The 105475-nt window shown below is 43.3% G+C and overlaps 2 protein-coding genes and 1 long non-coding RNA gene across 4 annotated transcripts; 1 reads left to right on the top strand and 2 right to left on the bottom strand.

Annotated features, from left to right (window-relative positions):
* Positions 1–4929: 4929 nt before the first annotated feature.
* On the top strand, positions 4930–6848 carry rpe (ribulose-5-phosphate-3-epimerase). The gene is made up of 6 exons (XM_086124528.1): positions 4930–5110; positions 5408–5487; positions 5563–5702; positions 6101–6235; positions 6347–6433; positions 6513–6848. The coding sequence occupies exons 1-6, from the start codon at positions 4989–4991 to the stop codon at positions 6633–6635; spliced, it is 687 nt and encodes a 228-aa protein (XP_085980654.1). The 5' UTR covers positions 4930–4988; the 3' UTR covers positions 6636–6848.
* LOC147198137 (uncharacterized) lies at positions 6812–10839 on the bottom strand. The gene is made up of 3 exons (XR_015102366.1): positions 10146–10839; positions 8330–8447; positions 6812–8098 (listed from the first exon to the last, which is right to left on the bottom strand). It is a non-coding gene; the product is annotated as an uncharacterized LOC147198137 (long non-coding RNA).
* Positions 10840–15314: 4475 nt separating this feature from the next.
* igsf3 (immunoglobulin superfamily, member 3) lies at positions 15315–101825 on the bottom strand. Of its 2 annotated transcripts, none has more exons than XM_086124306.1 (9): positions 101280–101825; positions 77713–78093; positions 51644–52063; positions 45323–45709; positions 42379–42786; positions 37816–38235; positions 23655–24068; positions 19767–20213; positions 15315–18639 (listed from the first exon to the last, which is right to left on the bottom strand). In XM_086124306.1, the coding sequence occupies exons 1-9, from the start codon at positions 101317–101319 to the stop codon at positions 18389–18391; spliced, it is 3168 nt and encodes a 1055-aa protein (XP_085980432.1). In that variant the 5' UTR covers positions 101320–101825; the 3' UTR covers positions 15315–18388. The 2 variants fall into 2 exon arrangements, with proteins under 2 accessions (XP_085980432.1, XP_085980433.1); XM_086124307.1 differs by having other exon boundaries at positions 77713–78090.
* Positions 101826–105475: the final 3650 nt, after the last annotated feature.

Below are 105475 nucleotides of genomic sequence, written 5' to 3'. Positions count from 1 at the left end.
TTTTCCAGTAAGTGAAACCATGGATCTGCCTCAAGAGTCAAGAGGTCCTGAGTTGGAATCTTGACTCAGATCCTCAACAACACTGCAACTTTTTCTTTCTTTAACACTTTGACATAATAGTGGTTACATGGAGTGCGGCCACAGTGTGACAATGATGGATCTTCACCTGCGTAGCTGCCAAGTCATGGGTGGAGAAATTTGGTGTTCGGGCAATATTATTAAAATTAAGCCAAGTATGATGTAACAGCTCATATTTGCGTGCAACTAATATGCTCCTTCAATAGAGATTTCCGGCTGTATCTTCAGTCCGAAGTCTTTAGGAAATAGCTCGGACTGGCAGACTAAGATAAGATAAGAAAAACCTTTATTGTCTCGCAAATGAGACATTTGCAATGTACAGCAGCAAAGTTTGGAGGCAAGAAGTAGAAAAAAAGGAGAAAACAAATATTTGCATGCACAACATAACATTTTTTTAACTGTACACAGTACAGAATGCAACATGAAAATACAAAATATAAGATATAAGCATACAGGTATATGCGACTGTGTATGTGACTAGCAGCATAATGACCACCAAATTGAAGCAAAAATTAAGACAAAAACTGTTGAATTCTTTACATTCTATATAATTTATGTCATTACTGTGTGTACAGTAAAGGCCAACATAAGAGTGCTATTTTTCATATTTGAAGTAAATCTTACAAATGTTTTTTGGGTTCTTTTTGGAAACGCTGGAACGGATTAATGGCATTTTCCTTCATTTCAAATGGGAAAGATGACTTGAGAGCCGAACGTGTTAAGGGTGGTCACGGATCTCAAGGCACCACTGTACTTGCTCTTAATGTCCTTTCTCATACATGATTTGTTAAAACAACAAGAAGAAAAAAAACACACTTTCAGAGAGTTACTCTGATATTTTGAAACATTATTTTTGTTGCGTGGCAGAATTTGCATCTCATACGCGATGTTCCGTTTCCACGGCAACTTGATGCAGAACATTTCCCTCTAAGTCAGAGGTTCATGCAAGGGTGAAGGACACCGATCCATGTTCAGTATTTTTATTTTGCATTCCCGTCTATTATTTCATCAAATATAATTGTCTTGAACATTTGCCGTGATAAAATACGTCCCAATGGAGTACTACACATTAAAGGGCTGAAGCAAACCCATATTTTCCATTTCGGAGTATGACATTTAAGGGCCAGGAAGAGCGAAGCTGCAAGGGCACACGTTCCAAAACAGCCTCCTTGTGAGCATCACATGCTAAACCTGCTGTTTGGCCTGAAGCTTTCACTCGGGAGGCTCCAATCAACTGCTGGCAGGAAGCAGGTGGAAGCGCTCAGTCAAGATAATGCATCCCAAGTTGGAGCTGAACCAAGTTCGTAATAATCAGCTGCTGCAGGAAAAAGAAAACAACAGTGTCTCTTGTACCGGTTCCTGTTCTTCTACTGCAAAGGTGACGGGTCAGATAAACCAGTCCAGAGTCCATGTCTTGAGAAACATGCACAGACATACTGTACAAAGGAATTCCTTTCTCCGTGGGATCAACAGAGCCACAATCGATTGCTTGCCTTTTTGTAGACGGAACTGAGCTTGCCATCGATTTACCACACGTTTGTTTTAAAACTCATTGCAGGATTGCAGATTGCAGGGATAAAAAAGTAAATATCAAAATGAGCGCATGACCAGTGGCAATGCTGACACGTCTTTTTTGCTCATGAAAATATTATCAAATTAGAATATTTTTTAATCTAGTGGTGCCTTGATGTACAACTTCAATTTTTTTCATGACCAGGCTCTTACCTCAGAACACTCCAATCTCAAATTGCCTTTCCCTGTTGAAATGAATGGCAAGGCCATTAATCCGTTCCAGCATCTCCAAAAACACACCGTCATATTTTTTTTAAAGAAAATTACCACTCTACTGTATTATACTTTATAAAAACATACAACCAGAACAGAATATAATAGAATAGAATCAAAAGAATTAGAACAGTTTGTGCATCATGATAATTCAATGGACATGATACTGATCCTCTTTGTGTGCGTGCCATGGTCACCGGGAGGCAATATATACATATGTAGCCCATATTTAAGTCGCTGTGCAACTGTTTTTTAAATTCTGTTAGCTATGTCCAATTTGGCTCAAAAATTCATTATTATTATTTATATAGCGCTACGGCTTTCACAACAGCTGCAGCTGCTACAAATCGCTTCACAGAACATGTAACATAAAAACAATCATGCAACTTCATAATATTTCATTCGGCCGCCACGATATATATTACCGGTACTTAATTAAAAAAAAAATATATATATACTGTATATAGAAATGAAAAACACTCATAGTGTCGGGTCTGACCGCAATTGATTGAAAATACGAAAATAAATTACCTTTACGGATGACTGAGGAGCAGGAACACGTTTAACCACAAATCTTTCATCCGTCGGCTTATTAGGTTCCTTCCGAACAAACATATATTTCGCAAAGCGTGAAAAGGAGAATTTACACCCAACATTCAAAGTCCTGTGCTCCTTAATGAAGCAAATAAATCCAGCTCGTACATTTGCCTAACTGCCTCCTGTGATTTTTTAAAATGACGAACTGAACATCTCATTTCACAACTCCAACCTCGTAAATCACACCATTGCCGGCTTGAATTATGTGTGCGTGCATATTGTTCACTTTAAACTTTATTACATGTGTTTAAACTTTCAGTCCCATCAGTATGTGTGCGTGGGTGTTTTCTTTGAAACGTTGAGCGTGCGCACATATCAGTCTCCTCCGGAAACACCAGTTAACAATGAGCAGAACAGGCTGTCAGCATCCTGCAAGCTGCGCTATGTGTCCTGCTCTAACCTCCTTCCTTATGATGATAATAATAATAATAATAGGAATCATAATAGGAGAGAAAAAAATAATAGAGAGCTCTGGAACGGAGATTAAAGGTATTGGAAAGAGTGTGAATAAGATTGTAGATGTTTACTATAAAAGCTGAGGAATGTGTTATGACAAGATAAAAGGCTTGCAGTGCATCACCGTTGCCTGCAATCCAGTCCATTTTTGGACTACTCAGCTTCATTCTTGAAAGGTTTGGACTATTTTTCATCAACGAAATGTGTCATTTTCGTAATGTTATGAATTTGCTTTTGTTGTGGATTGTATTTTCTTTTCAGTGTGAACAAGATAAGCATTGTAGAAAATGAATGCATGGACAAAAGTATTGGGCCACGGGCAGAGATGGGCTTTCCGTAACTAGAATTCATGATGTGTATAATGCACGCTTGGATGCCTTTGGCGAGGGGGAACTGAATGAGCAACACGTTTAGGGTGAACCGTAAAAGAGATGGTGAGGCAAGTCCAACATCAGTGACCTTTGAACTGGAGATTGCCACAACATATTGTATCCAATCTACGTAGAAGCCTGTAAACTGTTTTCTTCCACTTTCTTTGTCCTGTGCTGAAGAGTCCCTCTACAGTTTCTCACGCAGGCTATTTATGACCAGCAGCCTCTTCTATGTGTCGCCATCCTATTCCAATTCTGCTCTCTCCAAGTTTCAAAGATCATCTCTTGCATGCCACCATGTGTTTCCATCTCTGCTGGGGTAATGTGAAAGGCGGGACAAACTCATTAATGTCAGACTGTACATCCCCATGAGCATGAGAAGGCGCACAAAGACTTCCTAAAAAAAATAAAATAAATAAAAAACCCAAACATGAAACAAAAAGGCTCAGCGGCCTTCTGCCGAATCAAAACAGACATGTGTTTCGTGGATGTGTTTAAATAGCTTCAAAATGGAGTGACAGTAAAGCTAGTGGAAGCTTTTTATATATATATATATATATATATATATATATATATATACTGTATATATAAAACATTGTGTGTGTGTGTGTAAGAAAGCTGTCCCGCACAAACTGACATAATAAACACTGAGTTTCTGCGCCCATGAAATGATCAGCTAGCCTGGACAAAAACAGAGGGCCACTTTCAAGTGACAGCCTTAGTAACAATCGTTTACACTGTCCAATCAATATGCTATCATGCACAAGCATTACCATGCAGAAACACCCACAAGCGAACTGCTCCCTTCATGAGTGGCAAACCTTTTATTGTCTTTACGGGTACTCAACTTTTCTTACACTCTCTGGGCACAGCATCAGCCAGCACACAGTTGTTGATGAAATCCAGCCGGCTCTTATGCATATGCTTGCCAGTGAGATGACAAGAGGCAGCCAGTGAAGCCTCACTGGCTCAGATCATGCTTCTCTGCCAGCATCAAGTTAACCAAAGTCATCACTAGCCCAGCAGTAGCTATATACAGTACTTAAAACAACAACAACAACAACAACAAAAACGGGCTAATCCCAGCAAGTCAGGAATAGGGTGTAGAAAGTATGCTCTATTTTTTTTATTCTTATGGTATTTTGGCCAAACCACGTCACAGACGTATTTAATCATCTAATCTATATTGTAGAAGGATCATCGTTTGAGCTGACCTTAAAAAAATAAAAAATAAACACAACGAATAGAGGAATCCTATATTGAGTGACGGTGTCAATGAATGCCTTGCATTTGTATTCTTACCTCCGGAGTAATGCGCCATCAAGCGTCGAGCAACTGTTATTATCTTATTTTCAAGGCGGAAGTAAAGCGCTTGGCAGTTTCTTTTTTTGCACTTATCAAGTCACAGGCCGACACTAAGCTGTATTTCCTGTTTCGGGAGCTTATCCCTTTAAAGTAAAACCATATTCAATCTGCTGCACTACAAATTTCTTTCATTTTCCCACAATTAAAGAACAAAAATAACGCACTTATAACATAGGCTATGAAAAGGAAATATATCGGGGCATTTTTTAAATAATACAATTAAAATCAAAATACGTTTTGACGGTCTGCACCAGAAGTTGCTCTTGGCTGGCTGCTTGTAAACATTACCTCCTCGCCAACTTATCGGCTGGTAGTAGTCAAGACTTTTGTGTGATCATGTCGTACAGTGCTAAAATCGGCCCGTCCATCCTGAGCAGCGACCTGTCATGTCTGGGCAGCGAGTGTGTGCGGATGATGGAGTGTGGAGCAGACTATTTGCACCTCGATGTCATGGACGGGTCAGCTTTTTCCACTTCTTTTTTGCCAGTTTAGCTAGCATGCTAACGGCTAGCCTCAAGTCTCGTGCACGAGGGCAACAGGGGATGCTAAAAAGTAAACTAGCCTCTTCGTTCGAACAAAATTCAGGAAATCTTAGATTTTTAAGATCATTTTGTTTTTATGGCTCTTGGTTTTGATTCTGTTTGCCTGTCACGTATTTTGAATCGTTTACGATCTATCTATCTATCTATCTATCTATCTATCTATCTATCTATCTATCTCAAACTGGAATATTGATGTCTCTTTTTTTGTTGTAGCCATTTTGTCCCCAATATCACGTTTGGGCACCCCATGGTGGAATGCTTGCGAAAGTCAGTAGGCAAAGACCCTTTCTTTGGTGAGAATTTTCCCTATGTTAACGATCAAATTGAAAACTCGCAAGTGTATCATCATAATTATGTGGCTGTTGCAGACATGCACATGATGGTGTCGAGGCCCGAGCAGTGGGTGAAGCCCATGGCTGCAGCCGGAGCGAACCAGTACACGTTCCACCTGGAGGCCACCAGCAACCCTGGGAACCTCATCAAAGAGATCCGCGAGAGTGGCATGAAGGTGACAAACATGACGTGATGGAATAGATGGGCGATAAAATGTCAGATTTTTATTTTTCATCCGAATATATAATTTGTAATTTTAATGCCCCAGAAGATAAGTGAGAACAAAGGAGAATAGCCCCTCCACATGAGCAAAAAAAGGTGAATTGCAAATGTGGTGGAACACTATAAATGAACAATTAACATGTTCAACAGTTTAATGTAATTTAAACAGCATGGCTGTTGTCGAAGAGTAAAGTTCTCTCACAGTCACAGGTCAGACTTCAGCAAACTATTTGCAGTGTGCAAGCACATACGTCTGCTCAAACGATTTCAGCATGAAGCTAAATCACTGCTTTTGCGACATATGAATCCTATCACAGATATAACCGAGTCTGTGGCGGTGCCTGTGTGCAGGTGGGAGTGGCCATAAAGCCCGCTACTACAGTTGAAATGCTGGCCCCATGGGCCAACCAGATTGACATGGCTCTGGTCATGACTGTTGAACCTGGCTTCGGAGGACAGAAATTCATGGAGGACATGATGCCAAAGGTACTGTCAGCAACACAAGACGCCTCTCAAAACCTAATAATAGGTGACTGTTGTGTTAAGCTGCAAAAATATACATGTATGTATCCGCTTTTTAAAAAATTGTGTGTGTAGGTGAGCTCGCTGAGGCGACAGTTCCCTTCGCTAGACATCGAGGTAGATGGCGGTGTGGGTCCCGACTCCATTTACAAGTGTGCTGAGGTGAACAATGATACACGCTTTTCCCCCGAGAATCCCGCCGACCGCAGCCCAACTCTGAAAATTCTCCCGTCACGCGTAGGCTGGCGCTAACATGATCGTTTCGGGCAGCGCCGTGATTGGCAGCGACGACCCTCGCTCCGTCATCGCCCTCCTACGTACCGTCGTGCTAGAGGCTATCCAAAAACGCTCGCTGGACCGTTGAGATGACCTTTGGTGAATGTGGCAGGTGAGCCCGGACCGGAAGGACCGTCACAATTTTGTGAAAGGAGCCGAACTGTTAAACATTCCTGAACAGTCTTATTCCTACTTGGAAGGGAAATGATCCAAAAAGCTTTTTCTATATACTGTGTATATACACACTTTTCTGGCAAACATCTGTGGGAGTTGATTTTGTTTATTAAAAAGCCTTCTGTCATTTTCATGTGTGGATTTTTTTTTCTCCTTCTGGTGAAATTTGACAGCAAAAAATCAATTCAAACTAAAAGCCTGATCATTTTAAAAAGAAGTGATTCTCAAAGTGCGGTACACTGAAAAAAATATTACTGTATTCAAGACTGTCATGAAATAGCACATTTCAAACCTGACACACACAATTATATGATAAAGTCACAATAAATAATGGCAAGAAAATGAGGAAGAATACAAATTTTGGACGAAGAAAGTGCAAGTGCGTTATGAACCAGACAGAGGAGGAAAAAGCCAATGTACAATTCAGTTGTATATAACATTTGCATGTAATTTATAAGAAATGTTACAATTATATTGTTTATTTCTTTTTAATTGTTATATATTTGAGCGCATTGTTAATGTTCAAACTGCATAATATGACAGTGTTACATAATCATAAATCTTTTTAGAAACGAGTCATTTTTGGTGAACACTTGGGCCTACTGCGTCACTTTTGGCGGTACTGCGTAAAACAAGAACAATGTCGCAATTCAGTGAAAATCAATAATTTTACTTAAATTGCAAAACATAACTTCAATTTCCTGTCGAAGAAAATTGTCAATTTACCTGACAAAGTTTTCATGAAGAATTTTACATTTGAATGTTTTTTGTTTTGTTTTTTTTCCCTGGGAAAACTTTACAGGAATAATGCTTTAATATTATTGAGGGGGGGGCAGTGTAATTTTTCTCAACATTATTTTTTTTTGTAATTATATCAGAAGAACCTCAGCTCTTCTTTGGACCCCCACCCCAAAAAATACTACATCAGAAAAAAAAACAATCCTCAGAAAAATAGCCCCATATTGCACTTTTTAAAAGTTAGTGGTTTAAAAAAAAAAAAGATTTATATTAAGACCGCTATAACGTGTGGTCCTGGCCGGCCCACTTACAGCATGCACCAAGTGCCGAGTTCCCAGAGATGCCGTTCCTCTACTTAAGCGAGTGTGGCATGAACATGAATTCAAATTAGCTGAAGGTCAAACAACTACATGCTGTATGGCTGCGTTGAGCTCATCACTCACCATCTTGCTTGTTTGCAGAAGTTGATTGAAGGTCACCCGTGATCGATATGTAATCTCGTACCTGACCGGAATGTGGGCAAAGATACCGGACGGTAAGAGTCCCCCGTGTCTTGCGCAGAGGACGGGTGCCCGCCGTCGATCAGAATTACTGGCGACATGCTTCAAACGGGGGCTCAATAATGCAGCAGCGATGTATCTGTGGGGCAAGACTGGTTCAATGATTGATGACATTTTTTTTTCTGAATGTCACATGACATCGGCCAAATGCGTGCACCGTCATTACATATTTGTATGTTACATTTGTCAATATTTAAACTGGAATCCCCATGCGAAGGATTGCGGGGCGAATGTCTGGCGACGCATGTTTTGAAAACACAGGCGGACAGGAAAGCGGCTTGTCAGCGCCAACATTTACATTCATACACACCGTACTGTATGTCGACTGTTTCCGCTTCATTTCCTCGTCTCTGCAGCCGATTGCCGGTGACGTGCATGCAAATGTCAGCAGCCGGAGCAAGTCGCAGGTACATGCAACTGACTTGTACCTTGGAGTCACAGGAGAGAGAGAGAGAGAGAGAGAAACTTACTGCACAGCTGCCATGGCAACCGCATCCACAGTCATTTGCACTCACAAACAGCACCCTGATTTTCCCCCATAGCTCAATATTGTGCAATCAAGACATCATTGTACCAGAAGTCGTATCATGAGACTAAAGTCAGAAGAACAACAAGAACACTGATGGTTTGCTGGAAGAAAGTTTACAAGAAAACTGACGCAACTTGAAGGGAAAAAGTTCACCAAAAATAAAGGCTGAAGAGAATGAATGGGGTTTTGCTTCATGGGCAAAGTTATATCAGCGCGAGTAAAACCAATCACAAGTATCAAGCAGTATTGTGGAAAATAACCAGGGAATTTTAACAAAATAAAGTCCAAAAATCATCATCATCATTTAAATATTTGTGTTTCTGAGGCAGAAAAATAATTGTAGTATTAGACAAATAATTTCATAAGCAGAGTCATTGTGATAAGGGGACAAAGTTAAATGCTGTGAGAATAAAGCTGTAATTAGAATCAAGTCTCAATTTTACCAGAATGAAGCCATAATTGCATTTTACGAGAATTCAAATCATTTTAGAAGAGGAAAGTTCTCCTTTCACGAGAATACAGTCAAAATTTGGTGAGAATAAAAAATATTGATCCAAATATAAGGCGCATCGGATTATAAGGCGACCGTCGGCTTTTGAGGAAATGGAATGCTTTTAGGTGCGCCTTATAAGTGCGGAAAATACGTTCAGTTATAATTTTACAAGAACGTTGTAACTTCATGAGAAAAAAGCCGTATGACACACGTAGTCAGGGTAAAAAAGAGCAAATCATTGCAAAGAGGGCGATTGGAAATACCTTAATGGATTGGTTGGATCTTAATAATTGATCTGGATAAAGGCACATCATTTATGTTAATTGCTTTATGTCAACCAAGCGATCGGCAGCTATCGTCAACAACTGCAAGTACGACACTCTGAAAAATGTTTGTTTCACATTTGTTTGGGCCTTGGCGGAGGTCAGCTCCTAAAAAAAGCCTCTACTCCTCTGCCACAAGCAAGTCACTTTTAAGTAGGTGCCTTCTTCCGTCACATGCGGCGCTGCTAATGTCGCCGGATGGATGGACGGACACGCGGAGGTGCCACGTCTCGGTGCGTGTCACTTAATGGAGTTCCTGAGTGATAAGTTTCACCTCAGAGAGTCTCCCTTTGAAGTCCCGCACACACAAAGAGCCGCCACACCAAGTCTGACAAGATACCCGCACTCAAAAGTTTGCTAATGACGCTCTCTGCTCAGCGCGATTATATTATGTATGATATTAGTCAAATGACTCTTAGAGTGCCTTTTACTGGAAAGAAATATGCCTCAAGCCAGAGACGGAAGTATTGATTCTTGGTGAGTCATTCCAGCACACATTTCAAATCTTTATAATTCACATTTTATTGTAATACATATACTATGCTGCGAAACCCACTGTAGTCACAGATCATGTGAATTTGTGAAAAGTAATAGACGGGTGTAGAGTGTCCTTTAAACCGGATGTATTCAAAACTGTAATCTATCAGTTGGCTTATTTCAAGGGTGAGGAATGGACACTGTGCTGTTTAGTCCCATGGTGTGTACCACATTAAACATGGACCAGAGGAAGTGAAGGAAAACGTTTTCTCAGGCCATTAGGAATAAAATGATCGACTGTTACCTTAAAGGGAAAGACGGTAAGACCATCTCCAAGCAGCTTGACGTTCCCGTGACCAAAAAAGAATGGATGACAAATTGTAGAGATGAACATAAATGGTCATTAAAAGACCGGGACAACCTCAAAAGAAATTAAAGGTGAACTTTCAGCTCAGCATTTTCAAATGTTTCTCTGTCGTCGCAGCTGTTGTATCGGCTTTGGTTATCTTGACGCGGCTCATCTTTCATTCCGTCCCTCAGGACGGCGATGTTCCCTGAAATAACAGTGGATTGTGGCCTCTTACATCAAGTACATGAATTATGAATCGTTTGCAGCCCAAATCTCCTCGTGTGATCTCCCCCAAAAAAGCAAACCCTCGTTTGAACATCTTGTAGATCCTCCATGTGCAAAGTTGACCTGAGCTATAAAACGAGACTATGAGTTTCCCCGTATTCACACGAGGGCTGTGGCAAGTATGAGAAGTAGTCAAATATGCAGCGAACTAATGAAAAGAGGCTGTTTGAATTAGCGCCGCATCCCAGGAGGCAAGACTTACTGCTTCTTCTTTACTCTCTTTGCTCTCTGCCGCTTTTTGAATCTATTCCCCCTTGCATTCATTCCCTCTCGCCCTTCTTCCTTCTATTCGAGCATTGTATGAAATATCTTTCCACGGGCCCTCCTCCGCTGTTCATCAGCACTCAAAGGAACATTAGGCGAGTCTTTGCCTTCGCTTTCTCCGTCATAATTACTTGGCCCCCCCCAGAGGAGATGATGAGCTCGCTGCCGCTGTTGTTACCGCCACCCTCGCTTGTGATTGCGCACGCACGAGCGTATTAACCCATCGAAATACGACATGCTCAAAATTCCTCACAAAGCACTGGCCGTCTTGCCCGGCGGCCAAGTGCTGTGGTAAATGATGTCAAACGCTGATGTCTTATGTCCGGATAAATACAAACAGCCATCCCAACTTTGTCAAACTTGCCACGGATGATGTAAACCACACATAAATGGCCATAAAGCTTCTCGAGCTGGGGCTGAGTTACACTTGGAGGCAGGACAAAATTTCACATCATTTGTTAGTACTAGGCCAGACCCAGATGTGTTTTCTTTTTTTTAGACGATTCAGAGATTTGGCAGAAGAAAATTTTGATAACTGTTTAATCGGCCGATTCATTAAAACTATATAATTAATCAATAACTTATTTTTGATTGATTGTCTCACAATATTTGTCCTTTAGTATTTGTTAACTTTATAACAGAAAAATCGGCAAAAAAACTTTTTTTGGAGGGGGGGGGGGTGAATTTTTATTATTTTCTTTCCTGGAGGATGTTTTCAACATTTTTGTTTATTGCTTGAAGGCAGGGGTGTCAAACTCATTTTTGTCACGGGACACTTTGGAGTCACGTCTTCCCTCGGAGGACCATCACGGCAGTGAAACCGAATAAATGTTTAAACATCACATCGTATTATTACTTGTACACAACAAATCAAATTGATGGATTAGTAATTTTGAAATCAGTCAACTTTTTGTTTGTTCGATTATTGCCCAATTGAGTGTAAACCGGGTAAAAAAAAATATTGCAAAATCTCAACGTTATTACACATGATAATTTGACATTTCGGTCCAGATTTGCGCAAGGATCATGGAAGATGACACACATGATTTGCTTTCGCCGGCCGCATAAAATGACGTGGCGGGCCAGATCTGGCCCCCAGGCCTTGAGTTTGACACCTGTGCTTTAAGGGATATCCTGTGGCTTGTGATGCATCATCCATTGTCAAGGTGGTTCTTCCAACACCTACAATTAATTCCATACAAAATAAAGATTATACAAATTCATCCATGACACATTACAAAACATTTAAACACAAAAACACTTGGAGCCAGCACCCTTCCTGTCACTCACACTTGCAGCAGGATTGGTTGGCCTTGACACATGTGGACTGTAACAGAAAAATCTTTAAGCGGCAATCGAATGGAGAGAAACAGATTCCCCAGCGCTCACGTACCCCAATCTTCTTCAGCCTCTCTTCTCTCTCCTTGTTTATCAAGCGACAATGCCATGGGTAAAGAAAGAAAAAAAAAGGCCTCATCTAAATAAATTACGCACCTCTCTCCGAAGTAATTCCACCTATTAGCTGGGATGGACCCGTGTGTGTTCTCAAACCAAAGAGAACAATGAAAGCCTGGGAGTTAATTAGCTCTACAGCTCAATCGTGAGACTTTGGGGAACGAAGGGGGAACGGGTTGGGGGAGTAAATGTCACAACCTTCGCAGGTTAATCCCTTTCTGATGCACACACACATATTTCGTCGCATCTTTTATGAATGGGGAGAGGGTATTTCAGTTTGTTGGTAAGTGTTGCATATTTGTGAATGCATAATACATGCTACGGGATCAATGATGTTTTTGTTGTTTGATTGTCAAACGCAGCTGAAACAGGGGGGGGGGGTCGATTTTTTTTTGTTGATGCAAGAAGTGGAGATGTAGAGGAGTGGCTTGACCTTGGGTGCAGCCTTGTGAAAAACGAAAGCGACACTTTTGGTGTCTGATAGGGAACTGCTTTTGCATTACTACAGGGAGGCTGCTATTATATTGGGTCACACTAAAAATACAAGTTCAAAACTAGGACAAGAGGGCAAAAGTATGACCCTTGTACTTGTAAATGTGCGAAAAGGGGCCAAAGTTGTACATTCAAATATGCATAGCTCACTTTCCGTCTCGGTTGCTACGCGTGCCTCCCAATTTTTGTAGTCCGAGGTCAAATGTACCAAGAGAGAGGTCCCTGTAGGGGGCGCTTTAGACCCCAACTTTAATATATCTTCTTTTTTTGTGCCAAATTTGGTGAATTTTCATTCACATTTACACACTCAAAAATGTCAACCATCCATCCATCCATCCATCCATCAATTTTCCGATGCGCTTCATCCTCACAAGGGTAGTAGGGGGTGCTGGAGCCTATCCCAGCTGTCTTCGGGCAGTAGGCGGGGGACACCCTGAACCGGTTGCCAGCCAATCGCAGTGCACACAGAGACAAACAACCATTCGCGCTCACACTTACAGCTTGGGACAATCTGAATTTTACAAGAATAAGTGTATTCAATAAGTTAATTTTTGTACTCATTTTCGAGGCAGTGCCTAAATCAATGTTGCCTGATTTCAAAGCTGTTTGGGAATTAACATTTGGATGATTTTTTTTTTTTTTGAAAGAGCCACAAGATGGACAGAAAGTTTGTTTACTACCTTTTGCGAGTTTTGAAGTGCTCTCCATTTTCCAAGCAGATGGCTTTGTGAACAACTGGCGAGCTGTCTCTGGAAAAAAAAATGAGAAAGGCAAGTGAGTCATGTTTATCTTTTGCGCAAATCGTTACATCTGCGTTTTGTTTCCAGCGTGATCATGTGTAAAAGTATTCCCAGCGACGTTCCCATTGTGATTCTATTGATCGTCTTCGGGTGGCGGCGAGCATATGTTGCGTCAATAGCACATTTCTCCCGATGCTTCTTTTGAGCGCCTCAGTTGGGAAAGCGCAGCTCCAGTGCTTTGGTGAAGGCTGAACTGGGATTGAACAGAATTTCTCCCTCGTATTGACTCGGGCTTGCATCACGACGTGACTCATAGCTCATAAAGCGCTCTGCTTTCTGCCAAAAAAAAAAGCATTACAGGGCGTCAAGCCTGCAGCTTGCAGAACACATCGATAGGGCTTTTTGTAATGCTCTTCATGTTCATTGCATCTTCATTGCGAAGTGAAGCATTGGCACAAAATTATCACGGGAGCACAGATGGGGAAGGTGTTACTCACTTAAATGCCAAGTGTTACTGTGAGACTATTATTTGAGGTGCACCATTTATTTGTTAAAGGCGATGAAACGAGCCATGGCATTTAAGAGTGGAGCAAAAGAGAGTGTTGGTCAGTAAAGTGAAGCGCTCTCCTCTTGTGTCCGCTTAAGACAACAGAGGAGAAAAGTGGGACAAAAACACAAAGAAAGAGCGCTCAAAGGGACAATTGAGTTTCAGTGCTTTTTTTTTTTTTTTTGCATCCAGAAGTTGGGAGCTGGCGTTGGCTCACAATAACACAAGCATTAAATGTGCCTGCTAGCTCTCGATGTGCAGCTTCCTCTCAGTCCAGAGAGATTTTTGTCAGGAGCTGCTCCAAATCTTCAGCAGAGCCTCAACTGTATACCGGAACAACCGTGCTATGACTTATCGAAGTATCTACGTATGATTGATTTTGCAGGGCGTGCTACTTTCCCTTCCTGCCACCGTGATGTATGAGCAGATGGCGCACGTTTGCTGTGCTTCAGCCTGAGTTATTAAGAAAGATATATACGCACACACACACATACAGTATACATATATATACCTGTATATATACAGTATATATTTTTTTTTAACATTTAAGAGGCATTTTGGGTTTAGCCTGCTAGCGTGCAACTCTTGCTCAACTCTGGTGTTGTTTTGGGGCTCAAAGGTTACCATCCCACCCAGATGCGACGGCAATAAACCAAGGCCTGCAGAGCTTTTAATTCCTCTGATCTTAACAGGGAATAACGGTTCAATACTTCACCGTAAATATTGGACGTTTTAACGACACTGCTTCAGGAATCTGATTAAGTAAGGAATTTCTTGGTTGTTAATTTGACCACGTTTTAAGAATAATTCATTTTCATTTACTAGTAATAATATAAGGAAGCCATTTCTTCAAACGTTAATTTATTGTTGTTTATAGTTATCTTTTGCATGTAAAAATGCAGTAAAAATAATATAAACAATAATCTTTGAACTATTTTTCCTCACCAACAGAGAATCTTGTCATTTCGATACAATTTGGTGGATTTGACTTTGAACTCAAATGATCTTGATATTCATATAAAATGCATCCACACATTCAAACCCAAATGATACTTTTATTACCTGTATATGTAATTTCACGATAATTATATCAATGTCATCCTAAGTAATGTATTATTGATATGCTACTTAAGGTTTTTTAATACTTGATTTAAAAAATGTTGATTTGTTACTTTGTAGTTATGAATGGAATAGAACAAGGTATGGAATGTATATTTTGATCATAAAATAAAAACAAATATTGTTTGAAAATTTCCATAAATATCTAAGTATAATAATTTAACCTACCACAAGTGAAAAAAGTAGTTTGTTTTGCATTCGGGGGGGGGAAAAAAAAATCAATACTCTGTATGTATTTTTATTGCAATAAACCGACAATAGCAAAGTGCCTTTTTCATGGTCACAATGGCAACTATTGGACAGAGGAGCAGAAGAAAATGAAATCAAAACAAACGATCGTGATATAAAAGTACATCACCGAGCATCACTGGCTGAACTGAAAACATCACCACAAACTATTTTGGATCGCTAAATGTGGAGCCAGCAAACCGTCAACACATGCAGCCCTCACAAAGGCAGCTACGACACCGTCTCAAAAGGACCCTCGGAGGCAGTTCGGGATGGGACTCATCCTTGTTATTAATAGGATTATTATTACTACAAAAAACACCAGTCAGAACGCACATCTGTACAGTTCCAGCAATGGTGGCGGTCCTTCGCTTCCTGGCCATGGGGAAAATGTGTGTGTGGGGGGGGGGGGGGGGGGGATGCAAATCTGAATGAAATGTAGGTGGCTGGGGAACAGGAATACACAAAAAAATGTCATTGAAATTTAACGAGGCGATGTTCTAAAGCACCCCTCCACGCGGCAGCTTACACGCACAAGAGCAAGGAAGATAAACACTCATTAATAGGTGTATGTTCTTGTCTTGTATGGTCATAAACATTGTACATAATGAATGTGTGCGCGTCAAAAGAAAAAAAACGGGCGTTGGTTTCATGAATGGAAAAACAAAAACGGTTGTAATTTTCTAATTGAATGTGAAACTGCCATTGTGGAGGCTTGCGTGACGATGTTTGAAACGCGCTATCAAGGTCACAAAGTTGATTGGATGATTGTGTACAGTGTATGCTACCTTTCCATCAAGTGTGCATTTCGGCCACGTTCGTCTTTTTGGTCCTGTGCAAAAATCATCAATTGTTAAAAAAGAAACAAGATGTCAGAATTTAGTAGGATTTGATACGAACATAAAGCACTGTTGTTGACTTTCAGCTTGTCCCGTCGCTGCTCACACAGCGCCGTTTGTCAAATCAAAACGGCTCTTTTCGCGTCCTGCGCCCATCATGGTGCATAAATGCGTTACTACCCATCATCCCCATTTTTGTTGCAATAGTTCAGTCGCGTTGCGCCATGTCAACTGGTGTGCAGCAGACCTCAGCTTCAAGGTTGAAGCCCTGCTTGTTGTTGAGAGCCTAACAGTATCATTGATAGAATTCTACAGTGCCAACTTTTCTCACCATTTCCTACTAAATTCTTGTGAGGCTTTGTACAGGATAGTGAGCCATACCTCCAAATGGTATCTTTCTTCATCCAAATGGCATTTGCGGTGGTCATCGGACAAGATCAAAAAACAGTGGGTCCTCAGTGAATGACATAGTTCTAAACAAAAAACTGTATTATAACACAGTAGTAAAGTCTTAATTACAATCAATATTTCATATCATAGTATTAAAAACACTTTGAGACCATTGACCACATTTTTATGATCTGTTTGTATACTGAGGACCTGCTGTATTAGCAAACATCACATGGTCATTTGTATTTGTGTGTGTGTGTGGGGGGGGGGCGCTTATTAGTAAATGGGCTTAGGAAGACCACCGGGGGTTTGGGGCGGCGCTCTGTCACACAAACACGATGCTCAAGAGAGTTCCAAGTTTACAAAACATCTAAAATGTCTCCTGCGGTTTTGTCATGCAATATACTGTACATGTTGACACGACTGAGACGACAAAGTTGGGGTTGGGGGGGGGGGGTAGATTTCTCTTTCTATCCCCCTCCTCTTCATTTTAGGTCCAGTCTGGCAGTGAAAGGGTTAATGTCTCAGGTTTTTTTCCCCTGTCTCTTGCATTCTAGGGACGAGAGATGCAAATTTTCCCTTCTGCCTCAAGTGAACAGGCATGTTGAGCCACCTTTGGGGGGCAGGGGGGGGGGGATACACGCAAAAAAAAATCCTTCTGCGGCAAAGCGTCACAAAATAAAATTGGAAGTGAGCAAGAAGCTTTTTTTTCTGAATGTTGTACGCGTCAAGCCACATGTCATTTTCATCCTCGTTGGATTATGTTTTAACACTGACTCACCCACAATTCATTTGGTACAAAAGTGAGCATCATTAAGCACATGGTCGCCATCAAACAGCCTTACTGGCATCATCTGCTTGGCGCAGTTGCCAGGCAACGAAAGCAGCAGAGAAATTCAAAGCAAAAAAAAAAAATGAGAATTTTTTTTTAGCTATGCAAACAAGTATAAAACAATAAATAGAAAACTCTTTACAACAAACATTTTCCACCACCCACGTGTGTGCGTGTGACACGATCTACACACCACTTCCATTCAGACGGATGTGAACTTTTCTTTCCCCTCCCTGTAAAAAGTCATTTTCTCTTTTGAAGACAAAAGTACAGAACAAACTGAAAGGAAATGTGCTAAAATTTCCGTCCCAATCCCGCCGTGTAATTTTCAATTGAAAGGAGAATCAAAACGTCCACAGCAGGAGGGAAGCGGATGCATTTACTAGCCGCCGTAGGACCAATCAGCTTTTTACACCACAGAGTGGGAATAAGGAGCTCTTGGCAAACCATGGAGGAGGTCCTCAGCAGGACGTAGAGTAGAAGATGTTTGCTTGTTTATTGTCTCGCAGTCTGTGTGTGTGTGTGTGTGTGTAAAGTGGTGCTCCAGGGCTTGATTCTGTGGGCCAAATTCTTTGCGGGGCCAGGTGGACCTTTTCTTTGTCTCTCCGTGAGGCTGCCAAGTCACCTGCTATGGAGTCAGTGGGCTCGGAGCATCGCCATGGCAACCAACTTGTGTTGGCCAGGTTGCTCTTGGATGAGGACTGTCGAGACTTTTTTTTTTCTTTTTCGGGGCAGGGGCATCCAATTAATGCTGAGAGTTCCTTCTTTTCAGAAGTGTGCGGATTTCTTTTTGAAAAAACAGACCAATATTTAGGGTAATTGAATCAAACGTGGCAGTGAGACACACAAAAATGAGAAGGCCGCTCACTCACACACTCACACAGGAAAAAAACAAAACAGGCAGCCGATCTACTGATGGATGAAAACAGCAGTCAACGACAGGGAATCCCAAAAACGGCATCCTGATCCGCTCCCCTGGTGGGACGGCCAACGCGGCGGGTCAAGCTCTAGTCCACGGATCCAGGATGCAGGCTGAGCGCGGGCAGATCCAGACAGGTGGGCGAGTAGCTGAGGTGTGGTTCCTTGATCCACAGGAGGGGGGCGCCGTTCTTGCCCTCCTGGCTCTTGTTGTTGTTGCGGTTCTTGAAGCGCACCAGCAGCAGGGCGATGAGGAGGATGCCGAAGATGGGGAATGGGTAGAAGAAGACGAAGTAGAAGAGCGCCTCTTTGGAGCACACCACTGACTTGACGGTGGACTCTGTGAACGGCCACACGGGAAACATGGTCATTTCACACGGGGGGGGGGGCGTTGAATAAATGACATTTTACTTTCGGAAAACTGAGTTGTGGATGTCACATTAATGGCGTAAAGATATATCGGCTTCAATTTTTTACATCACAAATACATGGCATTTGAACAGGGGTGTTGAAGTAGACATTTTACATCCACTATAATTTTTTGGTGGCCCAGATTACAGAACGGAGCAGGTTTTATGCGCGCTCCCAGGCCATGCTTTGCCCTTTACAGACACCATATAAGTACCATATTTAATTCAACAATCATTGCCCCAATAATGAGGCCAACCTTTGGGCCTCAGAAGCACATCAAAACATATCCAATTCTATGTCTCACTGTGTGAAAAAGCTGAATTTTGTCAGGAGAACTGAAGGAATCATTTTGTATTTTAGGTTTAGTTCTCATACATTTTCGTATTAATAATGATGGATTGATTATGCTCGCAATAAAGAATGCTTAGTGCACTGTGTGACAGTTAGGGGACACGACCACCTTTCTGAGAATGTGGTTGGAAAAAGATATGGTAAGAAGACAAAATAAGAGCAAGGTCGGACGTGGATGGATCTGTCAACACCAGCTGCAGCTTACTTGGTGTTTTTGTAATGATTGCGCACATGTACAGTACGTAATTTTCACTCACATACACACACATAGTCAAACAAGTTCAGTGTGTCTTCAACAGCCCCCACTCCTTAGGTTGGACACGCCGCTGTATTAGATTCCCAATGAGACATAAATCAGAGGGCGAGCGGGGAGATCCTTGGGTGACGCGCAGAGAACTGAAACCTAACGCTTCTCTTCGTAGCCCCCCGCCCTCGAGAGATTTGGTACCAGAATCCAGTAAGTCTCCTCTCCTCATTGGTTCTTTATTATGAATGTCGAGTTGATGACTCTGACAAGAACCATGGAGTGTACATCCAGACTCAGAAGTCAAGCTATACATGTCGAGCATGAATAAGCATCAGCAACTGCAGTCCCAGTACCCTCGCTCAAGGACAAAGGTCACAAGGGCCGGGGATCAAACCCACAAGTTATGAGTTGGGAGGCGACTACTCAAATACGCACAGGCAAAGACAGTAAGAGCTTACCTTGTTGCAGTACATTGACAGTCATGAAGCCGGAGTTGTTGGTGGCCAGGCGGTACCAAGCATTGCGAGGGTTGAGCAGCCACTCCTCCACATGGCAGTAGTAGCGCCCCCTGTCGGTCGGCCGGGCTCCCTGAATAGTCAGGCTGTACTGGTCCGAGGCGCTCCTCTCGAACTGCAGGCGGGAGTTAGGCCCCGCCTCCTCTCTGGGGCTGCAGTTGCCGTTCCCGAAGATGGCGTCGTGCCCGATGGAGAACACGCACTCCCGCTCGCGCTCTTCTTCCGTCGGCAGCAGCTCGTCGTCCTCCTCCTCGGCGCGTTCCACGTACCAGGACACGGAGAAGCGCGAGTCTCGGGACGACTGCGAGGGAATGCTGCAGCCAAGGCGGATTGAGCCGGACTCCGGGACAGTCACGTTTGACTCAGTCTCCTCCACCTGAAGTCGGGCCTCTGTCGTGAAACACATGATCAGTCGTCAGCTTTCTGCCTTTTTGAGTATTGCCGGCTTGCTGCATTTGGAACATTGGCGAGTCTCACTTTGCCTAGATTCGTTAAATCAGACGCACCAAAGAGAACAGTGTTTACAACAACAACAAATATGAATGATGATAATCAAATTGTCAAGTACATAAAATGATACGACTTCATCGAGCATGTTTATTGTGCAGATACGCCTGACATGACTGAAGTGCAAAAACACGTCCGCTAAAAATTCTCAGGTGTGCTGTCCACGCTGCGACAAGAGCCGCTAGCCACCGGGAAACTCACAAGCTAACACACTGGGGCTAAACTTGAAATATCAGGAACAAAACACTGAACAAGAATAATATTCCGGCCCACAGTTGTTGCATTTTTTCTCTTTCGTTTCTATCTCTCTCTTTCTCTGTTTTTTTAGCAATTACATTGTAATTTTTCATTATTTTTATGGATCATGTAAAAAAAAAAAGAGAGCAAACGCAACCAACAGCTGTCGAGTCGCAGAATTTGGGGGGGAAAAAAAAAGAAAAAAGAAGAAGACACAAAAATATCACGCAAAACCACACAAGGATGTTCGTAATGACAATGACAGGAACAAGGAAGTTATTGCAAAGTTGCTGTAGCTTAGCATGTGCAAATTCATCACGTCCATTATTTCCTGTGGGGGTGTGCGGGGGGGGGGGCGGATGCTGAATTTCTCCTTCCGATGATGAATAAAGTATATGCTATATATTTATATATGGCATATATTAAATCTACTCATTAGTTCGTGATAAACCAACCAAGAAAAATAAGAACGAGAATAGATCAAAGCTGCTTTGACGCATCGTTAGCATTGATGTTTATGATATATGTACTTAATGTATTGATGATCATTTATCATGAAATATCGATGGTTTGGCATTATGCATACATGACCGTCCACATGCGTGTACACGCTGGGCATTTCAGATTAAATGTTTACTTATAAATGAATGCGAGGAACACGATATTGATTGACCGAGAAATTTACATCCCCATAATGAAAGCAAACATATATTCAGCAAATATAAAGTTGCATATACTGTAACGTATTCCCATCGGGTTCAATATGTGTAGCTGCTAGAGCCCAATTAGTTGCAGCGGTGTTGACTTCACATAATTCACTCTTTTTTGTTGTTGTTTTGTTATTCCCCCCCTCGCTGTCTTTACTTTTTTGAACTAATGCTGTATTGATGACGGCAGTGCATGTTATAAACAGGACACCTAGAAATAAAAGTTCTTCGAGGCCAAATAAAAATCTTTGGAATATATTCCTGCAAGAAAGTGGGTTATTTGTATATATTTTTTGGAAGCAACAGAGGTTATTTGGAGGTTTTTGCTGTTAATGAGAAAAAAAAAAAAATAAGTTTTTTTCTACATCACCCTTGTGGATTGTCCTGAGGGACGTCATCTTACATTGGCGTTAACAACGCATGAATACATGATGCCTTTGAGTGCTTTTGGATGCTTCTTGGGAAGAAGTGACCTGATGAGAAAGCTTCCGTGTGGTGCCTTGACAGCTGTCGTGGCTTCAAAACTATTCGGTGCCAGCTGATCTCTTCTGCGGATTTGACTGCTGTCGGGATATTGAGCTGCTAGTTATCAGTGCTAGTGGCTGGCGGCTCAGGCAAGTGCACAAAATGAGATGAGGGTGTTTACACCGTGCATGGCAAGGAGGTCCAAATTGGACTGAAAAGCAGGTGGCCGGCAAGAGTTGGGAATGATCGCTATTGTCACAGTGTGCTTTTTTTTCAGCGCATGCGACAGTACTTTGTCTCCCCATAGCTTACACAATGAAGCAACGCATTCAAAATATTTGGGACGTTGCGTTGGGGCGGCAGCTATCCGATGCCTGTCGTTTACCTCTCAATCCCACAGCCGCAAAGATATTGGACCCGCATTGTAATATTAGAACCGTGTCACAGTCTAACTGCAGCGCTCAGGCTAGTGGGACTGCATTTCCCATGATTTTGACACACGGAAACACGAAATATTTCTAGTTCGAGTATGACAAAAACATGTACGCCTGCTCCCTAGCAATTAGATGCAGATAAGAATGAGAATGCAAACGTGAAAGTAAATAGGAAGTAATTTGAATTAAAGACGGAGAACTGAAACGTTAACGTCCATACATAAGGCGCACCGGGTTATAAGGCGCACTTTTGAGAAATGTGCTGATTTTATGTGCGCCTTATGGTACCAAAAATGCGGAAACTCCAAATTTGTGGTTACAGACAACCACACTCCACTAGGCCAGCCTCAAATAATTTATAATACTGAACATGTGTGTTTGTGTTTACCCCCCTCCCCCTCTCCCCCAAAAATTGAACCTGGTACAGTGAAACTCCTCTACAATGAAACCTACATGGGCGAAAATACCCCTTAATGTGAACAAATCTTCATGCATCAACACCATTTCCACTTTCCTGCCCCCCATACAACGAAAAGAAAACCCTGTTGCGTTACACGAAATCTTTTTCTCTGCTCTTGCTTCGCCACGAGATTCACTACAACAAAGTCTAATCCAACAGCGACCTCTACTGCTTCGTTCGGAAACGGCAACAACAACCACCACACTGGTTTACACATGCGCAGTAGTCCAGGAAGTATTTGTTATTGTTAGTTTCAGACGCAGCACAAACGTTGCATTGCTAAAATGGCTATAAAACGGACCTTTGGATGTCAAGCAGGTAAGACAAGAAGAGGTCTGACGCTAGAAGAGAGGGTAAAAGTGATCAAAATGAAAGACGGAGGAAGCAAAATAAAAGACATTATCCAAGAAATGGATGTAAGTGAAAGTGAATGCTGATCATAAATAATGCAATTTCTTTCCCTTTTTTTCTTTCTACACTGACTATATGAAGTGTCAAATAAGTGTATGCTCATACTTATGCACGATTGGAATAAAAATAAAGAGTACACATACGTTTGTGTGTGCGTGTATACATTCGTTTGTGTGTGTGTGTGTGTGTGTGTGTGTTTACATCTGAGATCAAATTCGCAACGGTGAAACCCCCCTGTTGTGAAACATTTCTTGCTACAAACATGATTTCGTTGTAGAGGAGTTTCCCTGTAACCGCCCGTCTTTTTCATGATATTGAATCCATGAAAGGAAAAAGGTATTACAATGGAAAAAAAAGAGACCTCTTGGCCCATCCTGAGTATTGTTAGAAATGCACTCAATCAGTATCATACATTCAATTTGTGTTCTGTGCACAAAAATATCCGTGGAGGCTGGATGACTTAAATTGAGACATATCTCCCATAGAATGAAAAAAACTAAAATCATCGAATAATAAGACAAAAAAGGACCGGCATGCAAAGTCAACATGACAGCTGGTTCCTCCTTGCATCGGGAGTAAGAGAAGTAAGCACTTTGTTAAAGACACTGACCTGGCTGTCTAACCAGAACCTCCGTGAACCCAGACGTGTCCCGCGAGAGGCGATACCACGCTCCATCTGGATCACTCAGCCACTCCTCCACCAGGCAGTAGTACGTCCCCGAGTCGCCGCTCTCCGCCCTGTTCAGCGTCAGCGCGTAGTGGCGCGGAGAGAGCCTCTCGGCCTGCACGCGCCGCCGCAGCCTCTCCTCGTCGGCGTACGTGCCGTACTCCAGGGCCCCCGATCTCTCAATCCGGAGTAGGAGCTCATCGGCCTCCGTGCCCGCGGCGGCGCGTCTCACGTACCACAGCACGGCGTGGTGGGAGTCCGGGCTGGTCTGCGAGGTGATGGAGCAATTGATCCGGACTCGACTGTCCTCCAGGTTGACCAGAGACTGGTTCTTTTTTAGCACTTGAAGCTTACTCTCTGTGGGGGAAAAAAACACCCACACACAAACGATGGAATTTATTTTGTGTTACAATGTCTTTGTTGGAGGCTCAAAATGTGAATTTTAACTCGCAAACTGCGATGCGAAACCACTTATTTTGAGCATCGGATTAGCATACGATGTGGCAGAAAAGTTCAAGCACCGCAGAATTCTTATTTTTTTGTCGATGTGCTGGTTCATCGTCCGGCCTACACTGTAGTGGAAAACCCGTGGTTTGGGTTTGAGATACAGTCGATATTTTGTGACACAGTCCTGGAAACTTTCTGACACACTTCATCTTCTTTTAGACTCATGCACTGTACATAGACCAATTGAGAAATGTCATGATCCCATCTTGCAAGAAAAATCCTTGATCAGCACCAACAAAGTCTGAAAAGCCCTTTTATTCTTTTATCTTGGTCACTAACAAACAACACCGAAAAGCCTAACCTCCTTTGCTGCAAGTTGTTCAACATTCATAACAGACCGTTGCCAGATTTTCTGTTTGGTGGACAGATGACACGCCGACAATACGACGAGGAGAACACGCAAGACATCTCAAAGTGGCCAAGGCTGCTGAAATCAAGGGCGGAAAGAACATGTGTGAGAAAAGGCACAAAAGTGCAAAGGGAGTGAAGGTTTTGTAACAGGAAGGCAAGCGGGCACAATTAGACAAGGAGGGAGGCCAGGCTGTCTGTCAAAATGTCAGACATTCACAGGGAGGGAGGGAGACGATGTCACTGTTGTGACATCATTGGTCACAGTCACATCAGCAGCGGGGAAACAATGAGCTGCAGGTACCGTACGATGCATATTGTTCAAATCTGGAAGTTTCTCTTAATCAAAGGCGAGCTTCGACTCCCTGCGTTGGATCTGATTAGAATGTGAGGATGTACTTAATATTGTGTCTACCTTGTGTATGAAATGAAAGCAACAACATTGTGCTGCGTGTGGCCATCGTCAATAGGATATTAAAGTTAAATACTTGTTGAAGCACGCTCAAAATGATTGGCCAATATGATCAAGCCTCTGAGTTGACTTATTGATCAATGGTGCGTGTGGGTGTTTGTGTGTTCGCTGCTGCTGCAATTCTTCCCCACTAGGGGGCAGAAAATATCCCCTGCTGGCAACAGCCACCAACCTGCCACAGACAACTGAGCGCAGGGCACCTGAGCGGAGATGGTCATAATTGATGATTTGAGATGATTACTCAAACCCCACTTTGAAACAGAGAAGAGCTTAAAAGGTTTGTCACAAGAGGCCTGAAAAATTGGAAACACTAACATCAAGTACACTATCAATTTACAGATTACACAATACATTTCAGACCTTTTCGGTCAAATCGTTTCAGCCTTCTGTCTTCCTGTATTGTTTAAATAGCCCCTTTTTTATGATGTATACATCCATCTGGCATTATTATGAGATTATTATTAAGATAACAACGCCCTGCAGTCTGTGCAGTTGTCGTTGATCCGTTGAGTCAATCATCACGGCTGAGACTAATGAGTTGAACAAGTCTAATTCCTACCATCGCAGCGCTTAAGACATGTTTTAATATTGTGCTACCTGCTTTTGCTTTGCACAGATCAGGATGATGCCGTGCGGTACCGATATATAAATGATCACCACAATAAGAAAACAAGGTGAAATCAACATCTCTCTGACAGTCTCCCAATTGAAGATCAGCATCTTTGTAAAGGATGAATTTTGGACAAAAAAACAATACCTAAATCATTGGATTTCATATCAAATTGGATCTAGGGTTGAGGTGAAAAATAAGCATCCAACTCTGTAAAAAAAAAAAGGTCATTGTGCATGAAGGCACGCCAGACGTCTGCATACCCACATGAGACCGAGCATTTAAGGATCAATTCTGCTTGTGTTTTTGCTTTATGTCGCCGCTTGTGACACTTATTTCAAGAGGCTCAAACAAGAACTGGAGAAGAGAAGAAAAAAAAAACAACAGAAGTTATGTGAAGTTCCGGATATGGAAGTGTTCTTTGTGTCACTCTGATTTATTGGTTCATTTCATATGATATAAGGATAAGCGGATCAGAAAATGGATGGATCATATGATATAACATTCGTAGTTTCGTCCCTAATAACTTGGCGGCAGCCATCGGATGAAAGCAGCAATCGTTTCATCTTTTGATCCGTCACAATAGCAAGTAGCAATGATGCTAAAGCCGTGTGTAGGATCATAACTTAAAAATTATTATGTTTACATTATAAGGTGGATTTATTATTCCTGATTGGTCCATGCTGTCATTTTATTCTACATTTGTTATACAGCAGAATAACACTGTTTCAAATGAATTAAAGAAAATCTGTTAATGAAAGGTTTAATTACACTACAATTATCTTTGTTGTCAGTACCAGTGCTTTAACACGGCAATTTAAAAGGAATGGGGAAAAAATGCTTGCCGGTCTGCAAACAGCATGTACGTGTCTAAACTGGTCCATGGCACAAAAAAAGGTTGGGGACCAATGATCTAGAGGATTTTTTAAAAAATGGTTCATGAAGCAAATTTGAAGCTTCATTTTTCCCCATCACTAGCTGTGCTGATCTCAAATGCAATTTGATGTCAATGAATATATTCAGAATTTCACAGACAATGCTGACTCATTGAAAACTCGACAAATATATTTGTCATTTGGCTTCCACTTGACGAATACAACCGTCCATGACAGTGTATGAACAGAACGCATGACAATGAGTCCTAATGAAGGACAAGGAAGACCTCTTGCATTCGTCATCATTGCCATGACATCCACATGCGTCCCAGATAGGAAGCCTCATCTCCTAAGAAATGACCGTAAGAACGCTGAAGAATCCTGGCAATCATTTCTTTTGCAAAGAGAATTACCTCCGGACTTTCACAAGGAGAGCCATGCAAGATTGGGTTGGCAAAGGAGGAAGATTTGCCCCCCCCCCCTCCCCCTCATTTCAAGTTTGAAGCCGTGGCCAGGAGAAAAAGGGAAAACATGAAAGCTGTACATTAGTGTTTACAGAAATGCCTTTTCAAAGATAAAATATGCAAATTATTCAAGCCCTATTAAGAAAGCATGGCCGGCAATTACAAGTTGTTATAATTAAGCATTCGCTCAGGCGGTGGCGGGACAGGGGAGCCACAAACAATCCGGGAGAGCGAGAGGCGCAATGAAGCAAAAATGCGGCCCTCTTCTATTGCAAAACAACCTTCACGTCTCCCCCCAGAATAGTCTGGCAGTGAAATGCGACGTTAAGTGAGCAGCGACTTCACAGAGCAGCCGCTCGTCACGTCCTCACACGTGTCCATTCCCACAGAGAGCGGCACGCTTCTGCCTTCCTTTTGCTCCGCTCGAAACGTTACACGAGAGAAAACACTAAAACAATCCATATGATCCAAGTTCAGTAAGTAGTAGTGAATGTGCCATTGATTAGGACCGCTAGGTAGCGGGTAGGGGAGGGGCGGGGATAGAGAGTAGGGAGCCAGTTCAATCACAAAGTAACAAGGCAGGCTCGACGTCTACGTGCCTTCCCTCGGCAGAGAGCGGAGTTCGCATCGGCGGCTTTCTCTTAATGAGCCTCCAGGGGATGTCATCAAAATGGGATTGTCAACATTTCCTCTGTTCTGCTCTAAGTCGGCATTCAAACTTCAAGCGCCAGTTCTTGCGCTCACCTGTTTTATTACCAATGCCAAGGGGCTTGTGTTCTCATCAAGGTGGGTTTGTCGTTTGGTTAACGGGATTACACACACAAAAACCCCCCAAACCAAAACACTTTTATACAAAACGTTTGCCACACTTGCACTACGCTGTACTCACCTCAGTTTAGGCGAGTGGCTTTTCCAATTCAAAATAAAACACCATCTTAATAAGAAATGAAAACAAGAACAACGGAGGAGGGTGACGATCTCCAATTTGGACTCTAGGGTATCGCAAGACGACAAAATTTACTCCGAAGGGAGCAGCCAGAAAACAGACCATTGCAGCTAAGTGGAAACGATGGAATATATACTGTATATGTGTGTGTGTGTGTGTGTGTGTGTGTGTGTGTGTGTGTGTGAGCTATGGCACAGCAACAGTACGAGGCAACATCCAAGCATTTTCTACTGTATGTGGCTTGTTTGTATTATGGGGGCGGGTAGGCCTGAACTAGTCAAATTCAAATCGACATGGCAATGCAGTTACGAACAATTTGGGAAATAAAACAAACTGCTTCATGTCCATCCATGCATCCATCCATCCATCTAAAAAAAAAAAAACACATGGAAAGAGGACCTTGGAAAAATAATTGCATAATAAATCTTAATCGCAATATTCAGAGTTGGGGTGTGGGGGGTGACACACAAATGAGATAATTTTTCAAAATCATTCATTCCTAGTCGCAGGTTAGTTCGAGCCTATCCTGGCTCAACATGGGCAAGAGGAAAGCTACGCCCTGGACTGGACTCCAGCCATTCACATTCACACCTATCACCTTCAGAACCTACTCAAGCATGAGGTAAATTAAGCAAAGGGGTGGCATTAAAAAGCCCATTTCTTGCTGCATGGTAGGTAAATGCCACCACTATATTCCCAGATAAGTCAGGTACTACTTCCGGTATGTGGTCAGTTGGGGTTCTAAGCGTGGCAGGCAGATAACATACGGGTGATTTGTTATACCCGTGTCACTGTAACAGTCGAGGTCCAGAATGACAAAAATAAACACAAGCTAATGTTAAACTTTCTCTTGCAGTTTTTTTTTTTTTTTTGTGATTCCTAGTGTTGTTCACACCCCTACTATGTGTCAGATTTATTTGAGGAACGTATCTGTCTGTCACAGAAGTGATTGCCAACGACTGTTTTCCCCTCATCCGGCGCGGTGCAAAAAAAAAAAAAACAACAAACATTCACCCACATCGCCTTCTCTTCTTTCGCTCGCGCGGCCCACTGGAACGTTGGGCAGCTCAGCGGTCATTAAGTACATATTAGGCAAGTATATCTAAATAAGAGCTCAAACGTTCACTGGAGACCTAGCAGCACCTCTGTAAGAGTACTTAAGGTGTCATCCATATTCATGAGCACAGGTGAGACTTCTGGAATATTCATGACGGTGCTGTCAGGTGATTAGACAGAACTTGATCAGGAGACACATAAATCAGAGGAACAGCCGGGGGAGGGAAGGTGATGGCTGGTCAAAAGTGTTTTTGACGAAGGGGGAAAATAGGAGATAAGCCTATCACGTATTTAAAAGACTCCACATGGAGCGGAGACAGGGATTGGAAAGGAGTTCTGCTGCGTCCTCTTTTGAAGAGTCAGGCTGCATCCTCTACTGAACGAACACTTGGCCCTTCCAGTTTTGCCGCTGCTTTGAGGTTGGCCGCAAATTTTTCATGAGCGATAGTTATCCTCATCCACTCCCCACTGACTGCTGTTGTTGTGCAGCCTCAAAAACAAGTGTTGTGTTGTGCTGCTTTTGGCGTTTGGGGGTTCAATTTGTTATCCTGCCTTCCTTATCAAAATCGAGCTGAAGACTTTGTGCCAAAAACACAAAAAAATACATGTGGGGTGTGCGGGGGGATTTTAGCTGCCATTGAAGGAGACAAATTGGGCACACATGGGACAGGGTTGAAATGAGGGTTGAATGAGCCAATTAGACGCTGCAAAGTGTGGATTTCCGTGTGCCTGCATGTGTACAGTGTAAAGACAGTGTACGAGCCCAGGAAAAACGCTGATGTAGTGGAGCTGTTGTACCGCAGGAGGCACAAATGGGATACGGACCATATCATCAGATCTCCGTTTTGGCCCGATGACACATTTTAATACAATTCGCAGAGCAACAATCATACTTTTAATTAAATTTTGCTTAATCGTTGCCGTGCTTTCTCAGTGGAAGATCCAATCCCTGCGGTCCTATTTAAGTTATCTTTGCCATGTCGTGATGTTCACCCAGGTTGCCCTGGAAACCGCAGCAGCGTATGAAATGTATGGCAGCTTGTCCAAGTAAAAGTTCATGGCCAACTTTAAATCTGTTATGAGTTTCTCGCGCAGTTATAGTCAGGGATGCGCTGAAGGAACCGACTGCTCTGTCACTTTTTCATATTTTGCTTGTGCTCCTGTTCAACAAAATGAATGCATGAACAAAAGATGAATGGCACTCAGTGTGTAGGAATGTGCAGTACTTGTACCTGGAGATGCTTGGGGGGGTGGGGGGGGGGGAATAGGATGGTGTCAAGGGATGGAAGAGCCTACCGATAAACAGTGATAACATTTTTAACGTCCATTGTGCTTGTGCAAAGCCGCCGCTGGCTGATTTGATCGTATCGCAAGTGTGGCTGGTGTGTGCGTGTGTGTGTGGTGCTTCGATGAAGTCTGTCTCCATTAATTCAGTGCCCAAAAAAAAAAAAGGGGGGAATTTGAACTGAAACGCAGGTAGCAGAAGCCTGATGGAATCGTATTCTGGTGTTTTTTTTTCATTTGGATATCCCAATGTGTATTCAAGCCATATTTTTCTGATAAACTTTGGTAAATCTTACAGGCGTCAGTCCCTTTGAGTTTGGCGATTCTGTTGACTTAACATGGTTCGGCTCCACCATGCCGATTCCCTTCCTCACCTTCAAGCACACGGTGAAGTGGCTTTCGCATTCGGAAGATGGAGAAGATGAGAAAGCTGTAAAAGAGAGAAGGCGATAACATGCCCCGGGGGGGGTGCGTCGTGGGGGGAGGAGGGGTAGTTGATTTTGGAACGCGGCAGACGGCCTCTACAGCTCCACTCCAGAAGACTTACGGAGTCTTAAAGGCATCCTGCTCAACCTTTACCATTTAGCATCAGCACGGGCTGGGGTTAATCTGTGGCCGGGACCCCCACTGAGCATATCAGGACTGAAGCCTTTAGACATGACTTGATCCCCTGCGCAACATCTTACTTTGGCTGGCTGCCCTCCTCGCCAAAGCCCCGTCATCCCAAAATGCACTCAACTTGCCACGCCAGGCTCTGCTGCTTAGCTACTACTGTACATCACTGTAGCTAGCAGTGACGTACGCCTTCAATTACGGCGGCAGTAGCAAGGCACACAAAGAACCGTGCTTAAATTAAGAGAGATGGAAAAACAACACAGAATAGAAAACCTCGATCGAATGAGATTTGACAGAAAAACGCAGCCGCTCGCGTGTCTTAGCTAGTACGCAGGTTTGCTTTTGTGACGACATCAACATCGGAGCTTGACCTAGAGCGTTTGGAAATGAGTGTGACGAATTAAAAGGCTCTCATAAAATTATGTTCTGTTCCAGTGCACGCCCGGAAGACTCGGCGCTCACCACCCGTTATGACCCCTGCGCGTCGGCGGATTGCGTGCTCGTAAACAGGCGGGAGAAAACACGGAAAGAGTGGCATGCAGGCAGCCTGTGCGCAGAGTGCCGCCTCAGGTGAGCTCGCGGGCAAAGCGCAGTATAGCGGCTGAAAAACAAAGAACGAGATTTACCACCGTGTCGGTGGCAATAACCCTGCCGTAACGGCAAGCACAACACCGTATTCCTTATTATTCATGAAACACCGGTGAGGAAGCCGCTTGAAGAAAAATGTAAACATAATGGAGAGAATTACGAGGGGGAGGAGGGAATCTGGGAATTATAAAATATTGAAAAATCACAAGCGTGTGAAAGAAGCTGGGGGGGGGGGGGGACGCACCGAGGAAAAACATGCTGCTAAGTGAGAGCAAGGGGACCGGGAAGACATTAAAAGAGACTTATGAGCGGAGCGAGAAGAAAAACGCAGGAAGACAGAGATGGAACGGCTGAGGAGAGGGCGGGCCGTAATGAAGACGGACAGCTTCTATTCATGGCCCGATAAGCGAGAACCTCCGATCGCTGCAGTCGCTATCAATAACAGCTCGGCGGCAAGTGTTTCACCGCGATGAAAAGAATTGCGCACATGTGGCATCTGCTAGTGCCAGCCCATATTAAAAAAAAAAAGGGAGGGGGGGGGGGGATAACCCCGGAGAACTATTAGAGAGCGGGAGCAGGGCGTGATAAAGTTGCGGGGAGTCGACGACATAAATCCTCAAAAACTCTTGTCACGCGGCGACAAGATAACAGCACGGGAGCCAGATAAGAAATAATGAGGAGAAGAATGAAAGGTAGCCAATCGAGCGGAAAGATGTGAAGAGTCGGGATGGGCCTACTAACAGATTTCTAATGTCGTAATTGAGTGTTGACAATTTTGACAGAGAAATGACTCGCTGAAGAAATTGAGTCAACATGGAGTCAACAGACTCTCAAAATAGACCAATCAGAGGTCAAAAAGCGATCGCACCCACTTGAGTCAAATACTTTGGGTTATTCATTTCACCCAAAAAGTTGTGTCACGGTACTAACACACAAAACAACCAAATTTTTGTGATTTGTTATGTGGGTTATTCATTTGATCCTAATTTGGGGGTTAAACGTATCACCCAAATCATGAGCTTGTTATGTAGGTTATATATTTGACCCAGGTTTTTGGGTTAAATGACCCCAAATTTAGATTGCTGTGTGGGTTATTCATTTAACCCAGGTTTAGCCTGAAATGTATAACCTAAAATATTTGGTCATGTGAGTTACTCATTTGACTCAAATATTGGGGTTACAGCACCCAAAAAGTTTGGCAGTTTTTTTTTTTGTGAGGGTCAGTTCCATTTTTTGACTCGCAGTTGGGTTCCTTTTTTACCCAATTATTTTTAGTGTGCGCCACTTGACTGAAAACAGCTGTTTTGTCAGTCTCAGAGGTTTCAAATCCCTTCCTCCCAAGTTCAAAAAGCATGCACGGCTTATCCGTGACTAAACATTCCACTTGTATGACACACAACCTGTTCAAATGTCAGGCTTTTGTGAATAGAAAGGTTAGACTAATATCATTCATTAAAAAAAAAATCCACCATTAATGTGACCTATAACCTGTACAACTCAATTAAAAAGAGAGAAGGGGAAGTTAAAAAAAAATTAAACTCTTGTGGATGTACAAGTGTGCACTCAGTCTTATATCTAGCTGCAGATGTGGCACAAATCACATCACAACTCATGTTCATCAGCACACAACTACCATTAAAAGTGCCTGTGATTAACACCAAATAAAGTTCAGCTATTCCGGTCGGCTTTTCCTGACATTTCAGAAGTCACAGTTTACAACCCAAGCTATGGTCGACAGTCAGCTTTTGCAGCATTAGAAGGATGGCATCGTTCAAAGCTGTCATTCGGGAGAAGGCTACAGAAGAAATTTCCAAGGCATTCAATAAATCATGGAACAGAAGACGGATGAAGACGGTCATTATGGAGGAGGAAAGGGGAAAATATGGCACAACAATGAGGGAGGTCTCATTGTTGTGCCATATTTTCGTATGTTCCAACACCTTGGCATTTTTGAGCAGGGGTGTGTAGACTTCATATATCCACTGCATATGGCGGCTACCATAGTGTCCTGAAAATGACAATGAACCAACTAACTGATTGTTATTTTTTTTTCATGGTCGACCAAGAAAATGTAGTCAAAGGTTCATCCGTGGTGCAGACTAAAGTGGGACAGCCCCCCCCCCCCCCACCCCGCCTCTATCCTTCCCCCAGGCGACATCCCCATCATCCTTCTGGCCCGGCCAATAACCTCTTAATGTCCTACTCCACATGCTAGACACGCGCCGGCTAAAATGATGAGAAAAATTTATTGAACTCCCCAAACCATCATTAAACTAAACTCCACTTCCATTAGGGAAAATTCTGCATAATTATTTGTGTGTGTTTGCTGCACAAATGCGCGCGGATTTGTGTGTGCGTAGTTTGTGTTCTGACGATATTAGATTGTGTCGTGGAGATGAAGGCTTCCCCCGGTGAGCTGCCATGCTGAACACGTGTTTGCCGTTACTGTGCAGCAGCGAGACACAATAGCGAAAACCCAATCAGGTAAAAAAGTAATAAATGCAGCCAGTGTACGCGGGAAGTGGATCACATGTTCTAATGTCTTTTTCGGGGATTACATTAGGGAAGATCCTCGAAGAAAATTAAACATGGGCTGTGGGAGGTCAGGCCCCCTCCCTGCCGTGTTTGCATGTTGCGTGCACACATTAGATTGATGGCGCTAAGCAATAGACCACCCACTGCTTGCAGCCTGTGCTGGATAATTCAAGCTAAAGAGAAATGAAGTAAACGAGTGCAAGATGCTGTTTGAATGGTGAACTCCCCCCCGCCCCATGCGATTTGCAATTTTGGGACAGGAAGTAGACCCAAGGCTACTGGCACATAATTATTTGGAGCAATCACATGTAGATGAAGACAAAAGTATTGGGACTCCTGTATTTATACCGACAGGAAATGAAAATCCTATTTTGCAGCTTTCTATTTATCTAAGATGACTTTCGCCATAGGCACTTTTTTACTTTTTTTTCCCGGAAAACAGTGGTCAGTACCATATATTCCACACTAAAAGGCGCACTGGATTATGAGGCGCACCTTCAATGAATGGTCAATTTTGTCATTTTTTTTCATACATTAAGCGCACCTCATTGTAAGATGCAATCTACAATGCATCCACTAGATGTAGCTACGCTCAAGGAAACACCAACAGAACGATCAGATAAAATTAAATCTATAAAATAAAAGTTATTTAATAAAGCAGCGACACAGTTCACTTAACCAACAGCAAGTTATAACATTGACTCGTTAACGTTGAACTCTCTTGCCGCTGCTCTATTTCCGTGTTCAACTGCGTATCGCCTTAAGTTTGAACTCTGCGTTGTCAGCATGTCTCGAGCAAGGAGCCATTTTGGGGTCGAAATATTACAGTAATGACCATACACAAGGCGCATCGGATTTTAAGGCACACTGAGTTTTGAAGAAAATGGAAGGCTTTCAGGTGCACCTTTTAGTGCGAAAAATATGGTAATAAAAAGAAATGCTATTAAAACGGGAACAGTCTTTTCTCATCTTTATGAGTGACTGTGCACCCCAACCCATATACTTCTGGGCCAATGGCGAGTCAGGCTTGTATATATGCCATGTATGTACAGTATGTTAACTACAAAAAGTCAAAAGAAATACAAGGCTGCTTCTTTAAAATATTGCTAATAATAACATAAAACTGTGACGAAACAGGACAACAAGATAATTTGCTGTCTGATGCCAGACTGGTTAAAAGGTTATCATTGTGTTGTATGAAGCGTGCTGTACACACATTTGGTAATGATAGGTAACGCAAGCTGAACTATTGGTATACAAGTCATCAAAAAGTTAAAAAAAAATTTTTTTTGGTCAAACATCCCCTTTAAAGTGAAGAGATTGCCAGAATGAAGCATGAGGAAGCTGGCAAAAAGAATTCCACCCCGACGTCGCTGGGAATCAGGGGTGAGGCGGGTTGCTGTGAATATGCAAAGCAAGCACAGGAAAAGCTCTCAGAGGCACAAGGCGAGGAAAACGCGTGAGCCGGGTGCCGTTCATGCGAGAGCGCGGATGTATATGAGCACATGTCGACGCGCTCACCATGCGGACCAGGCAGGCGGCTCATGCATATTGAGCGGGTACCAGGGGGAGCGCGATTTCCAGCCGCTCAATTATGTATCTGGACAGTCCCTGTGTTTGCTCACACCTCATTTCACACGCAGCCTTTGTGAGGGTCAGAAGACCCGGGGCCTGATTGGCTAGCACTCAAAGAAAATAGAGAGGAAGTGGAAACAAATCATCGGTGTGAATGAAGGTCCCCGGACGTGAAGGACACGGCGTGGCGAGGACTTGAGCGGCGCCTCATTTCTCATACTACGAAGGAATTTGCGCCACCAAATACACAATGATTGCTTTGTCACAGTTGTTGACTGACTTCCGTTTGACAGCTTATGGAATGATCGTTTTTACGGATGGAATATCAGGGTGGTTGACCACTTTAGGATCAAAGATGAAAAAAAAAAAAGTCAGAGGAGGACCTTGAATGCATTCCCCTGTAGACAGTGGGGGTTAAAGCAAAAGCAAAGTGCCCACCGGGGAAAGTAAATGAGCTTTCAGGATGATGAGGCAATTTCCAAATAAATCGCGAAGGGCCGGCGTTGTCTTCTGTGTGGACGGCTAAGGTCACAACACAGACACGAAACTAGTTGGCATTGTCGCGCTCCGGCATGTGTGCGCCTGTTTGTGTATGGGGATCGATATTGCGCAGTGAGAGACGGTCAAGTCTGCTCATGTGACTACATTCCTCTGTCTCACTGTGAAAGACTCATTGATTACCCAAGTCTGTGTTTGTTAGCACAAATGCTGCCCGCGGGCACGCAAAAGGACACAAAGCAAACGTCACATATCCATGCATGCTCACAGTATATTACATTTATAACCATAATTTCTGACAAGATGGAATGTATAGGGGCTCCTCAGTCTATGATGGGGGAGGGGGGGAGGGGGGGCGCTCTAAAACTATCCAATCCAGCCATTTTTTGATCAGCTTTATCCTCACAAGGGTTGCAGGGGGTGCTGGGGCCTATCCCAGCCGTCACCAGGCAGTAGGTGGGGGACACCCTGAACCGGTTGCCAGCCATTCGCAGGGCACACACAGACAAACGACCATCCACTCTCACACTCACAATTTAGAGTGTTCAATCAGCCTGCCATGCATGTTTTCGGAATGTGGGAGGAAACCGGAGTACCCGGAGAAAACCCACGCAGGCCCGGGGAGAACATGCAGACTCCACACAGGGTGGCCGGAGCCGGAGCCAAACCCTGTGCCTCTGCACTGTGAGGTCGATGCGCCAACCACTGGACCACCGATCTGCCCAGAGTCTGGAACTAAGTAATGGCATTTCTATTCATTTGGTGAGGTGCTGACATACTGTATATTCCCACCCGAGTGACAATGTACATTCCCGATTGGGACATAAATGTTCGACCCAGAACCAAATTGGCCCGGTGACTGATGGTTAGAGACCACTTTTATAAAAAAAAGAAAAAAGGATGAATTAATATTGCCTCAATTGCTTTGACATTGTGGCAAAATGTAGAAATTTATGCGAGCCATGTCTGTGGCCTTTGTTGTGACAGGACGCGACGAATAATCATCAACAAAATAGAAAGCCTGCCTTTTAGTGCAATTTCATTGACATTTCTGGCAAGAACAACATTGCATCACGCGCCATCAATTTGCCTTTCAGATGATTGCTGATCATAATACATAACGCTGACCCACGTGACTCGTTCATTCTCACTCCAAATTGGTTCCGCAGGTACCACGGGGCCTTTACCTTACCTGCATTATGAATTATGTATCATGCTGTTGAGCCATACAAGACTGCTAAATTGGGCCGGTGTGTATCTGTGCGCCGATTTGTTGTTTGACTTTAGCCACTAATTGGACGTGTGTCCGTGTGTGTGTGTGTGTGTGTGTGTGTGTGTGTGTGTGTGGCACAGAGGTCCAGTGCAGGTAGCGTGGACAGTTTAATGCCTCTGCTGCGAAAAACACAAGTTCAAGGAGAGAAGGCTCACTCTCTTTATCACACTTTGCCGCTCTGACCCGACCATCTCGGTTCCTCGCTTCCCCGTCTTCCTGCCTTCTTTTCCCACTTTGTTCTTCCTTCCTGTGGGATCTTTAGCGATCCATTCACCGAGCTCCAACAGGTGACCCCACCCTGACACACACACCAATTAGTTGCTAAACTAGAGACCAAGAGCAATTATAGAATGCGGACATCCTCTCAGCTCTGCAGCTCACTCTCTGTATGTGTGTGTGTTTGTGTGTGCGTGTTGTGCTCTCCAGTGAGGGCCACATGAATGTACGCAGTGCTTTACCAGGTTGGAAGACGCTGATTCCCAGCAGGTTGGAGGTACGGTTGGCCACTCTGCTCCAGCTGTTGTCGTAGTTTTTCCTCCACAGAACGGCGGTGCACTGGTACTTGCCCGCCTCGCGACGCCCCGCCCGCGTCACGGACAGCCGGAAGTTGGTGTTGGAGTGCGAGCGGTCCACGGTGGTGCGGGTGCCCAGACCGAGCAGCTGCTCCCCCCACTGCAAAGTACCCTCCCGGGTGAAAGTCACCAACTCCTTGAACTCGCCCTCGCCGGAGGCCTCTGTCCCAGCAGGCATGAAGCGCCAAGTGACCGAGGTGGGGACGCGAGGGTTGTGGCGGGGCTTGACCAAGCACAGGAGGTCAAAGGAGTCTCCGTAGGTTACAGATGGGGTCCGTGATGAGGCGGAGACCACGAAGGAGGACTCTGGTGGCGAGAGAACAGAAGATATGATGATGATAACACAGGCAACGTAACCAAGAGTACATATTGGATCTGATTAATATATGCCAGAGTTTCCCAATGTGTTTCAGCTCAAGCCCTGCCGCAAATCGCAGCCAAACTGGACGAAATCAATACATAAATACAGCCAGCGGCAACTCGCATCTGACATTAGGTGCTTGGCACACATATACTCACTCGATGCAATGGGGAAAAACTGCAACCCCCCGGGGTCTCTAAGGAAACATTTTATTTATTGAACCATAAACAACATGATGTGCTTGTCAAAGAAGTGGATTGCCCTGGCCGTCGTAGCCGTATTATAATATGAAAAGAGACGAAAAGGACGAGAAAAAAAAAGCAGTGTCGATATTTGAGAGGCTGCTGGTGATGATTGCCCGCTTCATTGACTACTCATTCATTCGTGAAAGAGAGATTCTCCACGCTTCAATTTTTAGCCATAGGTCCATGGAAATGAGAAATATACTTAAATATCACTATAAAACATTTCATATACGTATAAAAAGACTAAAATGCTCAACTTATAGCGGACCAAAACTTCATAAAAAGGGAATGAAGTTGACAAAATGTGACATGAAACAAGTGGGATTGGAATTGAACGAAAATTAAGACTACATTTAGAAATGGCTGGTAAAATGAACACAACTGGGCACATATCGACATTCATAGGTCTGTTTTTGGACTGTGGAAGAAGTTGGAGTAATGTGGAGTAGAAAATCCACCTGTCGAGAATGCACACAAACAGGGGGAAACCAAGAGTAGAGGTTTTGAGTTGAGCATTTGTGCATGCGCTTCATTCACAGTGAGAGCCTGCCTCAACATTAACAGCGATGCAAAGACAACGCAAGGGAAATACTTCTTTTAAGCACCGATGTTCGATCTCCGCCCACCTCGCCGCCGAGTGGAAACTGTCCTCATTAGGCCAAAACGTTCCATCATTATCATACATTGATATCAACATACGCCTCCGGGCGGCGTGGGATCTCGGTCTTAAAATGATCTGCTGCCATGTTTGTTATACTGTATGTTAAATTATGAAGCACTAAGCAAACAACAAAACAAAAATTGGAGGAAATATGTCTCGTTATTTTGACGAAAATTTCTCCCTGGTCTTGATTTTGTCCTGTCCCTCATCCCTTTTTCTCCGACAGCCATCCTCCCCATTGTGCTTTAGGGCGGTGTAATCAATGGCTTTTTTTCAGTCCGGTCCACTTAACCCACCGCAGCGGAGGCTGCCTGGGGTTTTTCATTTTCTCACTGACAAAAACCTGGGCAGCTATTTTCATTGAAATGGAAAGACTACACAGCATAAAAGGCGCTAGTCTGTGTGTTTTGTTTTGTTGAAATATACTCCACTCTAGTCTGTCAAGCTAAGCTACTGCACCATGTTGCCTTGTCTTGACTGTGGCACACAAATGAAAAGAAGAAGTTTCCCAGTGGATGTTTTCCGAGGATGCCCTCCAGGGTTTTGTTAGTAGGCAGCGGGAGTCCATTAGGAGGTCTATGAATTCAATTAGGTTAAAATGACCATATATAATATCCGGAGCATTAGGCTGTCAATCGATTCAGAGGGGCAGGTCACAATAGAACCCATCCTGTGCCCAGAGGATGTTTTTTTTTTCTTTTTGGGTAGACAAAATCAGCAAGCCTTACTTTTTTGTGTCTGACACAAAAGGGATGTGGATCCAATAATACTTATTTTCAAGGAGGAAAAGTGGTAAACACACAAACCAAAATAAATACAAGATGAAGTTCAACACAAAATGTCCGTCGCATCACACACACACCATTTGTCTACAGTACAAACACGGACAAAAAGAGGGGGCAGAGACAAGGACATCTTGACTTGTTTGCACCAAACTACCGTATTTTCACGACCATACGGCGCACTGTATAAAAAGGTGCAAACCGAGTTTCGGATGCTATTTCTGTATTTAACACATACTAAAGACGTAATGTATTATTGGACGCAGATATGGTAAATGATATGCTAGCTTAAAAAATACGGTAGCATCCATGCATGCTCGCATATCTTTTGAAAAAGGCAGCTGGAGCAAAACTGAGTGCGGTTGTACTTTCTTGAAGTATTTAAACATCCGCATGCTGTCCTCAGTTACGTCCGCCTTTCCTCGATATAAAACAACGGCACAACTTCGGTCAGTCAAGCGGACCCCTCATCGAAGTCACACGACAACATTCACATATTTTGGAACTCGGTGCATATACAAGGCGACCCGCATTATTAGGCGCCCCGCCCCCATCCATTTTGGAGAAAATGTCAGACCTTTAAGGGTCGTAAAAATACGGGACATAACAGGCCTTCTTGTTCCTCAAACGAATGTCTGCCTGAAGCCAACAAATAGCCACTTAAAATCAGACCTCTTTGAAGCAAGTTAATCTGTGTGTGTGTGTGTGTGTGTGTGTGTGTGTGTGTGTGTGTGTGTGTGTGTGCCGGCAAGTATTGAGCCCCTCTGCTCTTGACCTGCCAGCTCCTCACTGCTTCGCTCCAGTGGTTTTCTCAGCCTGTACTCAGAATGTTCTTCTTAACTCTGCACTGATGGAGGGCAGACCCATACACTGTGAAACACATCGGTGCTGAATTTCCATTTGGATAAATCCAACTAATCTGTGTGTGTGTGTGCGTGTGTGTGTGTGTGTGCGTGCGTGTACGTGTCTCTCTATGCGCATAATGACTGCCACCGCAGCATGCAACACTTGACGTGTGGCAGGTGGTGTGAGAATGTGTCCTAATAGTTCTTTGCCCCTAGGCAGAACATGAATAAACCATGGAATGTTCGAAAACCTGCTATGGACATAAGTAATGGGACACACGGCCATTACACCTACAGTGAATGAAAAACGAAGAAAATGTGCTGCTGGAACAGCTTGCACTCTTCTGGAAAGACTCTACGAACGAGACTTTTGGCGTGTGTCATTAAACCTTGAAAATCTCCGGCTCACAAGCTCTCTTCGTGTTCTTCCTGTGATGAGGTTGAGTTTTTCACGTTCGACCGGCCCAAACTCATGCAAGCATGTCTTTATGAACCTTGCTTTGCACAGCTAGGAGCTTTGCCCGGCCGTCGATTCAGTTACTGATAAAGAAATTTAGTCTAGTTAGCATGCGTCGGAGGTTCACAATGATTTGGACTGATTTGTATATAGCATGACATGGTAGGGCGGAACGATTTTCGGAAAAGAGTGAATTGCAATTTTTCTGACAAGATATCGTGATGTGGATTCCATTCACGATTTTAGTCAAATCAAAGTTTAAAGATTATATTTGCTACGTACAGTTACATTTACAACATAAAATTACATCATAGCATCAAAACCTGAAAAGCTTCAGTTATGGATCAACACGAAAGAGGCATGAGGGCGGGCACGTTTTTAAAGTGTTTCAACAAAGAGCAAGACCTTTATTTGATTCTTCTGTCTGTCGTGATGGCACATATTTGCCCGTATCCAATTCCATGGGCTGAGTGCGGTCTGTCAGCCAGTGTGTCTCGCTCCCCACTTTTCGGTACCAAAGCAAGATGGTTGACACCCCGAATAGACAGTAAGTGTGCCAAAAAGTGGTACAGTTGACGACATAGCGCTGACCGTTTAACAGGCTGTAGTGGATGCAGCTCGAGCTGTTATGTACAATCACACCGCTATTGATCAAATGACAAGTCAACCTTGCACGAGCATATTCAGTGGACCACTTAAGTGACTTAAGCGGGTCTCCATAACGGTGTCGTTGATATCGCTTCATTGATCAGTTCTAGCCGTTAGCTTTATGAGTTACAACAAGACTGCATTTGATACATAAAAGTTTATGACTGACACGTCTCCATGGACAACGCACTTCAATGTGTCTTGCTCCATCCAGTGGATACTGCAACACTACACATCAATAGAAGGTTGCCGTGTCGTGGAATGGAACAATTCAGCTATTTTGGTATTCTTCACAATGCTTACAATAAACCAAATTGTAAACTGAACTACTTGGTAGAAGGCCTTTCCTGCCTTAACCATTCATTCTGTAGTAAAAACATAAGCACATTTTTTTCTTTTTTTATGTGAATGGTCTTGAAAGCAGTTCAGACTTAAAAAAAAAAAACTTACCAACAGTCTTGACGGTGACCACCCGCGTGTCTGACTTCTCTCCAATCTGCTCCCAGCCGAGTTCCGGTTCAGTGCCGCTTTGAAACCACTCGGTTGCAGTGCAACTGTACTGCCCTTCATCCCCAGGCAAGACGTTGTAGATGGATAGTAAGAAGGTGTCAAGCCCCGACCTCTCGACTCGAATCTCCCCATAGCTGGAGCGCTCCCTGTAGGCATCGCTGTGGCGAACGGTGCCATCTCTGTCCAAAGAGGCCAACCTCTGGGCCGGTTCACTGCCTTGCTTGTCCGTCCACTGCCAGACAACAGACAGCGGACCTGTGGTGGACTGCACCAAGCAGGTCAACTGCATCACGTTGCCCTCCAGTACCTCAGAGGAGTTGCTCGACAACAAGACGGTGATGTTGCTCTCTGTAAGGAAAACAGACAACTCGATCAAAATCAGCAAGTGAGGAGATGGAAGTCCTTCATTTTTAAAAATCCTGTCCCCACACTGAATCCAAAAGACAACAGCAAAGCACACGTTCAGTATTAAAACATCCCAGAGAACATGAGCCCAGTGGCAATGCAACAAATTACAAAGCCTGTTCCCTGGAGTATAAGACCAACCTGCGCGATGCGTAGCACACCAGGCTTTGCCGGTGTACGTGAGAGGTTGCTATTGCGGATACGTTCCTGGCCCGAGGCGCATCAGAGTGACGGATAGTGAGCATGCCCTGGCGGGTTTGGGTTTGTGTAGGGGATGGGGGTTTTTAGTCTTTCGGAACTCGCAGTAGTTTATTCACTGAGCTAAGAAGGATTGGATGACAAGAGGCAGATGAGGAGGAGGGTAAGAAGTCCTTCCAGGCTCTCTTGCTTGCTTTCCCCGCTTTACGACAACCTCTTCACTTCAAAAACATCACAAAGCTGCAGTTAACCCAAAAACTAAAGTACCAGCCGGCCAAACTTTGTTCTTCCTCCCTAATAGACATGAGCCGTGTATGAATGTATATTATGTTAGTCACTCCGCTTCTATCACAGTGAAACCTAAAAATAATTTTTTCCAATCTGTTTCACATTCATTCCGAATCTTTCATACGTGAGATAACTCTACAAAAACACAAGGATTATGGAGGCGCAACACATCAGTGAACAAGGGCGTTTCAGTTGTGTCCTAGAGCTCTGCATACACCGTACTAATTTGTTGCTTCCCGTACAAGTACCATATTGGCCCGAATGTAAGACGGTGTTTTTTGCATTGAAATAAGACTGAAAAAGTGGGGGTCGTCTTATATTCGGGGTCTAGATATACCCATTCACGACACTAGATGGCGCCAGATATCACTGAAGCGAATACTGAACTCGACTCCCCAGGCCAAAGTGAACCCGTCACGAAGAATAAAAATAAAAATAGCGGTAGCACGAAGAAGAAAAATAAAAAATAGCGGTAAGAATGTTCAGATATTAAGATTTGAATGAGGCAAAATAACATGCTTTTTCTCTCAAATATATTGTTATAATCATTTGTTTCAGATGTACTGTAATTATTTTCTTTATAAAAATTAATTTGGTGTTCAAAAAGTATTTTTTCGAACTTGAGTCTTGAAAAAGGGGGTCGTCTTATAATCAGGGCCGTCTTATATTCGGGCCAATACGTTAAATCCCCTGCTATGGAAAGTCGAATTGACCTTGAAATGTGTCTTTAGCCTAATTTCCACGTACAGTTTGTTTCAGTGCGTTGTGCATTTTACAGCATTTCCTTTGTAAAAGGTCCCAAAATATCTGAGCCCAACAGTGCCCCTTTTCAGTATGCCCTAGTTATGTTTTTAGGTTAAAGTACAAATTCAATGCGATATAACTGATGCGAGAATATCCTTTACACGCCCTTCGGTGTATTCCTGATACAAACCGTACACCGTGGCAAATGGTACCTTGTTGGAAAACAGCATTAGCGTTGACTTGCTGTGACTACATCACATCTCGTGATGAGTGACTTTCTCCCACTTTCCCGTTTTAGAGTGGCGGCGAACAAATTTAGATGAGTGTGTGAACATGAGAAAGATGCTCGAGCATAAAAAAAGAGCGCCACCTCAGTCTCAACTGCTTGCTTTACGCCGTTCCAGGTTTTCCTTAACTTGTGTAACCTCCATAAACATACTTTATAAGGCATTAAAGGTCTTTGTTGGAAAAACAAATTCACCCCTAAAAGGGGTTTTCCCTGGAGACTTCCGCTGGTTTGGGGCTATTTTATGTGGGCTGATTTAGCAGGAGGCGCATATCAGGGTCAGGTTAGCATGGTGTTAGCCGCTTGAAAGGACTCGCAACTTTGTGGTTAGGGAGGGTTTTGTTGCTGTTGTTTTTAGTAAAGGCAGCGGCTGACGACACAGATTGTCCCAGCGCAGAGAGACTATGATGCCAAAATGTATGAGGGGGATGAAACAGATGAACCTTCTGCCTTTCAGAAGTCAAATTTGCAACGATCTGACTGACCCCAACCATACATCCGAAAAGAACCTCATCACCCGACGTGGGGAACCTCTTGGCGGACACAGAAGTGATGCGCCTTTCTTTGGCTCTTTTATTTCTTTGTCGTCTTATTTCATGGCTGTTAGTTCAACCTCTGTAAGTCTAGACTCTACAGCTTTCCATTATCCTGGTGTACCCGCCCCTCATCCCTGCACCCCCCACCATCCCTCCGACCCGCTTTATGGGAAGGACCATAATTCTACATTACAATTCCTTAGCAATCCACTCAAAGGGAAAATACATTAGGAATAAGAGCAGCATTATCTGATCTCTACTTACTCACAGCTAACAATAGGGGCTATCTGTCATGGCAAAGGGAGAGAGGTGGGGACATTCAATACCACTAAAACTGCTCTTATGAATAGCTCATGATTCTTAGTGTAATTGACAAGTAAGGACAGAACAACTAAGCCAGTGGCCTCGTGACCGGATTATGACTCACTGAGCGGCTGCACTGTGATCTGAACGTTGCGGGACCGCTTGCTGCGGTCGATGAAGTCTCCCGTGGGTGTCTTTTCCCGCTCTGTCACGCGGCAGATGTATTTGCCGGCGTCGTCGGGGCGTAGGTGCTGCAGCTTGAGGAGGTGCACATTGGGGCTCTCCTTACGCACCGTCATGTGGCCGGCAGCTTCGCGAGCCACGTAGTCTGTTCCCAGGACAGGCACGGCACTGGGGCCCACCACGGCCACCGGTGAGCTGCTGAAGACCCACGACACCATGAAGAATCGCTCAAGGACGTTCTGCGCCTCAATGGTGCAGCGGAGCTCCAGCGGCTCACCGGCCGTGAAGGACCGTCGCTCCGTGCTCACCTGGATGCTGAAGTCACGATCTGAAGAGAAAACAGAACGTGATCGTTAGAAAGAATTGGCCAGCGAACAAAAACCTGTTTCAGTGACGGTCATTGAAAGCTGGACGGCTTTTTTTTCCTAACTCCAAATTCTTAAAAAAATGCTGATATAACTCCAATATGCACCCACCTCAAAAAATAAGATTTTTAAAATAAATGAAAATATTGAAAAAAAAACGAGTTGGAATTTAAGTGTTACGTGACAGGGACTTGGTCGTGCAACTTTTGGGTATCAACCCAAACGTACTTCCTCATATTCAATTTAATTTTTATCTTATCTGATTATCCAGTATTCACGGCGCATTCGTTTTGGTCATTTTATTAAGGCGCCTTTACTCGATAACAACACTAAGCATTAAAACATTATCCATCGTGTTTCCAGCTCAATGATTTTACACCCAACTTATCCAAGCACCTCTTTATGGACCTTGCTTTGTGCTCTTCCCCATTCAAAATGTCTTGTCAGGGCAAACTATGGCAATTAGTACTACTCGTGATTGATTCATTGATTAAGAGGCATGTCCCAATACTTTGATCCATACAGTACATTATACACTAAATAATGACTGGCTTCGTGTCGCTATTAACCCCCGCGCCCGCCTCTCGTCTGTGCGCTCCTCTGCATCACAACAGAGAACTGACGGGGGGAGGGGGGGAGGGGGCATCGAACATTTTCACACCAGAGTGTTTGTCAGGAAGTGAGTACGTCGTCGTAATTACAGCTCGAGGCTACCACCAACACTGAGAGGCAAAGCATCCGTTTCCGACACGTAGCCTACCGCGCTCATCATCTGCAAATTAATACAGCAAATAAACCCAGCGCACGCCCCCCCATGCACCCCCCCCCCACACACAAACACACACACTCACAGAAAGTGATCGTAATTTGGATAAGTGGAAGCGGAGTGAGCACCACCAACTTTGCAGGAGGAAGAAGAGAGCACTTGACTCCCTGTCACACTGCAAGTGAGAATTCTAATTAGGTTTATTTTTTATTGCCGAGGTGAAAGCGACGAGGGGGGGTCGGGGGGGGGGGGGGTGCGGCGACCGGCACACTCTGACAAATCAGCGTTTTTTATTTTTATTTATTTTTTAAATCCCTGCACCGCACAGACTGACCTCAACCTTTCCTCTTTTCTATTCCCATGGCGTCTTCTCTGTGGTTGCAACTGACACAATTTTAGTGTCATCTTGTGCCCCGAGAATCCCCTTAATATTCTATCCTCCTCACTTTAGTATTCAGCCTCTGCACTCAAAAACTGTGGATAGCACAGTCTTGCATTGTTTTGCCAAGATTAAGTCTCCACAATACGGGCAGAGCTCTCATGGGGGAACTTTTGAGTCTTTCTTGATTATTGTGCATTGGCTGTGTTGGCATACTCGGGGATGACTACGTTTCCTTGATAGACTGGGAAGAGGAACAAATAATTGATTACAGTTCTCGGTTTACGATGGCACAGACAAAAGATTTGAGGTTGCAAGTAAATGACGACTAGTTTACACAGCAACATAAATTATTTTCATACTTACTGTTTTGCATTTGATTGTGTGTTTATTATGGATTAGAAGTGTTTTTCATAGTTTGTACAAATGTTTTGTGTGTTGCAGCACAACATAGGCAGGGTAATGCTGCCCAGTGCGTGGCCATTTTCTATAGCGCTCAGCTCATTAGAGATGCGGGTGAGTTGAAGTTGACTCAGTGGTCATATATAATTGTTGATATCATTTTTTTGTTGTCGTTGTTGAGAAAACTCATGCAATCAATTCACAACCAATTCCGCACAAGTGACATCATTCTTAAAGATCGATAAACCTATCAGTATGCATTAAATAGTCGTAGCAAGTAGACCGAACAAGTTATGACGAATAGAGTAGGCAGTGCAGCAGAAGACAGCCATAATCGCAACACAAAATACAAATGTAACACACAGAACAGAGTAAAATTTGTTCTCAGCGTGTGCAGTGAGTGCTTTCCAAGTCATTTAAATAATTGTCGGTGGCGCACACTTTCTCAACACTATATGTGGTCACCTTGCATCACAGTGTGTTATGTACCAAATGTAACGTGTGATGTGCTGCAACTTGAACCGCCACGATGTCACTCGCAGATTGATTGTTGAACGGGAATAAATAACAGTAATCTTCTGCATATATTACGATGTCAGAGCCCAAATCTTTTTGCGTAGACGCTATTCAAGAGGGTTGATTTATACTGATACGACAACTAAGGAATGATGACAGCTCACTATTCATCTTGGTACTTGGTGGGCTGCCTTCCTGATGAGGACAATCAAGTTTAGATCCATGTCATTAATAATATCGAATAGAAGTGACATTCCAAATCCCACATTGTTTGGTCCAAGTCTTCAATGGTGAAAAATTATAATTCATTGCTCTTTTTCTGTACTTATTTCTTTCGAACATGCTGTGTTCAAAAATATTACGAAAAAAGTCAAGTTCATAACCAGGCGAAACAAGCAAAGGATGGTTTTGTTTTGGGTGTTTTTGTGCTTCAGTGTGAAATGGAGGCGAGTGGCAATGACCAAGCGGGGGAAAAAAAAGTAATAAATCACACTGTGGTACATTTAAGATTTTTTAAAAATTCCTCATTATGACCACCGTAATAAAAAGCATGTACGAAAGCCAACATGACAGCTTTTTCCATCAACTGTTTGCCATTGGTTAACCCCTTTGTAAAGCAAATGGCTGCCATCTACTGGATTGGAGTGAAACATCATCTTCATATTCCTACTTTCAGGCAGGGAGGGCCCTGCTATTAAACTGCTTTCTCGTGGCACAGTTACGGCTCTAGTTCATCCACCTTTAAAAGAATAAGGTGCAAAAACTATGCGGCATTGTAAAAAGTACATGATTACATCAGTTGGAAGTAGACTAACAACGAACAACAATTAATCGAGATACTTTAATTTTATCCAAGAGGTGACAAAGCAGGGGATTAATTTACTGCTACAACAAATCGGAGACTGCGGGGTCTGAAATGCAGCGTCTCGATCTAATGAACAGCAGCCATTTTTTTTTGCAGGCAATCCCATAGCACAGACTGTCCAGACAAACAACCTTTCACCCCTGTGGATAATTTAACATGCACCTTCTAGGAATGTGGGAGGAAGCCAGGACCCAAGGGAGTTTCGAACACAGAACCTGTTGACTGTGTGACATGTGCCCCTTTTCCATACCAGTTCTACTGGGAACCAGCCTAGTTCTGCCATGCTATTCCAACGCAATGTGTTTTACAGCAACACTTAACCATATACTGTATACAATTTCATATGGACCTGTGACGGAAGTAGCAAAAGTTGTGGTAAAAATTATGGGAGAAAGGTGAGCTCAGTCTTTCAACATGTTGACACCGTCATCTTTATTTTCACCACATCCAACTTTTTGGAGTAACCCGCATCTTTTTATGACTTAAAAACATATATATTATATAAGGAGCCTCAGAATTCGATACTGGCTTGCACAGTTCACATCAGGGGTAGTCCACACATTAAATCAGCCTCACAATTTTGCTTGGTGCCTTTTTTAATGGGCAAGAAATGGAGACCAAGGACAGGACAGGACAACCAAGGCCAGGGGCACACTGGGGACCAGGCTGTTCTAGAACGTGTAATGGAAAAGCATTAGTATATACGATAAGCCCAAGACACTAAAAGCACGGAAGAATCACGGAGGAAAACGCAAACTTTACACAGAAGTGCCTGGACTTCTGTTTGAACCGAGAACCTCTCAACTCTGAGGCAGATTGGCTGGTTACTAATCCAAGACACAAACAGAAAAAAAAAACCCTCAAAAAAGTTACAAATCTAAAGTGGACCAAAGAGGACTTCCTGAGGAAGTTAATTTAAAAAAATAATAGAGCAGTAAAAAGAAAAGTTCTTAAAAACAGAGTTAAAAAAAAATTCTGTCCATGGCTTGCCTCTTTGATGCTGGGTGAGGGTGATTCGTTAGTGATGGGGCTGTCTCCCACTCCATCTTTTATGATGGGAGCTTAATGTAGGTGCTGTGCTCGGCTCCAATAACATCCTCCCCTTTCCGGTTGTCAAATTTCCACACGTACCAACTAGACGAGTTCACCCCCAAAAAGTTAAACAAGGTTCACCCTCGCCTGGCGGTAAGCAAACACAAAGCAATCCAAAAATCACACACATCAAGAGCGCTATGATAGGCAAACCTCTGCTGTGTTCGCCGTCATGCAACAACACCTCTATCTATTATGGATTACAGGGAAGAAAGAGAGTGACAACGGGTTCAGAGAGGGGAACTCTTGGTGCCTTTTGTCTCCTCCCTGAAGTAGCAAGGAGTCATCTGACAAGCGTGCTTTACATCTCTGTTGGCGCTCCCCCCTCCCGTCTCCACCAGCCAACGCTGTCTGGGGCGCCATCAACTTGTACAGCTCCTGAGCGGAAATGATATTTCAATCTTAAAGGCCAAAAATGAGTCTAATTTGAAGGGATTCGCTTGTAGAGACACCCAAGTCTGTGTTGTGCCTGGATAATGCCGCTAATGTCATCGCTGTTTACCGGCCAGACGTGAGGGCCTTTTTCCAGTTAGGCGCATAAAGAACAAATGACTTCTTCCGAGTGGGTGACGGCACAGCTCGAGTGACGGGGTGAGGAGGTCGAGTTGGGTGGGAGGTGCGGTGACAAGCCATAAAGCCGTCTTTGTGTCTGATCCGTCAAGGCCGGGGGTTGACTACTTATGAGATAATTATCATGAGGCATAGTAAGCCGACAGCGACGCCATCATGTTACTTGACCCGATGTCCTACCTCCTCGTTCTTCCTCTTACTCCTCCACCGCCTGCCGCACTTTGTCATCTCCATTAGACGATCGACCGACCGGACAATCAGAGTTGCCGACGGCCGGCACCGTGCCTCACGCTAATGCACTCAAGAAGAACCACGACTGGTGTCCCCGCCAAATCGTTTTCCAACCTGGAAGTAGCGATCGAGTGAAACAGGGCCTAGTCGCAGTTTTCGCTATTTCCAAATGCTCCTGTTAAAATTTATGGAGAACCTACACTACTGTGGGCTATTTACTGACGATGTACCTTTTCACAGTTTTCGTAGCCTTTTTGTAGTGCATATTTTGACACAAGATCGTAGCTTACAGTGATATGTATTTGTGGAGGAGGCGATAAGTTGAGCCAAGTTTAGCTGTGCCGCATGCGTATGGTTTTGTTCTGCTGGATGGCTACTAACTCAGTCACTGCCAGCCGTTTTCCCAGGATTGCCAACAAAATAATCACACTCTTTATGATCTTTCAAGACCCACAAAATCTTGTGCTGCGTGACCCTACAAAAAAAGAAAGAGTCGACACTCTTCTTTTAGCAGGAAACGAAAAATGTTTCCAAATTCTTCCATTCTTTAGGAATCGGCAGTCCAACATCATAATGTGGGATGCGTGTGAGTGTCCTGCCATAAGTCTCGCCTCTTCTGTCACACCGAATGAAGCAAATACTGCAGGATGTCTTTACAGATGTGATGACCGTTCGTCTGGTCCAAGCTGACGATGAAAACTCAGTTTGGATTTCATCTTTTCTTTTGAAACAACAGGCCTGGAACCTTTCCGAAATTAATTAGCCCTTGCGTACACGAATGGTCTCCTATTGTACTGCTACATGGAACAATGGGCAGACTGTACACTGTAGACACCTGTTGTGCACCGTTAAAAGCAATTTACACTATGCTTGCCCATACTTTTAATGTTGCTCGCTAAAGCGACATAAATGCATCAGTGGGAGGTCTGTGGAGGTTGAATAAGCCCTTTTTAGAGAGTTAATGAGCCTAGTGTGAGAGGCTGATCAGCAATCAGAGGAAGCCAGCCCCCACATGTGTGATGTACATATGCTTCTTTACTCTTTGAAATCAAATCTGCATCCCTCACTTGGCTCACCGGTGGGCTGAATGCGGAGCGGGGTCTTGTCGCTCTGTTTGCGGGTCATCGCAAACCAGCTGCCGTCGGCGTCCTGGATCCACTCCGCAGCCTGGCAGTAGAGCAGGCCCTGGTCCACCGGCTGCAGCTTGTGGATGGTAAGTCGGTAGGATGTGGCGCTGGTTTTGTCCAGCCTGAGGTCCCCCGCCGCCATCCTCTGGCGGTACGGACCCCCGGACCGCAAAACAAAGTCTTTCGATAGGGTGAGCAGCTCCTGAGGCGGGGCGGATGAGTCATCGGGCGCTTTCAGATACCAGCCCACTGACAAGTGCGTGTGTTGCATTGTGGTCCGGGAAACTTCACAGGTCAGCTGAAGAGTATCGCCTTCCACTTTGGACAGGGTCTGGGCTGGAGCGGATACTGTCAGTGAGTCAGCAATAACTGCAAAGAGAAAATGAGAATCTCAGTCAGAGGTAGGGCAAAAGTCACGTGTAAGCTGACACAACTTGGTCAGACTTAGTCGAGCATAGAATGTGAGGATGGTCACATAAGTGCACAACAACAAAATTTGCATGGTGTATAAATTAATGTACCGTATTGGCCCGAATATAAGACGGCCCTGATTATAAGACGACCCCCTCTTTTTCAAGACTCAAGTTTGAAATAAGACTTTTTGAACACCAAATTAATTTTTATACAGAAAATAATTACAGTACATCTGAAACAAATGATTATAACAATACATTTGAGAGAAAAATCATGTTATTTGCCTCATTCAAATCTTAATATCTGAACATTTAAATATGTAAACTAGTGCAATCACATTCATAAATGAATGGCTTCTGGTTTTTGAAATGTAAATTACATCATAACTTCTCCTCAGCTGCCGGTTAACCTGGTCGATCTTCGACCCACTTTTCTCCAGATTGTCGCTACGTTTCTCTCTTTTCTGTTATCTCTTCTATTATTTTCTTCTCTTTTCTTTCTTACTGCAATTTTTTATTTTTCTTCTTCGTGCTACCGCTATTATTATTTTTATTCTTCGTGACAGGGGTTCACTTTGGCCTGGGGAGTCAAGTTCACCATTCAATTCAATGATATCTGGCGCCATCTAGCGTCTTGAATGGGTATAATGTCTAGACCCCAAATATAAGACGACCCAAACTTTTTCAGTCTTATTTCAATTTAAAAAAACACCATCTTATATTCGGGCCAATACGGTAATATACAGTATACAGTATACTGTTAATATATATACTGTTAATATACAGTGTTGGCATTGTGGTTTAATCACACAAATCAAATTTTCATCCAATTACTCCATTAACAGATGAACTAGTCAATTCTAAAAATATTCAATTGCGGCAGCCCTTTAAAAAATACTTTGGTGTCATTGTAATTTCCCCAAAAATGATTGTAACCTCTGTTCCCGTCTTTTGTTTAACTGACGGAACTCACATTGTTGTATTTCTTCATTGTGAGGCATATGGCTTCCAATTTGACTACCAAATACAGTTCCTGGCGCAACAAGGGGTACAGCATATACAATGTGCAAATCTATTCAGGGAATGCACAGGTAGGAAGTGCTTAACATCAAAATGAATGAGTGCCGAGGCCGTTTCGGGTTAGAATGACCCATTATTTTAAGTGTTGCGTCCCAGTCCATAAAGAAACAGCAGGTTGCTGTTTAATGTGCAGGACTGGCTTGACTACAGCAGACAATTTGGGGATTATGTCTGCTCGTAGTGAGAATAAATAGACGTATCGATAGAAACTAAAAGTGCCTCAAGATCTGTTTTGCAACCAAGTGGAGGAAGAAAAATATTTTTCTCCCTTTGACATGAGCGACACCCATATCTTCCTGTTTCATGTTCGACTTTAACATGCTAGAGTATGCTGACACCTCACAGCAGCACAGGGCTCCGGAGAATTACATGAATGTATGAATAAGCATGCAGTAGAAGGTCATTAAAAAAAACAAAACACGAAACTGAAAGATGTCGAAAAGGACTGCCAATTTTAATTTATGGAGCAAATGCGCCTCAATGGCAAGGTGAAATGTATGACTGTGATATGCGCATATTGTATGCAGACACGGTGCCTAGGAATGTGCTCAATGCACAGAAGTTAAAACAGCATGACATCAATGTAATTGAGCAAATGACGCAAGTCGAAGCATAATTGCGTGTGGTGAATCTTACCCGAGCTAAAGCAACAGCGTGCTGTAATTTGTGCTTCAAATAACAGCTTCCACATCACCGCCATGGTTCATTGGCTTGCAATAAAGCTGAGGACGCGCTTTTTGATATCGGCGTGGCAACTTCAGTGGACCAGCGAGGCACTCGAATACATCATAACCGAAGGGGTTCCCTTTGAAAACCGTAAACGGAGCCAAAAACCTAATTCTTCGTTTGCGCTGTCGAGGTTGGTTATTTCGTCTGCGCTCTATTCACTTTTTCTAGTCAGAGGCCAGTAATTTACTGTAATTGGCTGTCAACCTTGAGAGTCATTTAGCATTTCGTGATAGCGGTACGTTATAGTACCATTAGGCCCAACGTAAATATACTGAAATCAGACGCAATCTGTTATTTATTGATTTTACATCTACCAAATGACTATTATCAGTAATGTATGAAATTATGACAACAATTTTTTTTAAATTGTGTGTAAAAAAATACTGGATGTATGGAAATAGTTGAATCTGTATGCTTGATAACAAGATGATGTCCAAACGTTTTCAGCCACTCAACCCCCCCCCCCCCCCATCCCCCTGACCTTCCCAACACTCCGAGTCTTACTTTCGCAAGCAGACACCGAGCCCACCGAGCAACGTGTGAAGGTAAGCAAACACCAGCCGACAAGATGATGAGTCACAAGGAACAGCCTGTAATGCCTCTGCAGTCACTAACATTACCTGATTTTTGTTTGTTTGTTTTTTTTAAGAGGCATTTATTTGTGGTGCAGTGCTGGACGATTAATTGGGTCATAGATATGTGTATTTATTTGAAAGGAAGCCACCATGAGGAGATATTATATTCCATACCATTAATTTTAATGATAGCGGGCCATACTATTTTTCAAAATATTTCAAGTCAGATAAACGCAAAAGAGCAGCTATGAATACATTTAACTGGGAATGTGTTTCTGTTGTGCAAAAACAGGCGCTACAGCGAGTGGGGCCAGCCAGAACGAGCAGCACAGCTAAACTGGGCCAAAGTCAGACAGATCACAGAGAAGAAGATAGACAAGAGGACGGGGAGAAGAAAATACCGTGGTTAGTGCAACTCAAGTGAGAAACGGTGTTAAAATAGACGTAGCAGGAAAACAAAGTGTCCAATAAGAGAGGGTCAAAGTCAGCAGCCCTCTAATGAGGTGCTACTTTCTGCTGCGGCTGTACAGCCTCGCAGGAAGGAGCAATTTGCTGCACTTCTTTGACTGAATACTATCTTCGCATCCACTTCTCGCTCACCTCAAGTGAATTATTATGGCAATATTAGTCCTGGGTCCAATAAACCTTTTCTGCTGATATACGCCTTTGTTGCTTGTATGATACAATTACTAATATGGGACTCTAAGTAGGCCGGTGCCAGTGTTTATAGTGAGAGACTCTGTTTATAATGGTTTCTGGCTGGGCAAACTCACTCTCTTAATGGGTCTTACCGCTGGGCAAGCGGATTTCAGCGGAACCATATCGCTATGATATAATCCTGTTGTTGTTCCACAAATTAGTGTCTTCCAAATTCGGGACCCTGAGCGATAAAGTGTAACGCAATTTTAAACGTGAGTGAACGAGATCGGATAAAGTTTGTAATCTCTTTTTTTTTTTTTTTAGTTAGTTAGTTAGCCAGATTAAAATTTTTGACTGCCAGTACATTATATTATAATCGACACAAAAGAAGAGACACTCGGCCAAAATAAATAAAATAAATCAATGACATATTTACGTGAACAATTCGTCTGTTATTTATTGAAATAATTGGGTTAATATTTTCTTCTAATTCAAACATGAAGATAATTTACAAAAATATTACACTTGAAAACACAAAACAAAAATGATGATGTTGGACTAAGGAAACTCGGGCTGGACAATATATTTCAAGTTTGCCGTTGATCAACACCTAAAGCCAGCCACACACACACACACACACACACACACACACACCACCCTGTGCGGCGGACCTTGGCGCTAAAGCCATGTAATGCCAAGCCACATATGAATGGGAGCTTTGGTATGAAACAACATGAAAATTGATGCAATTAACACAAGCAAGCAAAAAACAAAACACAAAAAAAAAAACCCTTTATATTTATGGTTAAAGCACCTGTGCAGTATAGTGTGAATTGAATTCCTTTTTGGTGACTTAATAACTGTGAATGAATTCTAATTTATAAAATTGCAATTTGCACAACCTTTTGGATTGATATTTTGTTTTTTCTTTGAAATAATGCTTAGTTTTCACTGAACCCGTAGTAATATAGAGATATGTAACATAAATAGACAAATGAAATTGTGTCCATGTAGTCCAGCCTGAAAGGAAACCATTAAACTTGGTGACAAACAGGACAAAAAGGTGAGATACAATTTATATTTGTACAATTTGATGATCATAATGATTTCATAGGCCATTGTAATTTCTAGGGTGTTATAAAACATTTATTACTGCATCATTACATCAGATAACACTTAAATTGTCAATTACTGTTCAACTCATCAAAAGACTGAATGCTCAGCAATCAGAGCCGGAGCGGCAGCCGCACGAGACTGTTACCACAACAACACACCTACGCTACAACCTACCATCGCCATAGCAACCCTCCCACATGATTCTCCGGGCCTCTTAGAAGAGCAAAAGCGTCACTGGGACAACCTTGTGCCCCTGCATACCTCCGATATCTATTGTGAAGCCCTCTAAGTCCCCGTGGACTGAAAGAATTCAGCAAGTTGATGCGTCACAGCCCATGGCCTCACTTCTTTAAGGAGACATTTAACATTGGGACTAGTCCTGAACCCCCTGAACCAATCAGACTTCAAGACAGCTCAGTCTGAGATAGCAGACCAATCAGGGGACGTCAGCCAATCTCGGTATTTCTGAGTGAAGCTGTGGAGATCTTGCAATGGCCCCACTGACCTCAATCTGGGAGCGGATTAGGAAGAGAATGAGAAGGCATTCGTGGGCACAAACACACACTTTCTGCTGTCACTTGAGACCTCAAAGCAGTGATTTCAACTACCTCAACTATTGCCGCTATATGTCATAAATGTCAACCTTGAAGCCTGATTGTTTGGGTAAACGTGGTTCTAGATGGCCATTCCGCACTGAATGAAATGCTCATTAAGGCTAATAACACTTCATAGGGCACCCTCTGAAATACTTTTTTTTTTCGCCAGAATGGAAAACTTTCCAAACTTTTCCATTATAATTCCCTGTCGGCTTAAATCAATGAAATTGTTCTACAGCGTTCAGATCTGCAAGACGAGCCTTTTCACTTAAATTCAAGGCCAATGTGGTTTCCTTGTCCAATAAATGACTCCTTGAGATATCTCTTCCGAGAAGTTTGCTTTCTTTTTTTATTGGTTTGGGTTATGCATTCATTTATTCCGACAACAGCTTATTTTATGCAACAATCTGGATTCATTATTATTTTTTTTCTAGAAAGAATGAATCCATTAAATGGCTTGAATCAACACATTGATGATGCCATAAAAACTCCAAAATCATTTATCTTCGTTCTGCCATAGTTACTATCGGCACTTTTCCCCCCCCTGTGATCTTCGGCTGATGGAGCCTATTCCAGCTGACTGGGGAAGAGGCGGCATTTACCCAAGACTGGTTGCCAGTCAGTTGTAGACAAACAGCCCATTTACATTTTGTATTCATTCCCGTAAACGATTTAAAGCCTTACATGAAGCTAACGGGAAAATGTTACATCGGAAGGCTGGAACCGAAATGCGAACTCTGATCCTCAAAAACATCTGATACGTGTGGCCCACTAAATTATTTGAACATTAAAATGTTATAATAATATAAATCGATTGTTGACTGGCTGGGAGAAATCACACGGCTCTTCTACTGCCTTATCCTGAGGTTCGTGGAGTCCATTTTTTTTTAAACACATGTGGATACTTGCCTGAAGGGTCTAACCACAAAACCTCATTTAGCAGGTTCAGGCGCTTACAGCACATATTTATCTCCTCGGATTCCATTTTTAATATTGAATTTGAATTGGACTCATCATCCTTCGCATTTTGGTTTGTTGTGCTTGAGCGTGAAGGGAAAAAATAAAAAATAAACGTTCTGTTTATTATTTGGTCTTTTTGACGGGCACATAGGCTGTCAGTCCACCATAAATCTTCCCTCCTGGTCTACCTCATCTCCATTTTTTTTTCTCGCTTTAATCTTCCCTACCAGCCGATCTCCTTCCGTCAAACCTCTGAAGTGAGCGACGCTCGTCGTTGCTCAAGCTGCCCTTTTAAGTCTGCACATGAGGATGTGCAAGTAAGAGGGGGGAGGAAGACACAAAAACAGTCGAGAAGACGACTTTTGCAAAGATGAGAGGAGGTGAAAATAGATGATTTATCCACAGTGACCTGTATATTGCATGCAACCAAACTTATTTTCTTGCACTTTGTTCAATGCATTTTTTAAAGTTGCAGAAGGAAGAAACAAACAAAAAAGGACATGCGCGTGGGGCTCGTGTGTGAGTAGTATGTCAAGCTTGATGGCGAGGCAACACATGTACTCGTATTGTGGTTTTGTTTGACATGGAAATGTGTATTTCTTTGCCGCTCAACTGGTGGATATAACATTGCAGCATAATGGCCGCCTCATTAGGAAGTGGAGGCTACCACACATGACCAATGGGCTCAAATGCACAGGCAAAAGGATGAGTGGCGTACAAGTGCCAGTCCACCATTATGTAGCTGTAGTTTTGTTCTCCATTACATTCTGTAAAGCAACGGCAAACATCGTTACGTTTTACAGTGGAATTCCAAAATTTGAATGCTGCACAAGTTTTCAGAAAAATGTGTGACTTCAGCTCAGAGAGCGCAATAACGTCATTCATTTCCGGCTGGTTGGACTTCAAATGCTACTTTGAATACAGCCTGAAAAGTTCAGAAAAGGTATCATGATGGCAATAATTGGATCCTGTAATGGTTCCATTTAATTTTACATTTTTTCTTGGGGAGGGGCTAAATGCTTACAAAGGTGACCAGCACCCCGTAGCGGATAGTATTCCAACTGTATGTGGCTTTTAACAGGGTGTGTTAAGCAAGTTTAGATGTTTAAATGTTTTATCTCATCGAAAATATCCATGCAATTGACAAATGGGTACATTTTGGCAAGAGAAGCATTCACAGGGGGCGAGTGCAGCAGATGTTCAGACACAGCTGAAGTGGGTACCGATTTACGGAGCGCGGCAGCGTGTTAAGTGTCGGCGTGTTGGTGCAACTCAAATGGCCATTTGGCGGAGCCAGCAGGGCAATTAATGTTAATTACTTGGTGAAACGGATAAAAATGCTGAGAGGACGATGGAGCACGGGCGTGATCCTCAGTTGCGATTCGAAAGCCTCATCGCCGAGGCAGGACCACCGCAACTCAAGCGGGAGTACCCGGGTTCGGGACCCAACACAATGTCGCCTGTCGCCGACGTCCTCGTTATCCATCGTGCTTCAAACACTCCTCAGATTGCTGTCGATTGGCTGATGAACATATACAATACAATACAATACATCCTGATTTATATTGCACTTTCACAACAGCTGCAGCTGTAACAAAGCACTTTACAAAACAGTTAATATAAAATAAAATAATAAATGCAACACATAACGTAAAAACACGGACAGTCGTGCAATTCTAACCACTTTTCCCTCATACACTTTGTTGGTTGAAACAGTTCTCGATCAAAGTGTCCTTTCACCGGTGGATCAGAGACATCATGCTGAAAATGTGCACACGTCTGCTACAAGCTAAATTTGAAAGTCAACAAGAAGCTGTAGAGTCCATTAACGAAAAAAAAAGATTGGTTCACCTCTCCTGTCCCATGTAAATGCGCTTCAATTCCAAGCGGCGACTCTCACTTCCAAATATGCATCCGCGTTCCGCGCCGATGCACCTCTTTCCTCATCCTCGGCTCCACAAGCCATCCATCCAGATGCACCAATGCAGACTGTCCAACAGCGCCACCATCTCCGCTGAACAAAACGGGGCTTTGAAAAATGCTGCCCATTACAGGCGCAAAAAACACAAGCGCCCTGCGGCTGTCCAGCACCGACACTCAAATGGCGCCGGCATTCCTCCCAATCAAAATCTGTGCTGGTTAGTTGGGAATGCAACCCCTGCAATAGATTGGGGGTGGGGTGGGGGGGGGGGGGGGGGTGACTGCATTCTCTTTGTAGCTTTATGCCGAGGCAAGTTGGGAAATCAAACAGGTCGTCAAACTCATCACTGGAACACTAACTTTGACATTTCAAACTATCCTCAAGAGCTGTAAACCTAATAAGAAGCCGTGCCAAATGTGACATCAGCAGCACGGGCAGGGGGTGGGGGGGGTTGGGTCAGGGGGTTTGGTGTCAAAAAGTTGAAGGCTGCGGTGTGCGATCTAGGCCCTCAGCAGGGGGTTACATCCATAATACAACACAGGAGCATGATCAGAGGAGCCCTGGCGACTTAGTGGAAACCTAGATGAAGCGAATCGCTTCAACGCTTTCGCTGCTTTTAAGGGTTCTTCTCAAGTCTTATGTCACGCAATTATCATACGTGGCCTCAAAAGCATGAGCCCATTCTAATGATTTAAATGCAACCTAGTGCGGTCATTTTATGTTGCGCGTATGATTGGTGGGATCCGCTGCCAAAATCCTGCATGCGAGATTCTTTTGTGAATTGATGATGCTCTCTTTCCAGCGTCTTTCCGGCAAAATGCCAGCATCCATCAAAGCTACTGGTCCAGAAAGAAGAAGTTTCACTCTACTACTGTAAATCAATGCTGGTTTCACTCAGCGGGCCTTTTAATATTTGTTGAGATTTTCACACTAATTTTATTTTTAATGGCATACTTAGAGTGCTGCTCGGATGCGAATCCATGCCGGCTGTTCTTCAACGAAGTGGTTTAGGGCTTTCCCAAACAAACAAGTTAATTGCTTTCTAATGTTCCTAATTCATATCAGTGATTTTAGTGAAAAAGAAAATCAGTGTAGGGAGAGGAAAAAAAGTAATGAGCCCCATTAATAACCCTTGTATATAATTAGGTCAACAGTGAATTCTTGGAGAACCAAAACAGGGGATTTATTAGTTTGCTCAAGGATGTGCACAAACACACCGCACGTGTCAGATATTCAATGGTGACATCGGCAATTTCTTTTGAGGCCGTAAAGAGCTCTACATTGCGGAAATCATTTGAGCAGAGTAAATGTTACATTAGCATCAGGTATGGAGGGGGGGGGGGGGGGGTGTCAATATTGCAACCCGTTATCACTCGCTTCAACTGCATCAGATATTACCACAGTCACTATCTGCAGTCAGATTGAGCACATGGCGAGTTTCATTTATTTTTTTTATTTTAATATTAGGGCGACAAAGTATTAATATTACGATCCAGTGTTATGTGTCACAGTGCGGCATCAATCCAACTGCATCAGGTATTCATCACGTCACGATCAAGTGCTTCAGCAAATGCAATAGTTTACTCTTTGAGATGACGTGAATTCGGTTGGAAAGAAAATATCGATATCACCTTGTTACATGCCATGACAGAGTCAATGTGACTCCGTCGTTTCAGACTTTTGTGCAAATTTGGGTGATGTAGCCAAATGTCCGAACACAAACCATGGGCTCCGTTATCCGCATTGTCAATCAAAATCCCTTTTTATACTCATGCCAAACTGTTGGCGTCAATATTCAGAGAGGAAAAGATACAGTATATAGTGCATGTATTTAAATATAGTCCATTATTTCCCAACCCATTCAACTTGAATAAGTGAGCTTCATAAATCAGGTGAGAAATACGCTACACTATAAATCGCTGTGACTCCTCAGCTCAGTAGATGGAAATTAAAGGATTCTCTCTCTTCTACAATATTGCAATAACAATGCATTAACAGTTTGCCTCTAAGCAGACCGAGGAAAAAAAATAAAATTCCATAATGCGAACTTGGCCGATGCGGAAGTTTTATGAGGCAAACGGCCCAAATGAAAACAAATGGATTCAACCGCTATGCTTAACAAATGAGGCGCTATGAGCTAAAAGTCTCGTATGCATGATACAGAGTCTGATTAATGAGGTCTCAGAACAGAGCCAATATTTGGAAAACGTGAAGCCAGATGAAATCAAGTGGTCGAATGTGAGCAATCTTACGGAGGCTCTTATGAGATGTTCGGTTAGGGGGTGGGAGGTCCTTTGCTAATGGAACAGCGTTCTCCAAGAGGGTGTGTGTGTGTGTGTGTGTGTGTGTGTGTGTGTGTGTGTGTGTGTGTGTGTGTGTGTGTATATGTGTTGGGTAGGTTAGTGGTGTCCACACACAAGAGCTCAGAGGTCGATGACGGAAAGGAGGAGGGTTTTTCAATTTAATAAAAAGGGGTCTCGGTAGCTTTCTTTCTGGTGTCACCAAACAGTCATCCCTCTTTAGGCTCTGTCCCATTTTCTCCTCACTGGAGCTTTTTCCATCTGCCCCCCCCCCCTCGCCTCATCCCCGCTTCCCTTTCCCTTCCTCGCCCACTAGCTCGTCTGCACCCAATTATCACATATTTCTTTGTCGACTTCCTCCATCAGCATGCCCCTCTTAAAAGACTTTCCTAGAACACAGCATGAACATTTTATTGAATTCCGAGACACTCACTAACTAATCGTTTAACGGCTCCTTGATTCTTTTTTATTTTGGGTCAGTCATAAGACTCATAAAAATGTTTTTTAAATCCCTGTAGCATCTGAGAAGGATACATAAAGCTCGACCTCCTCTGGTTATTACAGCTCATTATACCTGCAAGTATACAGCGACGGAGGTGCGTCACGACAGGCCAGCGTGTCCCCTCCTAGCAGGGGCCAATGTCGAGTGTAACATAATTAACATTCATAGTTACACCTTTTGACCAGCCCTGATGGCTTCTCCCATCTGACCTCACCAACAAGTCATTATTCGTTTAAAAGAAAAATGTATTTGATTTCTTTTGAGCATTTTTCACCCAGTAATAAAGCACTTGACTATAGGCACAGCTTGCATCTTGGCTCTTGTCTGCCTCCGGCAATCAAGTGCCCTTTATCGTACTGCTCTGATCATATCTTATCTGTTGTCCTTCCGGTTATTGTAAGTAAGACTTTTTTTTCTTTTTTTTTACGACTGGCTTAATGCAGGGTCACCCCTTCAAGCTTAGTCCAGTTTCCAAAGTTGTAAGGGTTGCAAAAAGAACTCATCCTGACAATATGACTGCAGTTGCTAAAAAGGGCCACGTTACTCCGTACCTAAAATGAGCCAAATCATCCGCAGCCCTCTGACTTGTTGACAGAATCTTCCCTCGATGCGACAATCTGACTAATTTGAACTGACATAAAGCGACTCTTCTCAAATATGGCTTGTCTTCCTCTTCAAATAAACAGTGACACGCCAACAATTAGAAGACAAAATGCCGGATGTCATCCAACGTTATCCATTGTTTGCGGTGTCACGTTCCCTTTTTGTCAAATTCATCGGCGGGTTACTTTGCATTGAGCTGTGATGTCATATGGTTTGTCTCGTTGATGCAGCTTTCAGCATCCCGCCTAGTCGTGCGAGGAGAGAGATCAGGATTCTCCACTCTAATTCGTATTGTGTTAAGATGAACTGAAATGTGACATGAAATCTGTTTTGGAATGTCTGTTGTTAGATCCTAGATAACAGCTGTGGTGTTTGAAGTTTCTGGCAGTCTTCATTTCACCTTCACTATTTTTAACTTCATTTATATGCTTTAAAAAAAACATCAAGTGGGAGTCGATCAGCAGCCTTTTTCACTAAGAAGAAAAAAAAACGATTGCACAATTATGTTGCGAGGCTTGTTGACACGGTACTTAACAAGGCCGGCGTAATACCCTCAAGAACTAGTCTACATACACGCAGTTTATCTCGAACAGACTGCATGATAGTCGCGTGGATATACGAGGGTCTTACGCTTTACCTCATTAATGTAATGCGGACTGATTCCAAAGGTGGCCTGATGGGAAGCCCCCTGGCGCTTTGATGAAGACTTCAAATGCCATATTGGCTTTGTATTACCCTCGGTAATCCCATCGAGATATAATACCTGATGGCGGTTTTAACTGTTGTCGCCCAGTGGGGATGCCAGTTGGGGTGTGCAAAAATATTGGTTCTTCATTCATACACTGCAAAAGGTTTATGGGCGGGTATTAGTCAAGCAGTCTGCTCAAAGAAAAAAAATATATATACAGTGAAACTCCTCTACAACGAAATCATGTTTGCAGCAAGAAATATTTCACAACAGGGTTTTTTTCACTGGAGCAAATTTGATCTCAGATGCAAACACACACACACACACACACACGCAAACGTATGTGTACTCTTTATTTTTATTCCAATAGTGCATACGTATGAGCATACACTTATTTGACACTTCATATAGCCAGTGTAGAAAGAAAAAAGGGAAAGAAATTGCGAAATTTATGATCAGCATTCACTTTCACTTACATCCATTTCTTGGATAATGTCTTTAATTTTGTTTCCTCCATCTTTCAGTTTGATCACTTTGACCCTCTCTTCTGTTTGTCACAGCTCTTCTTGTCTTAGCTGCTTGACATTCAAAGGTCCGTTTTGTAGCAATTTGAGCAATGCAACGTTCTTGCTGCGTCTGAAACTAACAATAACAAATACTTCCTGGACTACTGCGCATGTGTAAACCAGTGTGGTGGTTGCTGTTGCCGTTTCCGAACGAAGCAGTAGAGGTCGCTGTTGGATTAGACTTCGTTGTAGTGAATCTCGTCCCGAGGCAAGAGCAGAGAAAAAGATTTCGTATAACGCAACAGGGGTTTTTTTTCGTTGTATGGGGGGCAGGAAAGTGGGAATATGTTCACACTTGGGGGTATTTTTGTCCATGTAGGTTTCGTTGTAGAGGAGTTTCACTGTATATATATTTTTTAAATGTCGGGCTTGAAGTGCTGCACTTTTCATTCACCCCACACATTTTCATCAGTTTCATGTTTAGAACCATGCATATGTCCACTTTTCTAATTGACTGGCACGATCCGCCAGTATAACAAAGGCAGGAAGTGTGGGAGAGCAGCCAAGTGCGTGCCAGGCAAAGAATGAAGCGGTCGGTTTTTGTTCTCGTCAGGGGTAGAATGGTGACGTGGATTTATAAAGCTGAGTGCTGCGATAAGACGGGGATTCGCGGGGAGAAGACTCAACTATGAGATGCTGTTTATACAAAAGGCACAAGAGGAGGATTTAACAAGATGCGTGCAAATGCGCGCACACACGCGGGCACGCGCACACACACAGGTATATAAACAATTATGACATTACCTTTCACTAAGGCCCAGCCAGGAAATGAGGCTGAGGGAGTGTGTTGCGAAGATGGAGAGTAAGTGGGAGATTAAATGGCAAGGCGTAAGGAGGGGTAGTCTGAAGAGAAGTGGGAGTATGAAAGACAAATCTTCCTAAGAGTGTTTGAGAGGAGCTATGCGCAAAGCTATCGTTGACTAAAATCCTTCATAACATCAAAGATTTATTCCCCGTGCCCAAAACATGCACGAAATACCCCTCCATTCAGCATCTCCCTCCCCCTTTTTTTTTTCCCCCCTCCCTGCCATCTTTACCAGCTGCAACTTTCTCCATCCGACAGCCGGCACTGACTGTTTGTCTTGCGCGTCCCTGCCGTCCCCGGGGTTGCGGGGACGCGTGGGATTTGGCGAAGACTGCCAGCATCCACACAAAACCTCACCCCAACAGGCACACACACACACACAAACAACCAAAAAAAACCTGACAAATCCCACGACAGCAATTACCTAATCTATCCAAAGGCTTGCTCCGATGCACAGGGGTGCTCCATGTGCAGCAGTATGCTGTGACACTATAAACAGCATTGATCAAGCTTATCGTGATTCCCATTGCAGAGAGGCTGCCAGTAATGAAACCCTAATAGGTTTCGTCCCCGTGCTGCTCTGCCTTTCCTCCCCTCCATTTTTTTGCCGGGATCCTGCATCTCTACATTCCCCTCCCTCCCTACGTCACACCAACCCCAGATGGTAAAGCACTGTGACCAATTAAAGACTTCCCGGAGGACAGAACCAGTTATAGGCGCGGCCATCTGACCGTTTTTGTGTGCGAACGCACGTGCGCGCGTCTGTGTGAGTTAATAAACCTTATAAAATCATACCGCTGTGTTTTAATCAGTGTACAGAGCCTTGTCATGCTGCCAGGTCCGCCAATCTCCCCTCTAAATAAAGGCAAAGGGCGCATATAAGCTAAACTGGCATGCCTGCCTCCTCTCCTGTCCACCAACACGAAATATGCTGATTCCGTAAATTGTCGTGCAGATATCTGCTAGGCTGATCTGTCAATAGCTGGAAACAATGCAAATGAAATCGGAGCTGCAGCTACCAAAACGTAAACCCCAATGACCTGCAATGTCATGTCGTCATGCAATGGAAAGTCGGCTCAAAATATTAAAGATGCGTCACAGTCAATAGGTCAAATCTCAGCTCAGATCGTCCCATTCAGCGCTTGCATGTCCTCCCCGTACTCCCAAAACATGCATCGTATGTTCCTTATAAGCTTTAACTTGTCCACGGGTGAATGTCTGTTTGTCTTTATGTGCCCTGCAATTGGTTGGTGACCCCTCCAGGCTCTCTCTACCCCACCTCCTGCACATAGTTAGCTGGGAAAGGCTCCAGCTGACCCGCAAGCCGCAACCCTGACCTACTACAAGCACTACAGAAAGTGGATGGATAGAGCGATGGATGGTGGCAGTCCTTATTATTGTTCTTCCTAAAATGGGAATGGGAGGTGTGTATTTGTGGAGAGGCATTTATAAGTTGAAGTAGTTCCCCTGTGTATTGACGAGAGGCATCCCTAAGAGATCTCTTGAGATTGAAGGGGGAGAGGGGGTGAGTTGGAGGATTGATAGAGGAGATAAAAACAACTCAGTTGAAGGGAAAAGTTCACCGCTCAGTCAGTTACCCGGCTGACATCCAGCAAAGCAGCAGGTGAGGCAAATGAGCCATTGCCAGTCTGTGCTGCCAGTCGTTTTGGGAGGGATAAATAGATCTTCACTCCACCCTTCACTTATAAAACACACCAATCGCACCCGCACAAGATGGAACTAGTCGTGAGAGCATGAGCGCAATGTTCCCTTTCAATTTTGTATGTGCAATAGTTTCAGATTCCATGAAATAATATTTAACGTCATTTCATTGTCTGAAATGTTTCTCCTCACGAGGGTCTATTTATTATTATTGTTTTTTGGTCTCATCTTATTTGACTCTAAGTAGGACACAAATAAGCACACGTGCTTAAACAAATGATGTATGAAGCCTATTTTTTATTTATTTTTTGCTCTACATGCGGCAGTGTTATTTTTTTTGCCTGTTTTGGCAAACTAAACCGTCTGTAATATTGCAATATTCAACTTTCCAGCAGCGACTTAATGATGCTGCTTTTACCTTACACGCCAGTGAATCCACTTCATTTTTCTTGCCCAGTTGATACTAATGACTTCATGCCGCGGGTTAAATGACACTTGGAGCTCGACTAACCACGAGTTGACATTGCAGTGTTATCCAGGCAAAAGGTTACTCTTGAACGAATTCAGTCCTCTCACTGCTCACGCTTGGTTGAACATCCCCGAAGATATTTGTTTGGCAGGATTTGCAATGTGTCATGTGTGTCAGTAACTCAACGTTGCATCTGTGCGCGTATTCTCTCACGTGCATGCGTTTTGCAGGTACATTGTCGAACAAAAACAGAGAAAATGCTCGCTGACCCCGCCGTGCTCAGATAAGGCTTCAAAGCGTCAGTGAAATACGCGAGCAGCCCATCTCAACTAGACTCCCGACCGTACGTTTCCTGGAGGCAATTATCCAGCAAGTTCCGCACTTTACCCGTGCACGTTTTAAAGGCTCAAACACAAATAGTCGTTAGCGCATCCATATTCATGTTGTATTCATATTCAAACTGTGGCTGTGCTCTGGTAATCTCGTAGAGAAGAGGCAGCAGGCCCTGGAGGGTTAGTGCTTAGCTTAACTAATCTAATCAACTGGAGGAACAGCGCTGCATCTTTAGCCTATTATAAAAACATTAATAAACACAGAGTATGGAGAACACACACCAATATATACAGAAACATGAAATCTCGCTCATCCTCTCAAAACCCTTACTCAGTCGGGTTGGCGTCGGACAAACCTAAATAAGATTAGGCCATCATCGAAAAATAATTTGAGAGTCGGGATACGCTTGACACTAGTATTACACTTTGATTGCTTCACTGCAGCAACATCGGGAGCAGGATGTAAGGTAATGCAGCAAATGTACCTTACCAACAACTCATATTAGACCCACGAAGCACCCACAGCTTCGATTCCATTACGTAATCAGTCCAGCTATGAAATTCCTCCATTTTAGAACATCTTCTAGGCCGGTTGATACTCATGACTTATTAGCCGTCTATTTCGTCCTTAACTATCTACCCATACAGTATCTCGAATACAGCCACCACCCAGTGTAAGATTTATCACGGCTGACTCAATAAATAGCATTTGTACAGGTAATTAACTTTTTTAAAAAAAATTCTTTACCGATATGAATATGAAGGTGCAAAGTGATGACGAACTTGGCAATATATGCAAACTACCTCAGCATCACCCGAACCAGATGTGAATTAGCATTTTCTAATGAGATTCATTCATTCATACAGTATAGAGTGTGTGATTTCCTGCAGAACAAGACTCATGGGGACCCAGCTAGTTGCATATTATTTTATACCTCCTTACAAATGTCCCCTTTAACGACAAGCTCAAAAATCTCGGTTGGTCATGTTGGGACTAAAAAATGTCTGCTTTCACCCTTTGTTCCAAACATATTCAGTCGTGCTAAGATCCGCGAGGTTCTTACGGCCGTTTTCAGTCAAAAGCATAGCAGAGATCCAACGGGAGGACTAGCGCACAGTCTCAAACTGTCCGCTGAGTGACAGCTCGCCACAGTGTGACAATGAGAGATGTGTGTATTTGTGCGTGCGTGCGTGCCATGTATGACAGGACACAGTGACAGCAATGTCGCAGCGCCTTGGCCGCTAAAGTAGACGGGACGAGCGAGGAAAAGTGGAGCCAGGCACCGCGATAAGAATCTCTTTCCATCTGGACTCCTGCCTGCTGTGCAGCTTAGAATCTCTACAAGAGGCCGTGTGGGGAAATGAAACCGAGGAGGTGAGGGCGAGGCCAGAGAGGGAAGCTGGCAGTGTCCCTCCAAGGAGAGACGAGAGATAAAATGCTCCGCTGTCACAAGGGCCTCGAGTCCCAATCAATAGCAACAGACTCAAATATACAACTTCCCTTGTCTGTTCATCTCGACTTTCTATACTCACCACCCTTCACCAATTCCACTATTTCTGCACTTGTCAACATAAGGTTTTCCAAGTGTCTCTCCAAAGATGCTTCTCGGCATTTTCCCCCCAAAACCATCTTCCACCAAGGTTCCCATTCAATCATCGGTTGCCACCATCATCCTGCACTATAAGTGCTTCAATCAGCTGGATTGACTAACCTGCACCCCAACCTGTCTGGCACCATTTTAAAGGCTGAGGCATGGGCCGAGCTAAATTGACTCTGGAGATTTGGATTGTTGTAGAGACCAGGACACATGTAGGAACTTGGGAGATTGGCTTGAATTGTCAGTGACTAGGTTAGGTCTCATTTATTTACATGGAAATTAGTAGGCAACTGTACGGTATGGAAAACTTAAAGAAGACCTGTTATGGAAAATTGACTTTTTTCTCAGTTTAATACAAAACAGTGGGTCTCTAGAGCAGAGGTGTCAAACATACGGCCCGCGGGCCAGAACCGGCCCCCAAGGAGGTTCGATCCGGCCCACGGGATAATTTAAAAGTGAAAAAAATGCATTAAAGACACAGAATGAATATTCTAAATAAAATGCAATTCGTGGATTATCCGCTAGGGGGCACACTGTTTTGATCACAGTAGAAGACAACATTGTTTTGATCGGGGAAGAAAACAGCAGTCTTAGTCTGTCACTGAGATAGACCCAACGCAGCAAATGATACGAAAGCGCCAATCAATGCTTCTTGAGACCAAAACAAAGGAAATAGATGAGATTTTGGTGATTCATAGCACAGTATGGTATCATGTTAATGGTTCGGCCCACTTGACATCTCCTGAGTCCGTATGTGGCCCACAATGTGAAAGGAGTTTGACACCCCTGCTCTTGAGAGTATGCCAAGTGATCACGCACAAACTTAAAGAACCAAGTACATCTTATGCAGTTTTATTTCTGAAAACGTGTCTGTCTGCAAGACATTCTTGCACTTACACCCCACTTGTTGACCACACCAAGTGTCTGACCCAAGTAAATGATAAGTTAGGCTGTCTGAAGATCCAGAGCAAAAGAGCCACAAAGCAGTGGTCAAAGCACTATTATGTCAAAGCAAAAAGGTAAGCAGAGATGCAATCTTAGCAACGATGAACATTAGCCAACAGCGTTACCGGCGGTGGCTTCGCATAATGTTTATAACAAATTTTGCCTAAGTTGTCTACACAGGGATGTGGGTATATGTTTGGCAATGCCATGAGCCACACCACTACATTCATTAAAAAGCAGAACTCTATGTTTTGGTGATGAAGTGCAGCACCCAACAGTGCTAATGCAATGGAATTTCTAAGTGAGTTAATAGTGTTAACTTCTTACAAATGACACTTCCTTAATTAATTGCGCCGTTCAGTGTTCTAATTGTATTTCGTTTTATTGTTACAGCTCACAACCTTCAAAGATTTCATTCATTTCAGTAAATCCGAGTCAGGTTAGCATTAAAACTACGGATTAACGTTTGACTACATTCCCTTAAAGGCTCAATTAAACAAACTGCAATGACGTCTCGAGGGACAGGAGGATCAATCTTTGGAAGTTCTTAACCCCTCTTTGAAAGGCAGTGCTGTAAAGATCAAAACATTGCTTCCTCGAGAAGTGCCATAGCCGAGGCCTTCGTATGAAGCGGTTCTATTCAACTGACATCATGTTGCTGTTGTTTTTGTTTTTAAAAGCAAATTGGTTGAGACTGAATCCACAGTGCCTCCGCTGATTGCATCCAAGTAGCACGCTCCGTTTTGTAAAGTGCATAATGCTATTATCGAGCCTCCTTTCTCATCCAATTAATTGACAAATTGATTATGTGATTATTACACCCATCCTCGTTTGCACCCCGAGGTGCGTTGCAGGACGGCGATAGCTTGTATAGCCAGGCAGCGTGTGATTAAAAGAAAGAAACACGACGCAGGGCTGTGATGCAGTCAAGCAAGCCAACCTACCGGCACGAATTCCATTCGCTGTCGTAATCAACGATGTTTTTAAATTGAGCTTTTAGGGGAGGGTTTCTTTCGTCATGAAATGACAACAATCAACAGGCAAGATTGCACTGAACTATTGCAACTGGTACCGAAAAATTGGATGTTACAGGTCAGATATTTACAATGGAATACCTGAAGAAAAAAACAAAACAAAACAAAAACACGTACTGTAAGGATTTGAACCACTCTAAGGAGAAGGAGCGAAAAGCGCACACTAATCTTGGGAATGCATTACTTTGCTTGTAACGGGGTCACATTTCTGCGCGTGAATGGATTCATTCGCTCCAGTGAGAATGTTTTGGGGACGTAGGCCATAAATTGGAAGACAATCAATTGTGCGGCTCGACAAATGTGGCATTTTGCAGGAAGCCTGGCAGCCAGGTTTAAAAAATATATATGTTTGCCTGGCAGCTTTGGTGCGCCCCCATTGAAATTCCCAACCTTCCCATCTACTTTAAGTGTTTCTCTTAATTTGTGCGGTGCTAATGTCAATCGGATGTTACAACATCAGCAATCACGTCAGGCAGAGACGATTTAAAATGCATCCATACGGTGTTGGTCGTATGGCGGATAATGCCTGGGGAAAGCGTAAACCAATCACACTGCACTTGAGTTGAAGTGCGCATCATTTATTGGCCCACTAGCCACTTGCGCTATGTCTGTCTCCCCATTTCCTTTCTCTCCAATTCAGCATTTATTCCATAAATCACTTTCTTTATTTCTCCAACTACTCACACGTTCAGAAGATGGGCACGCTTTCTCGGTCCAATAATGATCAAGGGAAATGCTTATTTTTTTTCCCCCAACGCTGGTATGCACGGACTATTTGCTGAAACGCCAAAGCTTCATTTTGTCGGGGACTCTCCATTGATGCGTTTTACGACGGTGAAGATGAGATTAGGCTTCTTAGAGCAAGAGCAAGGCACTACTCGTCCGTTCCGCTGCTCGCTGGACTTGCTCGCACACAGACAGGCTGGTGCGTAGGATAAGGACAGTCATGACGACCATGTCAGCCTGTTGTCCTTTTTTCCGGCAATCTGACGTGTAGGAGGAAGTCCAACAAGACTTAAGCACAAACGGAATGGAACAGATGGCGCTTAGTCAATCTTGTGGGGGGGGGCACCAACGCTCACAAGATCTGAAAGACGGAGGTGTGCACAGAGAAGTACAAGTGACCTCTCGCCTTGCAGACCCAATTTGAATACTCGCATTTCATCACCAACGCACATCAGCAACACACACGCACACACGCAGTTTGAGCTTTAACACATCAAACTGAGAAGTGCTTTTATACAGTCGAACTGATCTTGAAGGCACCTGAGCTGGTAAAATTCATGATAAAAAATCTTTTTCAGGGAAAAAAGACTCAAGTATCTTTTTCCCTGAAAAAGATTATTTAACTTCTTTTTTTCTGCAAGGTGACATACATGATCATTGCGGATGACAAAACTCTAATAATTTGTTGTCTATTGGCATAAAGGGAGCGTGTTTTGTTGTTTTAATGGAGCGTGTTTTGTTGTTTTAATGCGGTAATGGGTTCATGATGGCAACAATTTGTTGACACTCGTCATCAAAGTTAAGGTAGCGTAGCATGTTGTTTTAACATGAGAAAATCATGTTTGACACTCAAAATTCAAATGAAATCGAATTCAAAATCATAAACAAACCGAAACACAACCAGTGTCCCAGAACAGATTGTGTTTAACTTAAAAATAAATCAATAAATAAAAAGGAGTCAGATTTTGGCATCCAAAGAATTTGTTCAAGGCAACAGCAATGGCCGTTTTACTGAGTAGAGTGAAAATGAATATTTTTATTTTATTTTAGTCATAACGCGAGTCCAACTGAGCCATAACACACACTATTCAAAATACATTTTGCTACAATTTCACTGCAGAGGGGTTACAGGGCATAAAAATGGGATGTGGAATATTTAAAATATGGACTCATAAAAATATATAAAATAATAAATTAAAAAGAAAACGACGCTAAAGTCAGTTTCGAACTAGATGCATCGCATTACACATTGCAAGACATTTTTTTTACTCAGTTCAAAACACCAATGTTTATATCTATTATACTAACGGTATTCAAGTCGTACAAAGTGTACAGCACTCAAATGGGGCTGCAATCCATGGCGTAATTTACAGCGATAGCGTGCCGTATCAAAGCATTCGACATCGATGACGGCATACCTGCAGTATATAAAACGTAAACATAATGCTGCTTTGACTTTTAATGACCATCATCACAAAGCGTAATCCATAAACAAATGTGTCAAGCTAACGACACGCAGAGCGATAACGCTAGCTGCAAACCTAAACAGCGCTGCATGACGCTGACGGGTGTTTGTGATATTTTGGTCAACCTCGCGTAATGTGTTACACACAACCACAATAAAAATCATATCGGCTCTCATTACCTGGTGTGGGGTGTACATAATGTTGTGGCTTGGGAGTCACAACCCTGGCGCATGCCTTCAAACTCATCAATCTGTCTTGTTTAAAGCAAATCAATAGATGGACGCATTTAGAAAGTCACCGTATTCAACAAGAACATAAAGGCAACATTTTCAGGGGCAAAACTCCAAATGAAAAGTGAAACGTAACCTTTTCCGGCATTGCGGAAAGGTGCTGTTCCTCATGTTAGTGGAAATAATCGTGCATTTGTGCCGTGATAGCCAATTACAACATTCTCATGCATATTATTACTGCACCGCCCAAGGCAGCATTGCACAAGGCCTCAGCGGAGTTCCATTTTTATTTGATTGATCTAAGTTTAGACACACGGAAAGCTACCTATACCGCACTCGCGTTAGAACACGCACTGCAGATTTGCAAACAAAATCATGCAAACTAGAGACACCCTTAACATTGGATTTTGAAGATTACCTGCACCTTCCCAGTATACTGGAACCTTTATATTGTCGGACATAACCCGATTTTGGGTGACTTCGTCACCCTACAAATTATCCACTGATTTTAAAACCGAGTGGCCGGAAGCCAGTCTTGCCCTGCCGCCCAAAATAAGATGGGATAGGCAGCAGCTCCGCCATCATCTTAATGAGGACAAGTGTGACAGAAAATAGATGAATGGTTGGATTGTTACAAATAGAAAACAATTACAAATCTTTCACAGGATTGAACTGTCACATTCATTTCTTGCTTATTTAGACTAATGTTCAAACGGGTCTAAAAACATGTGAACAGTAAAACAAATACGGTCTCAGATCGACCTCTCACTTCCTTACTTTCTTAATGGTCACACAAGCAGAAACAGAATTGAACTAATGCTGAGCGCAAAAAAAAATAAAAAAATAAAAAAAGATCATCTGTTACTATCTCCAAAGCCGGGAAATTGCTGGGTTGACTTCACATTCTGTAAATGTTTAGACAGAATGACAACCCAGGAAGAGGCAGGGAAATGGACTTTTGATAAGTGACAAAGACATGCGTGGTGACGCTAATGCCACGCATCCTTCTTCTTCCCGTGTTCTTCTTTGCTGAGCACTTCATGTTGAGGCTGCTCTAACTCATTCACTCCCAAAGACGTTTTTAAACGTCTTTTCAGACTTGGTCTAGAATTGGCTGGTACTGAATGAGTTTTAAGGGAAAAGGTGACACAAAAAAGCCCCCAAAAGATGCCACGCACGAGCTGATGTGCCACTGTGATTGACACGCATCGCATTGGTTCGAACGCCGATGCTTCGTCCGTGTTTTTTTTTTCCACCCTCTCATAATATTTGTTGAGATTCAAACGATTATGACTTCAAGGACGTACGGCTTTAGAGGTTCCACTGCCCTTGCTTCACAGTGCACGGTGGTCTGTCTAATACATTCGCCTCATAAAAGGGCTGCCACATCAAAAGAACCGAAGCACATTAGAGGAAGAGTCAAGGACTGATGTCGGCAGCCAGAACAGTAGGGAGCAGAGCAAGAACGGGTGGGGTGAGGAGGAGGGGGGGGGGGGTGTCAAGGTCTCATTTGTCCACAAAGCTTGAAGAAGGCGTGCAGCTGTTCTTGGAGCACAAAGGAACATCACATACCCAGCGACAAAAAAAGCACGATACTCGTGTGGAACCCGACTTCCAAAAGCAGGTTAAGAGGTTACGGATAACGGATAAAAAGGACAAGATTAAGTCCCACAACGGCTCCTCTGGTTTTCTCTCACGTGCATCCAAAACTACTGTGCGCTGTCATCACAGTCGGCCCACATTCACAAAACACGCCAAAGTTGGGAGTTAAACAACTGTAACGACAATGTGACAATCGTTTGTGAACGATGTCAAGAGTATCAGGAGGCAACACTATTTCTATAAATCTCGGAAAGTGTTTACATTAACTCGGAAATCACAATGTCCCATCACTGGTCCTTCGGGGCGCCTCGTTGGCTGCTCCACACTCCACTTTGCTGCAACGCTCCGTTTACCTTACGGCCCTCTCGGGTGAAATTTGTCAAGAAGCAACTAATATTTGAGCCTCGGTCTTCTCCCCGGTCGCTTGCTTGCGTTGTCCGATTCTGACTGATACGTTCAATGTCGCCCGGCTTTCACAGTTTGTCTGGGACGACTCGGGCAATTTTGGTTGCTTCTTTTGCCCTTTGACCCCTGAGACGAAGGTCAGCCAAAGTCTGCATTCATGACGACGCCATGAATGGGGAGGGAGTTTCAAACGATGGCAGCTGTCCTGACTTGTGTGGGCCTGTTGGACAAACGCGCAGGATGTGTGTGTGCGCGCGCGTGTATGTGTGCGTGTGTTGTAGGCAAAGACTGATGAACAGGTGACACGGTACAGTGCAACATATCCAGTCACCACAGTTAAAACAAGTCGAACGATGTGATTCCAGTTGATGAGACTCTAATCCTGCTAACGCACTCTGCATCTCACATTTGTTTCGAGCGTCAGCCAAATGCTTGACCGGATTTGGACACGTGTGGCTGCACAATAGCAGGCCACAAAAGGGGCCCAATCATCGAAGTGTGTATCAATGCTCGCGCTATTGCTGTGATCCCATGAAAAAAGACCTCAAGGAATGGAAGGTTTCCCAAAGTGGGAACCATTGGAGGACAGCCTGCACCTTTGAGCATCTGTACTTGTCGAAAGGCTTTGAGGGCTTTTTTTTTTGCGGGAGGTGAATTGAAGTGCTTCATCTGAGATAAAACTTTAATTCAGAGTTTGAGGGTTCCAAAAACAACTAAGTAGCTCAGAGGGGGACACAAATGAAGGCAGAATTGACGTTTTTGGAATAGCACCTTTCTTTTCTAGTGACAATATTTTCCGAGGCTGACATTGTTGAGCTTTAGATGTCAGATTCCCATTACAGTAGTTAAGGTCACCGCAGTGTAGCTTGGACTGCTAAACCCTTTACTTGATCGACTATAGTCAAACTTAACCGCATAAATGACTATTATGGATGAGGGAAAACACATTCTCCGAATGACTATACTTGTATATCGACACTAGTGTCATATTAAGCTGAATCATGCTGCCTGGAAGAGTTGTTGGTTTTAACCCTGGAGAGCCCAAGAACCCTTTTCGTCTTTGTAAAATGATGAATTATACATTAAATGACTGTTATATGTTCACTGAACACCAAAATATATGTTTTTTCAAATATTCAATGCTTTAATCCTAATTTAGGATGAGGGCCAAATTTGACCCTTTGGGATTTAAGGGTAGCATTTGAGTAGCAGAATTTATAGGGGCCAAATTTGACCCCGTGGGTTTCTCCAGACAGCAAAACTACATTGAATCACTGATGCCTCAGTTGGTTGAGGTGGCATAGCCCATCACCAATTTACGCTAAAACAATGGGAAAGTCATAATTAAAGCACGAAGGTTGAACTCCTAACCGGGCACATTCAGGAGTGAGTCTGACTAATTTTGCATCTGATTACATAACGTTGGCAGTCTCTATGACTCTTTTCATCGGTGTAACCATTTTTGAAATGCCAGAAACAAAAATAATCGAGACGTTCTGTATTGTCTATTTGGCAAGACTATTTTAGAAATTCTGAATGATGTGAGGGCTGACTTGGAGACAGCCACAGCAAGGAGTCGAGCCGTATGACTTGAAATTGACACAATTCCAGCACATATACAAAGCCCCCCCCTACCCCCCGAAAGGGCGTCAGTAAACTGTCAGTTTACCTATTCCGGTACCACTTCCAATACGATCACTTCAAAGTTCATTTTGTCCTTGCGCTGTCTCTCAAATTTTCCATGGTTGAAAACCATCAGAACTACCCGAAAGTGAAAAACTATCATTGATTGGGCTCCACCACTTTTACACATCACCAGTTGCGCCTGAAGATTCGAACATCACTCCCCGCACGTCCGCCAACTGCTAGAGCGAAGAGTCCGTTTTTTTTTGCGATAAGGCCCCAAGTGCGCTGGTAACCAAGCGTGCGTTATTGTGCAACGCTGTGACATATTGCAACGTTTCTAACCTTGAAATGTTGGAACCGTCATGAACCAAGAGCCCCTCAAATGAAATGTGCAAGCGTGTGTGCTAATTGCTTTCTGGTGAAGACTCACCGGTGAGGTTGGTGCGGGCGCTGTAGGAACCAAGGTAGCGGCCGTCAGTGTTGGGTGTGTAACACTCAAACAGTCCCTGGTCCTTGGCCTGCACTTTGGTGATGTGCAGCATGGCCGAGTCACGGCTCAGCCTCTCCACGTAGATGTCCTTGCTGTTCACTCTCTGGGCGTAGACGGCGTAGGCGTAGTTGGGTTGGGCTGTGCTCACGATGCGGATCTCTCGGTCCGGTGCGGACGGCAGGTACATGGACCACTCGAAGTCCTGCTCCAAGCCTTCCTTGTAGCCCGTCACGTTGCACCAGATGGTCACGTGGGAGCCTTCGGTCCGAATCAGGGGCCCGCTTTGCACCGTCACCACTCTCTGGGCCACAGCGGCACCTGCTAGGAAAGAGAGAGATGGGGAGAAAAGCAAGAACGTGGTTTACAAAACGGCGCTTTGAAATATTTAGCAATGGCAGTGTTTGCGCACCGCACCTCTCGTAGGAAATAAAGGAACATCTGCAGGTACACATCCTCGGGAGTGAGCTTGAGGTGTGCGCGTACACCCTGTTTTTCAATGCTTGAATTATTCACTTCGTCTTTTAAGCATCTGCTATGCAATCCTACTCGCTGCTGTTTGGTTTGCAGCTAAACGGATGCATCGTCGCGAGCGGGCGTAAACTGTGAGGGGAACGTAATAAATATGCATTTTGGCTGTAAACGCCTTTTTTTTTTTTTAAAGACACATTTACACATTTATGCTCGAGCATGAATAAATCATGTTTTCATTTAATCATGAATGATTACAACACGCACCAATTATTACAGCAAACCGAATGCTGATTGCTGCATAAATGAAAGCTCGTTTAGGACTTTTCAATACATCGTCGGACCGTTTGCTGGCAGACGGTGTGTGAATGTTGCCTCATCCGCACGCGGACCCCACTTGCACCCCGACACACAACATTCTCCATTCAGCCAAGAGCTACAAACACCCCCTCCTCTTTTGGGTCCGGACAAAACAGAGCAGTTACACATGCCCAAAATCCAGACAGAGCGACAAGTATGTCGTTTCCTGTCTGCACAAACAACTGGGATTTGCAGCTGTGGGTGTGTGTCTTTAAAGAGACAGTGGACACAATACTTGGACATTAATAATTCACCAGACAGCTTTTTATCTTCTGCAGCCCCTCCCATCAGCTCATAGTAACTTTGCCTTACACTTAGACGGCCCTGTTTTTTATTCCGTGTGTCTGTGTGTGTGTGTGTCGGCATATTTCGCTGAAAAAGGATGAGACCTTTGAACCTTGTGTCCAATTCCGTGAGCACAATTCAAGGGGGTGGGAGTGTTTTTGCTCTGCGTGCACTCGTACTTTTACATACACGTGTGTGGTGTGTGTCATGCAAATTTGCCGGGCTACCTCATTCATCATTTCCTTTCTGTGCATAAAGGGTCAGGTCTTCTGTCAACTGCAATTGAGGCCCATTGCACTCGTGTGCAGCTTAAACCCACTCAAAATGTCTTTTAAGAGTCCTTGAATAGGATTTAAATTGAGCTGCCATCGTTACTCAAACCAAAAAAAAAAAAGAATGGCGACAGTAATCATAACGTACAGTTATTTTTCTTCAAAAAGCCCCCCCCCCCCACTTGTTTCATCGGGCTACGAAGCTCAGGATCGTCCTCACAATTTGTATGATCTTTAAAAACGGAATATTACAAACTCAGAAGTGAAAATTCTTAATTTGGCCAAAGGAGACAATCATCTGCACATCAGCTCCATTGAAGCATTAATGCTGGATATTGCTTTCAAGAATGGGAGGGGGCTCAAACTCCCACTCACCCAGGTACATTTACAGATAAAACTCCAGGGAATGCAACAGGGATATTATTAAAGGCTTTAGATAACAAGAAGCTAAATGCTATGTAATTATATACTGCTCATTATTGGCATTGCTCATTTGTACATTGCGGCCCATCTGGAAAATGAACCTCTCTCTCCCCTGTAATGAGCATCAATTCATAACGCTGTGCAATACGTGGATTCTCGGAATCCAATTATGAAACGAGTTAAACTTTTGGCGCAAATTTACTGAAGTACACGATGTGCCAATTTCTGCCAAAACATAAAATAAAAATCTCACGGCACACTGCCCAAAAAAACCCATCACAAAATGTAATGGATGTACACTAAAATAATCATCTCTTCTCAATTGAGTCACATGACTTCGGGCAGTCGACGGGGTACACCCTGAACTGCTCGCGAGCCAATCGCTGGACGCACAGAGACGAACAACCATCGGCGCTCACGCTCACACCTAGGGACGATTTCGAGTGTTTCATTAGCCTGCCATGCATGTTTTTTGAATGCGGGAGGAAACCGGAGTACCCGGAGAAAACCCACGCAGGCACGGGGAGAACATGCAAACTCCACACAGGAATCGAACCCTGCACATCCGCACTGTGAGGCCGATGTGCTAACCAGTTGACCATCATGGTGCCAATTTAAGTATTAGTAGTATTTGAATCTACTTGCTCAGAGAAGAAAAGAACAGAAAAATAAGAGCATGGTTGTATGATGCATTTGGTAAAAAGACCCCTCGTAGAATTAGAATTTCTACACAGATGGAACTCAAATATCACCTTATAACTTAAACGCCCGAGCCACTCAACTTGCGTAATCAATTAAGGACTACTCACACGACTCTCGTAAGAAACCGAACAATTTTTCGGAAGGAACAAATTCATTGAATATGACATCATCAGAGCAGACCAAAAGGTACTTGTCATGTTATGGGGGATAAGGTCGAGAAACAAGTTGGGAGAGGTCAACGATTGCCCCAACTGGACATTCTTCCTTTGCAATCAAGGCCTATCTGGAACGACGCAAGGTTCCATTTGCCTTTATGGTATCGCTGAGTAGTAGTAGTTCACTGAGTAGCGGAGTGGATTTCACGATCGAGAGGCACAAGATCAGCAGAAAAGCTTGTGTGCCCCGTAAATGAGCGAGCTTGTAGTGGTCATATTTGTCAGCAGCAGGAACGAGCAAAAACCACATTTTGCTACCCAAGGATCTAAATCCTTTAGGATCTTTCAAGTTCATTTCGGCCTAAATCAGTCAGAACAGCATATGAGAAAAAGGGTAAAAAAAAAAAAAAAAGCCACAGTGCACCAGCGATTCCCGCTTTATATCGCTGTGATGTCAGAGCACTCTTCTGGCATCGCTCGCTTCGACTCAGTGTTGCACCGCAGCTGCATCACCGCTTCTCATGTTGCGGAGACTCATCTCCAACATGCCGAAAAACAGATCGCATTACCCGTGCATCTAAAATGCCGCACGGGCATCTGCTGAGGAAAATTTGCTGTCTCACTCGTGATTATATTTGAACCCCCTTACTCCGTGTTGCAACCGCCTTCAATCCCTTCTTCTACATCTCAGCCCTTCAAGCCTCCTCTAACGTCTCCTCTCTTTGCCTTGCGCCTGGAGGTCTTTTCAGGCAGGATTTAAACAGCTCTACCAGACTTCAAAGTGCCTGTCGCTCTGTGGGCTGTTTAGAGGCTGACAATGACATACCAAACCCTACAGACCTTCAACCGATCACACCATTCCGCTCCCTCCCAACCGCAATAATCCAACTCTACCCCCCACCTTCAACACACCCGCGAATCTTCCCCACATCCGAGTCAATCCCGGAGCACCCATATTTGCTCGATAAGGCCTCAGATTTGTCTATTATTAACACGCATCTCCATCGCTCTCCTCCTGCCTTCACTGCCTCCGGTGTGTCATAAGCGGCATCCCACACTGCGCATCAAGCTTGCATTTCGTGCAGGATGCCGCTCCATCTCCGCGGACCAACCCCGCACGCGGCCTGACTGTACACGGGTTGCCGGGAGAGAGAGGCAGATGACTCTAAAACACACACACACACACTCATTCAGGATGTTACAAAAGAGGATTATACTAAATGGAGGGGTGGAGGGGGATGCACTAATCCAATCATTTGTGGCCACTGTCTTATTCTCAGTGGGTTTCAAGGCTACTAGCACTTGAGCCTACTCACATCAGTCTTCCATGAAATGTGATAATTGCACACCTAGGAAGGTGTATAATAAAAGCACCACAGGGTGGAAGTGATATGTGCCCAAAGCACAAGACCAGATGTGCGAATACACAATTTTAGAGTTCCGTCATGAACCTGCGCAAAACGAGCATTTGCATGCCCAACTCCGAGGTGACTGGCACCACAAGGAAAAATTCGTCTTGAGCACATTGGAAGTTTGGATTAGACAAAGTGACATTCTCATCCACGTCACTTTTATTTTAGAGGCGAGGAACCGTCTCCACTAAACAAGGCTGCACTGTCACGGTCTGACGCGGCTGCCTCGTTATTTCAGAGTCGACACGCGCGCGCAGTGTGATGCAGATGATGCGTGTGTTTGAGTAATTGCAAAGACACTCCTGATTTGCGTCAAACTCAATGCACACATAGCCCCTGTTGACGAGGCTAAGTGCAAGTTGAAGTGTTGCCCCCCCCCTCCAAAAAAAAGTTGGAATAAAAAAAAAAGCTGCATTACAATACATTTTATACATCACTTTCATTGTTGAGCTCAGTATTGATTCAGATTTTCAAAATTAATTTGACTGGATTCACAAGGTCCCGATTTGATTTGATTCATGATTCACTTTAATTGGTTTTCATTTCACGCAGGCCCTTTCATATGGACGACATTCTCCGAAGAAGTAATGCTGCAAATCGTCGGCCATACTGCTGTCCCAGATGATTGTCTTTCGGATCTAAACTTACCGGTAATAAGCTTCAAGTGTTACATTGTCAGCCGTTCATTATGAATTTTAAAAAAAGTAAAGTCATCTCAAATCTGACTTGCTGAACGCTTTTGTTACAAAAATAACACTGTCACAGAAAGCAGAACCAGAACGATGGGGTTGTTATTATGTTTCTGAATCGAATAATGCCTGCCTCCTATTGTGTGAATGAACAGATGTCCCCCACATTCGCCCCCCCCCCCCACCCCCATTAACTTTTACAATAAAACACTTTTAGGGGCAAATTGTCTGTGACATGGAGCAGAATACACATTGACCAGTGATGTTTTTTAACATGCTGAACGTGGAGGCGTTCCAGCTCCGGCCTCCCTGTGTGTTGTTTGCATGTTCTCCCCGTGCCTGCGTGGGTTTTCTCCGGGTACTGCGGTTTCCTCCCACATTCCAAAAACATGCATAACAGGCTGATTGAACACTCTAAATCAGTGGTCCCCAAGCTTTTTTGCCCCACGGACAGGTTTAATGTCAGACAAGATTTTGAAGGACTGGCCTTTAGGGCCGGATAAATACAACAAGAAAAATATATGACTTGCATGAAAACTGTGGTATTTTTGTAACATAACAACAAACACGAATCATGACACGAAGAACGTCCGATCTGGCCGCAGCACTCTCTGGTCGCTATGGTAACATTTAAATGTGCCTTCAAAATAAGATACACCACAAATAAAGTGCATGAAAAATACGACTCACCATCGCCACATATTATGCAGAATGGGCTTGCTGTGTGGGAATCTCCCGTTGAGATAAATCCGAAACTTAAGTAGGACTCCTGATACTGTCTATTAAATGTTGCCTTCTTTTTCTTGAAAAATCATAGGCTGCTTCCCAAAGGAACTTTCCAAATATGGTTTTTTTTTTTTTTTTACTCATTTTGGTAGCTCTTGGGTTTCATTTTAGTAGTAACCTATCACGTGACCGAGAAGTGCCACCTTCACCTGCGTCAAGAGTGAGATACTGTAGACCAGGGATTTCCCTTTGAGGGCCATTATGACTGAAACCATTCAAAAAAAGTCAATAATAACGGATTATTCAACTATTGTTTAAGTTGTTGTAATGGGGGGTTTGGCACCAAAAAAATGCCGACAATTTCTCTCTTATTTATTACATATGAGAATTTGAAATTTTGGTCCATATTTTGGCAAGCATCATGGAAGTTGACATCTTTGATTTGCTTTCGCGGGCCACATAAAATGATGTGGCCGGCCAGATCTGGCCCCCGGGCCTTGAGTTTGACACGAGCACTGTAAACGTATATAACAGAGAATCCGGCAATTTTTCAAAATAAAACAACCTTCAGATTCCGAAATGAATAAAACGGAAGTAATGTAAGTTATTTAGTCTTTCTGTGCAAGCTGGCACCAAATGACCCGCGGACCGCTGCCGGTCCGCAGCCCGGGGCGTGGGGACCACTGCTCTAAATTGTCCCGAGGTTTGAGTGTGAGAGCGGATGTTTGTTTGTCTCTGTGTGCTCTGCGATTGGCTGGCAACCAGTTCAGGGTGTCCCCCGCCTACTGCCCGAAGTCAGCTGGGATAGGCCCCAGCACGCCCCGCAACCCTTGTAAGGATAAAGCGGATCAGAAAATGGATGGATGGATGGATGAACGTGGACGCAGTCCATGTCCCATCCTCCCGAGAGAGGTTCTGATTCATCCCCAAGATCTAAAACCCTGCGAAGCTTCTCAGACGGCGAGGTAGCAATGGCGAGAGGAAAAGAAGTTATGGTGTCGGGAGAAGATGAAAGTAAGGAAAGGGTGAAAGCCAGCGAGAGAACGGCAGCCGCCTCCAGGGTGCTGAACACTACAGAAATACACGGAACTAAGAGAATCTTGAAGCGTACAACTGCCTCATGTGCACTACATGTGTGAGACACAAAGGGAAAGATCAGGAACATGGCATTTTTCAGAAGTGGTTCTTCTCCCTGCAGGGCACTCAAAGCATTAAGGCCTGTTTGTATTATTGCCGCGGCGCAAAAAAGAGCCAGACCAATTCCTAAAAATGCAGAGAGAGAAAACGGTTGCATAGATTGTTAATAGTCAACCTTAAGAGGCAAAATGGCCATTCTTGTAAAGTCCTAGATCAGAGAGTTTGATAAACGCAAGCATCCAAAATGTCCTCATGAAGGTATAAAAGACAGCCAAGCCATCCAGGCCTGACAAAATGAGTCTGCTGGTGCCTATATATAGCAGGATCAATCCCAATGCGACAGCGAGATACTCCCGTCGCCTCTCTGTGCCTCTTTTAGAGAGGAGTGTGGAAAATTACCTATTGTCACCTTTATATTTTGACATTTCAGAGCAGTTCAGGGTTTTTTCTTCCTCAAATCCATTTCGAGCGTTTATGAATGAGGACCTATAAACTAAGAGTTAGATTTCCCCAAACAGTACTTGAATCATGGTTGGGTGACAATGAAATCCTCCTAAATGATCTGGACATTGTTCATCATCAAACTGTTTTTTTCCATGTCAATCGAGTAGCGGGTGTGTGCTAGCCAACCTTTGGTGTATTTTAATAAAGCCTGTGTTTGTTTTCTCTTTCGATGTGGTTTGTCAGTCGTCAACCCCCCCCCCCCCCCCGTCCGCAAAAAAAACACAAAAATATTCAACTTAAGCATTAATCACATTTACTGGTCAAGACCTCTGAGAAGCGATGGTTTGTCAGCCTCCAAACAAAAGCCACACATGTCACATCTGGTAAGAGACGATTGTGACCTTCATACAATGAGTCAATCAACAAACGTGACTTTACCCTGAAAAACAGCCGCAGCTTAGCATTTGTGCGGTTAGAATATCCCCTGATTGCAGGATGTCTTTTCACAGTGTCAAGGAGGATCATTTTCGCAATACCCTTGAAGCGCATCTGGATTATCGGTTATCGAGGAAGGATGACTTTACCGCATAATAGTTCTTCGCTCATTAATCCATCAACCAATCCTCCTTCCTGTTTTCATTCTTGCAAACAATCAGAGTAGGTTTTTGGACCAAGTTTTCAAACCGATCAAATTATTTGGAATAAAGCATTTAGGAATGAAATTTTTGATTTGGTTGATATGCAGGAACAGGGGGGGCTCAGACGAGGAGAAGGTAACCCATGTCAAGGAGCGACAAAAGACGCCATTTGCCCCTCCCAGCAATCTGAGATTCTTCAACCTGTGATTGATGAGCTCCCTGCAGCATCTCATATTACAATTCTAGCTGTGTCCTCCCCAGTTACGACGGCATGTCCTTCCCGCGGTGATAATGATGTAGAAATGTATAAATCAGCATTGCAGAGCTGTCTTAACCAACCACTGACCAACTCCCCAGAGGTAAAATATTCGACAAATCCTCATATTTATTGACTATTTTATTATCCGGACTGGTTTTAGGAGGCAGGTGAGTGATAATGTTTAGGTCTTTTTTCCATGGAAAAGCATCAAACCGGAGTTCCCATCGAAGCCTGCGGATGCCCGCCAGCCGCGAGACAGGTGCTCATGACATGGAGAAACAAATTGAAGACGAGAGGCCAAGCCTTCAGCTTCCATTAGACGAGCCAGTCAACAGCTGACAAACACTTAGAGCAACTGGCCATTTCGGCCTCAACCGGGGCAGAGAGGATGACATTGTTGGCTACAATGAGAAGATGAAGTGGATTCCATTATGGGTCAGCATTTCCTGGGTGCGTGGAATTTCAAGTCAAAAGAGGCAGCCAGGTGGCGTGCATGGTGCGGGGGATTACAAGATTTACATTCTGGGGGAAATCAGTTATGCGGGGGAGGGGTGGGCGTGGGTGGTTATATGGCGGCAGTGTGATGAAACAATCCCTGTCCGGGCAAAATCGACTTTTCCAAAACAACGCAACGATTGACAGAAGCGGGGTTTGTTTGTATCCGTATAGAGACGTCGTGCTGTCGACAGAAAAGATCCTGGTCAATATGATGCTACTGTATCTATTATTCATTTCCACAGCAATCGCATTAAATAATGGCGCAAATGCTGCTGTCGCTTCAGCGAGAACGGGATTTGAAGGTTTCAATATTATTGATGTTGGACCCGCTTGACAGGTATTATCCAAGCTAGTCGGAAAAGACTGTTTTTTAACAAGATCGCCGGACCAAAGGGATTGCGTGTGAGTTGACGGCGCAGTATAACTGAAAGGAAAGCGCACTCAATATTCTCGTATCTTCCTGAATGAAATCCTGTCTTTGCCCTTTCAGCTCGGTAGTGCCTTCACATTTCCTCCCAGCATTTTGTGGTTTCACTTCTTCTTGGGATCGATATTGTTGGGTCATTAACATCCTGCTCTGTTGTCTTCAAGCATGTGTGACCTGCGAATTTTACAATTCTTTATTTTACCAAATTTTATAATTTAGATGATTCCATGGCAAGATATGAACTAAGTTGAGGTCGACCAGTTTCCTGGAACAGTCGGCCCAATATGAGGCAGAACTCGGCTCTAGAATGTCATCAAAAGAAATTTTGTGAGTGGCTATGGAATATAAATTGTAGGAACATCTGCCTTCCAGAGGCCTGAGGCTCGGAATTTAAATCTAGACTTTCGTTCACCTTGTACATGTGTGGTTTTTCCTCCAAGTACTCCGCCCGGTTGGTTCAGTGAATACTAAATTGTCTGTGAATAGTTCTATACGCGTCCTGCGGTTGGTTGACGAACAGTCCAAGGATGGCAAGCGCGATCGAAAACGGATGAACGGATGATCTGAATGTGTAATCTTTGGAGAACATCACTTGAATGACTGCCAGCCATTTCAGAGAAGAAAAAAAAATATCCAATGTCGAATTTTGTTTTTCTTCTCAGGGTCCAAATGAACAAACAGGTGGCAAGACAGTAACTTATTCTGTGGAATGATGTGAATGCACAGCGGCGCAGACCGTTTCCTTTCTGTAGCTTCTTCAGCAATATTTATGAATGGTTGCAACTTTGTTTGCGGCATTAATGAACGTAACATCCATCACGATAGGTTGCTTAAGAGTAATTTATTCACCGCAGTTACACGTAAGACTCATTAGACATCGGCACAGCGAGAACGCACGAGCATAATATGGCCCGACACGTGGTTCCGCTCAGTCTGATGCCTCTGACTCTATTAAATTATCGAAGCTCGGGGTGCCAAAGTTAATGTAAAGACACTTTTTGCAACGTAAAAATAATTATCCGGGCTGCTTCACGAAGCACGCTCCATTTATACGCCGAGCTTTCTGCAGAGGCAGTAAAATACCAGTTGTTACTTGCTGATATACTGCATGTAGTGACCCTATTACCTTGTCCCGAAAATACAATACATCGCTTCTGAAAATGCCAACGATAAAAACAAACCATGTTTGGGCCTCAAAAAATGCATTTTGACCTGCCAGATCATGAAGCTGAAATCGGGCCCCTGCTTTTTGTTACACGCGCTTCACGTCATCCATCGGCCTCCTGCGCTAAGCTAACTATTCTTAAATCATGGCTCCCCTGGGCTACGGGCGCCATGACCCCACCTGTGTGGCTGCATATAACAGCTGGTGAGTGCAGGACGGTTGCAGCGGGGGTGGGGGGGGGGGGGGGGGGGGTATTTTCACGCCTGATTCCAACTTCGAAGTGTGCTCCCGTACACTGAGCGAAAGTGTACACCCAAACACACTGGAGGGGGCTGTACAAGCTGAGCGCACATGTGGCCACGCCACGTCATTCTCTTGTTTGTTTGGGAGCCCCATGATTTCGGTTGCTTCAATGTTGAACGTTTGTTTACTTCCCTTTGAACTGCCGCTCGTTTTACGCGGCACTCTTGGAAAAGACGTTTTTCAACTCACGAGTTTACTTACAGGAAAACCTGCAGCCTGAATAAACAGCATGTGGAAAATTACTGAAATTAATACAGCACGTTGGAACAAAGTAATACCGCCAATACCGTAATTGCATTTTACATAAAAGCGCATTCATCATGCACATCTTGGCTTGCGTGGGCTCTCTCTGGGTCCTTCGAGGTCCTCTTACACCCCCAAAACAAGCATATTAGATTCATTGAAGATGGTAAAGTGTCCACAGTGGCGAATGGATCGTTTGTCTATAGACCCCCTGTGATTGGCTGACAACCAATCCACAGTTTACAAGACAAGCGCTATGGACAATGAATGGATGCAAGGTAACCTGACTCAGATCACAACGCTTCTGTTTTCAACTGCAAACTACAGTGAATAGTTCAGCTCGGTAGTGCCTTCACATTTCCTCCCAGCAGTTTGTGGTTTCACTTCTTCTTGGGATCGATATTGTTGGGACATTAACATCCTGCTCTGTTGTCTTCAATCATGTGTGACCTGCGAATTTTACAATTCTTTATTTTACCAAATTTTATTATTTAGATGATTCCATGGCAAGATATGAACTAAGTTGAGGTCGACCAGTTTCCTGGAACAGTCGGCCCAATATGAGGCAGAACTCGGCTCTAGAATGTCATCAAAAGAAATTTTGTGAGTGGCTATGGAATATAAATTGTAGGAAGTGAATTCCAAAACATACATTTCAGCTGTATATTTTGCAAGTGATCGTAGTGACTTTAAGTGAATGCTGAAAGACAAAAATTCCAGCACTCTCTGCTTTTTTCCACCCACTCCCGCGGCTGATTTGCCTCTCAATTGAACCGCGATGTGGAAGTGATGCTTTTTTTTTAAAGCGTTGTTTGAAATGGATAATGAGCATTCAGCGAGTCTTTGGAAGTCTTTAAAAGATATTTTCAAAGATTTCCATTTTAATATCTCATCAATGGCAGCCAATTTGGTTTTGTGTCTGCTCACGCAGGAAACACACTGTGACTGAAATCGTATTATTTCCGTCTGGATCTTCCCCTCCGTAGATTGGAGTCATGCTAGCTGGGTTGACTTCAAGGTCAGGGTTAAGACTTTTGAAAACAAGGGCTGGGCATTAGACTGAATGCACTATATAAACGATCGCGCTTTCATAAATTGCTATCCACATAAAATAATTTAAGTCCCATCTCTACTCAATTTCTAACAAATTAGAAGTTATGCCGTATACTCGTGTTCAGTAACAACATATATTGGCACATTAGCCATTTTATAATTGTATCTGTAGTATTTCCCCAAGTGAGTTGCACTACCATGTTAGCCGTTTTTTAATGGTGACAAAACTAGCCTTATATTGTCTATTATTTTGTTTTCTCAATAAACACATCACCAGCATGAAGCTTAATTGATGTTTGAGCAGCTAGAGGAAGCTAAACTGTCAAGCTAATATAGCCAACTGTGTTTTTGTGTGTCATAGTAAGATGAGATACGATAAGAAAGCCTTTATTTGTCTCACAATGGAGAAATAGTTGCACATTTTATATTTCAGTGGCAACATTTGCATGTTGCCATTCTTTATTTATTTTTTTTGTTTTTTTTAACAGATTTTGAAAGAAAAAAAAAAGCATCATTCTTGAATCCAAAACTTCGGCGCTTCCTCTGACGCATGCTTCAAAAGCTGCCCTCTGTAGTCCGCATCACAGGATACTGCTGGGTTGCCAGGTTTGGGCGTGTTACACTAAATATAACTTTTCTTTTAAAAAAACAAAAAAAATGACACCATCTTGAAACTACAGATTTTCATATTCGAAATCAAGTCTTTCACAAGTATTTTAAGCCTGACTTGAGTCCCTCACCTCTAGCAATTGAAGGTTGTGAACTCCTGCTTCCATGCCTGAATAATGGAGCCCATCAGACGGCCCGCAGCATAAATGTAGCACAACTTACCATGTCTTGTGTCATGTTATTCCCCACAATCTACAGAATTTGCAACGACCGATTAATCCATTTTTCTGCTCATAAAACAAGAGCTCAAGTGCCATCGATTCAACACTCCCGAGGCCAAACGTTGTATACCTTTTATTGCGGTGTCACGCATCATGAAACAAATGCTCTCTAAATGCTACATTAATTTCAAACTGCAGATATGCAGCTGCACATCGCAGTCGCGGGCCGTGCCAAAACGGATAAAAACCATTCAGAGTCACATATGGCACAGCGGTGTCAACATTCCGACGCGCAAGTAAAATGGGGTTTGTTTGAAGATTGTTCTCTCCTAACCTTATTCGGAATAAATTATTCAAGCTGCAGCTGGGTGACAAGAGCGCTTCTCTTGTCTCTAATCACAAAGTTACGACAAATTTGTGCTTGTGATCAACTCAACGATCGACACACACACACACACACACAGACCACGACATTGGGTGCACTTGCAAAAATGGGATCGGCGTTTAAAAAGACAATAATGCTCACTTTTGATTGAAATGCTTAAGGCCTTTTCACAAAGCATTTCGTAGAGCGGAGCGCGCCATCGACAAACCCATTCAGTCATTGGGCATGTGGTTAGAGGGCATCACGCAGCGCCTTGAAAAATGTTCCAAGTTCGGGAGTAGCGGAGCTGGGGGCGTGATTTCAAGAGGGGTAACAGCAATACAGTAAACCAGCCAGCGGGAAAAGGATTCATGCGACTTCCTGGCAGGCCGCTAAGCAACCGCTTCCAAATAAGGGCAAGTCTGCACTGAAGCGCTGTGGTCCCTGCTCGGAGGTGATCGTAACGAAAACCAGGCGCAAACTGAAAAGACCTTCACAAAAGTGTTGATTTCACAAAATGTTTATTATTGTGTTTCCGGTGGGGAGGCACGGATAAAAATCTCAAAAGTAGAACGGCCCTGAGGTAGAATTCAGAATGAAAACACTACCAAAAAATAAAAGAAAATCTACAAAAAAACCATCCGTTTTGAAAAGTATTAAAAAAAAGACGTATTTTGCTTTTTCTTTGGTGTTGGGAGTATCAAAAGAGAAGTTCAAGAGAAAACCACCCCCCGAGTTAGCAGAATTCTGAATTTCACCATGATTTGAGGGAAATATGTGCCTCCAAAATCAGAAGTATTCACGAAAAACATTTTGACTTTGTTTTGAGGGTTTTTTTTTGTTCGCTTTTGCCAGGAAGGTAATTGACATAAGCAGACCCCCATTCAAAGAATCACCCTGTACGCGTTACTGGTTAATGTTTTATTGTTCTTACATTTGACAGTTTATAACTGTTTTATTTTTACACTTGTAATAGGAATAAAAATGAAACTATATGAGATGGTTCATGATTTTTTAAAACTAACACCGTTAATATGACACTTCGAACATTTTAAACTTTGTTGTCCAGTAATAATTGTTTTATGGTGATGACTTTTTGACTCTGCTTTCTTCCTCCATTATTTCCTATCAGAAAACTTGTTCCAAAACCCAAACAAATCTGATGCCAAACCATGACACAAAACACACTGAATCTAGAGCTTCCGACGTATTTATTATCTTAGTTGGAAACCTAAGAGCGGCAAACTCTATTCATCCATAGCTTTCAGTGGCTCACATGACATTGCATCAGTTAGCTGTTTAAACATGGCGGTCATGCTCAGATGTGGCCGTTTTCTAACCGTGGGGGCAAAGCGTTCACCAATGGTGTTCAAGGTAAGTTGCAAAACTGGTTTGCACCAGCCCCCAACGCTCACACACACACACACACACACACACACACACACACACACAGCCCTCCTACATTAAAGAGACATTCTTGCCAAAACCATTAACTCCATATGAACACCTGCTCCCCGACTCGTCCCATCATCCCAACCCCCAACCATGCCTCATTCATCCAACAGACAATGACTCTTATCCAATTCAAATATCAAATCATGAACATACAACACACACACACACACACAAAGCAAAGCCTGCTAATATTGTCATGTTCAAGCGCAATCACTTTGAGTGTTGGTGTTGATTAGTAAAAATGGATACTCCCCCACCCCCCCAAACTGCACTGTCGTCCCTAATTATCCATCTTGTGCTCGTGCACGATTGTGACGTGACAGCTGCGTCTACTTTATGTACGCTGGCGAGATTTTGTGTGACTGGCAGCTCTCGCTATCAGTTCGCAGGTTTGCGGATTAAGCCGCAGATTGGGTGGGGGATGGGGGGGGCGAATTAACTATTAATTAGTGCGCTTCAAAAAGACTTTTTCTGCCATTGTCAGTCATTTTGCCTTTGAGGCAGCAAAAGACACGTGCTCACAAATTCTTGCATTTATATGAATAAGCAATTAGACACACAACCCTTAAAAGTGGGGAGAAAGCACATCAACGGAGCATAACGGCAGTCTGAGCGGAATGCTCTTTACAGGGACAAAAGCGTAATTTTAGAATTACAAAAAAAAAACGCATACAGACAATTAGTCGCGCACATCGGGAGTGTGAGCTACTGAATATGGATCATCTCGTCGCAGGTGGGGAGTGGTCGCCATAGTTACAAGACCTGCTGAGAATCCCACCAGTGTGGCATCCATGAAGGTGGGGAGCAAGGCTACAATGAATGATCGCAGCATCTTGTGATGTGGGATCCGGCATATGCGTGAGCGTGCGCGCGCGCGCGTGTGTGTGTGTGAAAAGAAGTAAAGCGGAAGCCTCTGGCTTGGCCCTTCATTATCACTTTCAAAGCCTGAGGGCAAGAAGGGCGGAGCAGACAAAAATCCCAAAGGGGGGGATGGGTCTTAGTTGGACTGCTTGGCAAAGCCGTCCAAGGTGGATTCAGCTGATAAATACACAAAGATTTGCCCCTCTGAAACACCAACATGACAGCATTTCCCATTCATCAATCCCATCACTGTCATGATGCCAATAATTGCTCAGAGTGAGACATGGAAAAAACCCACAAATGTTTTTTTTAAAAAACAACCTTAGGCTTGATATATATTGCATTCTTGCAAGTGAGCAAGTGACACAATTACATTTGTTTGTATTCAGGTGGCACAAGGAAAAAAAAAAAGAGTAAAAAAAATCACGGAATTGCGCAACTACTATTGGAATGAAGTTTCTGAAATGTGGATTGAAAATAAGTCTTGGCTGTTTGCCAGTGAAACTGCAGCGTACATTTTGACTGCGTCAGCGGGAGCTTTTGGTGATATACATACACCCCTGTCTATCTAAACAACACAAAAAAAAATGTCATTGTGCAGTACTCGTCATAAATTGACCTGCAATTTGGAGGTTGGAGCACGTGGGTTGTCCATCCATCCATCCATTTCCTGATCTGCTTCATCCTGACAAACCTGCCGTGCATGTTTTTGGAATGTGGGAGGAAACTGGAATAGCCGGAGAAAACCCACGCAGGCAAGGGGAGAACATGCTAACTCCACACAGGAAGGCCGGATCGAACCCACGACCTCTGCACTGTGAGGTCGACGCGCTAACCACTGGCCCAGGTGGGTTGTTTCATGGGTAAACAGAGTTATATCAACTATGTGATACGGAACCAAGTGAACGAGGAAATGGGACAGTAAAACAAAAAAGAATACATTTAAAATATCACAAATGAGCACCAAATTGAAAGTGGGCCCGAGAATCTTCTGTGTCAATCTAGCCTCTCTCAGCGTGCGCTTAAACGACGTTCGGGCAAAAACTGTCATGTTTTTGAAAATGTTTGCGTCCATTTGACAACATCATCAAAACAATTCTCATTCGCAGGTAAACTGTAAGAATCACTGCACAACTGTATTATACAGAGTACGTGCCCGGCCACATACCACAAAAAACACTGGTATATATTTTCAATAGCCTTTATTTGTGCATAGATGGGCCTGGAATTTGTTGGTGGAAGTGGTGGAGACATAAATGCACGATTTGCGAGATTACGTCAAAACAACAATCCTGTGGTCCACCATGGTTTTGGTTGCTCCATCCTCGCGCATGGTTATGTAATACTTAACATGTTCTCACTTCCATTTTCAGAGGAGTGCTTTTAGTGTTTCCATGGAAAAATATCTTTCCTTCAAAAAAAAAAAAAAAGTCCAACTTGATTTTTAAAATGTTTGCAGATTCAGGTCATTCAAAGGTTGCCCAAAACAACGCAGTCTGTTTTTAACCAAAACGGTCTCCAAAATACAGTCACGTGTCTTTAACTTCAGGGCAGTAAACGCAGGATCATCATCAACAGAAAGCAGTGACAGGTCAGAAACATTTTTTTTTTGCCCAGTCGTGACATCATTACTGTATAATTTGCTAACGACTTAACTGCCGTGTTCTTTCTTGTTTGCACCTCCTTTTGCCAAGGAGCTTTCATTTACATCACCGTTTATCAACCTGCGCCAAGAAAGAGCTTTTTTTTTTTTGTATTGCAGAATTTTCAACATTTTCTTGTGCATAAAAAAAAAAAAAAAAAGAGGTCTTTGCATGGATACATTAAAGCAGATCCAATACAGTATTGTTTGGATTTGGAGATTTGCACTCTTATAAGCAGCAATCGAGCTCACACATTCGCAGATTCAGCACGTTCCTATCCGGCAACACATTTCCAGAGGTAAACAAGCCAATGTGGACATGTACCAACAGGGATAATGAATTACCGGCGTCGCTAACCTTGTTGTCTGTGATGACAGCTTTGGTGTAGTTACACTGTGCTTTTTATTACCCTGCTCCCGCCTACACGTGCAGGAGGAAGCAATTGTCCAGCGGTGTTTTCTGCACTGTGCGGAGTTAACGCACTCGTCACAATTGTGTATCGGCCATGTGGTTGAAAACAAACTGATTGGGAATAGAAATGGTTTTTTTCACTGAAAGTGTGATAACAAAAACCCTCGAGGGAGGAGAATGTTTTGTTGTAAAATATTATTTCGAGATAAAAATGTGTGGCCTTGAGGGAGTTGGAAATCTCTTTTGGATCGCCCTTCAGGTGGGGGCATTTTCTAAATGGATTTGTTTGAAGAAGAGCCGGGCTAGGCAGCGCACTGTTTGGACTTGGAGTGGGGGAGGAGGTCAGGGGCTACTCACTGGAGGAGTATGAGGAGGAGGAGGAGGCAGCTGGAGGGCCACTCATTCAGCTGAGAAGAACACAGTGAAGTGGTCCAACAGAATCACCAAGGGGGTGTTTTTTTTAGGTCACTTTGCCAAATTAATGAGATAGGATTTTGGAGAAAAGGCCATGTCAAAGAAAAAAAACAAAAAAACCTGGCAGGAAGTTGGGATGTGGAGGAGTCCTGTCAGTTATCTTGCTCTTGTGCTTTAGTTTCAGCCATTCTCTGCTGAATCACTGCCGCAGACAGGAAGCCTCCCTCAAGAACGTGATTCATTTCACATGCTCCCTTATCTTTGGATATGAACTGGAGGGATGTATCATATCGGAGTCTCAGGTTTGGGTGAGAGTCTCTCTTCAAAACACCGGTCGCAAATGATCAGCAGTAGGGTCACCCTAAACTAACAGTTTAGTTTGTAGCATTCGGTTTACCCGCTTCGTAACATACAGGAGGGAAACTGCAATACAGATGAATGCAACACTTGGACTTAAAAACATTGACAAAGAAATGAAATTTCTGAACATTTAAATATGTCAACTAAAGTGCAATCACATTCGTAAATGAATGGCTTCCGGTTTATGAAATGTAAATTGCATCATAACTTCTCCTCAGCTGCCGGTTAACCTGGCCAATCTTTGACCCACTTTTCTCCAGATTGTCGCTACGTTTCTCCATTTTCTGTTATCTCTTCTATTATTTTCTTCTCACCGCTATTTTTTATTTTTCTTCTTCGTGACACGGGTTCACTTTGGCCTGGGAAGTCAAGTTCAGCATTCGCTTTAATGATATCTGGCGCCATCTAGCGTCGTGAATGGGTATAATATCTAGACCCTGAATGTAAGACGACCCCCACTTTTTCTTGCACAAAACACCGTCTGATATTCGGGCCAATACGGTAATTCAAATTCCTTTTGTCGATATGAAAAGAATAGACTGCCAGCAATAAATACATTATCTTAGAACCATTATTAGAATTTAGGCTGTAAAATGTAGGTCAGCGCTGCCAATAGTGATTTGACCGCTAAAGAAAGCAGTGGAGTCTGTCGAGTATCAAGAGCAGAACGTTAGCATGCGATGTTTATTCTTGTGTAAGCTCGAATGTTACAACGAGCAACATAAATGTGCGCTGCCGCCCACGTGATGTCTGCCAACTTACAACCGCAGCTGACGAGGTGCTACGCACACGAGCTTGTCGTCACCGATTTTGCCAAGAGAAATGTGTCAACAGTGAGTAGGGCCTTGTCGACAAAGGGGGGAGCAAAGACATTTCTGCCTGAGAGGCCAATGGCAGTAAAACGTGGTCGTTTGGTGTGAGTTTCCATACGTGGCTGCGAAATCTGTATGACAGGCCTGTCGATTGCCATGTAGGTAGAAAACACCATTCAACGACTTACTGTACCTCTTTGCGGGGGCCTTTATTTAATGTAAGAGTCAACACAAACGACACCGTTCCTTTGCAAGCACAACTGATCGTCGACAAAGAGACGTCTCAGCCCGCAGCCAACGGACACATGTTTTCTATACACATCTGAGCTTTCATCGTTATTTACAGGAAACCATCAGAGAGGTGCTGGGTGACTGACAAGCTGATTGTCTTCCACATCCTCTCCAGGTTGTTGTCCCCCCCCCCCCCCCATGTCACTTGAGTTGACGTTATGATGCGACGCGAGCAACGGAACAAAAGGCATGCTGTCATGGGAGCACACAAAAACGATCTTACGACGCAAAGGAGGACGCACACGAGTACGGAATATAGCAGGCATGGAAGAATAACAAGGGTGGGGGGGGGGGGGGGGGCAAAAGGGAGCAGAGACGAAGGCTGGCGCACGACTCAACATGTCCCTGCATGAAGACAAGGTTTCATGGTTGTTGGGGGGGAGAGAGGGGGCAGCGATGCCTAAGTTGTGCATTTGTGGAGAGCTACACAACACAGCGAGTGGTGGAATTTTTTTCCTACAATCCCAACAGCGCCGCCTTTGTGTCATCCGACACGTAGACGACATTCCAAGCGCAGGCACAGCTGACTCCTGAGCGTTCTGGGCATCAGCTGTTGGGTCCCATTAGGAACAAGGTTGGGCATCGGGGAGTGGCAGCGCAAACTTGAAATCCTCCGTTTTGAAATGTGTCAGTCTAAATGGGGGGCACGCATTGTTTAAATTGTTGAAATTCTTGACGTAGTCTCCTCTTCGGAGGTGTCAAATTGCACACCAACAGTGCCACAAAGCTCTTTGAAACACTCAAATGTACATATGAATTATTGAATATAGAGCATTGAGTTTTGGCACCACTCAGAAACGCGCGTAATGGCTGTAAACATAATATAAAAAGATCGGTTACACAAGTGCTTTTGTGTTGTGTGATCGACCCAAATTTTCAAGAATGGCTTTATACTCAGTGAAATTATTCAGCGCGAGAAATACTTTTTTTTTTTTTTTTAAACGTGACATTGTCATCGGTTCCTGGGTAGAAGATGATGAAACAACCATGGCCTTAAAAATAAAAATGAAAAACTACAACCCTTAAACATTTTTTTAAATTCTATTAAACTATTTCGCTATTTTCCAAGTTTTGATTTCGCTGTGAGGCATGCCCAATTACAAAAGAGTCAACACATCCACAAGATTACACTCTCTGATCCATGTTTGTGTTTTCAGGCACTTCCAGATTAACACAACTGGTCCAAATGCCCAATTACAATTCAGATTTTTCAAAAATTGGATATCAAGTGATACATTTATCTGGTTGCACAAGAACCCACATGCACGGATGCTCAAATTGACCGCAATTAAGAAAGGTCAACTATGGGCAATGACAACATGAACCAAACAATAAAATACAAATATTTTAAACAATCAAACAAATATTTTAACATTCTAAAGTCCTTACTTGTCTGGGATCCAGGTTAGTGCAACGAGAATGGTCAGCAATTATCTTTTTTTTTCCAGATGCAAGTAACCTCTTCTACATTTTTTTTCATATCTGCTCTTGCTTCTTTTCCTCAAACACATCAGGTTTTTGTAATATTATAAAAGCAATAATATACTAATGTGCAAGCTAAAAATAAAAATAAAAGATTTATGGCTCTTTGAAACACGCACTGCAAATCAAGACTATGAACACCTAATAATCCAGCTCTCTCAATTGCATACCATACTTAGTTGTGGGGCTGCCCCCCCCAAACAGTCTTACATAGGTAGACACACGCACACACACACCTTTCAAATTAAAAAACACACACACTCACACACACGCAGGAGTCTCTAACTCCATGTTTGAAAAACTAACAAGCATGTGCGCCTTGGGGCGCTGCTCTTTGTCGGGTTTACATCACACAAATAATCTCGCACGTCAACACACATCTAGTTGCAAACTCAGCAAAAAAAAAAAAAAAAAAAGTCCTGATGCAAGATGTAAAGTGAAGTAACAGAACTGCCTTGAATGGCTCCTGTGGCAAGAACAGCTTCTTCAATTTCTTTCTTGATTTTTTTTGTTTGTGTGAAAAACGTATTGCGGTTGCCTGGTTGGAGTTTTGCCGGGAGCTCAATTTGGCACTCGCTTGTTTTTTTTTTTTGGTTTTTTTATTTGGCTCATCCAGCTGGGAGAGAAGGAAGATGGACAGCTCCAAATTACAGTAAGGTCGGACACAATCCTGTCGGGATGTTGGTTGACCTCCAATTTGAAGTCAGCTTTTCCCCCCACAGGAAATAATAGAACTAAAAAAACAATGCTTTCCACGGTCAAGCTGTCATCTTCCTGAAATTAACTTTGTCCAGACATTATAAAATTCATAACTGTCATGCTAGGGTATCGTGTTAATACTAAGACAAAAAAATTCAACACTGATGATGGTATAAAGTGTAAAAAGAAGTCAACCACTACAACTACAACAAGGAAACACTACTGTAACTATCATACTAAATGACACTTTGAAAAATCGCTTGCTTCATGTAACTATACCGATGTCACAAAAAAAGTACCAAATCCTTTGATGTTGGGTAAATAAAAGGGGGGGGGGAATCAACCTGTATTAATGGCTATTTTGTGGCACCTATTGGCAACTATAAACTTTTTTGGGGGGTAGTGGGCACCATTATTCTAGGATTTTCATGGGTGATCAAAATAAAAAGTCATAGACGTGGCTAAAATAGGGGTTATCATTTCATGCTCACCTTGAGTTGTTTTTTTTAAGATTTGTTTGAATTCTCAAATTTCGTTCAATTTCTCTTCTTCCAAAAATGCAGAATCCTGAACTGTACACAAAACGGGCCATTTGACTTTTACAGGAGGTGCCATACGTTATTGTAATTACTACAACACTAAAGCGATGCATTAGCCATTACCTTGTTTCCCGCTACTGACAAGTAAACAAGCCAATGACTTCAGCAACATGTCGCTTATTGCCCAATCGATATCCACCGTAATGCAAGCAACATGTCACCTTGTGAGAAGATCATGAAGCCCCTTGAACCATGATGCATACACACACCGACACACACCTACACTTACCACCCGCACAAACCGCTTCCAATTTCACCGCGTGATTCATTTTATTATGTAATAGCAGAACCAGCAGTTCCCCCGGCCTTCACTGGAGATAAAATCTGTGGCGTTTATCAATTGGAAAACCACTCGTGCCCTAGTGACAGTGCCTGAAATGGGACGGCAAGAGGCAGCCAGGCGCAAACGGTAATCCTCTTGGCCGAGTTGGGGCCCGTAGCCACCCTCCTCCTTCTCCCCCCGCCAGCATTCAACCCCCTTGGTTGATGACAGGCCTCCCATATTCAAGAAGGCGCAAAAGCCATCTGGTGTTTGTTTGGGGGCGTGCGTTGGTGCCAGCAAGCTTGTGTCTACGAATGTTTGCTTCCATCAGTCACACTGTGTCATAGCTTGTGAGACACCCAATAAAGTGGAACTTGGGTGACAAATGGATGTTAACCACAAACTTGCAAAAGGGTGTCTGAGTGTATGACAAAGCTTAGTGATGTCACATCCTGACGTGATTTATCATCCAGGTGTGCGTCAGTGCTATGTGTGCGTGTGTATATATGTGTGTGGCAACTCCAAACAATAGTAGGCAATCCACACCAGACTGTGAGCATCTATAGGGTTAATCTGTGACTAAGGTCTAAATATGACATTAACCTAGTTCAATGCGCACACATGCACAGCTGCTCACATGTTATTGCGGTGACTCTACTTTCAGTAACGTGTTTATCACTGGAGAATCGTTGCACCTTTGGCTTGTCATTGAAGTGATTTCCCCCTCAAAAGATAGTGATTTGATACCATTGATGTTTATACTTTGGGGAGAAGCAAGAAGTCTTTGTAGGTACAAACAGTAACCAGGAAGTGCCATAATTAGTCATGGAGGCTCAATCTGTGTCAGGTCTACTTTGAAGGACAGAAATGGGCACACTGCTATGGCTTATTAAATTCATAAAGAAAAAAAAAGTCACTGCCCCTTTCTAAAGTGGCTTGTCAATGCAGCCGCAGTTTTTTTTTGGACCCTTGACACTTCAACATCTCCGTAACCAACCTGTGCTCGTGTCAATGCCTGAAAAGGTTTCAGTTGCCTTGGTGACCACTAATTAGCCCCTCGTTTTCAGATATTTTTTAATAGTTGTATTATCGTAATCAGTATATTTGTGGGTTAGTTTTTATTTTTGTACTTTATGACATGGTTTGTAGTATATACACTATGTCCCTTGACAGACATAAATTGACTTTAATGGCTAAGTAGTAAAAACTGTATTTGATGCACAGTCACCACCTGACTCTAATCGGACAATTCCATAGAGTAAAACGTCTACATTCGGTTATGACTGACCCATGGTGGATGCAAGAAAGAAATGCAAAAAACAGCAGCGCAAGGAGACTTCTTAAAATGTGTCTTAATTGACTTACCGAGCATCGCGAAGGCGACGAGGAGCACACCGGTTGCCATCGTGCCTTGGCCGGCCCAGCGACCCAATCGATGTCGCCCCTTCTGGATGAACAAACTAGCCGCGGCTCTCCCGGACCAGGAAAAAGAGCGTAAGGTGAATCCTGCTCTTTGACGAGACAAATCCACACAAGGTGCTCCAACGCTCCCCCGGCGGCGATCAGCACAACCCAGCACAAAAAAAAAAGAAAAAAAAAAAAGAACTGGGAGTCCTTTCTTCCGCTCACCTTATCGCCGAGGACCTACGCCAGGCACCCGGGCGACCCAACCCACTCCCCGGCGTACGACCGCCACACATCCAAAGACTGCGGCGGAGCTTCGGCTCACTCACTTCCAAGTCCTGCACGACTCTTTCTTTGGAACAGCGCACGACACGGGACGTGGACCAACCCAAGAATTAAAAAAAAAATTTAAAAAGACGCTGCATTAAGTCCTTGTTGGGGAGGTTTTTCCCACGTCTTTTTTTTTTGTTCCGCTGATAAGAGAGCAAATCTCAGTCTGTGTGCTCCTTCCGCAGAAAATCCCGGAGACGCAATCAATCTCCTACTATCGGCCCCAGTAAAAGCCGAATGGGCGGGCACTGTGGAGGAAGCAGGCACGGCTTTGTGCTGTGGCACAATGTAGCTCATTAATCAATGAATATATAAATGCACACTTTGGATGCCTCTTATGTCACCCCGAAATGCTTAAACTATAACATTTTTTAAAAAAAACAATAATAATTATAATATGACAATCAATCTTTTTCTTCAATTCAAAAGTCCGGCTAACTTCGCCAGTTGAACAAACGGCACTTTCCTTTGAAAACTGAATCTGCATGTCGTACCCTCCCCCCCTGCCTCAACCGTGTGGGACACCGCCAGATACCCACCCACTCACTGGTGGGAGAGGTCACGATTTGCATGTGTGAGTAGCAAATATAGGCCAGGAGCTCACTGATGGGTCAATTGATCAATTGGTCTGATTTGATCATACACATCAATCCGAAATAATGAAAAAAAAAACACAACGGTGAAATCATGGAGGCTGCAGTATGGGGGATAGGCCACCTGTTATAAAAAGACCACCACCAGAGAGGCCAAATGCATCCTAAAGTGCTTTGATGTGAACTCTTTCATGTTCGCATCTTTGAACAGGAATGACAAGTTATACCAACTGAAATCCTCACTTTATAGTCTGTACCCGTGTTAGGACTGGCTCAGTGGGCTTCTTTGCAATGTTGTAAATTCATCGAGCATGAAATGGAACCACTAAAACGTATTTGTGTCTTTGGGAGTGCACGTCAAAAAGTCAAAAACTATAGTTTGGCATCTCTATCAATATATTTTTTTGAAGGGGGCAGAATATGTATTTTAAATGTGTATAACAAAGTTTACATTTCGGTATACGGTCCCCTCCAAGAGTACTGTAATGCCAAGGTCACTTCCTTTGTTTTTGTTGTACACTAAAGACATTTGGGTTCAGATCAAAAGATGAAGAAGAATTCCAGCTTTTATTTCATAGTACAGAGCACATTTTGTTTGAAGCTCCCCTCATTTCAAGTCAGCAAAAGTGTGATGAGACGTCATTACTGTACATTAACTTAAAGTGAATAACATTTAGTATTTGGTGGCATAACCCCAACTTGCAAGAAGCGCATCATATCTAAGCCCCATTGACTTCACCAGATGGTTTCATTTTTCATTTGCGATACTTTTCCAGGCCTTTGCTGCAGCCTCTTTCAGTTCTTGTTTGTTTCTGGGGAGTTGTCCCTCCAGTCTCCTCTTCAGGAGGTGAAATGAATGCTCTATTGGATTGAGGTCTGGAGATTGATTTGGCCAATCCAAGACCTTCCATTTTCCCTCCTGATGAAGGGCTTTGTTTTGTTGGCAGTGTGTTTCGGGTCATCGTCCTGTTACATGATGAAGCTTTTCCCGATCAATTTGGATGCATTCTATAATTTGCCGGACAAAATGGTTTTATAGACTTCAGAATTCATTTTGTTTCTACCATCATGCAAGCCTTAGCCTTGACATAACCTTCACCATGTTTCACAGATAAGCTTGTGTGGTTTGAACCATAAACAGATTCTTTCTTTCTCCATACTTTGGCCTTTACGTCACTTTGGTAGAGGTGAATCCTGGTCTCATCAGTCCATAAAACGTTCCGAAACGTTTGTCTCATCTCAGTACTTTTTCAGTTCTGCTGTTGATACCCATGGCCGTTCCATTGTCTATTGCTCAGTACACAAGTCGTTACTTTCTTTTTCAGAACATTCCAAACTGTTGTATTGGCTCTGCCCATTGTTTGGAAAATAGCTCAGATCGATTTTCCCTCTTCTCTCAGCTTCAAAATGCTTTGCTTTTCTCCCATCGACTGCTTACTGATCTTAGCGTTTTGCCTAACAGCAAATGCAGGCAAAACCCAAAGGCAAAAATAAGCAATCAATCTGAAGGACAACACCTGAGCAACTAAAAACACCCATCAGTCAAATGTTCCAATACTTTTGCTCACTTGAAAAGTTGCTGGGTTCAAACAAAAGATGCTATGTCCGGAGTTGTTTTATACATCTAGATGTAAATACTATCACATAAGAGCTGGAATTCTGAACCTTTGTCTCATTTTCATCTTTTAATCTGAAATCCAAATGTCTTCAGTATACAACACAAACAAAGGAATTGAGCATTCCAATAGATTTGGGGGTGACTGCAAAAACGCAATTTTGGTTCAGCAGCTGTCACTTGATAGCTTATTGGAAGCAAAACAATAGCAAGCATCCAGCCATTTTCCAAGCCCATCCTAGATTGGTTGCCAGTCAATCGCCGAGCACACACACACACACACACACGCAAAAAAAAAAAAAAAACACTTATCACTCACATTCAAACTATAGGACAATTTAAAGTCTTCCTAGCATGCATGTTTTTGGAGTGTGGGAGGAACCCAAAGATCATGCAACTCCACAAAGAAAGTCCGGAGCCCAGACTTCAACCGCCACCCTCCAAACTGTGAGGCAGATGTGCAAAACACTCGTCTATCATGCCACGCTTGGTAATTACCATCCTTTTAATTTTCTATGGAGTTTGCCTTCAATCAAGTCTGGTGAGCTGGAGCTTATTGCGGCTGATTTTGGCAAGAGTCGGAATACAACACAAACTGGTAGCCTGGTTCATTGCCAGTCACAGGGCACAATACCGTTCCCACTCACATTCACTATTCTGGACAATTTAGAACCTTCGAAGACTCGAACGTGCATGTTTTTGGAACGTAGGAGGAAGTCAGACAAGAGAAGAACTTGCAAGCTCCACGCACAAGAAGGCCGGGGCCGAGATTCAAACTCAGAACCTGTTAACTGTGAGGCAGATATGCTAACACACCGCGCTTGCCAACTTTGAAAATTATTTGTGTCTTTCTCTTCTTAGAAAGCTACTTCCTGGTGTACATGGAATGTGACAAAAGACGGATGGTTTCATTATGATACTTTGTAGGGGTGAACAGTTACGACATTTAATGAATTAGTATTGCATATTTATCCAGATTCTCACAACAGTTAGATTTTTGTTAACTTGAGTGATGGGAATCAGCTTGGTCGTTTTATTTTCAACCCTATTTGTTTGCTTTTTCTGTCAAAATGACGGCTATGAAAAAAAAAAGATATTTCATTTTTAGTTTCTTTTCGTATCCATCTGTGAAAAGGTAATTAAAACAACAAAGCTCGCTGTGGCCTTATGCAGAGTGCAGCGCAATAAACAGGAACACAAAAACAGAAAACAAATTAACACACGGTCAACACGACTCAGAGTACCACGAGTGTTTGTTCTTGCATCAGTGAGACTTCAAACCATCGACTCACATCTACCTTATGAATCTCAAATACGTTTGAATCCAGGGCAGAACCGTGTTTCTAATTTGGGTCTTGAGCTGAAAACGTTTGGCGGAAGCCTGATCAAGATCATAATCACACGTGCTTATTGATTTGCAAAAAAAATCTACAGCATTCATAGGAATGACCTCGAATTAAAACGGAATGACTGAAAGTATGTTGGGAAAGAGAAAATTGATTCAGAGTTGGCGAGAGCGCAAAAAAAAAAAGTATAGAATCCAAGAAATAGAACGTGAAGGCCAACCCAACGCTCCCCTGCTGTGTTATGTAAAGAAATGAGCAGGCCTCGATGGATCC

This window comes from Hippocampus guttulatus, chromosome 11 (genome assembly GCF_054856545.1).
Source record: "Hippocampus guttulatus isolate MCC_2025c chromosome 11, RoL_Hgut_1.0, whole genome shotgun sequence".
Taxonomy (NCBI): domain Eukaryota; kingdom Metazoa; phylum Chordata; class Actinopteri; order Syngnathiformes; family Syngnathidae; genus Hippocampus; species Hippocampus guttulatus.
Note: the sequence above shows the minus strand (reverse complement) of the source record. Positions and strands in the feature narration are given on the sequence as shown.

Bases quoted from the DNA above. Each gene is read 5' to 3' on its own strand.
- rpe (XM_086124528.1), top strand. From the start codon at position 4,989: ATGTCGTACAGTGCTAAAATCGGCCCGTCCATCCTGAGCAGCGACCTG. The intron at 5,111-5,407 runs GTCAGCTTTTTC...TTTTTGTTGTAG, and splicing joins CACCTCGATGTCATGGACGG to CCATTTTGTCCCCAATATCA. The intron at 6,434-6,512 runs GTGAACAATGAT...CGTCACGCGTAG, and splicing joins CCATTTACAAGTGTGCTGAG to GCTGGCGCTAACATGATCGT.
- igsf3 (XM_086124306.1), bottom strand. From the start codon at position 101,319: ATGGCAACCGGTGTGCTCCTCGTCGCCTTCGCGATGCTCG. The intron at 45,710-51,643 runs GTGAGCCAAGTG...TTTTCTCTTCAG, and splicing joins GCTCCGCATTCAGCCCACCG to ATCGTGACTTCAGCATCCAG. The intron at 38,236-42,378 runs GTAAGTTTTTTT...TCTCGCCACCAG, and splicing joins GGTCACCGTCAAGACTGTTG to AGTCCTCCTTCGTGGTCTCC.